We start from the raw sequence: 107746 nt of genomic DNA, 5'->3' as shown, positions 1-107746 counted from the left end.
GAGTCCATAATCCCATAATTTGGACAGGCTGGGGCATCGAGGCTAGATGAATTACTCTTATCACAGATGCAGTTAATATGTGTAACACCAGGTCATGAGAACACAAGAAGAGCCCTGCTGCATCAGGCCAAAGCCCCATCTAGTCTGTGGGAAGCCCACAGCAGCACCTTAAGTGCAGAAACAACAACAAAAAAATAATACATTTATTTTTGTTGTCCGCCTCACTTGGAATGTGGATCCCGAGATGGATTACAAAGATTTAAAAATGCAAAGCATTCATAAAAACCATACAGAAATTTAAAATACAAAAACATACACAGAACCATAAGAACATAAGAAGAGCCTGCTGGATCAGGCCAGTGGCCCATCTAGTCCAGCATCCTGTTCTCACAGTGGCCTACCAGGTGCCTGGGGGAAGCCCGCAAGCAGGACCCGAGTGCAAGAACACTCTCCCCTCCTGAGGCTTCCAGCAACTGGTTTTCAGAAGCATGCTGCCTCTGACTAGGGTGGCAGAGCACAGCCATCATGGCTAGTAGCCATTGATAGCCCTGTCCTCCATGAATTTGTCTAATCTTTTTTAAAGCCATCCAAGCTGGTGGCCATTACTGCATCTTGTGGAAGCAAATTCCATAGTTTAACTATGCGCTGAGTAAAGAAGTACTTCCTTTTGTCTGTCCTGAATCTTCCAACATTCAGCTTCTTTGAATGTCCACGAGTTGTAGTATTATGAGAGAGGGAGAAGAACTTTTCTGTATCCACTTTCTCAATGCCATGCATAATTTTATACACTTCTATCATGTCTCCTCTGACCCGCCTTTTCTCTAAACTAAAAAGCCCCAAATGCTGCAACCTTTCCTCGTAAGGGAGTCGCTCCATCCCCTTGATCATTCTGGTTGCCCTCTTCTGAACCTTTTCCAACTCTAGAATATCCATTCTGAGATGAGGCGACCAGAACTGTACACAGTATTCCAAATGCGGCCGCACCATAGATTTATACAACGGCATTATGATATCGGCTGTTTTATTTTCAATACCTTTCCTAATTATTGCTAGCATGGAATTTGCCTTTTTCACAGCTGCCGCACACTGGGTCGACATTTTCATCGTGCTGTCCACCACAACCCCGAGGTCTCTCTCCTGGTCGGTCACTGCCAGTTCAGACCCCATGAGCGTATATGTGAAATTAAGATTTTTTGCTCCAATATGCATAATTTTACACTTGTTTATATTGAATTGCATTTGCCATTTTTCCGCCCATTCACTCAGTTTGGAAAGATCTTTTTGGAGCTCTTCGCAATCCCTTTTTGTTTTAACAGCCCTGAACAATTTAGTGTCATCAGCAAACTTGGCCACTTCACTGCTCACTCCTAATTCTAGGTCATTAATGAACAAGTTGAAAAGTACAGGTCCCAATACCGATCCTTGAGGGACTCCACTTTCTACAGCCCTCCATTGGGAGAACTGTCCGTTTATTCCTACTCTCTGCTTTCTGCTTCTTAACCAATTCCTTATCCACAAGAGGACCTCTCCTCTTATTCCATGACTGCTAAGCTTCCTCAGAAGCCTTTGGTGAGGTACCTTGTCAAACGCTTTTTGAAAGTCTAAGTACACTATGTCCACTGGATCACCTCTATCTATATGCTTGTTGACACTCTCAAAGAATTCTAATAGGTTACTGAAACAGGACTTTCCCTAGCAGAAGCCATGCTGGCTCTGCTTCAGCAAGGCTTGTTCTTCTATGTGCTTAGTTAATCTAGCTTTAATAATACTTTCTACCAGTTTTCCAGGGACAGAAGTTAAGCTAACTGGCCTGTAATTTCCGGGATCCCCTCTGGATCCCTTTTTGAAGATTGGCGTTACATTTGCCACTTTCCAGTCCTCAGGCACGGAGGAGGACCCGAGGGACAAGTTACATATTTTAGTTAGCAGATCAGCAATTTCACCTTTGAGTTCTTTGAGAACTCTCGGGTGGATGCCACCCGGGCCCGGTGATTTGTCAGTTTTTATATTGTCCATTAAGCTTAGAACTTCCTCTCTCGTTACCACTATTTGTCTCAGTACCTCAGAATCCCTTCCTGCAAATGTTAGTTCAGGTTCAGGGATCTGCCCTATATCTTCCACTGTGAAGACAGATGCAAAGAATTCATTTCGCTTCTCTGCAATCTCCTTATCGTTCTTTAGTACACCTTTGACTCCCTTATCATCCAAGGGTCCAATTGTCTCCCTAGATGGTCTCCTGCTTTGAATGTATTTATAGAATTTTTTGTTGTTGGTTTTTATGTTCTTAGCAATGTGCTCCTCAAATTCTTTTTTAGCATCCCTTATTGTCTTCTTGCATTTCTTTTGCCAGAGTTTGTGTTCTTTTTTATTTTCTTCATTTGGACAAGACTTCCATTTTTTGAAGGAAGACTTTTTGCCTCTAAGAGCTTCCTTGACTTTGCTCGTTAACCATGCTGGCATCTTCTTGGCCCTGGCGGTACCTTTTCTGATCTGCGGTATGCACTCCAGTTGAGCTTCTAATATAGTGTTTTTAAACAACTTCCAAGCATTTTCGAGTGATGTGACCCTCTGGACTTTGTTTTTCAGCTTTCTTTTTACCAATCCCCTCATTTTTGTGAAGTTTCCTCTTTTGAAGTCAAATGTGACCATGTTGGATTTTCGTGGCAATTGGCCAGTTACATGTATGTTTAATTTAATAGCACTGTGGTCACTGCTCCCAATCGGTTCAACAACACTTACATCTCGCACCAGGTCCCGGTCCCCACTGAGGATTAAGTCCAGGGTTGCCGTCCCTCTGGTCGGTTCCATGACCAACTGATCTAGGGAATAGTCATTTAGAATATCTAGAAACTTTGCTTCTTTGTCATGACTGGAACACATATGCAGCCAGTCTATGTCCGGGTAGTTGAAGTCACCCATTACTACCACATTTCCTAGTTTGGATGCTTCCTCAATTTCATATCTCATCTCAAGGTCTCCCTGAGCATTTTGATCAGGGGGACGATAGATCGTTCCCAGTATTAAGTCCCTCCTGGGGCACGGTATCACCACCCACAACGATTCTGTGGAGGAGTCTGCCTTTTTGAGGTTTCGAGCTTGCTGGATTCAATGCCTTCTTTCACGTATAGAGCGACTCCGCCACCAATACGTCCTTCCCTGTCCTTCCAATATAGTTTATATCCAGGGATAACCGTATCCCACTGGTTTTCTCCATTCCACCAGGTCTCCGTTATGCTCACTATATCAATGCTCTTCTCTAAGACCAAGCACTCCAGTTCTCCCATCTTGGTTCGCAGGCTCCTAGCATTAGCGTACAGGCACTTGTAAGCAGTGTCTCTCTTCAAGTGTCTTTGGCACTTGTGGTTAGGCCTGTGGTAATTTTGCTCTTCTGAATTTATATCCTGTGCCCCTGCTCTCACAATGCCTACTTCTAGGCCTGCCCCTTTTAAAATTTCATCATTTCTTTGGTTTTTATCCCAGGGGGGAGGTTTATTCCGAACCGGACCTTTCTCAGCTCCTGTCGGGTTTCCCCCCTCAGTCAGTTTAAAAGCTGCTCTGCTACCTTTTTAATTTTAAGTGCCAGCAGTCTGGTTCCATTCTGGTTCAAGTGGAGCCCGTCCCTTTTGTACAGGCCTGGCTTGTCCCAAAATGTTCCCCAGTGCCTAACAAATCCGAACCCTTCCACCCGACACCATCGTCTCATCCACGCATTGAGACTGCGAAGCTGGGCCTGTCTGGCTGGTCCTGCGCGTGGAACTGGTAGCATTTCAGAGAAAGCCACCTTGGAGGTCCTGGCTTTCAGCATCCTACCTAGCAACCTAAATTTTGCTTCCAGGACCTCACGGCTGCATTTCCCCATGTCGTTGGTGCCAACGTGCACCACGACCACTGACTCCTTCCCAGCACTGTCTACCAAACTATCTAAACGACGGGCGATATCCGCAACCTTCGCACCAGGCAGCAAAACACCTTGCGGTCTACACGCCCATCACACACCCCACTGTCTATGTTCCTAATGATCGAATCACCCACTACAAGGATCCCTCCACCCCCTGGAGATATATCCTCGGCACGAGAGGATAGCTGCTCATCCCCCAAGGAATGGGTCCCTTCTAAGGGATCGTTTCCCTCTTCCTCAGCTGGATGCTCTCCTTCCCCGAGACCATCGTTCTCCATAATAGCAGGAGAGCTATCATCGTTGGAGTGGGACACAGCTATAACATCCCTGAAGGCCTCCTCCACACACCTCTCTGCCTCTCTCAGCTTTTCCAGGTCCGCCACCTTGGCCTCAAGGAAATGAAGTTGTTCCCGGAGAGCCAGGAGCTCATTGCACCGAGAGCACACCCACGACTTCTGTCCAACAGGCAGATAGTCGTACTTGCTGCAGGCGGTGCAAAACACTGGAAAGCCCCCACACCTCTGCTGGCTTCTTACCTGCATAGTTTTGTTTAAGGTTTATTACGTTAATGGGTTGGAGACTGCGGTTTAGTTGAGGTCAGGGAACAGACGGGCAGAGTGGGGGGCCCTGGCCTCCTCGCCCTGCTGCTGAACTCGCCCTGCTGCCGAACTCGCCCTGCTGCCGAACTCGCCTTGACGCTTTGTCAGCTGGGGCTCCCTCTAGCTCGTGGAGCAGGCTCCCTCGCTAGGGTGCTCTGACTTTATATGCTGAAGCTGCCCTTTTTAGCAAGGACTGAGCTGACTCCCTGTATGTGTCGGTGGAGTTTCCTTTTCCCCCTTCTCTCCGACTGGAATTTAGCCTTGTTTACAGTGTCCCCTGAAGCTTTCCTGCTAGGGTGGTGTTGAAAACTAGCTTTCTATAGGCTTCTCCTAGGATCTGTCTCCTAAGAGATAGGTTCTTTCAGGATTTGGCTCCTAGCTCAGGGTGACCTTGGGCTGCCCTTATTAGTTATTGCTCTGAGCTGTTTTACTTCAATTTAAATAATGGAATAAATGGGAGCTACTTACCCTCTTTTCGCTCTGCTGCTTAACTCGCCTTGACGCTTTGTCAGCTGGGGCCTTGACACTTCGTCAGCTGGGGCTCCCTCTAGCTCATGGACCATACATAAACAAATCCATAAAATCCTTAAAAACGTCAAAACACAGGAGTAGAAATTTAGCCAATTGCTTGTATAAAAAAATGGGTCTGCAGCAGTGTCTAAAAATGGGAAGAGACAGGACTGCTCTTACCTCACTGGAAGGCATTCCATAGTCTAGAGGCTGCGAGTGTTTGCCAATCGGGCTTCAATTATAGTAAGCACTCACAACAGGCCTTCTTCCCTGACTCTCATATGATGGGCTTAACTAATGAGGGGAAGGCGGACAGACAGGTGCTGAGGTCCCAAACTGTTTAGGGCTTTAAAAGTAAAAAAACCAACAATGAATTGTACTCGGAAGCAAACTGGTAGCCCATGTAGCTCTTTTAGCATAGGTGTCCTGCCCAGAGTGCGAGACACAAGACAGAGGCGAGACTGGAATTCTTGTTTTACTAGAGTAATGGTTACATCAAAAGCAATATGCTTCATAGACTTAACTATGCTAACTCACTACTATTCCTAACTAAGCTACTAGGCATACTCTGCAGCATGTGAAGAAAGTTGACTCAGCACCCCAATCGGGGATGCTGCCTTAAGGAGGGAAGGTCTTTGTTCGTAATCTCTGACTTCTCCAAAGTTCCACCTGGCCGACCCGCTTCTCGCGGCGTCTCGCACAGGGCAAGCCTCCACCAGCTCATCTGACGGTACAGGCTTGATAGGTGCCGGCTCTGCTTCAGAAGGCGGGAAAACATTTGAAGTGCCAGGTGGGGAGTCCTGGAGGGGGTTGCTGCGCACGCCAAGTCATCCCCCAATGGCTCTGTTGGGACACCTGTAGGTGCAGCGAGGTCTGCTTTGGTGGGAGAACTGTCCGTGGGAACCAGCAGACTGTTACCTACATCCCCTCCCTCAGGAGAACTGTCTGTGGGAACCAGCAGACGGTCATCTACGCCCCCTTCCTCATTGCCTCAGATGCCTCATCTACCTCTGATTCCTCCCCTTGCTCTATCTGGAGAAGCTGGGGCTCAACTGACTCCCCTCCCTGATCCTTCTGGAAGGGCTGGGGCTCAACAATAGGCATAATGTACTCAAAGCAGCTCTTTCTAGTTAACATCCTGGCAGCTGCATTTTGAATCAGCTGAAGCTTCCGAGTAGTCTTCAAAGGCAGCCTCACATAGTGCATTACAGTAATCCAAATGTGAGGTGACTAGGACATGGGTGAGGGTGGTCAGATCTGAGTCTCCAAGAGAGGGCTGCAGCTGATGCAACAGCCACAGCTGAGCAAAGGGGCTCCTAGCCGCTGCTGCTATCTGATCTAGCAGCAAGGCCTGATCCAGGAGGACTCCTAGACTGCAGACACACTCCTTCATGAGGAGTACAACCTCATCCAGGGTGGGCCAACAACCCCAATCCTGGGTAGCATTTCTGCTCACCAACAATACCTCTGTCTTGTCTGAATTTAATTTCAGCTTCTTCACCAATGTCCATCCCATTATAGCTTGGAGCCCCCAATCCAGCACCTGAACTGCATGCTTGGGATCTGATGTGATTGATATGTAGAGCTGGGTATCATCAGCATAATGCTAGCATCCCAGCCCACATCCTCAGACAACTCCCAACAGTTTCATGTAGATGTTAAATAGCATGGAGGACAAAATGGAGCCTTGCAGAACTCAAAAGGACAAATGGTCAATTTACAGTCGCCCAGCACCACTTTCTGGACCTGATTCTCAAGGTAGGACCGGACAGTTCCTCCTAGCCCCAGTCTTCTACAGCAGTCCAGAAGGATACCATGGTCAATGTATTGAAAGCAACTGAGAAGCCCAGCAGAACAGGGACACCCCCTGTCCAGTTCCTGGTATAGGTCGTCCACCAAGGTGACCAAAGCAGTTTCAGTGCCATGGCCTGGGCAAAAACCAGACTAACATAGGTCAAGATAATCCATTTCATCCAAGATCCTCTGTAGCTGGGATGCCATCACACACTTGATAAATTTGCTCAAGAAGTTGAGGTTAGAGACAAGGTGATAGTTGTGAAGGTACAGTGCATCCAAGGAGAGTTTTTTCAGGAGTGGACGCACTACAGTACTCTGATTCCCAGTAACTACTCTTCAGAGATAAACTGACAGTGGGGGTAGAATACAGCCCTCATGGTTAATAGTCACCGATAGCCGTATCCTCCATGAATTTGTCTAATCCTTTTTTTAAAGCCATCTAAGTTGGTGGCCATTACTACCTCTTGTGGGACCAAATTCTATAGTTTTAACCATACACTGTGTGACAGAGTGCTTTCTTTTGTGCGTCTTGAATCTTTCAACATTCAGCTTCATTGGTTGACCCCAAGTTCTAGTATTATAAGAGGGAGAAAAACCTCCCTGTTCACTTTCTTCACACCTTTTTGAGATGAAGCAACCAGAAGTGTATGCAATATTCTGAATGTGGCCACATCATAGATTGTATAATTGCATTATATCAGCAGTTTTATTTCCAGTTGCTTTCCTAATGATCCCTACAATGGAATTCACCTTTTTTTCTCAGCTGCCACACGTTGAGTCAACCTCTTCATTAAGCTATCCACTAGAACCCCAAAGTCATGCTCCTGGTCAGTCACCATCAGTTCAGACCCAGTGATCATGTTCATGTATTACAGTGTACACTGTTGTGTGTTGTAAACATATACTGTATGTTACTTTCAGTGCAATCTTATACATATTTACTCAGAAGCAAATTGGTACATTTGCTTTTATTATTTATTTATTTATTTATTTGATTTATATCCTGCCCTTTCTCCATGTAGGAGCCCGTGGTGGCAAACAAAAGCACTAAAAACACTTCAACACATCATAAGGTTTTAAAAACCGCTCTTGTTGGCTTCAATAACAGAACCTTGTTAAGCATATGTGTGGATCAGGTGGGAAGGCTCCCCAGATGTGGAAGCCCCTGTGAGTCCAGCAATTCCTCACCCCAGATGGTGTTTACTCCCAAATAAGTGTACATAGGATTGTAGCCTTAGTGTTTTCAGATCTACTATGTGACTGGAAAAGAGCAATCTTAAGTGCACGTACTTGAATTCAGTGGGATTTGCTTTCTGAATTAATGTAAACCTGTATGGCAGGATGGGGAACCTCAGATGCAGGCCTCTTTCTGATTCTTGAAACTCTTTAGCCACATCCCTCACCGGTTCTGTTCCACACCTTTTTTGAATGCTTTGCCTGGCTGGAATGTGTCCCTGAAGTCGGCTTGAACTGTGATGATGCCTCACAGTTGCTTGGCTGTAGATATATAGAAACCCCTTAAGATTTGTGTGTGGCTGGAATGTAGCCTGCTGTAAATAGGAAATAGTAATATTTCTTGCCCTTAACCACTTAATATCTGTTGCCTCTGGCCGTATGCACCGTTAGCATGCAATCCCTGGAAGGTTGTCCACAAGGGAATGTGTCCCTCTGGCTAAAAAAAAAGGGGTTCCCATCCTCTCTTTATAATAACTCACTATAGTGTCCTGTGAGAGGACTTTACCACATGGATGAACGGACAGGCATTTTGTGAGGAAGAAGAAAATACCATACATTTGTAGTAAGGGAACTTGAAGTCTTCATTTCCATAGAGGTTCTTAGAGCTGAGGGAAACAAAGGTATACTAGAGCAATTTTGGATTCTTGTCATGAGATAAAGCATGAAAAGTTGAAGCTGTAATAAGTGCGAAGAAGTGGGGACTAGGGAATAATGGTGGCAATAAGAACACTGGTGAGTGAAGTGTTTATACTTAGGGCACAATCCAACTCTTATTTTTGCCAGGCTGAGGAGAGCTGGATATGGCAGAACCCGGGCTGGGCCAGCAGGGTCCCAGCTCCACCAGCAGAAGCCCCTCACCCCAACCCAGCTGCAGCACAGCCAGGATCATGCCAGCTCAGCTGGGGGTGCTGGCAGAAGTTGGCTTAGGCCCCCAAAATGGCATTCTGGGGGGTGTCAGAGGAGGGGCCGAGGGGGGGGGACTTACACAATATCTAATTCCTGTTTGGAGCACTCCTGCAGGTCACAATCTAGGCCAAAGTCACTCCATGAAAAAGGTTGCTCTCAGAAAATAATTACAATAGAAGTCTATGGAGCACACTTACTCCCTGGTAGGGGTATTCATACAGGCTGGCTTTTACTTTCCGGTCCCTGCACACAGTTCCCAGCTGAGCCCATTTTTAGTCAGCCCAGAGGCTCCTGAACACCAAATAGATGCTGCGGACCTTCCTGTTGGCTCCTTCGCCAGCTCCCCTTCCTCCGGCTTCCCATGAGTTGGACTGCTCTGCCCAATGTCTTTGTCATGTCTCCAGGAACTGAAGAAAGGCATTATCACTATATTATACAGCCACGAGAGTGGCTGTATACTATCAGCATGAATTTTTCACATTCTGCAATGTTAAATTGAAAATACCCCCCATGCCATTCTGATCCTTCCCATAAGCTCATTTCAAAACATAGTCCTGAACTCAGAAACACTTGCTTAACAATCCCCTGAATTTTCATGGTGATACACAAAACAGTCAGACAAAATTGAGAGTTCAAGCTGAAAAGAGAAAGAGAAAAAAACCAGATCCCTTTTGGACTTTTTTCTGTCAGAGTTCTCATAATCTGTTGAAATTCATTAAAAACCAGCCATGTTCACAGAGTGCCTGTAATCCTATGACTGAACTTGCACCATACTCTGACCTTCATCTTCTGCAGTTTAAAAGTTTAAAAAATGCCTGGCTGATCTTTAATTAATTTAAGATATTTTGGCTTGAACTGAATGATGTCAGGCATGCTCAGTAAGAACCAACTGTCAGTGTTCCAAAAGCCAGACTCACAGTTGCTTGGCTTGCCTAATCAGGGGGCTACACCCACACCAGACTTTGATTTCACATGTTAGGCGGTCATGGCTTCCCCCAGAGAATCCTGGGAAGTGTAGTTTGTGAAAGGTGCTGAGAGGAGGAGACTCCTATTCCCCTGACAGAGCTCTAGTGGCCAGAGTGGTTTAACAGTCAGCTGCTCTGCTTGAAGCTCTGTGAGGGGAACAGGGCATCTCCTAGCAACTCTCAGCACCCTTCACTAACTACACTTCCAGGACTGCCTAAAGTGAAATGGCAGTCTGGTGTAGATGTGTCCAGCGAAAGCTTTGGTTTAAATTTGGGTGGGAGGCTACATGTGCCTGCTGTAGAATAAAAATGATGTTAGAGGCACGTTACCAAATTCTTCCAAGCTACACAGCAAGTAGATTGGACTGTGAAAAACCAACCCAAATTGTGTTTACATTTTGACAAATTTGTAGGGCAGTACAATATCTCAGAGAGGTCTCCTGCTCCCCTGGTGCATTTCCCTGCTTTTTAAAGTTTGATAGAAATATCTGTTGGCTATAGGTACATTCTTAAACCGCAAGGTTTTTTGCCTATTAGTGAATATTTACTGGGACATGAAGGTCTTTTTGTCAACCACAGCTGATGCTTATTTATCAACATTTATATACTGCGTCGTAAAAAAAAAAACTCTTAAACTGGTGGATTACTCAAGGTTACTTGCCAATCCACAAAATAACCCTCCAAAGTTTCCAAATACATGACTTGAAGGGCTGCTGGTGGTTAGCAGTCTTACTAAAACATATTGGTTGCCAACAAATCCACTGCAATGGGTTGGGAAACAACTCTCTATAACAAGGATGGAGAACCTTTGGCCATCCAGATGCTGCTGGACTATAATTCCCATCAACCCTGACCATTGGCCATGCTGGCTGAGCCTGATGGGAACTGGAGGGCCACAGGTTCCCCATTTCACCTCTACATGCTTAATTTGGGAGTAAAACCTTGACCTCCTGAGGAGTAAGACACATTGCCTTCCTCTGGCAAACAAAGGTACTTCCACACAGGAGTTTATTTTGAAATTGGGACTGCTTCATGCCCATATGTGTGTGTTTTTTGCAACATGCACATGACATCATCAAAATGCTAGCACATACTTTTTTTAACATTTAATCTGGATTTCCCCTTGCTATGGATAAGTAAAAATAATCTACATTCTTTGGTGGTGTGACACTTTTTTTGGCAGGCAGTTTTTCACATACACCCAGAATAGAAAAAGGTAGTAGAGGGTGGGCAAGGAATAACTGAGAGAAGGGACAGAGAAAAACAGACAACATACACTCTGCCAAGCAAAGAAATAGTAATGAATTATTATAACGGGGAGGGGGAAGGAATGTATGGAAGCCAACCTGCCAAAGGTGGCCCCAGAAAAATCGGATTTGAATGATCCATTTGCAATATAGGTTCCCGTGTGCAAACTGCCTAACGTGGGATCTCCCAAGAATAAGCACGAACGTAAAATAAACTCTGCTGCACCAGGCTATCTAATCCAGCACTCTGTTCTCACAATAGCCAACCAGATGTCTGTGGGAAGACCACGTCACTTTCCTTATTTGTGACTCCCAGCAACGGGTATTCAGGCACATACTACTCCCAACAATGTATAAAGCATTGCTGCCTTGGAAATTTATTCACGCTTACTTGAAAGTAAAAATGATCAGATTCGGACCACACTAACTACTCTGGCCATGAGACAGAAGCCTCTCGTCTCGTGGGGAAGCCCCTTCTTCTTTACCCCGCTCTTCCCAGGAGGCGGTGAAACTGAAAGCCGCGGCGAGCAAGAGCGAGAGGGGGCGGCTGGGTGATAGAAAGGCCTTCCCTCGCTTGCTTTCGTCTGTACTGCTCTGAGCAAAAATAAAAAGGGGGGGGAGCGCGGTTGCAAGTTGCAACCTTGTCGGTGTGCCGGTGGAACAAAGCGGAGACGCGAGCCCAGCAACTTTTGCCATCTGCCCCGGCAAATCAGAGGAAGAGGCAACGGGACGGAAAAGAAAGCTGCACATGAGTAAAGCTAACGGCTCTATTTGGTGCACGCTTACCTGGGAGTAAGTCCCACTGAACTCAGTGGCTCTTACTTCTGAGTAAACATGCTGGGGGCCACGGGGGGCCGGCCAAGCGCTCGCGCTCTGCTTCTCCACGCATACGGAGAACCACAGAGAAGGGGGGGTGGAGGAGCCCAGAACAAGACTTGCCGGGCATCCGCACCCCGCGCTCCTCTTACCCGTTGGGCGTGACAGCAATAGAGACAGTGTCGGGACGCGCGCACCCCACGCACCATTTGCTCCCTGAGCTTTATCAAGAAAAGGTACATAGTACGCATGGCCGGCCAGCCAAGTTATTTTGGCAGCGGGCCCAAGCAGCTCCTTCCCTGGCAGTAAATACCAAACACGAGCAAGTACTGTAAAGCATTGCTGCCCTTTGTTGCCACACGAAATTAGTGGCCCGAGGCAGCTACCTCCCTCTGCCTAATGACGTAGGCCCTACATGGGCCTACGTCAGTCTCGCCCCCCCTTCTCAGTCGGCCGGATTTGCTCCCCACGTGCACCTCAGGCGAGGCTCATTTTTTTCCTCCCGTGCTGTTGGTTTGTTTGGAGACTGTTAGAATAGTGGCTTGGGCTTATCCTGAGTGTTGTGGGAAGTTGCTTCGGTTTTTCTCAGAAGAAACTGGGAAGCTGCTGTTGAGGGGCCGAAGGCGGGAGCTGCGGGGTGTGTGGGTGTGCACCTGAGGACGAGGACCTGAGGGGCGACGTAGGTAAGTCAGACGGTGTAGTATAGACTGGAGTGTGTCCCAGGAGTAGGTGTTGTCCGGACTCTCTGCTATTACACAGCTCTATGGATCAGCTTTTAGTTTAGTGTTAAACTAAATGGATGAGCTAGTGGTAGTTTGCTGCTCATTCACATAGATGCTTAACAGTAAATAAATAATTTGAGGAGCAAAGGCACAACTAATGTTGATGATTTACAGTCTAATCTTTGTTGTTGTTATGTGCCTTCAAGTCGATTATGACTTATGGCGACCCTGTGAATCAGTTCCCTCCAATAGCATCTGTCATGGACCACCCTGTTTAGATCTTGTAAGTTCAGATCTGTGGCTTCTTTTATGGAATCAATCCATCTCTTGTTTGGCCCTCCTCTTTTTCTATTCCCTTCTGTTTTTCCCAGCATTATGGTCTTTTCTAGTGAATCCTGTCATCTCATTATGTGTCCAGAGTATGATAACCTCAGTTTCATCATTTTAGGTTCTAGTGACAGTTCTTGTTTAATTTGTTCTAACACCCAATTTCGCAGTCCATAGTATGTGCAAAGCTCTCCTCCAACACCACATTTCAAATGAGTTGATTTTTCTCTTCTCCACTTTTTTCACTGTCCAACTTTTACATCCATACATAGAGATCGGGAATACCATGGTCTGAATGATCCTGACTTTAGTGTTCAGTGATACATCTTTGCATTTGAGGACCTTTTCTAATTCTCTCATAGCTGCCCTCCCCAGTCCTAGACTATTTCTGATTTCTTGACTACAGTAGGGCCCCATTCATACGGTGGGTTATGTTCCGGACCCCAGCTGTAAAGTGGAACTCATTGAATAGAATGGTGCGCGATGCCTGAAAACCGCCGTAAAAGCGGAACAAGCACCGTATCAGTGGGGCTTTAGTCTAATTGCGTCTAATTGAGACCGCTGTATTAGCGAAGCGCTGTAAAGCAGAGCCCTACTGTATTGTCTCCATGTGGGTTAATGACTGTGCCGAGGTATTGATAATCCTTGACAAGTTCAGTGTCCTCATTGTCAACTGTAAAGTTACATAAATCTTCTGTTGTCATTACTTTAGTCTTTTTGATGTTCAGCTGTAGTCCTGCTTTTGTGCTTTCCTCTTCAACTTTCATCAGCATTCATTTCAAATCATTACTAGTTTCTGTTAGTCTGCATATCTTAAATTATTGATATTTCTCCTTCCAATTTTCCCACCTTCTTCATCTTGGTCCAATTCCGCTTTTCGTATATGTTCTGCGTATAGATTAAACAAATAGAGTGATAAAATACACCCCTGTCTCACACCCTTTCCGATTGGGAACCAATCGGTTTCTCCATATCCTGTCCTTACAGTAGCCTCTTGTGCAGAGTATAGGTTGCGTATCAGGACAGTCAGATGCTGTGGTACCCCCATTTCTTTTAAAGCATTCCATAGTGTTTCATGATCTACACAATCAAAGGCTTTGCTGTAATCTATAACGCACAGCATGATTTTCTTCTGAAATTCCTTGGTTCGTTCCATTATTCAACGTATGCTTGCGATATGATCTCAGGTGCCTCTTCCCCTTTCTAAATTCAACTTGGACGTCTGGCATTTCTTGCTCCATATATGGTAAGAGCCTTTGTTGTAGAATCTTGAGCATAATCTAATGTATGTTTACTCGGAAGCAAGCGCTATAGAACTCATCCGAGCTTACTCCCTCGGAAAAATGTGCTGGGATTCCACACTTGTAATGCAATCTTAGGTGTGTTTAGTTAGAGCTAAAGCCATTTAGGATTAGTGTGGAATTAACTCCCTGGTACTTAGGTTTTGGTTTGAGGCAAAAATGGTTGAACAAATTGTTTTGTAATACAGGTGTTCTTTTTCAATGCTAGGGAATGGAACAGTTGTTTAAAACTCTGTGTGTGCGCATGCGCATCATGTTTAAGGTTTAAAACCACTTTAGGGGGTTTGGAGATGTCTCTAAAAAGAAAAGGAGAAAAATGCTTTGTTGCATCCATAGTTCCTGTGAGAGAAATATGAACTGCACAGTGCAATTCTGTACATGATTGTCTACTCAGAAGTAAGTTCCTGTGAGTTTAGTGGGGCTTATCTCCAGGAAACTGAGTGTATACAATTGCAGCTGCAATAGAGAAATAACCCTCAGTTATGTGGTGAGGAGGTGATGTGGTCCGCAGAAGATTGCATAGGATTCTGGAACTCCTATTTCAAAGGAATATGTAGCAAGTATTGTCTCCTTCATGTACTACAAAATTTAATTTGATTTTCTTTAGTGGTTCCCAAACCTTTTCCCCCCACAGACCACTTGAAAATTGCTGATGGTCTCTTGGGGGACCACTTAATGATTTTTCTTTCGGTGGTAGCAATTGTAATGTGCTGTGCTAAATGCTGTTGGATTTTTAATTGTATTTTTGTTGCTTTTTTATTAGGTTGTGTCTTATTGTATTACAATTTGTATTTCATTGAATTCAAGTTGTAATACAGTAAAATACAATATAAGAAATAAAAAGCAATATAAATATAATCAACAATCAATATGAATATTTCATACAGACATGCCATGCATCACATGAATGAAGCTTGCAGGCCTCTGGTGGTCCATGGACCATGGTTTGGGAACCCCTTCTCTATATGATCATGGTGGATTCAAGTTTTTTTCAAGCATTCTATGGAGCCTCAACCATTCATACTTTGTTGTCATTTTGTACATGTGGGGTGGAGTTCTTGGACTCCGTGAGAATCTCTGCTTCTCCACATGGCCGGAATTGCTTCTTGAAAGTGAAATACCACCTGTACTGTGAACATGATTGTATCTGTGATTATTTACTTCCAGATGACTATAAAGGGAACCTTGTGAAAGCTGGCACTGTACTAGTAGACAGGAGGGCTAGGAAAAGCATGGCTTTTCTACAAACTTTTGTAGACTTCTTTCTTAGTTGACTTATGAGTACAAGGCTCATGCAAGCAGCATTGTGATATTCAGCAATATTGCAATATTACAGTGCAATCCTATGTTTGTCTCCTCAGAAGTAAGACCCATTGAGTTCAATGGGGGCTTGCTCACAGGGAAATAGGCATAGAATTGCAGCCTTAATCTTGTCTCCATTGAAAAGTGTCCCCATCAATGTACAAAATAACTGTATATAAATGAAAAATATGTGCATTGATTATATGCATAGCTGAGCATTCAAACTAGGTGCAGTCTTTCAGCTCCCAAACTAGCCTTCTTCAATCCACATGCTGCCTCTTTTCTCTTTCAAACCCAAATGCACTATAATTTCCTAAATATTGCAAATGAGGTTTTGTTAGATTAAACAGGAGTGGGATAAATGGCATTCTTCCAAAAAAAAGTGTGGGGGTGGAGAAAGAGGAGAGCAGCAAACCAGCAGCTCAGAGCAGCTGTTGTGCATACTTCATAACAAGCAAGGCTCATGTAGAAGACAGAAAAACATGTCTGAAAGATCTTGTAGTTTCTGTGTTCATCTGAACATGATAGCTCTCTGTGTTGGGTTATGGTCATTCAGAAAATATTAAAACATTTATTGGTTACTGTCTGTCTTGGTCTGTGGTTAGCACTTGCATTTTTGCCAGGAGATGAGGATCAATATTAACTTAGTAGCAGCAGTTTTCTTTTGATGACAGAAGGGCACATAAAGGAATGCATCTTCTTTGGGAATGCATGAGCCATAAATAAAACAAGTCCAAAATAGATTGTGTTGTAATGGAAAACTGTAATTTTCTTTATAAAACCATTGTGTTTGTGGCATTGCACACAGGCATGAGCATTTAGAGTTTGCACACTGAAAAGGGAAAATAAGGTTCTGAGCATTAGCAGCACACACTCTTGATCCCTGTGCAGCAGTGTTACTTTCTACTGGAAGAAGCTGTATATGGCACTTTTTGGTAAATGGGGCTCCATATAAATGGAGTTTATCAATCAAATCAGTGTGTTTCCCCATCCACCTCCTCGATAAGAGCTACTTCAGGTCAAAATGCATGGGGTCTCTTTAAAGGTATTATAGTAAAAAAGCTATTTTCTGCACTTGTTTGAGTTATTTTCACCTACATTTTTAAGCAGATTCTGTGATCTTAGTGATAGATCATGGCTGTTATGAACTGAGGCACTGCATGTTAAACAAGGACTTCTGGACTCTGACGTGAGGTAAACTGCATCAGATGGATAAATAAAGTATTCAGCATCAGCACCCACACTTCTCACCCTGTAGAAAACAGTGATTAGTATTAACCTGATTGTCAGTTGTTGGAAAATGTAAAGGAAATGGCATCTTCTTGGTAATTGACCAGGTGCTTCCAGCCTGTATTAAATATTTAATATTTACATCAGTGCCCTGGACATCAGTGGATGCAACATTTGTATTAATATACAATTTTGAGAATCATAAGAATTAGCCCAATACGCAAATTCTACTCTGCCCCTTTGCAGCTTTGTATTTTATTACACTGCTAACACTTCATTGCCAATTTTCTCTTTATTAAAACATGTGCCCACCTCTGCTACAGAAATGTTCGCTCTTACATAATTGCTTTCACTCTGTTTGGCTGCTGGCTCTGCTTGAATTTAAATAAGCCAGAAAAACAATAAATGTACTATACTTGAATGTTGTGTTGTGATGTAAAGCTGTGGGCAAAGCTGTGATGTAAAGCTGTGGGCATATCACTGCTGTTTCTTGAAGCATAGAGCTCTGAGCTGAAATCTTAAACATGCTTGCTTTGAAGTAAGTATCACTGCAACAAATGGGGCTTGCTTATAATTGTGGCTTCAGCAGATAACTAACTGTGAACCAATACAAAACCTTCTGAACTGAAGCATTTTGGAACTGTTTGGCTAGTGATAGGTGCTGTGTTGCTTTTCTTGCTCCCCACTCTGAGGGTAGAAACACACTCACTGTTGTGCCAGTTCCAGTGCATCTCCACCTCTCTCTTCTGAAAAGGGGATGCACAATACTAGTCAAACCCCACCCCTTTTTACTGTAAAACTGGTGGGAGCAGCTTGAGTGTGTGTTTTTAAATTTGGTTGGGAGTCCAGAGTCTGGGTGCAAATCCCCACTCATGTCTCCTGGGTGTAAAGGACCAGCTAAAGATCACCCTCACAGTGAGTGGCTCAGGGGTTACGTGCCCTGCCACCTGTGCAGCCGTGGGCAAGCTGCATAGTCCCAAGGAGCCCAGTTGCCCCCCAGCTGGCAGTTGTGGGACAAGGAAGGGGCTGGCTTGTGCAGTTGTGGCAAGCTGAGCAGGCTCTAGCCAGCTGGGGAGGACTAGCCTCAGAGGGAGGCAATGGTAAACCCCCTCTGAATACCGCTTACCATGAAAACCCTATTCATAGGGTAGCCATAAGTTGGGATCGATTTGAAGGCAGTCCATTTCATTTTTTCAAAAAGATTTTGCAGCTGATCAGCGGAACAACCTGTTTCCCCTCCAGGTGTGGCTAATGGAAACATGTTGATCTAGTGACAAGTGTGTTCACAGCCTGAGACACACAGGCACACCCAGACAGGCATAAGATGCTTGAAGACGAGACAGAAATAATTGATATCTTAACACCAAGTAACAGGAGAAGCTGTACCTTCAGATAAGAAACTTAAAGATATACTTGTGTATCTACTTTAGTTGTGAATCTTTGTCAGTTATTGCTGTAATATTATGGATACTTCGTAACAAATGTGCATGGAGTTAAAATCCATAGACTATAGGTTATAAAACAACAGAATAAAAGCATACAGGAGAAAAAGAACAAGTGTTGTGTTCCAAAACTTGATATGTTTAGTAGCAAAATTTGAGAGCTAGAGGGAGCTAGAGGGAGCCCCAGCTGACGAAGTGTCAAGGCCCCAGCTGACAAAGCGTCAAGGCGAGTTAAGCAGCAGGGCGAGGAGGCCAGGGCCCCCCACTCTGCTCATCCGTTCCGTAACCTCAACTAAACCGCAGTCTCCAACCCATTGACATAATAAACCTTAAACAAAACTATGCAGGTAAGAAGCCAGCAGGGGTGTGGGGGCTTTCCAGTGTTTTGCACCGCCTGCAGCATGTACGACTATCTGCCTGTTGGACAGAAGTCGTGGGTGTGCTCTCGGTGCAATGAGCTCCTGGCTCTCCGGGAACGACTTCATTTCCTTGAGGCCAAGGTGGCGGACCTGGAAAAGCTGAGAGAGGCAGAGAGGTGTGTGGAGGAGGCCTTCAGAGATGTTATAGCTGTGCCCCACTCCAACGATGATAGCTCTCCTGCTATCATGGAGAACGATGGTCTCGGGGAAGGAGAGCATCCAGCTGAGGAAGAGGGAAACGATCCCTTAGAAGGGACCCATTCCTTGGGGGATGAGCAGCTATCCTCTCGTGCCGAGGATATATCTCCAGGGGGTGGAGGGATCCTTGTAGTGGGTGATTCGATCATTAGGAACATAGACAGTGGGGTGTGTGATGGGCGTGTAGACCGCAAGGTGTTTTGCCTGCCAGGTGCGAAGGTTGCGGATATCGCCTGTCATTTAGATAGTTTGGTAGACAGTGCTGGGAAGGAGTCAGTGGTTGTGGTGCACTTTGGCACCAACGACATGGGGAAATGCAGCCGTGAGGTCCTGGAAGCCAAATTTAGGTTGCTAGGTAGGATGCTGAAAGCCAGGACCTCCAAGGTGGCTTTCTCTGAAATGCTACCAGTTCCACGCGCAGGACCAGCCAGACAGGCCCAGCTTTGCAGTCTCTATGCGTGGATGGGACGATGGTGTCGGGTGGAAGGGTTTGGATTTGTTAGGCACTGGGGAACATTTTGGGACAAGCCGGGCCTGTACAAAAGGGACGGGTTCCACTTGAACCAGAATGGAACCAGACTGCTGGCACTTAAAATTAAAAAGGTAGCAGAGCAGCTTTTAAACTGACTGAGGGGGGAAACCCGACAGGAGCTGAGGAAGGTACGGTTCGGAATAAACCTCCCCCCGGGATAAAAACCAAAGAAATGATGAAATTTTAAAAGGGGTAGGCCTAGAAGTAGGCATTGTGAGAGCAGGGACACAGGATATAAATTCAGAAGAGCAAAATTACCACAGGCCAAACCACAAGTGCCAAAGACACTTGAAGAGAGACACTGCTTACAAGTGCCTGTACGCTAATGCTAGGAGCCTCCGAACCAAGATGGGAGAACTGGAGTGCTTGGTCTTAGAGGAGAGCATTGATATAGTGAGCATAACGGAGACCTGGTGGAATGGAGAAAACCAGTGGGATACGGTTATCCCTGGATATAAACTATATCGGAAGGACAGGGAAGGACGTATTGGTGGCGGAGTCGCTCTATACGTGAAAGAAGGCATTGAATCCAGCAAGCTCAAAACCCCAAAAGAGGCTAGGTACACTGAAGTCTAATTTGATTTCCATATGAGAGCACAAGTAAATATTAATTTTGGCTGGCTCATGTACATATTTATTATGAGAGGAGAAAGGAAAAGAGGAACCCCCTCTACAGTTCCAGGAAGAGTTTTTATTCTGGCAAACTTTAGATCTGTTTTCAATCAAAAACTCTTCTACAGGAAGAACTATAAACATTAATTCAGAAACATGAACTTGAAAATGTGTGCTGTTCAAATATCATCTAGTAATCTACATATATTATCTAATACCATAAAATTAAATCTATTCCTCACTGATATATACTGAGCGATATCCGACAGTCACACTCACGAGTAGACCCACTGATATCAATCAACTTGTCCACTGATTTCAATACGTCTGTTCCGAGTTTGACGAACACTGGATATCACTCCTAGATTATGGTTAGAAATCTTAAAAAGCCTTAGCCTGTTCACACATTATTTAACTTTTACTCCTTGAAATGTAAGCACCTAGGATAGTCTAGATCAATGTAATTAAATACAAGTTTATTTTTATTCAGGCCGACATTGTTGTATTTGTGTAGCCTGAACTCTTTTCCTTGCCTATGCTGACCTGAAGACAGAGATAGCATAGTGTTAGTTTAAACAGAATTTTAGTGTTAGTGTTAGTTTAAACAGAATACTACCAGCCTTGTAGTGCTCATAACTCCATTATCAATCAACATACCTCTTATTTGATATATGTTTAAACAGTGTTGCTTAAGTTCCCTTCTACTTGAATCCTGCATTTACACTTAAAATGCCATTTTCTAGACAATACCATGATTGTTGGGTCCCCATTGACCCTTTCAGCCTGATTGTCTGTCCTTGGTGATTGTACTGCCTTCAAGTCGATTCCAACTTATGGTGACCCTATGAATAGGGTTTTCATGAGGCTGAGAGGCAGTGACTGACCCAAGGTCACCCAGTGCGCTTCATGGCTGTGTGGGGATTCAAACCCTGGTCGCCAGGTCATAGTCCTGCTGCACCTTAACCACTACACCACACAGGATATTGTTAAATAGTATTAGTATTTTTGTAATTCATGCCTGGTGATTGTTCAGGAGTTCTTGGGTTCACATTTATGCCAGTAATTATTGCTTTGCAATGCAGCAGCAGACACTCCCTCTCTGTGTACAAACCAAATCCTGTCTGTTTCCTTCCTACTTCCTGTGATAAAGTCTGCAAGGCACTGATAGCAGCAGGAGATATTGAAGGCTAAACAACTTGTATAATTACTACTTGTTTCTCATTTGTCCAGATTCATTGAATCCAGTGCGTGTTTAATCCCTGGGGCTTTCACGGAATTTTCTCAGAACAGGAGACATTTCTTGGCAGTGTGCCTAAGTATGAAAATAGGTTTTCCGTAAAGTGCTCCACTGTGGGTGAAATTGACTTGGACAGCAGTTCTCAATGTTTATTCTCCATGGACCACTTGAAAATTGCTGTTTGTTGTAGTGGACCACTTAAACTTCTTTTTCTTCACTGCCAGAATCAGCAAAACCATCAACGTATTATGAGAATTGCAGCCCCTTAGGCCAGGCTGTACGTATTTAGGGGGAAATTAATAGACTGCACCAGCACTGTATTGAAAATCTTCAGCCAGGTCTTTGTTTACCCTATTCCATAAATGGAGCAACCTGGTCAAAACTTCCTGGGATCTCTATTGTCAGGAAAAGAAACAAAGTACAGACCCAAACACAGGTAAACTTGACGGTTATAGTGACCACTGCTCACAGTAACACCTTGTCCTAAAATATGAGATTAGAGACTGGACAGTATTTGGCACAGTTTAATGTGTTCAGGGAAATTTAAAGTTTGTGTGATGAAGAACCAACTGCAACCTTCTGCCCTTTATTTGGGGGGGGGGATCCCAACTCAGCCTGTAGACACTCACTTCCATGACAGCAGAGCAAGCAAATCACACAGGCATTTCACTTTTCCCTTTAGTTAATCCTGTCTAACAGGAACTCAAGAGGAGATCCAGACTCGCCATATGCTCAGAGGCACGTTACCAAATTCTTCCAAGCTACACAGGAAGTGGATTGGACTGTGAAAGACCAACCCAAATGGTGTTTGCATTTTGACCAATTTGTAGGGCAGTACAATATCTCAGAGAGGAGTTCAGGTCTCCTGCTCCCCTGGTGCATTCAGTATAGCTGCCCAATTTCCCTGCTTTTTAATGTTTTATACAAATATCTGATGACTACGGTATATTCTCAAACCATAGTCTGTCTATTGCCTATTAGTGAATATAAATAATAAGCTGTGCCCACTTGCTGCACTACTGTATAGTGAAAAGGAGAGGGGGAAAATCCTTATGTTTGTAATTGTTACTGCCCAGAAAAAGTCTGTCAAGGGCTGGAACTTTTTATTCATTGTTGCATGAGGAAGTTATCCTAAGCAAGAAACTTGGGGCAGAGGAAAGACACCAGGGTCCTAAACAGGTTGACAGCACAATCCTATAATATATTCTTAGAAGTAAATCACCATTGAGTTCAGTTGGACTTACTTATGGAAAAAGAAGGTACATGATTGCAACCTGGGTGTTCAAGGCCATTTAGTCAGCTATACCTTTATTTATTTATTTGGAGCATTTCTACCAGACTCATCAGGCAAAAGGCTCCCAGGTCAGCTTACATACATACAGTCAATTAAAACAAGATAGTCCCTGCCTGCAGGCTTACAATCTAAAAAACATGGTACAGAAGGGAAAAGGGACAGGGATGGATGGGGGGAAAGCAAAGTCAGGCACCAGTTCTTAAATAGTAGTTGTTATAATGACCAGCTGGCACATAACAGTTCAGGGTCAGGAAGTGCCTGATGGATCTGGTCTTTCAGCAGAGCTGATGGAATGAGCATTGATTCCCATCTCTCCTACTGAGAGAACTTTTTAGTTGGCAGTGAGAGGATAACAGACTTTTTGTTTTGAATAGCAAGGTACCAGGAGTAGATTCAAATACTGCATGTTGAGCTTTAGCAACTTGACATTTCAATTTGCCTGGGATTTCCTTCAACAGATCAAGTGGGTATGTACAACCTGTTTTAATTTCATAGCTCAATACCAGATGCTGAGGACATGCACCAAAGAAGGGCTGTGACATCATGCCCTGCTTGTGGGCTGTGTGGAGATATCTATCTGACTGTTAGCTATAGGATGCTGTGCTAGATCCAGTCATGCACTATCCAGAGCACTCCTCTTATGTACTCATCTGTACTGGGGCTGCATTAAACATTGCCACTTACTATGGAAAGTGTCCCTACTTTAGATCTGATACTAAAGTACTCTTCTCGCTTTTGAAAGTGCAGCACTAGGGTATTGGGTCTATTTTTGTTCAGGGATGAGTATGGGTACTTACCAAAGGCATTGGAAGGAAAACTGAGGTAGAAAGTCACTTCATTGCCTCTATCCATTTGGGGTGGGAGAATCAAAGCTTAGTGGTAAGATTCCCAGATTCAGGTTCTGGTGTTTCCACTTAAAAGATGCCTGATAGTATGGCTAGAAAAGATTTCTGCCCAGAGAGCTGTTGCCAGCCAGGATAAGCAGTACAGGATTAGCTGGCCCAGTGGTGTGGCTCCTTTGTATGTTCAGTCTCCTCTTACAGAACAGTGTTGCACTTAACAGTGAGGAATAAACAGTACTTGCTCTGACTGTGATATTGAAAGCTTTACATGAATCATAGAGCTGGAAAGCATGTGAAAATGTTACACGAAAGATGCAGGATCTTCCTTTAACCAACAGTCATCCAGATTATTATGTGTCCTAAGGGAAGAGCAAGAGGCCAGATTGAAAATGTGCCTTTTGAAACAAGGAATAAGAATAGGGAAACATTTGGACTTGGAAGGGGGAAAAAACCTCTTGGCGTTACTAGTCAGCTGGATTGACTTGCAGGAACATTTTTTTTTCTTTTGGGCTTGCATAGATTCTTGTTAGCATAACAATTCAAGCCTGTCTAGGAAACCTTGCTAAAGTAAAACATTCTTTTGCACACCTCCACCTTTTCTGATGTCTGCTGCCATCGCCTTCTCTTTCGAACTTGTTTTGTGACGCTCTTTTTGAACTTTATATTTTTAGTTGTAAAAGTAGTTTTACGGCGCTGGATTTGCTGTTTACCACTTTGACTTTATGGGAAAGCTGTTTATATTTTTTCAGTGTAATGACAGCTGTTGCTGAGATTAACATAAAAGTTGTCACAAGTCATCTCAAAATAATGGTTAGTACTTTCTTCCCTTTTTAATTCATTAATTCATTCATTCTAGAAGGGAAGCTAACACTTGGAATGCACAGTGCTGGGCAGCTTTACCATGCAGGCTGATGTGATCACTAACCTATCTTTTCATACTTCGTTCCTAACTCATGTTTATGTCCGTCATCAGATGACTGCTCAGTGCTGATATTTAAGGACAAGGCGCTTCTTTTTCTTTCCTGTATTAATATAGTTTGTCGTGGTAACTCTGCCACATTTTTCTTTAGTTAATGCCATTGTATGGGGTGGGGGAGTCATGTTTTTGGGGTGTGAGGTCCTTGGTTTTCTTTCATGGTTTTGTAAATGAATGTAACCTGTTTTCTTTTATTGTTGGTGCTGTGAGATGTTTCAACATTTGGTTACACTCTCTTTGATAATGTACTATATCAGTTTTCTTCACACTCACACATACATACATACATACATATATACAGGGCCAGTTCTAAAGGGCAGCCAGGTGGGGGGCACTGGCCCGAGGGCCCCTGGAGCTACAGGGGGCCCTTAGCGGCCCCTCTGCTCCCCTTCCGCAATCCGCAGTGATCCGTAGGCCCCCCACGCCCCTACTTACCTGTCTCCTGCCTTTTAGTGTTGCCCTTAATGAAGATGGTGGCTGCAGTTTCCCTAAAGTACTGAAGTCCCTGCTGCCATCTTAGTTGATGGCAGAGATGCACGCACATAGCACACACGCATGCCATCAACAAAGATGGCAGCGGAGGCTTCATCCCCTTAAGGAAACTGTGGCCGCCATCTTGGTTAATGGCAATAGTAAAAGACAAGAGACATGTAGGTGGGGGTGGGGGTGGAGTGGGGGTCATGCACACGCGCGAACGCGCACACAAGCTGGGGTCCAGGGCAAGCTGATGCCCAAGGGCCCCAGTATGCCTGGAGCCGGCCCTGTATACATATTTGTGTGTGTGTGTGTATATAGGCTTTGCACCTCAGTGAAGGGACTTCCTAAAAGGCCCATCTTATTATCCTACTGTCTGATTGATAAGACAAAAAGATTGGCCCACAGTAGTAGGGAAACTGCATGCATGCTGCAGCTGGCTATGTGGCAAAGCAATATCACAGTAACTTTCTTACCTTACCATGTGCTGATCAGCAATTCAAGTGCATGATAGATTGCTTGTGCGACAGCTTTGGTGCATAGCCACCTTCAGTGTTTGCTGGATTAGTGGCACACCAGGGACTAGTTTTGATCAGCGTGTCTGAATCATATGAAAGATTGCTTTTTCAATTGCATCATTATCCTTCTCTTAGGGAAACCATGGTTTCAAAATACAGATCTATAATTATTGGCAATGAAGATTTAGTCTTCTGGGTTTTTTTAATTAATTAATCCAAACCTTTATTTAGGACAGTATTCTGCAAGCCACTCTTGAATTGTGTAGGAAGAAACTCTCTGCCCTTCCAGTTCATCATTTGTTTAATTGAGGTTGCTGTGTGCTGGCCCCTGTTACACAGTAGAATTCAAACCCTAAGTTTAGAGTAAAACACAGAAAAATCCTGTTCTCAGATTCTCAGTAATAAGGGTGTCTTGAACTAAAGGTGTATCGAATTTCATATTTTTGTCTGTGCAAGGTTCTTAACAGTTTTGATATTTCCAAGAATAAGTCAGTCCTAAATATCCCTAATGCAATTGGCTATTAATGTAAAGCACCACAGAATATATTTTCAGCTTCCAGCCAACAAGTACTAACCATTGTTCCTTATATTTCTTTTAAATGTTTTTTTTTTGTTTGGTTATATTTAACAAAAGGAAACAGAAATTGAAATACCAGCCCAGTAATTGAGAAGTCCATACGTAAAGGGAAACACTAACTGTACAGTAACTTGAGCAAGAAAATATTTTCTTCTGTTGGTGTGTTCTCTGAAGTGACGTAAATTTGGTGCACAGCACTTAAACTGCTGTGGGAATACTTTAAAGAGAGGGCCACATTAAATTTAAAAAATGTAGCTCCAGCATTATGTGCTTTTTCTGTAGCCATGGAGCTCTTGATTTCCAGGTCTCTAATGTCTATAAATACATGAGTAAATATGCAGGAATGTAAGATCTACATCTGATGTTTTGACATAACATGCATCTTATTTGTTACAATATGGAAATCATAGACCTGGGGACAGAGCTTGGAAGATTACTTTTAAAAAGTAATAAATTACAGTTACAATTACTTGGCCCAAAAAAGTAGTAATTACCGTTACAATTACAATCGCTCTGAAAGTAACTGATTACTTTGCTTTTTCTCAAAAGTAATCACTACAATTACATTTCAGTTACTTTTTTAAAAAAACTCCTACAAGGTACTGGCCTTGGCTGCTGCACATCTAAGAAGCCTAAAACAATATTAAAAATAAACACACACACACAGGGGGTAGTAGAATAAAAAAATTTATCCATAAGATTAACATAATGGCATAACAGAATCTCACATCCCCCCAAGCAATGAAGATACCCCAACACTTGAAATCAAATTTTACACTTGAAATGCTTTTATAATATGTTTCTGTTATGTCTCAAAAGAACAAGATGCTCAAAGAGCATGTCAGACAAGGAATGTCTTTTTACAGTCATTACGTTGCCACCAGTACTGAACAGGTGTTCTACTGCGGCGCTTGAAGGCATGCCTGTGTTGTGCTGCAAAAAACACCGCAGCACACGTGGAAAGCCATGGAGTGATGACACTTCCCTGCTGGGAGACCTCAGGTACCTCACCAGTTCCTCCTCAGCAGTGTCCACTGCTGACTTCTTGCCCTGGGGCAGAAAGTTAAAGAAGTCATCTTCTAAGTCGTCTCCTTCCTGGTCTTTATCTGAAGACTGATCACTGTCCTCATTAAGTACACCCATCTTTATTTCAGCTTTCAGCAAGGCTTCCATTGTGTATCTAAGAAAGAGAGAGGATATGTTAACACATATATGTTAGGAAACCATCATCTGCTCTTCATTTCCTGATGCTTGTCATGTCCCCTGGTTCAGGGTCCAGCCTGAGCCTGTGGATGATGACATGGAAGGTAGGAAGGTGACCAAGTCACCACACTCATGGAGCAGCACAGCAGACCCTTAAGGATTACCTGCAGCAACCCAAGGTTGTGATGAGGAGCCCCAGGAAGAAAAGGCCCAGCCCCTGCCTACCACCTTAAGCCCTCTGATGCCTCCCTTGAGACAACATTTCCCTTGGAGTAATCCACCCAAAGGGCTTCCCTAATGTTCTTACTTGTTGGTATGGGTGGTGGCCTGACACGATTCCAGCCAATCTAGTTTGAAGCGAAGGTGTAGGCAGGCTGCCAGAAGAAGCCTCTTGTCCTCCCAGATAGCTGCAAACCGCTTTCTTAGGGCTTCGCGCACACCTCTCAGCAGCTGAAAACAGTATGTGTACCTCTCAGGTTTGTTTTCCAGTCCTTCTAACTTGCGGTCCAGATTGCAGAGCGTTGGTAGCAAATACCCCATGAACATGCCGTTCTCCCGTTGCAGGATATGTAGGGACTGGGCTAGTGGCTCCATAATCTCTGTGTATTCCTGTACCACTTCAATCTCAGCAGCTGTGATCCTGGACAAGGAGCAGCGGTCCATTATGGCATGCATTTTTAGTGGCACAGTTGACAGGAGCTCATGTAGTTGCTTCAACGCATCAAAGGTGGAATTCCACCTGGTCTTATTCGGTACCTTCAGATACACACCACATTGCGCACGGATATACTCAGCAATCTGGGCTGACTGGTTCTGCTTGGACCACAACTTGCTGCACTTTCCCATCAAGGAACGAAACTGTTTCTTGAAAGGACCAAGAAGACTACTTCTGGAGGAGTCAGAAAGCATGGCCTCTATGACTTGTGTTGCCACAAGGTTGAGGGTGTGGCTAGCACATCTCTGGTGTGGTGGTAAAACAAAATCCTCTCCTGAGTCTGCAGCTTCTTCCTCTGCCTCAGGTCCTGTGTCCAGGATCTCACAGATAGGCACAAACTCCACCTCAGCCTCCTCCTCCTCCTCGTTATCACCATCATCATCACTGGTGCCTGCAGCTTCCACTGGTTCTTTGGCCATGAAAACTCTGAACACTTTCACAAAGTTGGAGCCATTGTCTGTAGTAGTGCACATAACTTTGTTGTGGATCCTGTACTGCACATGTACATCATGCAGTGCTTTTGAAAGGATATCGTATGTATGGCGCCCCTTCAGACGCTTACAAGCCAAGGCCCCGACCTCACGTTTCAGGGTAGTTGGGTTGATCCAGTGGGCTGTTACCCCAAAGTAACTCTTCTTGCCATTGGTCCAACAATCTGCAGTGGTTGCTATATATGCCACAGCACCCATTCGGTTTGCAAGAGTTTCTCTCATGTGGCATGCTCTCTTCTCAATTCTGTCTCTCAGAGTCTTGGCACATATGATGGTGAGATCTTTGGGGAGTCCAATGCGAACCAGATTAATGAATGATGGTTCGTCCACAGTCTGAAGTGGTAATGTCTCCTCTACAATGAAATCAATGATTCTCCTGTCGAGATTGCTCTGGGTGACAGGCTTCCTGCCAGATCCCCACCTCTCAAGGGTTGTCTGCTGCTGCTTCAGCATTTTGGGAGGAGGGGTGTCATGCATTGGTTCAGGAAGGCCACGTCTCCTTGCCTTTATTGCTTCTTCAATTGCTCTCAGCTTCTCAGGGTGTGCCCTCTGAGGAAGAAGAACAAAGCATGAATCCAATAAAAAATGGAAGAGGAACTTCACAATTTAAACATAAATAGACAATGTCTTTGAGGACCAGCATGACAAAGGCTTACCTCAAAATGTTTCTTCACATTGGATGAGGAGGAAACAGCTGATCTCAGAGTTTTGATCCTTGGAAGGCAGTAATTGCATCGTACAACAACATTTTCCCCACTCTGGCTCACAAATGTACAAGCTTTCTCAAAGCCAAATCATGGTACTTGCTGTTCTGCAGATGTGGCTGTGGGCAACTGGCACTGCTTCATGCCCTCCTCCTCCTCATGCACAGGGCCTCCTTTCTGAACCTCACTTTCTAGTTTTGCCTCCTCAGGATCAACAAGCTGTGACTCAAGTGGCCGCACTAACTGACTGCTGCTCTCAGCAGCAAAACCTGCAACAGGCATCTCTGTAATAAACAAGAGATAATGCTCCTATATGGGTGAACTTCAGCTGTGATGTGCCCCCATCTCTTCCCCATGCTGCAAGATGCCCCAGTCAGAGTGGAAGTAAGCAGGTCGATAGCACAATTAAAAGAGATCCTATTTGCATCATTTTTGCTCACTGAATAACCCTGCCTGGGCCAGTCTAACCTACTATCTCACAGGGTTGTTGTGAGAACAAAATGAGACTAGGGTTCAAATCCCCACATAGCCATGAAGCTCACTGGGTGACCTTGGGCCAGTCACTGCCTCTCAGCCTCATGAAAACCCTATTCATAGGGTCACCATAAGTTGGAATCAACTTGAAGGTGGTACATATATTTTTTATTTTGAATATGATGATTATGATAATAAATATGCAGCATTTCAAATTAATTCTGTATGAGAAGCATTCCGTGCCAAGCTTGGAAAACCAAGGATGAGGTATAAAATGTAGACAAAAATACTTTTGACAAAATGCCGTTTATCTTTTATATCTATATCTATAATTAGCAATACAGCTGAATGATGTATGTAAAGTATTTTTTCTTTCCCTTTTCTTTTTTATTAATATTTTAGTACTACTGCTAAAGTTCTGATGAAAGAATAAAGCATTCATTAGCCAAATTCAAATGATTAGAACACTTCACATAAATTCCACTGAAGTTGGAGTTTTTGCCATAGAAAATGAAAAAAACATATAACCTATGATAGCCCAATAGACAATCAGAACTAATATAAAACCCTATTGCTTCTCATTTGCAAATCTTGCAAGATCTAAGGTAACTCTAGATCATGTGAGTTCAGGTGATGCATGTTATGTACATTTGTATAGATATTAGCAGAGATTGTCAACAGTCTATCTCTCTCTGGGACTGGGAATCTCTCTTTTTCTCACAGAACATGAGTTTGAGAGCTGGGGGACTGAGAGGAGGAGCTGCAAGGACCCTACTTCTCACCTCATCTCTGCCAAGAACAAAAAAATCAGCCTTAAGCCATTTATTATATGCCTAATGATTTTTTATTTTTATTATTATTATTATTATTATTACTGAGACAGTTTTTGTCCCACATACAATTCAGTCTTGTGATTAAACAGGACAAAAATACAAATAAAAAGAAAGATGGAGTTGAAATAAATATACAATAAAAAGCTAGCTGGCATTTTAAAAGGCAGGAGTGCTCTGTCTGGATAAATACAGCACACAGCTATGCATGGGAACAAGGGGGAGAGTTCAAAAAGGGGGGGAAGGAAGAGAAGTAGGCCAGAGCTTGGAAAAGTTACTTTTTTGAACTACAGCTCCCATCAACCTAATCCAGTGGCCATGTTGCCTAGGGCTGATGGGAGTTGTAGTTCAAAAAAGTAACTTTTCCAAGCTCTGACCTACTTCCCTTCCTTCCTCCCCTTTTTGAACTCTCCCCCTTGTTCCCATGCATACCTAGGCAAGGAGAGGCAGTGGGGGGGCAGAATGGGCCATGGGGGGTGGGGGGGCAAAAATGCCATGGGGGGGTGGAAGGGGCCGCGGGGGGGCGCACACACACACACACAAATCATCGTCACTCACCTCCACAGCTCTTCGCCATTCTGCTGCTGCCTTCTCCTCCGTTGTCCTTGCCCTGGCTTTTTCCTCTGGTGTCCATTTTTTCCTCTCAGACGCTAGCAGGCCCTGCCTATTCATCTCTTTCCTCGTGCCTCCTAACACAGATCACGAGGGAAGAGACAGTCTGCGCAGAGGTCCAATCAGTGTGAGGCACATGTCTTGTGTTAACCAATCACAGCCAGGAGCTGACTTCCCCTTGTTCCCGCCCCCAAGTAACATCCAGCCTAACGTGGAAACGTTAAAGTTGCAGCTGAAAAGTAGGGAAATTACTAGTCGTTCCGTTACTTGCCAAATGTAATGGAATTACCCACTCGTTATTTAAAATTGTAACTAATCACAAGTAACTCGTTAAAAATAACGAGTTACTTCCAAGCTCTGCCTGGGGAGCAGCAAAGTAGAAAGAGGCACTAAGGGAGGAAGGGTGGGGTATGAATAAATAAATAAATAAATAAAAGCTGCAAATTAATGAGTGTTAAGAAACTAATAAAGCCAAAGTGAGTGCTACACAATATGTACTTTGTTCCTTTTTAGCTTGTGTAAAAATGCATGTTTTGAATTTAGCCATAATCATGTTAAAATGCACACAGTTGTGCCTTAAATATGAAGCATTAGTAATATGCAGTGTCACTGCAGCACTTCATTTTAATTCATGTTGGGAAAACGTACTTAGATTCTGGAGTTCTAATGAGGCTTTCAAAGGGACAATTAGCAGTGTGCCCCTCCCCCACTTAAGATAATAAAAACCCTTTTAATTTGCCCTAAAAATCTTAGTTTGTAGTTCTAGTGTGTGGTTTCTTACTATAGCAGTAGCATTATGGATGTTTTTAGCTTTTATTCCTGTACAAAGGCTAATCAAAGGCATCCAGAATATGAACTGAACTAGGGCTAGAATTTTTGTCACCGATTTGTTTTATCAACCTGAACCAGTACCAAAAGTTTGGTAAGAGGTCTAACACACCCAACATACAACTGTGCATGTGAACACATGGTGGATACAGATCCACCTTTATTATATTGCATGCCTGCATCTGATTTGTACTATAAAATACTTCCTAGTTGACATGAACACACAAGCTACCATGCTATTTCTCATGGTAATATATTTGGGCTTTTAGATAAGCCTGTGATGGATTTGGGCAAAGGAAAATCTCTGTTTATTTCCCTCAAGCAGCCCTCAGACATAAAAAGCAAGGAGAAGTAATGGTCTGGGAGGTGAGTTACTTGGTAAAGGACTTGCTAGTTGCTGGAGGGAGTAGTTTGCTGTGATGTCTCTTCTGGTCTTATCTTTCCTCATAATAGGAACTTATGAAACTCCCTTACACTGAGTCAGACCATTGGTCCACCTAGTCTACCTTGACTGGCAGCAGCTCTCCAGGGTTTCAGTCAGGAGACATTCCCATCCAGAGATGCCTGGAATGGATATTGAGACCTTCTCCATAGAAAGCAGAGGCCCTTCCACTGAGCTACAACACTTTCCCTTAATGAGGAAATCTCATTAAGGAACATGGGCAGCCTGGAACTTGGTTTAATGTAGTGGGTGAGAGTGTCAGCTGCGCTGTCCCATTCATATCTTATCTTGGTCATGAGCTTGCTAGGTGGCTGAAGTAGGCAAGCCACTCTCTCTCGGACTTTTAAGGCCCAACAAGATCTGGTTCCCCTTTATCTCTCAGCCCGTATCTCTTATTATAGCCCTGCTCGGGAGCTTCGTTCATTGAATTCTGTGCTTCTTACCTGTCCCAGGGTTTTTTGTTCCCTAGCTTGGCGTCGTCCATTTTCCCTTGCTGCTCTATGCTCCTGGAAACATCTACTGGAGCACTCGCAGACTGCTCCTTTAATTGCTGTTTTTAAATCTTAGCGAAGAACCTTTCTTTTTTCCAAAGCCTTTGGAATCTCAGTTTAGGTTTTACCTTTATATTTCTCCATAGCCAGAGTATGTGTACTTGAAGTGTTTGGCTTGTTCCTTACCTGTTTTAGTCCCTTTCCTCCCCCCTATGTTCCCCTTTTATTTTAGATTGTACACTTTTGTGCTAGGGACTGTTTTATTCAGTTTTATTCATTTATTTTTCTGTACAGTGCCATCTGCATGGATGGCACTATATAAACAAACAATAATAATAATACTGAGAGTCTAGATCAGCCTTTCCCAACCAGTGTGCCTCCAGATGTTGTTGGACCACAATGCCCATCTTTCCTGACCAGCAATGCTGGCTGAGGCTGATGGGAGTTGTGGTCCAACAACATCTGGAGGCATACTGGTTGGGAAAGGCTGGTCTAGATGTTAACTTTCCTGGGTCCCTTTTTTTTTGTGACAAGCTTCCACCTCTCTGGCATAATGTTTACCAATTAACACCATATGGCATGACATAGCAAGTTTTCCCCACCCACACAAGTGCCACCTTGGTTGTGGCGTGTTACTCAGTGTATTTTCTTAGAAATTACACTGGAGAGATAAGAAACCATAGCAAGGGAATGGGCTGGATAGTAAGAGAGGCAACATCTAAAGAAATGATAGTCATTATGGTGGGGTCCAATTCCCATCAGCCCAAGCATGCATGGCCAATGGTCAGGGATAACAGGAGCTGTAGATCAGCAACATCTGAAGGGCACCACATTGGCTACCCTGATCTCGAGTTTCTTGATCAATTTGTAGATCATCACAATGAAGCACCTTGAATATTGGGATATACCGATACGGCAGTCTTATCTGTCTAACATTATAAAATATCCCCCCATATTCATTAAGCAGGCTATGTAGCATGATCAAAGAACAAAACCCAAGATGTGGCTGGGTAGATGAAGGGGTAAGGATTGTGAGGCTTTGATCGGGTTCAGTTCTCTCAATGGCTAAAGTCAGCAAATCAGGAGTGCAGACTTGCCCCCAAATCCCCAAGCTAGTCTCCCTTAAAAAATAAACAATTTTTTAAAAGAATTGCTTGTAAACAGACAAGCTTGTCAAGTTCAAATAATACAAAATATTGAAAGTTAAAGTGCTGTACTTGGAGCCACTTTTATAAGAGAGTAAAACATCAGTTTTGTGTCTGTTCGTTTGTTTTAGAAGTTGAAGCAAGTTTGGGTTTCTTGAATTTAACCTAAATACAGATTTTGAAGAAGCAAATTTGAACAGAATTGTTGTTTCTATCAGCCTATTTATTTAAAAAGTTGAAACTGGAAAAATGCTTTTAACTTGTTTAGAAACAGTTGATCAAATAGGAACATTATGATCAACCTCTCAAGGTTTACATATAATCCACATTGTAGTTGTCTTAAGAACATAAGAAGAGCCTGCTGGATCAGGCCAGTGGCCCATCTAGTCCAGCATCCTGTTCTCACAGTGGCCAACCAGGTGCCTGGGGGAAGCCCGCAAGCAGGACCCGAGTGCAACAACACTGTCCCCTCCTGAGGCTTCCAGCAACTGGTTTTCAGAAGCATGCTGCCTCTGACTAGGGTGGCAGAGCACAGCCATCACGGCTAGTAGCCATTGATAGCCCCGTCCTCCATGAATTTGTCTAATCTTCTTTTAAAGCCATCCAAGCTGGTGGCCATTACTGCATCTTGTGGGAGCAAATTCCATAGTTTAACTATGCGCTGAGTAAAGAAGTACTTCCTTTTGTCTGTCCTGAATCTTCCAACATTCAGCTTCTTTGAATGTCCACGAGTTCTAGTATTATGAGAGAGGGAGAAGAACTTTTCTCTATCCACTTTCTCAATGCCATGCATAATTTTATACACTTCCATCATGTCTCCCCTGACCCGCCTTTTCTCTAAACTAAAAAGCCCCAAATGCTGCAACCTTTCCTCGTAAGGGAGTCGCTCCATCCCCTTGATCATTCTGGTTGCCCTCTTCTGAACCTTTTCCAACTCTGTAATATCCTTTTTGAGACGAGGCGACCAGAACTGTACACAGTATTCCAAATGCGGCTGCTCCATAGATTTATACAATGGCATTATGATATCGGCTGTTTTATTTTCAATACCTTTCCTAATTGTCGCTAGCATGGAATTTGCCTTTTTCACAGCTGCCGCACACTGGGTCGACATTTTCATCGTGCTGTCCACTACAACCCCGAGGTCTCTCTCCTGGTTAGTCACCGCCAGTTCAGACCCCATGAGTGTATATGTGAAATTAAGATTTTTTGCTCCAATATGCATAATTTTACACTTGTTTATATTGAATTGCATTTGCCATTTTTCTGCCCATTCACTCAGTTTGGAGAGGTCTTTTTGGAGCTCTTCGCAATCCCTTTTTGTTTTAACAACCCTGAACAATTTAGTGTCATCAGCAAACTTGGCCACTTCACTGCTCACTCCTAATTCTAGGTCATTAATGAACAAGTTGAAAAGTACAGGTCCCAATACCGATCCTTGAGGGACTCCACTTTCTACAGCCCTCCATTGGGAGAACTGTCCATTTATTCCTACTCTCTGCTTTGTGCTTCTTAACCAATTCCTTATCCACAAGAGGACCTCTCCTCTTATTCCATGACTGCTAAGCTTCCTCAGAAGTCTTAGGTGAGGTACCTTGTCAAACGCTTTTTGAAAGTCTAAGTACACTATGTCCATTGGATCACCTCTATCTATATGCTTGTTGACACTCTCAAAGAATTCTAGTAGGTTACTGAGACAAGACTTTCCCTTGCAGAAGCCATGCTGGCTCTGCTTCAGCAAGGCTTGTTCTTCTATGTGCTTAGTTAATCTAGCTTTAATAATACTTTCTACCAGTTTTCCAGGGACAGAAGTTAAGCTAACTGGCCTGTAATTTCCGGGATCCCCTCTGGATCCCTTTTTGAATATTGGCGTTACATTTGCCACTTTCCAGTCCTCAGGCACGGAGAAGGACCCGAGGGACAAGTTACATATTTTAGTTATCAGATCATCAATTTCACATTTGAGTTCTTTGAGAACTCTCGGGTGGATGCCATCCGGGCCCGATGATTTGTCAGTTTTTATATTGTCCATTAAGCCTAGAACTTCCTCTCTCGTTACCACTATTTGTCTCAGTTCCTCAGAATCCCTTCCTGCAAATGTCAGTTCAGGTTCAGGGATCTGCCCTATATCTTCCACTGTGAAGACAGATGCAAAGAATTCATTTCGCTTCTCTGCAATCTCCTTATCGTTCTTTAGTACACCTTTGACTCCCTTATCATCCAAGGGTCCAATCGCCTCCCTAGATGGTCTCCTGCTTTGAATGTATTTAAAGAATTTTTTGTTGTTGGTTTTTATGTTCTTGGCAATGTGCTCCTCAAATTCTTTTTTAGCATCCCTTATTGTCTTCTTGCATTTCTTTTGCCAGAGTTTGTGTTCTTTTTTATTTTCTTCATTCGGACAAGACTTCCATTTTCTGAAGGAAGACTTTTTGCCTCTAAGAGCTTCCTTGACTTTGCTCATTAACCATGCTGGCATCTTCTTGGTCCTGGCGGTACCTTTCCTGATCTGCGGTATGCACTCCAGTTGAGCTTCTAATATAGTGTTTTTAAACAACTTCCAAGCATTTTCGAGTGATGTGACCCTCTGGACTTTGTTTTTCAGCTTTTTTTACCAATCCCCTCATTTTTGTGAAGTTTCCTCTTTTGAAGTCAGATGTGACCATGTTGGATTTTCTAGGCAATTGGCCATTTACATGTATGTTTAATTTAATAGCACTATGGTCACTGCTCCCAATCGGTTCAACAACACTTACATCTCGCACCAGGTCCCGGTCCCCACTGAGAATTAAGTCCAGGGTTGCCGTCCCTCTGGTCGATTCCATGACCAACTGGTCTAGGGAATAGTCATTTAGAATATCTAGAAATTTTGCTTCTTTGTCATGACTGGAACACATATGTGGCCAGTCTATGTCCGGGTAGTTGAAGTCACCCATTACTACCACATTTCCTAGTTTGGATGCTTCCTCAATTTCATATCTCATCTCAAGGTCTCCCTGAGCATTTTGATCAGGGGGACGATAGATCGTTCCCAGAATTAAATCCCTCCTGGGGCATGGTATCACCACTCACAACGATTCTGTGGAGGAGTCCGCCTCTTTTGGGGTTTCGAGCTTGCTGGATTCAATGCCTTCTTTCACGTATAGAGCGACTCCGCCACCAATACGTCCTTCCCTGTCCTTCCGATATAGTTTATATCCAGGGATAACCGTATCCCACTGGTTTTCTCCATTCCACCAGGTCTCCGTTATGCTCACTATATCAATGCTCTCCTCTAAGACCAAGCACTCCAGTTGTCCCATCTTGGTTTCGAGGCTCCTAGCATTAGCGTACAGGCACTTGTAAGCAGTGTCTCTCTTCAAGTGTCTTTGGCACTTGTGGTTTGGCTTGTGGTAATTTTGCTCTTCTGAATTTATATCCTGTGTCCCTGCTCTCACAATGCCTACTTCTAGGCCTACCCCTCTTAAAATTTCATCATTTCTTTGGTTTTTATCCCGGGGGGAGGTTTATTCCGAACCGAACCTTCCTCAGCTCCTGTCGGGTTTCCCCCCTCAGTCAGTTTAAAAGCTGCTCTGCCACCTTTTTAATTTTAAGTGCCAGCAGTCTGGTCCCATTCTGGTTCAAGTGGAGCCCGTCCCTTTTGTATAGGCCCGGCTTGTCCCAAAATGTTCCCCAGCGCCTAACAAATCCAAACCCTCCACCCGACACCATCGTCCCATCTACGCATTGAGACTGCAAAGCTGGGCCTGTCTGGCTGGTCCTGTGCGTGGAACTGGTAGCATTTCAGAGAAAGCCACCTTGGAGGTCCTGGCTTTCAGCATCCTACCTAGCAACCTAAATTTGGCTTCCAGGACCTCACGGCTGCATTTCCCCATGTCGTTGGTGCCAACGTGCACCACGACCACTGACTCCTCCCCAGCACTGTCTACCAAACTATCTAAACGACAGGCGATATCCGCAACCTTCGCACCAGGCAGGCAAAACACCTTGCAGTCTACACGCCCATCACACACCCCACTGTCTATGTTCCTAATGATCGAATCACTCACTGCAAGGATCCCTCCACCCCCTGGAGATATATCCTTGGCACGAGAGGATAGCTGCTCATCCCCCAAGGAATGGGTCCCTTCTAAGGGATCGTTTCCCTCTTCCTCAGCTGGATGCTCTCCTTCCCCGAGACCATCGTTCTCCATGATAGCAGGAGAGCTATCATCGTTGGAGTGGAACACAGCTATAACATCCCTGAAGGCCTCCTCCACACACCTCTCTGCCTCTCTCAGCTTTTCCAGGTCCGCCACCTTGGCCTCAAGGAAATGAAGTCGTTCCCGGAGAGCCAGGAGCTCATTGCACCGAGAGCACACCAACGACTTCTGTCCAACAGGCAGATAGTCGTACTTGCTGCAGGCAGTGCAAAACACTGGAAAGCCCCCACACCCCTGCTGACTTCTTACCTGCATAGTTTTGTTTAAGGTTTATTACATCAATGAGTTAGAAACTGCAGTTTAGTTGAGGTCAGGGAATGGATGGGCAGAGTGGGGGGCCCTGGCCTCCTCACATTGCTGCCGAACTCGCTCTGCTGCCGAACTCGCTCTGCTGCCGAACTCGCTCTGCTGCCGAACTCGCTCTGCTGCCGAACTCGCTCTGCTGCCGAACTCGCTCTGCTGCCGAACTCGCCTTGATGCTTCATCAGCTGGGGCTCCCTCTAGCTCGTGGAGCAGGCTCCCTCGCTAGGGTGCTCTGAATTTATATGTGTGGCTGGTTCCTCCCAGCTACTGCTGCCAATGATGTGTTAATTGAGGCTGATGGCTCAACTATCAGCTGGGGCTTGACTCTTTAGGATTATCTCAGGCTTCCTTCCTGAGTGAGAGGCGGGGTGTTCAAGCTTTTGGCTGCTTTTAATCTAAGCAAGGGGCTGCGACTCCAGGCAAGTCTTTTTTGTTTGTTGTTTTCCCACCTAGAACAGCCTGACCTTTCTTTAACCGAGGGAAACAGAGCTTGTGGTTGTGTTTAAGGAAGGCTAAAGCTGCCCTTTTTAGCAAGGACTGAGCTGACTCTCTCCCTGTATGTATTGGTGGAGTTTCCTTTTTCCCCTTCTCTGCTACTGGAATTTAGCCTTGTTTACAGTGTCCCCTGAAGCTTTCCTGCTAGGGTGGTGTTGAAAACTAGCTTTCTATAGGCTTCCTTCTCCTAGGATCTGTCTCCTAAGATATAGGTTCTTTCAGGATTTGGCTCCTAGCTCAGGGTGACCTTAGGCTGCCCTTATTACTTATTGCTCTGAGCTGTTTTAATTTAATTAAATAATGGAATAAATGGGAGCTACTTACCCTTTTTTTGCTCTGTTGCTTAACTCGCCTTGATGCTTTGTCAGCTGGTGCCTTTGATGCTTCGTCAGCTGGGGCTCCCTCTAGCTCGTGGAGTGAGCCAGAAGTAAGATAGTCTCAAGTAGCTCTTTAGAAAGCATTAGAAATAATTAAATTACATCTTTTAGTTTGAATCTGTTTAGTATAGCAGTGTAGTTTCATAATAATAGATTGTGAAATCCAGTTATCTTTCTGTTTTGAGAATGGGCTTCTGCATGTGCAATGAAACTGCCTTTCCTCTTCTTCCCCTGCAGCCCCTCATGGAGCCCCAAAATCTACTCCAGATGGTTGGGGGATCCTGCAGCATTAGGGGGAGAAAAGGCAAGGTAAGTCCCATTATGCAAGCAGAAGTTCACTCGTGCAACTTTAGTGGTTTCCCACTATATGCTTTTTTTAAAGAAAAAATGTTGAAATTGTTTAATTATAATTATGGTGCTTAGACAATAGTGATGTAAACTTGTCCTTTTAGATGTTACCGTTTTGTACCTTGTTTTCCTTCTAGATTCCCTTCATTAAGAGATATCTCCAAATACATCTGACACAGCTATCTTGTTAAATCCCACCCCAGTTGACACATCTCACAGGAATGGGTTTGAGCGCTAGCCAGGAAATGTGCTACATTGGAAGCTTCCTTCTACTGAGTCAGGCTATGGGTCTGTCGAGCTCAGTTTTGGCTACACTGTCCGGCAATGGCTCTCCAGTGTTTCAGGCAGGGAGCCTTTCCCAACCCTACCAGGAGATGTTGGGACTTGAACTTGGGGCCTTCTGAATGTAAAGCACATGTCCTCCCACTGAGCTATGGCCCTTCCCCTTTGAAATAACTAGCAGAAAATAGAGAGAAGATTTTGTTTGGTCTGAAGTGCCCCGTCCCTGCCCACCTGAATGGCATTGGATGACATTTTAGTTTAGTTTAGTTTAATTTCATTTATAAAACGCCCATAACCAACGGCTCCCTGGGCGGTGTACAACATAAGATAATACAATAAATCAACAAAAATCACGAAATATAAAAATACAGATACATAATAACAATAATGTAATATTAAGATCACTAAACCATTAAAACATTAAAATACTTTAACATGAATTAAAATGCCTGGGAGAATAGAAAGGTTTTAGCCTGGCGCCGAAAGGATAACAACGTAGGCGCCAGGCGTACCTCCTCGGGGAGACTATTCCACAATTCGGGGGCCACCACCAAAAAGGCCCTGGATCTTGTCACTACCCTCCGAGCTTCTCGATGAGTCGATACTCGGAGGAGGGCCTTAGATGTCGAACGAAGTGCACGGGTAGGTTCATAGCGGGAGAGGCGTTCCATCAGATATTGCGGACCCGCACCGTGTAAGGCTTTATAGGTCAATACCAGCACCTTGAATCTAGCCCGGAAACAAATCGGCAACCAGTGCAAACGGGCCAGAACAGGTGTAGTATGTGAGGATCGATTGGTCCTCGTCAACAGTCTGGCTGCTGTGTTTTGCACTAGCTGCAGCTTCCGAACCGTCTTCAAGGGCAGCCCCACGTAGAGTGCATTACAGTAGTCCAATCTAGAGGTCACCAGAGCATAAACAACTGAGGCGAGGTTGTCACTGCCCAGATAGGGGCATAGTTGGGCTACCAACCGAAGGTGGTAGAACGCATTCCGAGCCACCGAGGCTACCTGAGCCTCCAGTGACAAGGAAGGATCGAAAAGAACCCCCAGACTACGAACCTGTTCCTTCAGGGGGAGTGTAACCCCATCCAGAACGGGATGAACATCCACCATCTGTGCAGAAAAGGCATTCACCAACAGCGTCTCGGTCTTGTCTGGATTGAGTTTCAGTTTATTAGCTCCCATCCAGTCCATTATCGCAGCCAGGCAACGGTTCAGCACATCAACAGCCTCACCTGAAGAAGATGAGGAGAAATAGAGCTGCGTGTCATCAGCGTACTGATGGCAACGCACTCCAAAACTCTGGATGACCGCACCCAGAGGCTTCATGTAGATGTTGAAAAGCATGGGGGACAGAACCGATCCCTGAGGGACTCCACAATGGAGAGTCCAGGGTATCGAGCAATGCTCCCCAAGCACTACCTTCTGGAGACGATCCGCCAAGTAAGAGCGGAGCCACTGCCAAGCAGTACCCCCAACTCCCAACTCCACGAGTCTCTCCAGAAGGATACCATGGTTGATGGTATCAAAAGCAGCTGAGAGATCAAGGAGAATCAACAGAGTTACACTCCCCCTGTCCCTCTCCCGACAGAGGTCATCATACAGGGCGACCAAGGCTGTTTCTGTGCCAAAACCGAGCCTAAAACCGGATTGAAACGGATCTAGATAATCGGTTTCATCCAAGAGCGTCTGGAGCTGGGCGGCAACCACCCGTTCCAAGACCTTGCCCAGAAATGGAACATTCGCTACCGGTCGATAGTTGTTCAAATTATCTGGGTCCAAGGAGGACCTCTTCAAAAGAGGTCTCACTACAGCCTCCTTGAGACAACGGGGGACAACTCCCTCTCTCAAGGAGGCATTGATCACTTCCTTGGCCCATCCAGCAGTTCCAGCCCGGCTAGCTTTTACTAGCCAAGAGGGGCAAGGGTCCAGTGCCGACGTGGTTGCACGCACCAGTCCAAGCACCTTGTCAACTTCCTCAAGCTGCACCAACTGAAACTCATCCAATAATTGAGGACAAGATTGTGATCTGGGTACCTCAATGGATTCAACTGTTCTAACATTAGAGTCGCGATCCCTACGGATGCATGCGATTTTATTTTGGAAGTGCCCCGCAAACTCATTGCAGCGGGCTTCAGATGCCTCTGTGATGTCCTGAGGGCCAGAGTGTAAAAGTCCTCGTACTATCTTAAAAAGCTCCGCTGGGCGGCATAAATATGATCTAATAGTGGCAGCAAAATAACATTTTTTTGCTGCCCTTACCGCTTTTATATACAACTTAGTGGAGGCACTTACCAAGGCATAATTGCATCTGTTTCGAGTTCACCTCCATCTGCACTCAAGCCTCCTCTCTTGTTTCATCACTCTCAGCTCCGGGGTATACCACGGAGCTGCATGAGCTCTACATCGAAGGGGGCGCGCAGGAGCGATCGTGTCAACAGCCCGGGTCATTTCCGTATTCCACAGTTTGACCACGGCCTCGACAGGAGCACTAGTCTTATCAGCCGGAAAATCTCCCAGAGCCTTCTGAAAACCCAGAGGATCCATTAGTCTCCGGGAGCAGACCAACTTAATAGGTCCCCCACCTTTGCAGAGGGAAAGGGTCGCCGTAAGCCTAAATCTCAGCAGGCGGTGATCTGTCCATGACAATGGGGTAGATGAAAAACACCCCACCTGCAGGTCACCATCTCCATGTCCAGTGGCGAAGATCAAATCAAGAGTGTGTCCCGACACATGCGTTGGGGCCAGTAGAAAATTGAGACAGCCCCATTGTTGTCATGGAGGCAATGAAGTCCTGAGCTGCCCCAGATAAGACAGCCTCGGCATGGATGTTGAAATCCCCCAGTACCAAAAGTCTAGGGGATCCCAACAGCACCTCCGAGACTATCTCTGTCAGCTCAGCTAGGGAAGCTGTTGGGCAGCAAGGTGGGCGGTACACCAACAGAATTCCCAATCTGTCTCGCTGGCCCAACACAAGGTGGAGACACTCCAGACCAGTCACCGTCTGGACAGGGTGCCTAGTGAGAAGAAAAGAACTCTTATAGACCACGGCGACCCCCCCCTCCCCGGCCCTCGGATCTACCACAGTGCTGCACCGTGTACCCGGGTGGGCAAAGCTGGGAAAGAGCAACTCCTCCCTGCTCCCCCACCCAGGTCTCGGTTATACATGCCAGATTAAAGAAGGCAAGGATGCAAAATACTGTGTACTTGTTTTAAAGCATCACTTCTGTGGGAAAGCTGAATGTCATGGTATGACTTTGGTTTGAGGTATAAAACCCAAAGGTATAAATGTAGATCATTTGCTTCCTCTCTCACATATTGAACTCTATGTCCTTCGAATGCAAGCTGAAGGAAATGTGCATTTAAAAAAATATATGTGCAGCTCTAGTGGTGGTTAAGCAATTTCCTGTTAATGTCTGAGCACTACTGTAAAACATACACTGGGAGAATAAATTAGCTTAGTGCAGTGTTACATATCAGCCAAGTGAAGCCTGCAAATCTACTTCTATATCTGCTGCCCACAGGAAAGAGCTAGCAGCTTCCTGGAGCAGGGAGGAATAGAAGGCATAGAGTTGAACAGGTTTGTTGAGACAGTGCTTTTTGTGGGGAAGAGGGAATAAAACTCAGACTGGCATATTTTATTTAAAATATTTTTAAACTTGCCCTTCGTTACCAAAGTGATCCTAGGTTTGGGTACAATAAACTTAGGTAATGTCTTTAAACTCCACCATCTTTCTCCATCACTGGGGGCACAGGTGTCCTTGGTGGCTAGGGGTGCCTTTTACCAGCTTTGGCTGGTAAGACTGCGATAGCCATTCTTGCATCTGGACAGCTTGACTACCATTGTCCATGCATTGGTAACCTTAAGGTTGGATTACTGCAATACTCTCTGTGTGGGGCTATCTTTGAAGTTTGTCAGATGCTGCAGCTGGTGCTGATGAACACAGTGGCTAGGTTGCTTGTGGGGGCAAGCTACAGCCAGCATATAACACCTTGCTTGTGGAATTCGTACTGGCTGACAATCTGCTTCCAGGCCAAGTTCAAGGTATTGATACTAACATATAAGGCACTATATACCTCAGGACCAGGTTACTTGAGAGACCACCTTACCACTTATGTACCCCGTAGGTTCCGTGGTTTGTAGGAAGGCTTGGCTGCTTTCAGACATGGAGCTTGTTGTGTTAGTTTAACAGATTAAAATGGTAGCACTTCTGTCCTGGTTTATAAAATTCCTTTCACATTGCAGTATCTGTTGCGTTAAGGAACAGTATCTTGTTCAGCTGATATACCGGCATTTCCTGCAAATGTCTTTCACACTGCTGCAATGAACAATGTCTTGCTTTCGTCCCTCGCCCATTATATAAATCCGCACTGCAGTTCCCACTGTGTAGGAAGTCTAAGATCTCATACTGTTGCCGTGCAACCCCCTCCCTTTAGCATTTGACATTTTAGTTGTATAGACACAATGTGTGTGTGAAATGCTACTGCTACCCGTGCCCACACCAGAATACCAGTACAAATTTAGTCAGGAGAAAAAAGCATGCCTAAAGGGCGGGAACGCTGCTCTTGAAGATGACTCAGAAACTTGAACTGGTCCAAAATGCAGCAGTCACAATACTGACTGGAGTTCCCTTTAGATCTCATATAACTCCTGTTTTAAAACAGCTGCATTGGTTGCCAGTTTGTTTCCAGGACAAGTTCAGGGTGCTCATATTAGTGTTTAAAGCCCTAAACAACTTAGGTCCCAAATATCTGAAAGACCACCTCCTTCCCTACAGACCCTGTCAGGTTTTGAGATCACCAGAGGGGGCCTTTCTGGTAGTTCTGCCACCCTCAGAAATTTGGGGGGGCACAGAGAGGGAGCATTCTCTGTGGCAGCCTCTAAGTTGTAGAACTTCTTCCCTATTGAACTTCCCTCCCCCTCTTCACTGTACTGTTTTAGGCAGATGCTGAAGGTATTTAGGCACCTTTTTATCCTGGCCTTTGACACCTGAAACGTGTATTTTTAGGATCCACCCTATTTTGGGATTTTAGGTTGTTTTTAAATTGTTTTTAATGTTGTATTTTAAAATTGTTGTAACCTACTCTGGGACCTTTGGATGAGGGCTGTAATAAATGATGGTGATGATAATTAAACACATTCATATTATTCTAATCAGAAGCAGTTTCTGAAAAATTGATACTTTGATTCTGAGATTTCTTTTTCCTGTGGGTTTCAAAGTACTAAAGGTTTGCAAGTTTCTCTACTCTTTCACTTGTTAAATTTCCCTTTTTGATTTGGTATGTGAATTTCCAACAATGGATTAGTCTCTTTCACATCATATCGAAAATGGAAGGATATGGAGCAAGAGGATATGAGAGTTGTCCATATGAGTATTGGTTTAACTAGAATTCCTGTAACTAGATTGTTTTGCATACTTTATTTATTTATTTATTATTTGATTTATATTGTGCCCTTCCTCCCAGCAGGAGCCCAGGGTGGCAAACAAAAGCACTAAAAACACTTGAACACATCATTAAAAACAGACTTTAAAATATATTAAAACAAAACAACTTTAAAAAAAATTTTAAAGGTTTAAAATATCTTATTTTAAAAAGGTTTAAGAAGGAAGGTTTAAGAGCACATTAAAAAGCAATTCCAACACAGATGCAGACTGGGATAAGGTCTCAACTTAAAAGGCTCGTTGAAGGAGGAAGGTCTTCAGTAGGTACCAAAAAGCTAACAGAGATGGCGCCTGCCTAATATTTAAGGGGAGCGAATTCCAAAGGATAGGTGCCACTACACTAAAGGTCTGCTTCCTATGTTGTGTGGAACAGACCTCCTGATAAGATGGTATCTGCAGGAGGCCCTCACCTGCAGAGCGCAGCGATCGACTGGGTATATAAGGATAACATGGTCTTTCAAGTATCCTGGTCCCAAGCTGTATAGGGCTTTGTAGATCAAAACTAGAACCTTGAGCTTAGCCCGGTAGGTAATAAGCAGCCAGTGCAATTTTTTCAGTAGCTGGATGACATGGTGGCAATACCCTGCCCCAGTGAGCAGTCTCAATGCTACATTTTGCACCAGCTGCAGCTTCCGGACCAACCTCAAGGGCAGCCCCACATAGAGTGCATTACAGTAATCCAGCCTGGAGGTGACCAGTGCATAGATGACAGTGGTCAGGCTCGTCCAGAAATGGCTGCAGCTATCTTACCAGCCAAAGCTGGTAAAAGGCACTCCTAGCCGTTGAAGTCACCTGGACCTTTAGTGACAAAGATGGATCCAGGAACACCCACAGACTAATGACCTGATCTTTTACCCCCATCCAAAGCAGGCAACTGACCAATTATCCGAACTTGGGAACCACCAACCCACAGTGTCTCCGTCTTGCTAAGATTCAGACTCAGTTTATTGGCCCTCATCCAGCCCACCACGAAGTCCAGGCAGCGATCCAGGGCTTGCAATGCCTCTCCTGATTCAGATATTACAGAGAAATAGAGCTGGGTATTGTCAGTGTAATGCTGACACCTCGCCCCAAATCTGATAACAGCTGCCGTCATATAGATGTTAAACACCATGGGGGACACCCACAGCACAACTGCCAGGGGACCGAAAGGCAATCACCCAATGCTATTCTCTGAAAACAATCTTGGAGATAGGATGGGAACCACTGTAAAACAGTGCCTCTGATACCCATCTTACCAAGTTGGCCCAGAAGGATACTATGGTCAATGGTATGAAAAGCCGCTGAGAGATCAAGTAAGAGGAACAGGGTTGCACTCCCTCTATCCTTCTCCTGATAAAGGGCAACCAAATAATAAATAAATAAATAAATTTAATTTCTGTGTCGCCTATCTGGCCAATGGCCACTCTAGGCGACGTACAACAGTTAAAACATAATATGATAAAATACAATACAATGATACAATATAAAAACAATAGAAGAACAATACAGCAGCAGACAATAATATTAAAACAGGGTAGGAGGCATTCCAATCTTAATAATTAACCCTCCCCGGAAATCCCGAAGGCCTGTTGAAAGAGCCAGGTCTTTAAGGCTGTACGAAATGTATTTAGGGAAGAGGCATGCCGGAGATCTTGTGGGAGGGAGTTCCAGAGGGTGGGGGCCACCACTGAGAATGCCCTCTCTCTAGTACCCGCCAGTCTAGCTGTTTTTGTCGGCAGGATTGAGAGAAGGCCCTGTGTGGCTGATCTTGTCAAGGCCAATTCAGTCCCATAATCAGGCCTGAACCCAGACTGGAATGGGTCAAGATAATCTGTTTCATGCAAGAGTACTTGCAATTGCTACACCACAACTCTCTCAATCACCTTCCATAAGAAGGGTGTGTTTGCAACCAGTCAATAATTGTCGCAAATCAATGGATCCAGGGTGGGCTTTTTCAGGAATGGTTGGATCACCACCTCTTTCAGGGCAGCTGGAATCACTCCCTCCCGCAACGATGCGTTGACCACACCCTGGATCCACTAACTCAAACCCCCTCAGCAAGCTGTAATAAGCCAAGTAGGGCAACGGTCGAGAGGATACATTGCTGGCCACATGATTGCAAGCACCTTGTCCATGTCATCAGGCCACATCAACTGAAATTGTTCCCAAGAAGTTGCCGCAGACATTGCACTGGACACCTCACTGGGGACTGGAGTAGATGTGAATGAGTCATCAAGATTGCTACCAAGGTGAACAACTTTACCCTCTAAGTGCCTTGCAAACAATTCACAGTGGGCCTCACTGGACAACTACTTGAGGACGCTATGGTGGCAGAGAAGTCAAGGTTATGATGTTTTTCTTGTGCCCAATCAGCTTCACAGCACTTGCGCTCTAGCCATTGTCCAGCCTGTTTCATTGCCCTTAGCTCACTGGTGTACCAAGGTGCAAACCGGGCTCCACAGTGCCGGAGAGGGCACTCAGGGGCAACCAGTGGCGTCACTAGGGTTGGTGTCACCTGGTGCGGTAACTCATGGTGTCACCCCCATGGACCTCCTCCCATATTAGACCATACAGAATCCTTAGTAATGTTTTTTGTACTAATGTTACTCGTAAATCGTAATTCCCATATATCACTGAATGTAATGGCAATAGTAGTGACATAAACAACTAGCAAAATTAAAATTACACCTTTAAATTACAATATCATACGCACAGCTAAAATTCTTGCTCTTATTACTAATGGGAGTTAATTATCTTGCATATGCCCATAGTAAATTTTCAGATACTTTCAGACCCTCAGCAATTTTCAAGTGGTCTATGTAGAAGAAAGGTTTGGGAACCCCTGGAATAAGACACCTGCTTATGTCCCTATGCTGCTCTCTCCCCTCATTTAGGTGCCTGGGATGCATGCGTGTGGACACACCTCCTTACAATTATGGAAAGTGCTTCTTAATAATAAGTCTCCAGACACAAAGTTACATAGGTATTTATCAGTTATTTAGTAGAAAATTCAGAGCTGCAGGGTCCCTTCATGATAGTTACAGCCGCATACACCCTTTTTTGCTCCTGGATTAAGAATGAGATCTTTGTTAATGCATTCTCTCACAACAACAAACATCTCTAGGAGCCAATCAGCATGAAAGTGGAGAGCGTTAGCAACTGAGAAGAGTCTTCTCAGTGGCTGACTCACCTCCTTTCACTCTGATTGGCTCCAATCTGCAGAAAAGGCAAGGAAGCATATTAGAAGACTCTTCTCAGTGACTAACACACTCCCTTTTCATGCTGACTGTAGGATGCTTGGAGACATAGGGACCCTGCTCCCAAAAAAGCAGAGGCACTAAGATCCCCTGGGTGACTACCCTCCTGGTGCTTATGGACATGACCGTAATATATTTTGTGACGTGCAAGTTCGATATTATTTATAAAGTGTGTTTAGGATTACACTGATGGCATTCCCAAATATGTACTTTCACACAGACTTTGGTTTTCCATAACACAATGTTTGTCCAAGCCTCCACACTTGGGGGGGCACTACTTGCACACCCCTTCCATAAGCACATCAAAGTTGGATACACACCTGAACCAAGACCCAGACAAAAGGGCACTCAAAGCAAAAAGGTAATTATAGTGGCTGAGTAGATCTTGTACAGTGGTTATACTGACTGGGCAGCCACTGTCCTTCATATTTTACAAAATACTTTTTCCTATACAAAGATTAAATTTCTGTGTATGAAAAAGTAATATATGAAGTGGTCTCAATAGTGAGAAAAGTAAACAAGTGAATGGTGATCCAAATGTTTTTCATTCTCACGTTATGAAGCTAGCTGCCAGATGATGTATCACCTTCCCTACGCATGCAGCGTAGACTGAAAAAACAGCACCCAAGCCACCATTCAATACGTGCACGTGTTCTTTCAGACATGAATCTACAGGTCTCAAAAAGTAATGTGTGACAAAGTCCTCAAACACCTTATAACATGCCTCAAACATGGTCTCTTGTTCTATCAGCATGCCTTCACACCATCACTTTGCCAAAACGTAAGGATAGGTAAATTGCTTTTAGGGAGGTTCACAATTATGATTTCCTATTTATTTAATCTAAAAATATTTAAAATACATAAAAACAGCCAGGGGAAGATATTGGAGAAATATAAAATAAATACAAATAAAAAAGGGGGGGGGGAGGTGAAGAGACCTTAAATGTGCTACTCACCATCTCTCAGCCTATCCTCCCCTCAGGATGAAAACAATGGAGAACCATGACCACCCCAAGGAAGAAGGGCACACTTAAAATGTAGAGGAAAAAATCATCTACAACCATAGTGTGAAATCAAATACTTATTGGGACACAGTATGAAGAAATATTTATATAAACATGACTCTCAAATATGTTTATGAATTACACAATCTGTAAATATATTTATAGTGCAATCCGATGTTTGTTTACTCAGAAGCAAGTCCCAATGTATTCAATGGGGCTTACTCAAACTGGGAAGTGTGCAGAGAACTACAGCCTCAAGTGATAAGGAACTTGTTCTTTCAACTTGTTCTTTTAAATTGAGACCTTATCCAAGTCTGAGTCTGTGTTGGAATTGCTTTTTAATATGTTTTTAAGCCTTTTTTTTAAAAAAATGTTTTTTTAAAGCTTTAAAAAAATATTTTCAAAGATGTTTTAATATATTTTAAAGTCTGTTTTTATGATGTTTTAAAGTGCTTTTAGTTCTTTTAGTGCTTTTGTTTGCCGCCCTGGGCTCCTACTGGGAGGAAGGGCAGGATATAAATCAAATAATAAATAAATAAACTTCATTCACCCAACCCAAAATTCAGAATCATGTCTCTTTAGGCTGTTTTCCAACTGTTTATTCTTGCTTTATGGTTATTGGATTTTTAATGGCTTTATTTCTTGTTGTGAGCTGCCTTGGTTTCCAACCCTACCTCACAGGGTCGTTGGAAAGACTACACACACACACTGCAGATGTATAAATACATACAGCCCATATAATAGTTTATTGTCAAACCAGTTGGTCATTGCAGAAAAATCAGTATTAGTTTTTAAAAAATTAGTATTCGTTTCCTACAGAATAAAAACTGTAATACCTAAGTAAGCCCTGCCTACTTGCTTTAAAATAGGACTGGAGGAGGGGGGGGACAGAAAGACAACACAAACACAATTCCATTACATTCACTCCAAAGTCCCATTGATTTTCAGCACATTCATAACCATGTCTACTCAAAAGCAAATCCTATTGAATTCAATGGGATTTACTCTGGAGATATGGGATTAGCAATGCTTTTACCCCCACAAAAGCAAGTATTGGGAAGGTTTTGAAAACACTACACACAAGAGGGGAAAAAACTGAAATGTATATACTTACCCAATTTATGAGATTTTCAGATAAACGGGGGGGGCACCATTTTCTGGCCTTGCAATGAGGTTTACTAGACACTGCCACAGGTCAAACAAACACTTCACTGATTGGCTGCAATCCTGAACGGGCGGGGTTAAAGCTACAAAGTGCTATACAGTAGTTTAAAAAAAGATTTAACGGGGCGGCTGACGTTTTTATGTATATCTTGAGAACTGGACCACCTAGAAACTTTTTTTTTAAATTAAAGCTGAGAATCACCCCCCTTTGATGGTGTCACCTGGTGTGGTCCGCACCCCCCTAGTGACACCACTGGGGGGCGGCTGACGTTTTTATGTATATCTCGAGAACTGGACCACCTAGAAACTTTTTTTTAAAATTAAAGCTGAGAGTCACCCCCCTCTGATGGTGTCACCTGGTGCGGTCTGCCCCCCCCACACCCCCCTAGTGATGCCACTGAGAGGCAGCCTCAGCATGGACATTGAAATCACCCAGGACTATCATTCTGGTCTCCTCCAGTGCCACAGCCGAGATGGCCTCTGCTAGCTCAGTCACAGAAGCTGCTGGGCAGCAGCAATCCTAGTTTACTGTCTCCTTGGCTCGACACCAGGTGCAGGTCCTCACAGCCAGCTCCAAGACAGAGTGGTTTCCTGGTGTCAGAGATGGAAGTTCTGTAGACCACAGAAACTCCTCCCACCCCTGGTCTCTGGTCCCTGCAGCCTGTGCTGGTGTTGCACCGAGTATCCAGGTGGGCAGAGCTGGGTCGGATCAACTCCTCCCAGCTCACCCACCCAGGTCTTGGTAATGCACACCAAATCGGCACTTTCATCCACAATCAAATCATGGATTAGTGTGGTCTTATTGTGAACCGATGTGGCGTTAAACACACACAGGCCAGTGAGCACAGCAGATGAGCAACAAGAAACCCAGTGAACAAAACAAGTAGGATGAAACCTTAATGAATACCAAAGGTAAAAATAAAAAATTAAGGTGAATGTAGCAGTATAAATCCTGAAAATATTTATTATAATAAGGTAAAATAAACCAAGAATGCATCAATATAACAGAATATATCTGAACTCAAACATGAAGAATTTTTTACAAAAATATATGTCAAGAACAATATATAAATGTGAATATTGTGTCTGATACGGAACAAGATTGGTAGGAGAAATCAAATTCTAATGTGGTGAGGATGTTTTCAAGGTGGTCCAGCCAGACGCGTTTCGACACAAAATGTCTTTTTCAATGGCCTTAAAGATAGAACAGCACAATATAATTTATGTCTTAATATAAAAAAATATTTTTATAGAAAAAATCTAATATAATATAAAATATACATACTATAAAACTGGCTCACAACATGAATCAAATATAATTCAGTATGCAATGAATTCTGTAAAATATATAGATATACACATAAATAAAAGAAATAATACAAAGAAATATCACAGAATTTTTTACACATAAAAAAGAAAGAATTATTATTTTTAAAAAACTTACATTGCAATTAATGCTTTCAACACATTGTCCTTGTCCACAAAATTTTTTTTTTTTAAATAAGGGTTTGGCAAAGTTGATGCTCTTTTTATACAAGTTAAAGGCAGGAGGCCTAATTACTAAACACCAGTACATCCGTGTGGGTTTTCTTAAAGAAATATAACAAAGGGTAATACTGCATACTGAATTTTTTTTAAAAAAACCAAACAAGTGCTAAGTATAATGCATACATCAATTATATTACTGCTTTAATACTATGTCATGAAATTGTAATCATCTTATATGAAAAAGAAAAATTGATAAACATAGAATGAATTATTACAAGACAGGTAGCCAACTAATTTCTTCATTGAGACCATATGCACTTATAGTTTTTAAAGTATGGATCCAAAATAACTCCCTTAACAGAAAATTATTCAAATTTTTACCTATTCCTTTACCTTTTTCTATAATCCAAAATTTTAAATCAAATTCTGAATATTCACATTTATATATTGTTCTTGACATATATTTTTGTAAAAAATTCTTCATGTTTGAGTTCAGATATATTCTGTTATATTGATGCATTCTTGGTTTATTTTACCTTATTATAATAAATATTTTCAGGATTTATACTGCTACATTCACCTTAATTTTTTATTTTTTATTTCAACAAGAAACTCATCCATGAGAGGAGTAGGAACGAGGAACAAGGCGTAGATAGCCTTGCCCTCGTCTTCTGTGGTAGTTTACCACCTCCCCATGACTATACATCCCTCTACCCATGATCATTGAAATAGGGGTGGCAACACCCATGTTTCTCCTTACTAAGACACCTCCTAAACACCTGATATGGATCCAACAAGAGCCCACCAACAAAAGCTACCTGAACCAGTTATCCCAGTAGGCCTCTGAGACAATTGGGAATAGCCAGACCCACTCAATATCTTTCACACAGGGCAGATCTACTCCCCCCCCCCCGGTCTCACACCCAGGGAGGGCCAGCCTTCTGCCAGTTGCAGACTCTCACTCTGAAGGCATCTGGCGACTCTCCTATCATTCAGTTCACTGCACAGGCTCTCACCCTGCGCAGGAACTACACATGCACCATACGCCCTTCCCACTACCAATCTCCTCTTTTGTTGTTGTTATCTGCCTTCAACTATGACTTATAGTGAACCTATGAGTCAGCGATCTCCAACAACATCTGTTGTGAACCACCCTGTTAAGATCTTGTAAGTTCAGGTCTGTGGCTTCCTTTATGGAATCTATCCATTGCTTGTTTGGCCTTCCTCTTTTTCTACTCCCTTCTGTTTTTCCCAGCATTATGGTCTTTTCTAGTGAATCATGTCTTCTCATTATGTGTCCAAAGTATGATAACCTCAGTTTCATCATTTTAGCTTTTAATGGTAGTTCTGTTTTAATTTGTTCTAACACCCAATTATTTGTCTTTTTCGCAGTCCATGGTATGTGCAAAGCTCTCCTCCAACAGCACATTTCAAATGAGTTGATTTTTCTCATACCCGCTTTTTTCACTGTCCAACTTTCACATCCATACATAGAGATCAGGAATACCATGGTCTGAATGATACTGACTTTAGTGTTCAATGATACATCTTTGCATTTGAGGATCTTTTTTGGTTCTTTCACAGCTGCCCTTCCCAATCCTAGCTTTCTTCTGATTTCTTGACTATTGTCTCCATTTTAGTTCATGACTGTGCCAAGGTATTGATAATTCTTGACCAGTTCAGTGTCCTCATTGTCAACTGTAAAGTTATATAAACCTTCTGTTGACATTACTTTTGTCTTTTTGATGTTCAGCTGTAGTCCTGCTTTTGTGCTTTCCTCTTTAACTTTCATCAGAATTCATTTTAAATCATTACTGGTTTCTGCTAGTAGTATGGTATCGTCTGCATATCTTAAATTAAAGTGAAGGGTGCTAAGAGTTGCTAGGAGATGCCCTGTTCCCCTCACAGACCTTCAATCAGAGCCTGACTGTTAAACCCCAGGATTCTCTGAGGGAAGCCATGACTGTCTCATGTGAAATCAAAGTCTGGTGTGGGTGTGGCCCCCTGATTAGCCAAGCCCAGCAGCTGTGAGGCTTTTAGAACACTGACAGTTGGTTCTTACTGAGCATGCCCTGCGTTATCATAGGGTCCCAGCCAAAATTTCTTAAATTAATTAAAAATCAGCCAGGCATTTTTTAACTTTTAAACTGCAGAAGATGGAGGTCAGAGTATGGGGCAAGGTCAGTGTTAGGATTACAGGTACTTTGTGAACACGGCTGATCTTTAATGAATTTCAACTGATAATGAGAACTCTCCAAGAAAAAAGTCCAAAAGGGCTTTGGCGTGTTTTCTCTCTTTTTAGATTTGAACTCTCTATTCTCTCTGACTGTTTTGTGTATCACCATGAAAATTGAGAGCGTTGTTAAGCAAGTGTTTCTGAGTTCAGAACTATATGTTTTGTAAGATTTTGTTTTGAAATGAGCTTAGGGGAAGCATCAGAATGGCATGGGGGGTATTTTCAATTTAACATCGCGGAATGTGAAAAATCCACGCTGGCTATAGTGTACAGCCACTCTTGTGGCTGTATAATATGAAACCGCTGGGAGAGGTCATCAGGAGATTTGGAGTACAATGTCATCAATATGCTGAAGACACTCAGCTCTATCTCTCCCTACCACCTGATTGCAGGGAGGGAGTGCTCATCCTAAACCCGTGCCTGGAGGCTGTGAAGGGCTGGATGTGGGCTAACAAACTGAAACTTAATCCAGACAAGACAGAATTACTGCTGGTCAAGGGAAAAACTGCACCAGGGATGGGGTTGCAACCTGTTCTGGATGGGGTTGCACTTCCCTTGAAGGAGCAGGTCCACAGTTTGGGAGTCCTCCTGGGTCCTGCCCTGCTCTTGAATCTCAGGTGGCTGAGGTATCCAGGAGTGCTTTTAGCCAATTCAAACTGGTCAACCAGCTGCGTCCGTTCCTGGAGGCAGTTGACTTGGCCACAGTGACACATGCATTGGTGACATCGAAGCTTGATTACTGTAACGCAATCTATGTGGGGCTGCCTTTGAAAACGGTTCGGAAATTGCAGTTGGTTCAAAATGCAGCAGCCAGAAGTTAACTGGAGCACGGCTCAGGGAGCATATCACCTCTGTGCTTTATCGACTCCACTGACTCCCAACTTGTTTCCGGGCCCAATTCAAAGTGCTGGTTCTGACCTTTAAAGCCCTAAATGGCCTTGGACCAATATACCTGAGGGACCACCTACGCCCGTATGTACCCGTCCAGGATTTAAGATCATCTGCCTCTGGTCTCCTCTGTGTGCCTGGAATAAAAGATGTTAGACTGACAGGCATGCGGGAGAGAGCTTTTTACCCCAAGAAGTCTGCTCTGCTCCCTCCCTGTTGGTTTTCCGGAGACTTCTGAAAATGATCTTGTTCCGGAGAGCCTTTGGAAGGGACTGAAGTAGAGACTGACACTGATTTTATGCCTTTTACGTTAAATTTTACCTTTGTAGTCCCTTTAGTACCACTCCCTATATATATGTATATATGTGTGTGTATATAGAGAATTTTATGTATTTTAATTGTATTTTATGTATTTTAATTTATTTTAATGTTTTTGTGATTTTACTGTTTACAATTTTATTATGTATGTGTTTGATTTTATTTTTGTAAGCCGCCCTGAGTGCCCTATTATAGGGTAGAAGGGCAGGATAGAAATATTTAAAAATAAATAAAATAAATAAAAAAACCTGGGTAAGCATTATGCACCCAGAACCTCTTAATGCTTGGAGAATGGGGAAGTGATAAAATTATGTTCTCACCTAGCATCTCTTTCTTCATTTTTGTATTTGTAGTTCTATACCTATGGCCTCTGAAGACGTTGCAGGCAACATACGAAATTTCTACATTCGGCAGAATTCTACCAATGCAGTTTCTCTAGACTTTGAGCCTGATGCTGACTATCAGTTTGTGGAAATCTTAGAAGACCGATACAGATGTGCCTATTGCCATCTAGTCCTTCACAATCCTTATCAGACAGGATGCGGACACAGATTTTGTCAGCGTTGCATAGTGTCTCTGAGGTAAGATGTTGTCCCATCTCTTTGGATTTGAATATAACTCTCCATTTCCTCCCTAAAATCTGTGTAAATTGTGAGAGCACTGAGTTGAAAGGCAGGAGATCTTGAGCTCCCCCACCCCTTCGCCGGCCACTTTGACAGGTAGATGGAACTGCCCATCTGTCAGTCATCTGACATCACCATGATGTCAGATGACCCGGCTTCAAAGGAAATAATCAGGAGTGTGCTCTAATTGCACTCATGATTCTTTCCTTTCATCCTTCTTCGTGGCCCAGCTTGAATCCAGGCTGCAAAGGAAAATTCTTGCTGAAAGCTCTAAAGACCAACTTCACAAGCAATGTGAACAGCACATTTCTAGCATCCTAACGTATGTTACAGTTTTCCTTTTGTTTTTCAGTATAGCTTACTTGGTGCCCTTTCATGGGGAAGCAGCCTTTTTAATTCAGATTTATTTGATTATTTTTAATTCTAATGGACATATGAGGCATGATCTGTACAAAATTAAAACATTTTAAAGTCCCATTGACTTTAAACATGTACTTCACATAAAACAATTAGGGCTTAGATGTACTTCCATGTCCATGTGTGTGTTGGTTGTGTTGTGCTGTGTTGTGAACTTAAAGATGCATATGCATATTGTTGTAGCTTCCCATAGAGAAACAGCTTTCTGGGAAGTGCTATTCCCAGTGCTTGAAAAATTAAAGCAGTGGTATTTAGAGCACAAAAACATTGCAGGCTTGGTAGAGAAGAGATGTAGAAAAGTAAACACAAAACTTAATCTCTCTTGCAAAACCACCCTTTTGATTCATCTAAGTTTCTAAGTTTCACTTCAGATTTGAATTGGTTCTCTTCTCTGAAACGCCCACCCAGTTATCTGCAGAGTGAAATTGATACGCTGTGATTCCAAACTGACAGTTACCATTCAATCTTATGCATGTCTGCTTGGAAGTAATTCCCATTTATTTCAATGAGGCTTACTCCCAGGTAAGGGGGTATAGACTTGCAGTCTAAGACTGCGGTACTGTGCACATACATTTACATGGTAATAAGATCCTCTGAACACAGTGGGACTGAATAAACATGCATAGGATTGTGCTGTCTGGATTTTTAGACATATAGATGAGAAAGTAATATTTAATGTACCCCTTCCTGGGATCACTTGTGTGATGAAGGACAGGTTTAAAATGAAATAAGAAGTAGCCCTTGCTTAATTACTCACTAGATTCCTTTTTTTAACATCTGACACAGGGTGAGGAACATGTGGCGCTCCATGTATTGTTGGACGACAATCCCCATAATTCCTGACCATGGCCATGCTGGCTAGGGCTGATGGGAGTTGGAGTCCAACAACTTCAAGAGGGCCACAGGCTCTCCTTCTCTGGTATAACAGGAGTGTTTTGACGTCATGCTGATGTTTAGTAGTTTTTCTACTTTTTTACATAGTTCATAGGGTTGTATTCAACTAAGTCATATTCAGACTAGACCCATTGAAATTAATGAACCTAAATTAGTCATGTCTGTTAACTTCAATTAGTCTGAGTAGGACTAGCATTGAATACCACCCTTAGAATTTTTGTGTGCTCCTAAATTATATGTACGTTATTACTTATGATCAATTAAGCTACTTGTTAGGTTGCTGGCTTTGTTAATTTAATTTCCTCTTGTTATCTCTGTTTGGCAACATGACAACAGGGCTTCTGTTTAAAGAGGTGCTGCAAGTACAGCCAACAGAATATGGAATCATTTAAAATGGGTGAGGTGGAGTTTTTGAGAAACAGGTGTGCTGATACCAGCAGGTCTATTATGCAGCAAGATGAAGGATTTTAAATAACTCTTTGTTGTGATAAAACTGAATTTTTTTATCACAATTCCCTCATCTTAATAGGCAAGTAATTTCAATCCTTTCCCCCAGTGGATTTTTTAACAAACCAAATGTAACCTTTGATCTCTTTAGAGAACGGAATTCAGTGCCCACCTGTCCTGTGGACAAAGAAATAATAAAACTATCCGAGGTAAGAAAATAAGTTCTGTTTACATTATTTTGTGGGGGAAGTCAATCAATGAAACATTGTGTATGCAGTATTTTTTATATATATATTGTGTGCAATATTTTTTGTATGTAGGTGAAGAATCAGTGGAAGTTTGGAGAAGTGTTGGAAATTTTTAAAACAGATTTTAAAAATAATTCCATTTTATCAAAATGTAAAAACAAACTCAGAAATCCAAAACTTTCAGAAATGGCTGGATCTGTTTCCCCACTCCTTAAGGGAAAGTGAGCTTCACGATTGTGAAGCAAGTTCATAACTCCAGCCAGCAATTGCTGTTCAGATTTGACATCCTTCTGCCACAGTCAAGAGCCTCTTGGCTGATCTTTATGGTTCTGATCTATATCATGAGGCAAGAAGTTACCACTAAAAGTATATAGTGCCCAAAGCCATTCAGGATTTATAGCTCAAAGCCACCTCTTTGACTCATGCCCAGAAGAAAAAATTGGCAGCTACTGCAGCTTCTGGCACAGAGGAAGTGGGTTATCTCTGTGACCCTTTTCCACAGTAGTCTTGTTTTGAGATTACGTATGACTGTTGCCAGAGATTTGAGGCATGTATGACTGTTGCCAGAGATGATTTAGAGAAAGATTAAAATCTTCTTACCAGGGCAATCAGCGAAAGGTGCTTCTAGCCGTTTCTGTGAACTGAGATTCTTGGAGCAGTTGTAGATTGAAGAGAGTTCAAAGACTGGAAACCTTAATAACCAGAGAAGATAGAACTGTATATGGAACCTGTTATGGATATTCTGTGTGTTAAGAGAAGGAAAGGTGAGATTCCTTCATCACCACCATCCCTCTTATTCAAGAGATTTGTGTACATTATAATTCAAGGGGTTTTTATACATCATATGCTTATGACTCATTGCTGTTACTCCCTTAGTCTAGAGACTTCAAGAATATGAAATTAGTACTAGCTTCACTCTCCAAACTACAACATGGATGCTTGCTTAGCACACAATATTCCCTGAAGCGAGCCTGGCTTCTTATTACATTTTTAAAAAGTGTAAGGAATTATTGTCCTTCTGTATGTGCTTTGAAATAAGCTTTTATGCTTGTTTGTATAGGTTTTCAAAGACAATTGCTGTAAAAGGGAAGTTCTCAATTTGCAAGTGTTCTGCAGAAATTCACCAGCCTGTAAAGCAAAAACATCTCTGGGACGATATCAGGTTTGTCTTCCTGTATTCTGATATCAACTGAGTCAATGTTGATGTCTTTGCCTTCACGCAGCAACTGTATTATTGTTAAAGCTACTTTTTTCCATTATGAGTAGGAGAGGTGTCAGCCTGTGTGGGCGTGAACACTCTGCAAATAAAAGAATTGATATTTCAGTGTTTAAACTGCTTGTTTTACTTGTTGAAACCTCAATTTTTGTTTTTCGATTAAAAACAGCTTATTAGCTCATGCAGTTTTGGGAAAATGCTTGTATATATGCAGACAGTTGGCTTTGCCCCTGCCAAATAAGTGAGTATTGTGGACTCGGGGGGGGGGGGCAGAGAGGAATAAAGCATCTGTATTCTTCGCTTTCAATCCCTGCATCTCAAGAGGAAGGATGGGTTTTTTATTATTTTACCAATTGATGCTGTGCATATAGATTTATAGATCAGGCAGAGCAGTGAGCAAGAAGACTGGATGTGAGCAGGAACATAGGAAGGTCTTACACTGAGTCAAACCATTGGTCCATCTAGCTCAGAGCTTGGAAAAGTTACCTTTTTTAAACTACAACTCCCATCAGCCCCAGCTAGCATGGCCACTGGATTGGGCTGATGGGAGTTGTAGTTCAAAAAAGTAACTTTTCCAAGCTCTGATCTAGCTCAGTATTGTCTACACTGACTGGCAGCAGCTTTTCAGGGTTTCAGGCAGGAGTCCCTCCCATTGAAATTAACCTGGGACCTCCTCATGCAAAGCAGATGCTCTCCCACTGAGCTGTGGCCCTTCCACTAAGCTCTGCAGTTTAGCTTACCCACACAAAGCAGCTTTTTGCATTTGTGGAGAGAACGATTTGCATGTGGAAATCTGTGCACGGATCATGGAATTTGCTGAATTGGGGCTAAGGTACAAAATGGTGAAACATTAAAAGTCTTGGTAGAAGTTTTCCATTGATCGCGAGGGACAAAGCATGTGTTGTCCACAGCTTTTGCTCCCTTTCTGAATTTTGGGGAGGACTGATGTGCCTACAAAGGATAAAGCTACATTGGGACAATGGTAAAGAACTCTACAAGAGCCCTCGGCTCAGTTCTCTGTTAAATGGGTTACTCAAAGAGAAGAATTAAAAGAAACTTGTCTTACTTGTGCATGATGTGTTTTATATTGGCATTTGGGGCATCTAAAAAATTAGGATATTTCACTGCAGAGCTTAGGAATATAGGAAGCTGCTTTTGTACTGAGTCAGACCATTGGTCCATCTAGCTCAATATTGTCCACACTGACTGGCAACAACTCTCCAGGGCTTCAGGCAGGAGTCTCTCCCAGCTCTGCCTGGAGATGCCAGGAACTGAACCTGGGAACTCCTTCATGCAAGGCTGCTGCTCTACCACTGAGCATGACCATTGCCCAGCTTCTTCTGTTAGTAGAAGAAAGTAACAGGAAAAAGGATGCATGCTTGGCAACAGGAGAGGAAAAGACAAGGTTTTGGAGGGAAACGGATTGATGTGGTTCTTCCCACAGATGCCTATTGCGTTGCCCAGTGATTGTGCCCCCCATCTCACAGTACCAAAAAGCAGGAAACCTGAGAAGGTAGGCATAGCATTGTCGACTACGGGTCGGCTGACCTTCCTTGCGCATGTACCCAAGGATCTCCAAATACAACACATTGTAAGAACATAAGAGCCTGCTGGATCAGGCCAGTGGCCCATCTAGTCCAGCATCCTGTTCTCACAGTGGCCAACCAGGTGCCTGGGGAAAGCCTGCAAGCAGGACCCGAGTGCAAGAACACTCTCCCCTCCTGAGGCTTCCGGCAACTGGTCTTCAGAAGCATGCTGCCTCTGACTAGGGTGGCACAGCACAGCCATCATGGCTAGTAGCCATTGATAGCCCTGTCCCCCATGAATTTGTCTAATCTTCTTTTAAAGCCGTCCAAGCTGGTGGCCATTACTGCATCTTGTGGAAGCAAATTCCATAGTTTAACTATGCGCTGAGTAAAGAAGTACTTCCTTTTGTCTGTCCTGAATCTTCCAACATTCAGCTTCTTTGAATGTCCACGAGTTCTAGTATTATGAGAGAGGGAGAAGAACTTTTCTCTATCCACTTTCTCAATGCCATGCATAATTTTATACACTTCTATCATGTCTCCTCTGACCCGCCTTTTCTCTAAACTAAAAAGCCCCAAATGCTGCAACCTTTCCTCATAAGGGAGTCGCTCCATCCCCTTGATCATTCTGGTTGCCCTCTTCTGAACCTTTTCCAACTCTAGAATATCCTTTTTGAGATGAGGCGACCAGAACTGTACACAATATTCCAAATGCGGCCGCACCATAGATTTATACAACGACATTATGATATCGGCTGTTTTATTTTCAATACCTTTCCTAATTATCCCTATCATGGAATTATCCCTAGCATGGAATTTGCCTTTTTCACAGCTGCCGCACAGAGGGTCAACATTTTCATCATGCTGTCCACTACAACCCCGAGGTCTCTCTCCTGGTCGGTCACCGCCAGTATATTATGGTGATCTTTATGATGTAGGTAATACACTATTCTGCTTTATAGGATCACCTACAACAGTGTTTGTTTGAAAGTGTGCAGTGCACTAATGAAGGGTGTTGTGAAAAAATTCTTCAGAGGAATTTGCAAGAACACCTACGTTTGCAGTGTAACTATCGAAAGGAACTGTGCCAGTACTGTAATCAGCTTGTGACTTTAATTAATTTAAAGGTAAGATGGAAAGAAAAATGTTTCCAAACTGCTGCGGAAAATAATAAATGTGGTTCAGACGGTTAATACCTTAGAGATTGCTTCCCCCCTTTACACTCGTATAATTGTCTGGAAGATAATGCTGTGAAGATTTCAAGTATGCTGATAACACCCAGCTCTCTTCCTCTGTTACATCTGAGTCAGGTGTGGCCTGGCAAGCTCTGGACCAGGCCTTGTGGGTAGGCTGTTCTCAGATCAGTGAACTGGGTAATTGGCCTGTTCTAGATGAGATTGCACTCCCCCTGAAGGAACAAGCACATGGTTTGGGGCCGTTCCTGAATCCAAATTTGTCACTGGAGGCCCAAGTGGCCAGGAACACCTTTTACCAGTTTGGGCTAGTACAGCAGCCACAACCATTTCTAGACAGTGATAGCCTGGCCACAGTGACCCAAGTGTTGCCAACCTCAAGACTAAATTACTGTAATGCAGCCATTAAGGTTAGTCCAGAAACTGCTGCAGCTAGGTAGCTGAGTGTAGCTACCTACCATGGGCATTTTACACAGTTTCTAAAAACTGCTTTGCTTGCTAATTTGCTACTGAGACAGGTTTAAGGTTTTGTTGATTTATAAAGCCTGGTCCCAAGCTGTTTAGGGCATCTGAGGGAATGCCTTCTCCTGTATAGACATGTCCAGTCACTAAGATCTGCAGGTGAGGCCTTTGTTATACCACTGCTTGCTAAGGCCCATCCTGCAGTAACTATGCAGAGGGCCTTCTCTGTTGGGTGCCCACCCTATGGAATTGCTTCAGTCTGAAATAAGATAAGCGCCGTAGTGGTGGTGTACTTTCAGCACTCATTGAAAACTTGTTTCCCCAGACCTTTGAGGTTCATCAGTATTAGCTTGCAGAATTTTAGTTTTAGATCTTGGATGCTGCTATATTTGCTTTAATATACTACTTTCAATGAATTTGCGTTTTAGATGCTTGTGAACCACCTAGAAAAAAAATAATGGAAGATGGTATATAAATGTGTTAAATAATACATAAAAGTGTTCTTGATTGCACTACTCACAATTGCTTCTGCCTTTTGGTTCCAAATGAACTTGCTGTTGCACTCATTGTAATCTTTTATTGCACCTAGAGTAATACATTTATTATGGCATAAGCTTTATGTACCATTAAATGGATCTTTGTGCTAGTGGGGTTTCCTCCCAATGCAAACAGCAAGTTCCAGGAAGAAATTTATTGTCAAAATAACAGCAAGGGAGGAAAGAAAATAAACTCCCCCTCCCTAATTGCTGCAGTTCTGACAATTATCAGATCCTTAAATCAAATGTTTCTAAGCTTAGAAACACTGGTCCTGGTGGGATTTGGCACTTGTTAATATTCATAGGCTGGCTAATAGCCATTAAGCTATGCTACTATTTAAACATTGGGGATGGCCAAAGGCACTGCAAGAAGCCTCTCTGGTGTTCTTGGAGATGTTGGATCTTTTTTCCCCCAGTCAACCCCAGTTTGTTGCCATTCAGAGTGTAAGTTGTAAGTTTCAGAGTGGAAAGGAAGCATTCATACTTTACACTGCATGTCAGGGAAACTTTGAGAAGCAGTGAGAGAGAAATAGAGGCTTCTTACAAGTTCTCTGCAACAGTTCTAAAAACTGAAAATTTGTATGAATTGAATGTTAAGCTTTTCAGCTTTTTTCACAAGTTAGCCTGTTACTTGATTGATTTTTCTCTGTGCATATTTCCAATTGTGTACTAGTTTTTATTCTACAATAGAAGATGGAAAGATGAGAAGCAAGAAAAATCAAGGAGGGACTTAATGACAATAAAGCTGTAACATGCAGCAAGTTAGAAATGCCTACCTTGTGTAGAAAAAGCAAAATCCTGCATTCCCCATTGGAGTAATGGAAGCTGTTTCAGAGTGTTTGAAAAAAGCACTGCTGTTCGTTTCAGTGGGAACTGCATAGGGGATTCCTGGTAGATTGTCCTTACAATTGCTTCTGCCTTTTGCTTCTAAATGAACAATGTTAAATAGTGCCAACCTCTTCGTTTCTCTTGAATTTCCCAATGAATTTTCAGATTCACGAGAGAACAGATTGTCCTGATTATCCCTTGATTTGTCCCCATGGCTGCCTGCAGATAATTCTGACAAAAGAGGTACAAGATTATTTTGTTCATTGCAAGCTTGCAAATTCATATGCTGTTGTGAGAAGAGAACATATTGCCTAGTTTTTGCTAGCCACCATACAGTGTTGCTCTTCATTTTAGTAATTATGTGAGCTTGCCGTCCAGATGTATTGTAAGAGCACAAAGTAGCAGTAACGAACCCCTTTGAAATGCTGTTGTAATGTCATCTTGTTCCTTTTCATACTATTGCAGGAATTTAGGGTCATAATCTCCCACCCCCAAATATTGCAGTGTGTGATTTAAAACTTGCTAATATTTGCAGGTAGAAGAGCATGTCTCAGTATGTCCGGAGGTGGAAATTGATTGTCCATATAAACAATATGGCTGTTCTGCAAAGGTACTGTAATGCAGTTATCACTGGTACTATAGTAGAAGCTAATGCTCCCAAAGCACAAACAGGGACTCGCTAACCAATGTCTCTTTCTGTCCTGTCCTCTTTTTGTCCTGGTTTAATACTATATCAGAGGCTCCATCTCCACTATATATTTTAAAGTACTGCTATATCATGTTAGTGGTCATGGCCTCCTCCAAAGAATCCTGAGAACTAAGGATGCTAAGAGTTGTTAGGAGATCCCCATTTCCCTTATAGAGCTACAATTTCCAGAGTGGTTTAACAGTCAACCCATCTTCTCAGGGAACTCTGGGTATTGTAGCTCTATAAGGGAAATGGGGATCTCCTAACAACTCTCAGCACCCTTAACAAGTTCCCAGGATTCTTTAGGGGAAGCCATGACTGTTTAAAGTGATATAATATTACTTCAAATGTATACTGCAGATGGGACCAAGTATCCCTGCTGGGATTTTCCCCCCTGCTACATCCAAAATCATGCTAAAGCAAAAGCTTATGTTTAGTTTATGATGTATCAGATTTGCTTTGTTCTCACTACTTGTGCATATTCTCTTTTTAGATTAAAAGAGGAAAACTTTCAGAACATGTAAATGTCTACCTGGGAGAACATATGCTACAGATCTTAGACAAGAACTCACAGCTGGAAGATCAGGTATAGTACAAAACTCACGGTGGTTCCTCCCAAACCCTTTAACTTCTAGGTTGGAGACAAACAACAATTTTAAAAGTTCAAAGTTGTTTGAGAGAGGCTTCACTTCCCATGGTGTACCATAGTTGCACAATGTCTTGGATGTTACCAGATCAGTTGGTGTGCCTGTACAGCTGACATGGGCTCCTTTAGGAGGAAGGGCGTGATATAAATGTAATAATAAATAAATAGATTAAAAATGTATCTTACATGTGTACTTGCAGAAAAGCTAATTTTGGGGAATTGGTGATACTACTGCTCATGAGATTTTTACTGGAGTCGATTGCACGCACAGAGCAACAGGATTGTATTGGCCATGAATAACTAGCTTGCTTTGGGAGGTTTAGCACTGACAGAAAAGAAACTAATAGTAGTATGCTTGCTCCAGAGAGCCAGCAATAACTACTCTGTTGTTACACTTGTAGTATTTTATTTCTAAAAGAAGCCTTAAAGGTAATAACATGCCGATATAAAACGATTTAGAAGAAAAAAAAGGCTTTGAAGCTTGAAACTCCACTGCAAAATAGAAAGGGCTGTTAATACTTCACACAACCCACTTGCACGTTGCTTGGATCATATACTTGATTACTACAGCAGAGACATAGGGGAGAGACTTAGAGATGGAGAGCCTCCCAATATGGAATTATGAGGTGGAGACCCAGCTTTGCTGCAAGGAAAGCAAAAGAATCAGGAAAGGAAAAAGGTGGCATGTAAAAGTAATTATTTTCCTGTCTTGTGAAAGCCAGTGGGTGTGTGAGATTGGGGGGTGGGGGAGAAAATAGCCAGAAGTAAGAAAGCTGGGGCATTAATATCTACCTGTCCCATGGTAGAGAGAAATTGGGAAGGAAAAGAACTTGGTTTCTTCACTGTGACCTTAAAGAGGCACTACCACCAATGTGCTAGGAGTTAATCATAGAGCAGGTTATAAACTCGTACTGGTTTCAGCGGAACCCAGTATCCCCACACACAAATGGAGACAGTCAACAGCATTATCTCCTATGGGACCCAAGTAATCCACTGTACCTCAGAGAGGCTGGCAAGAATACCTCCTTCCTATATTTGTCTCCCTTTTGAAACTTAGTCCTGGGTTTTTAGAACCCTTTATATCTGGTTTAAATAGAGAGCACCTCCCCTGCAAAACTGTCTGGTGCCTCTTCTCATCGGAGTCATGACTCCTTCTGAAGCCAAACAACAAACATGGTTCAGAGGCAAGATAACACAAGGAGTGTGGAGGTAAGGGATCCAGCTAAAGCTTAAGCAGAAGCAATGTGATTTAAAATGTGTGGTGTGGATGTGATCAAAGAGATTTAACATACCGAGAAAGCAGAAGTGTAAAGCTGATAGCACTTTTCCCATCTGCTGTTCAGGGTTCTGAATATCTCCTACACATCTTACTGCTGCTCCATTTACTTTTGGCCCCACTCCATATACGGGAAAACCCAGAAGAGCATCTGCTTATAATGCAAATTCAAGGGTGCAGGTTCATTGGGAATCCATATGTGTGAACAGTTCCCTACATGGTGTTTTTGGAGTGTGATATGCATTGCCATTGTTAAAACCCATCCAAATTGCATATTATAGAGCCACTTTATATCTCTACTCGCAGGTTGCATGTATGGACAGATCTTAAACATTGGCTACAGAGAAGAGCATATATTTTCTGTAAAGAGTCCCAGACAGGTGCCCAGAAACCAAAATTCTTGGCAGTTGTAATTTGTAGAGATATTACTGTATGTGTAATTGACATATTTTGGATTTTTTGTGTATGTGTTTATATTTATAAAATAAAACAAAAATAATATACATATGTGTAACTTTTCATAATGCAATAGCAGCAAGACTATAATTGCATAGAAATGCAAAGTGGGGGGACCTTCAAAGTATGTAATAGAAATACATGTAATAGAAAGCCCTGCTTGTGGGCTTCCTCCAGGCACCTGGTTGGCCACTGTGAGAACAGGATGTTGGACTAGATGGGCCACTGGCCTGATCCAGCAGACTCTTCTTATGTTCTTAAAGCAGAGAACTGGCAACTACAGAGTCTGGATTAGCAGTTTTCTAGGCCCAATGCTTCACATTTCTCTCTGCATCATTCTATACTAACTCTACTTTTGACCAAAACCCATCCTTTTTCCAATCTGCTACATGCAAAAATAGTTGAGACAAATTTCCTTCTTTGCATATGCTCTCTTATGCATAGGGCTACTATGAATCTGTAACAAGGGTACATAAAAAACGGGTGTTTTTTTTACTGGCTGCCCAAGGAATCGGCCATGATGGCAGTTTACTCCCCCTGATTTCTTTCTTTTGGGCAAGGGGGGCAGGGAACTTGCAACTCTCCTGTACTGTTGTAGTAGGTAATATGAATGTGCATGTAAATACGAGTAGGCAAACTCTCACACCTTGCAACAATATGTTGGTTCTTGGGGCACCCTACAAAGTATCTGTACAATACTTTACAGGTCTCTAACTCAGTTTTTTATTGGCCTCTGTCAATTGGTTCCATACATCTAGAGTCACTTAAGTTCTCATGGAAAAACAGAGTAAGTACTAACACTAACCCTTCCATATATCTGTAGTGTTTGGCATCTACAGCTCTTCTCTACTGTCGGAAGGCAGAGCTGGGGTCCCAATCCCGGGGAGCTGGATCCCGGAGAGTTGGGAGAAGAGTATTCGGATGGATGGCAGAGGGAAGGGGGAGGAACTTCCCCCCTTTGGAGCGAAGACGAAACAGAGGAACCGCCAGTGATAAGGTCGCTTAGCGACGGGGAGCCTGAGCCCTCCCTGGACATTCTCACGCCTCCCCCTCTTTCAGGCTCAGAGCAAGAGAAAGAGGGAGGGCTGCTCACAGCCGAAAAGCGGGGAGGCAGTTTACCATCAGCCCCTCCCCTATCCCCCATCCTGGAATCGGAAACTTCAGAAGAGGAGGGGGTGATGCTTCCCCCCTCACCGCGCACACGCAGACAGCTGAAAAGACAGGAGAGAAGGGGGGGAAGGCGGGCAGTACCTGAGGGGCAGTTAAGGAGGAGCGAAAGATTGTGCGCCCGTTTGGCCCCTTCTTAAAGAACAGGCGGGAAGAAGTCCCTTGCTCTGTCAACTTTCTCCCAATGCCGCAGGACCTGTATCCCTGTATTGCTTCATGAGAAAACGCAGTCTTTGTTTGGACATTACCCTAATAAAACACGGATTAACTACAGCCGTTGGTCTGGTTCCTGAGTCACATCCTGGGCCTGACAGCATGACAGAGCCACCTAAATCACCCTCAACGCTCTCTTCACTTGACTGGGACAAGATGTCAAAGGGAGCAGGGGGGGGACGAACCCCACTTCTGAGACGGAAGAAGTGGAACTCTTGAGGACTAAGGTAGCTGATTTGCAGACGGATGTTCAAGCCCTGCTAGCAGCACTCAAGGCGCTGAAGATGGATAATCAAACCTTGAAGGCCACGATAGACCAGATGCGAACAGCCCCTCCAGCTGCCGTAGTAAAGGTTCCCATTGGATTGCCCCCAAAATACGCGGGACAAAGTGATCAGTGGGCAACCTTCGTGGCTCAATGTGAGTTATATCTGGATGTCAGGCACACGGAATTTCCAGACGATGGGGCTAAAGTAGCTTTCGTGATTAGCCTCCTGGAGGGAGAAGCTGCAAAATGGGTGACTCCGTATCAAGTGAGAAAGGATACTGTCTTAGGAAGGTACAGAGGATTTATACAGGAGATGACCGAGATGTTTCAAGACCCGCAAAGGGCTGAAACAGTAGCGCGGCAACTAGGCGCTCTGAAGCAAGCTAAAGGGACTGTTTCCGAGTACACTAACGCTTTTAAAATTCTGTCCCAGGAAACTGGTTACAATGACGCCGCCCTGATGTTTATGTACCGGAGTGGATTAAATGCTGAAATCCTGGATGAGTTGGCCAGGACCTCCCCCCCCCGCTGACCTACCAGGGCTCATCCGGCTATGCCTACAGATAGATCACCGGATGGAAGGCGCCTGGAAAGGAAGCAGGAGGTCCCAAGATACTCAGCCTCGGCATCCCACAACAAGACCCTTCCCACTGCAGGGATGGCAGGTAATGCAACTGAGGGACAGGGAGGGGCTAGGCCAAGACTGTCGGAAGAAGAAAAGGAAAGACGACGCCAGGAACGTTTATGCTTTTATTGTTCAAAGCCGGGCCATGTGGCCAGAGACTGTGGACTGAAAGGGGGGAAAGCCGAGCCGTCGGGAAACTAGAACACCCAGTCCACGTGCAGGCCGGTGGACTGGGGGCAGCGTTGTATAAAGGCCCCCCAACGATCCAACCTCCCTCAAAGGGGGTGTTGGTCTTGCCTATTCGGATTACAACTTCCAGAGGAGTGGTGTTTAATTCCACTGCCTTAATTGACAGTGGAGCCTCCACAAATTTTATTGATGCAAAGTTAGTCAAGCGTCATGGAATTTCCCGGTGGAAACTGGACGCTCCCCTAGCTGTGGAGACTATCGATGGGAGACCCCTGAAGTCAGGAGGGGTGACACAAGCCACAGCGGAAGTGAAACTTCAAATCCCTGGGCACGAAGAGTTCATTTCGCTATACGTGTCAGATCTCTTGAACTTTGAGGTGATTCTGGGAATGCCCTGGCTAGCAAAGCATGAACCCAAAATAAGTTGGAAGGAGGCGGTGGTGTGGTTCACCTCACAGTATTGCCAGGAGAACTGTCAACCTGAAGGAATCAAGAACACCTTAGCGGGGGCAGTGCAAGAGATCGAGCAAGTGACCCTGCCGCCAAAGTATGAAGAATTCAAAGATGTGTTTGATGAAAAAGAGGCAGAGACTTTACCCCCCCACCGCCCTTACGACTGTGCGATTGACCTAGTGCCAGGAGCCAGCATCCCATCAGGGAGAATCTACTCTCTCACAGAGAATGAGAGGGAGGCCCTGAAGGAATTCCTGGATAAAAACCTGAGGCGAGGATTCATACGCCCCTCACAATCCCCTGCTGGAGCGCCACTATTGTTTGTGAAAAAGAAGGGGGGGGAACTCAGACCCTGTAACGACTATCGCGCATTGAACCAGATCACCATCCCCAACAGCTACCCGCTGCCCCGATCTCAGAGTTGCTGGACCGACTGCGCTCTGCAAAAATCTTCACGAAGTTGGATTTGAGAGGAGCGTACAATCTGATCAGAATGAAGGAGGGAGATGAATGGAAAACAGGATTCTTGACCGCTTACGGACAGTATGAATACCTGGTCATGCCGTTTGGGCTTTGTGGAAGTGCAGGAATTTTTCAAAAATTCATGAACGACGTGTTTAGAGACTTGTTGGACACGTATGTAATCTGTTACTTAGATGATATCCTGGTGTTCTCAAAGAACCAGGAAGACCACGACCAGCATGTGAAGACGGTGTTGAAGAGACTGAGAGAAAATCACCTGTATGCTAAATTAGAGAAATGTGGATTTGACCTCAAGTCTCTAGACTTCCTTGGATATCGAATCTCAGCGGAAGGCGTGGAGATGGACCCAGGGAAAGTAAGCTGCATATTGGACTGGGGCCAACCTGTCACCAAAAAGGATGTACAACGGTTTTTGGGGTTTGCCAATTATTACAGAAAGTTCATTCCAGGGTTTTCCAAATTAACAGCTCCTCTGACTGACTGTTTAAGGGGGAAGAAGAAGTTTCAATGGACAGAGAACGCCACCGAGGCCTTTGAGGAGCTGAAGAGAAGGTTTGCTACTGAGCCCATTCTGCGCTTTGCTGATCCGAACCGCCCTTTCGTAGTGGAAGCAGATGCTTCAGATTTTGCCATCGGGGGGGTCCTGCTACAATTAGACCAAGAAGGGAAGGAGCTGCACCCCTGTGCGTACTTCTCTCGGAAGTTAAAGCCTGCAGAGAAGAACTACACAGTTTGGGAGAAGGAGCTGCTGGCCATCAAGGACTCTTTTGAAAACTGGAGACAATACCTAGAGGGGACCTCTCATCGAATTGAAGTGCGCTCCGACCACAAGAATCTTGAAAGCCTCCAAACAGCCAGAAAGCTGAACCAGAGACAGATAAGATGGTCCCAGTTCTTCACTAGGTTTGACTTCCAGATTACTTACCATGCCCAAGCCAAAAACCAGAGAGCGGATGCCTTATCCAGACAGCCACAATACAAAGAAAGTGAATCCGAGGACCAGCCTCAGTACGTAATCCTGCCAGAGAAATTAACGTTGGGAGTATGCCAGCCTTCATGGGAAGAGGAACTCAAAAAGGCACAACAAGAAGATGCAGACATGCTAAAATATCAGCAGGAGACGGGACAAGGTCAAGACTCAGAAGTAACCTTTCACTGGAGAAATGGACTGTTATGGTTCAAAACCGCCAGATATGTGCCAGAAGGGGAATTAAGGCTCAGAATCCTACGCCAGTGTCATGATTCCATCACAGCGGGACACTTTGGGATTTACAAGACCATTCAGAACGTGGCCAAGGACTTCTGGTGGCCTAAAATGCGTCGGGATATTGAGAGTTATGTAAAGTCCTGCTCTGTCTGTCTGCGGACAAAAACACAAACAGGGACACCAGCAGGACTGTTACAACCGTTGCCTGTCCCACACGAACCCTGGAAGGACCTCTCCATGGATTTTATAACTGATCTACCCAAGTCCCAAGGAATGACAGCCATCTTAGTAGTGGTGGATCTACTTACCAAAATGGCACACTTTCTTCCTTGTGCAGGGGCCTTAGAGGCTAAAGAAACGGCCAAGTTATTCATAAAAGAAGTCTACCGGCTGCATGGATTGCCAAACAGCGTAGTCTCAGACCGAGGAACTCAGTTCACAGCCAAATTTTGGAGAGCAATGTGGAAACAGTTGCAGACGGAATTAAAACTCTCCTCTGCCCATCACCCCCAGACAGATGGGCAGACGGAACGCTTGAACGCCGTTTTGGAAAGATATTTACGAAGTTATGTGTCCTATCAACAGACTGACTGGGTATCATATTTGCATTTTGCAGAGTTCGCCTACAACAATTCTCTGCACTCCAGCACTCAACAAACCCCGTTCTTCGCTAATTATGGATTCCATCCTAAAGTCTTTCCAAGCAGCTCAGAAGGAATGCTGGTACCGGCAGCTGAGAACTTCCTTAAGGAATTGCAAGCGGCGCAACAGACACTGAAACAGCAGTTAAACGAAGCCAAAACGGAGTACAAGCGAGTTGCTGACCTGCACAGGAAGGAGGGCCCCCCCCTTCAACCGGGAGACCAGGTATGGCTGTCCACCCGCTTCCTCCAGATGCCGGGCAAATGTAGAAAATTACAAGACAAGAGGGTGGGTCCTTTCGAAATAGAAACTCAAATCAATCCCGTGGCGTACCGACTGAAGCTGCCTGACACGTTTAAAATACATCCTGTGTTCCATCGATCCCTCTTAACGAAAGCCGCCCCTCCCAGTGAGTTACGGCCGGAGGAACCTCCCGGAGCTCCACTCCTGGTAAATGAGCAGCTTGAGTTTGAAGTTGAGGAGATCTTAGATTCCAGGATCAGACGCCACAAGCTGCAGTACTTGATTCACTGGAAAGGCTATGGGGTGGCTGACAGATCATGGGAAGATGCAGCTGATGTGCATGCTCCAGAATTGGTAAAACTTTTCCATCAATGTTTTCCCCACCGTCCCGAGCCAGACAAGGGGAGGGGGGCACAGCCTGGGAGGGGGGATGGTGTCGGAAGGCAGAGCTGGGGTCCCAATCCCGGGGAGCTGGATCCCGGAGAGTTGGGAGAAGAGTATTCGGATGGATGGCAGAGGGAAGGGGGAGGAACTTCCCCCCTTTGGAGCGAAGACGAAACAGAGGAACTGCCAGTGATAAGGTCGCTTAGCGACGGGGAGCCTGAGCCCTCCCTGGACATTCTCACGCCTCCCCCTCTTTCAGGCTCAGAGCAAGAGGGGAAAGAGGGAGGGCTGCTCACAGCCGAAAAGCGGGGAGGCAGTTTACCATCAGCCCCTCCCCTATCCCCCATCCTGGAATCGGAAACTTCAGAAGAGGAGGGGGTGATGCTTCCCCCCTCACCGCGCACACGCAGACAGCTGAAAAGACAGGAGAGAAGGGGGGGAAGGCGGGCAGTACCTGAGGGGCAGTTAAGGAGGAGCGAAAGATTGCGTGCCCGTTTGGCCCCTTCTTAAAGAACAGGCGGGAAGAAGTCCCTTGCTCTGTCAACTTTCTCCCAATGCCGCAGGACCTGTATCCCTGTATTGCTTCATGAGAAAACGCAGTCTTTGTTTGGACATTACCCTAATAAAACACGAATTAACTACAGCCGTTGGTCTGGTTCCTGAGTCACATCCTGGGCCTGACAGCTACTGGGTGTGGTGTGTGTTAGAAGGTACCAATAGATCCCTAACACAGTATGTAACAATACTTTATTTGAATAAGATGAACTTTAAAACATGGTTTCGAAACAGGAAAACATGATTTCAATTCCTCATACAGTGCAAAGACTGTGTGTGGGAGGAGGAGCACTACACAATTTTCTTCAGAATGTCACTATGAAGGATAGTGTCGCTTTCTTATGAGAGAGCCATCTTCTGAATCTAGCACCATAGTACTCGGCTCCATATCTAACCCACATCCTGGAAAACTATTGCTTTTGATAGTTGGCTACCAGTTTGGGGGTTGCTGTTGCTGTCTATAGCATGCATTTGTTTTAAGAAATGTCTTGTACACTGTAGGCTTTCCAGGATGTGGTTAGAAGTAATCTTATCAGGTGAAGATGCATTTAGAAGACCTCTCTAATCCACTGGACAATTAAAGGAAAAAAGTATTTTTTTCTTGCAGTGATTGGAAGCTGATCTGCACAACTTGTGACCCACAAACCAAAAGAAGTCTGTCTGCCTCATGAATTTTGTTCTACGTTCTTGATCCTCCTCCCCAAGTAGTCCTAGGCAAGTGGCAAAAACAGGAGGCTTATTAAGCCTCTGGTGGGCCACTATACTTGGGTCAGTGTGTATCACAAGTTATACTGATTCAATCAAAAGTGATTGTGGGAATTATCCCTAGGCTATTGCTTAGCTTGTCCAGCTCTTAACAGCTGAGCATACTGGTGTGCACCCATTCTGTTATGAGAGGGGCTGTCTATGGTTCAGGTATTTAAAGCTATAACAGGAATAAGCTCAGGGTTGTATCCAACTAATTTTTTACGCAGAGTAGGCTCACTGAAATTAATGAACCTAAGTTAATGAACATAAATATCAGCAAGGCTATTCTGAGTCAGACTGACATTGGATAAAATCCTCTGGGTTATATCCAGTGCTAATCCTACTGAGAGTAGACACTGGGTGCCTTCTGGGAGGAAGGGCAGGATATAAATTTAATAAATAAATAATGGACATGACTAACTTAGCTCCATTTATTTCACTGGGTCTACTCTGAGTATAACTTAGTTGTATATATATATCTTGTTCCATACTTCAGTTTTTTAATTTCTTTTTGTGTTTGTAATGGGTTATATTTACATCTCTCATATCTCATTTTGTAGATCTCCGACCTTTATAAAAATCTAGAACATAAAGAGAGAAAAATACAGCAGCTAGCAGACAAAATTAAAAAGTGTGAGAGAGAATTTGGACAGTTTATACAGCTGTATGGTAAAAATAGCAACTTGCTGGCAAGCACTCAGGTAAAATGATTCTTCTCTACTAGTTGCTGCCTCAACAAAAACAAACAATATCTACATGGAGACACTGTCTAAAGCCAAATATTGCTTGCATTGTGCTAGATTCTGTTTAATGTGTGAGATTTTCTGGCTTTATTTAGCTAGGGCTTTATTTCTATTTCATTTTTATAGTTGCTTCACGTGCTGAAAACAGAAATAGTTTTTTTCCCTGTGCTTCCAAATCACGTGTGTGTGGTGGTGATTTTTTATATGGCTTTCATGCATTGGGTCATACCCAGATAACGGGATACAAGGTTGGAGTTGGCATGTTGTAGGTAAAATAATTATTTATGCAGTTCCCTAAGTGTAATAAAGAATGGAGTCTTATGGCACCTTAAGAGACAACAAATTTACCATGGCTTAAGCTTTTGTGGATTACATTCCACGCTGCCAGATGCATGAAGTGTTTTCCTAAGCAGCAAATATATATAAAGTTATTCATTGGGGGGGATTAAAAAAGTAAGGGCAGAAAGAAATGAAATGTAGAAAAGCACAGGTGGGAATATGTAACTTCAGAATTCCATAAACCAACAAATAACAAGTGCCAAGGAGCTCACAATTCAAATTTTGACAATGGGGGTGGGAGAAGGGCAGTAAGATTGACCATTTCTTGAAAGCTATGCCAAAGTTCATCTTTGTTGCCAAGGTAGAGTGCTCATGTAGTGGTGTTCAAGCCTTCACGACAGTTGAGACTGTACATTTTTTATCTGGATAGAATTTTAGAAGTGGAATCGGAAAGGATCCTGAAGCAGTTGGCAAATATGTCTTCAAATGTAGTACCAGCTGTGAAATGGGGGAATAAGCAAAGAGGACCAGGAGATTGTAAACTATCGGTGCAAGATTAAGCTGTTGAACTAATTCACATAACTATTCTTCAAAAGATAATGTTGCGAGTTACAATGTGCTCACTCATTAGATTTTTCAGCAGTGCCTAGAAGGGGTAACTGGGGTATTACCATATGAACCAGTCTTATTCCATAAAAATGGCTGGTGGGTTAGCTTTAAGTGATTTTTTCTCTTATGTACCTAGCTATTTTTCCCTACGTACCTAGCTATATTGAAGTGTACTTCTAGCAAAGTAGCACTCCCACTGAACTGAAGGCACACACATGCAGCTTTCCTTAGGTGGTCTTCGCACTGCTTGTATGAGGAAGAGATAATTTACTTGTGAGATTATTTACTTGTGTCCATGAATCATCAATCCACCAATTAGCACCACAGTCCAGAGATGAATACCACACGTTTGTGACCCTGAAATGCTCTTACCAGGGCTGTTGCTAGGTACTTCAAAGATTAGGAGCACAGACCCATGACGCTAATTTGCTTCTGAGCAAATTAAGGTGGAAGTTGTGGTCTCAACAACACTGTGCTTTGCAGCACACCTAGCCACCTTATATGCTAAATAAAAAAACTTATGGCTAAAAGGGGGGAGAACAAGAGATCTGAGCTCAGTGCAAAAATCAGGGTTCAGCTGGTTTTTAGTAACACTGTTGCCTCATTTAAATTTAAAATAGTTCTGTTACCATTTTATCCAATCCGTTAGTGCAGAATTTCTATTTTCAGGCTGTTTATGAATTCTGAATAACAAAGCCCACTGGGATCAATTGAGATCATGATGACAGATTATTAACCAGAAACTTACTATCCTAACTGAAAGGAAATATTTGGAAGGACTCCACAGAGAAGGAAAAGAGAGTCATTGGTTGAAGGTTGAATAAACTGTTCATAATACTAGTTTGTATCTTCTAATTTTATGTTAAAATTGCATGTCTTCTCCCTTTTCTCCATCCCCATATAACTGAAGACTCTGGCAATTCACATGGATAAATCTGCCTGCCTGGAAACACAAGTGAGACAGCTGTTACAAATGGCAAATCAGCAGCAGGGTAAATTCAGCCTGAGACCACTACTGGAGACCATTTATAATATAAAGCAAAAAGTTGCTTTCCTGGAGTCATATAATCAGCGTTTAGGTACCTGAGGAAATTGTTTTCTTCCTAAAGTTTTCTGATGTTATAGGGCTGGTTGGCAATTCACAGTGGAGACTAGTGGGGAAACTGACTATCATTTGCTTAGGTTTGCTTAGTTTACTGGAGATCTAGGATCATTGAAAAGCACTGAGGCATTTGCAATTCACTCATGCACCTAAAAGCAAGGCACCCAGGCTTGACCTCCTTGTAACACAAGCATTAAAACACATAATGAAGTCTTGCATGTTGCTTGCATACAATTTAACCGCCATACATCCACACTTGGCTTTGTGTTTTAGCCTCAGTTGTTTTTATCTTCATGCTGGAGCAACTCTGAAGCTCAGCAAACCGTGTAGCTGCCTAGTGGCACACTGATCACCTGCTTTCCCTATATGTTTTCCTTCTGGGCTGAAGAAAGTACTAAAGTTTGAATTGTTTCTTTGCTGGCCTTCCTTTTGGTTAACCACGCATAGCATTGTGCTCTGCATCTTGCGTTTTTTGCAAGAGATTTGGTTGTCAAAAGTTTAGAATTTAAAATCATGTATATAAAGGCATTTAATCATTTTTAGCGATGTATCTTATTATAAACTGACAGACCACTGACGTCAGTGTTGCCCCCAATCTACAGAGAAAGAAGACTGGGGCTCAAGGAAGGGAACTGCCCTATATGTTTGTCAGTGTCAGACTTTGAATAGCTAGACTATGTACACACCTTACATTTAAAACACAACTTCCCCCAAAGAATCCTCGGAACTATAGTTTGTTACAGGTGAGGGAATGGTAGCTCTGTGAGGGGTTCCCAGGATTCTTTGGGGGAAGTCATGTGCTTTAAATGTATGGTGTGTAGACAGGCCTAGTCTAAATAACTACCCATGTAAGTTATGCCTATTACAAACTTCACATTGTATGTAACCCTCTCCTCTTCCCCCTCACCTCCCAAAAACTGAAGTTATTTGTTCTCCTCCCAGCTGTTATGGAAGACTTGTCCAACCAACACGATGCCCACCTCAGTGTCCACAGGGCACAACTTAACAAAAACGAAGAACGGTTTAAACTTCTGGAAGGGACAAGTTACAATGGGAAACTTATCTGGAAAATTGTGGACTACAAGATGAAGAAAAAAGAGGCTATGGAAGGCCAATGTCTCTCCATATTCAGCCAGCCATTTTACACCAGCCGCTGTGGGTACAGGTTATCTGCCAGAGCATATCTGAATGGGGATGGTTCAGGAAAGGGAACCCATGTTTCCTTATATTTTGTAGTGATGAGAGGGGAGTTTGATTCATTGTTACCATGGCCTTTCAAGCAAAAGGTTACTCTTATGCTTCTGGACCAAAGTGGGAAGAAAAATCACATAACTGAAAACTTTAAGGCTGACCCTAATAGCAGCAGCTTCAAAAGGCCAGAAGGAGAGTTGAATGTTGCCTCTGGGTGTCCTCGGTTTGTTGCACATACTGTGCTGGAAAATGCAAAGAGTACCTACATCAGAGATGATACATTCTTCGTGAAAGTAGTAGTGGATTTAACTGACCTTGAAGAATTATGAGAGAACCTGGAAGAGACCTGTTAAAGGCAATGGGTTGGTGATTTATCTCAATTTTCTTCAGACAACAAAAGCTGCTATTCAGTCTACTAACCTACTTTTATAAATGTTTTGACTACTTTTTTGTTACTTTTTCAATTTGCATTAAGAAAACTGGTTACGGCTGCAATCCAGTATACACTTAACCTGGGAGTAAGTCCCATTGAACCCAATATCTACTTCTGAGTAGACATGTATTAGATTGCAATCTAAGTCTCTAATGAGATTAATTTTAAGCATATAGCAGACCTTGGTATTTTGAGAATGTTTCTAATGTTTGAAATGTTATTAACTTGGTCACTATCTCAGGAACCACACTATCAGGCGATAATAAAGCATAAAATTGTAGAATACAAATGCAGGTCCATCAGTTCCATTCACTTTATCATAAGCATTGCTAAAGGTGCTATTCACTAGGAACATTTTGTACATTTCACAAGGTTCATGAAAAATGAAATAATTCTAATATTAATTTGAGTAATTGTCACAATCCAACTTACTTCCCATGCACCAGACTGACAGACTGGTCCTATATATTTTTAATTCAGTAGGATTTGCTCTCAAAGTGTACATAGGATTAACCTGAGAGCAAGTTTTTTAAAAATGCTACTTGTGAATGTGAACATATGGCAGAGTAGGCCCTATTTAATAAAACACATAATCTTTGCATCTTTTGAAAGCAAAGGTACAAGCGGGGAAATCGCTAGATTGTGATTCTAAAGTACTTGTTAGTTGAAAGTTTTGCAGTTAGCAGCCTTTTGGCACTCTATACCGTGTTCATTATATACACACACCCATTATCTCTGATGCCATTGTGGGATGGAACGGAATAGAACAGAGTTGAGGATCCTCAGTTCCAGTGAGAAACCCATATCCTCCCCCTTTGGGGCCAATACTTTTTCCCATCCAATGCAAGATGTAACCGCTGCCTTTGATTTTTTGAATCGCATGGAACTTGGGTTCTTGTTGCATGGGACTTGTATAGATGGATTACAGCAAATAACATAGAAAAGCACTTTACAAAAGCTTTCTATTATTTCTTCAAAAGTATGATTTGATGTAATGTTCTCCTGAAAATGAGCCTAATAATTCTATACATGTTGAATCTGAAAATCCATGTGGGCTTTTTCAGGTGAAATCAGCAAGAGGCATAACCCACATGGACGACGGAAGCAATGGGCTTGTTTCCATGAGGCTTTTATTGTCTTAGCAGTATTATTCAGAAATGTGAAATTTGAAGTACCAATAAGTACTAGGGTGTTGTGAGGATTTATTGCATTGATGTAGTGGAGTTTTTGAGCATGAAAGGGTGATGCTTTAAAAGATAAAGCAGTGGTTATGTTGGGTGTGTAGTGCATTTTCATAGCAACTTTGAAAGTATGTTCACTTTTGTCTAAATTGAATTGGCATCTTAAAAGCATTGAATTCTTTTTATTCTTTTAATGGCAGGTTGAAATGCAAATAAGATTATGAGCTTTTTCAGGGATGCAAGGTCCCAGCCCAGAGGCTCTGCCAGGCACTTCACAATATTCTGTTCCTCCATGCTTTCAGAATGCGCTGCTTCTTGGCTTAGTGCTTTTAATAGTATTGTCTACTATTTTTGTTTCCTTACTGTGGTGGGGCTTGCTACCACAATTGGAAGAGTAGAGTTTGTTGTTGTTGTTGTTGTTATGTGCCTTCAAGTCGACTACGACTTACAGCGACCCTATGAATCAGCGATCTCCAACAGCATCTGTTGTGAACCACCCTGTTTAGATCTAATCAGTTCTTGTAAGTTCAGGTCTGTGGCTTCCTTTATGGAATCTATCCATCTCGTTCGGCCTTCCTCTTTTTCTACTGCCTTCTGTTTTTCCCAGCATTATGGTCTTTTCTAGCAAATCATGTCTTCTCATGATGTGTCCAAAGTATGATAACCTCAGTTTCATCATTTTAGCTTCTAATGGTAGTTCTGGTTTAATTTGTTCTAACACCTAACTATTTGTCTCCTCCAATACCACATTTCAAATGAGTTGATTTTTCTCTTATCCGCCTTTTTCACTGCCCAACTTTCACATCCATACATAGAGATCGGAAATACCATGGTCTGAATGATCCTGACTTTAGTGTTCAGTAATACATCTTTGCATCTGAGGACCTTTTCTAGTTCTCTCACAGCTGCCCTTCCCAGTCCTACCCTTCTTCTGATTTCTTGACTATTGTCCCCATTTTCGTTAATAACTGTGCCAAGTTATTGATAATCCTTGACAAGTTCAATATCCTCATTGTCAACTTTAAAGTTGCATAAATCTTCTGTTGACATTACTTTAGTCTTTTTGATGTTCAGCTGTAGTCCTGCTTTTGTGCTTTCCTCTAACTTTCATCATTCATTTCAAATCATTACTGGTTTCTGCTAGTAGTATGGTATCATCCGCATATCTGACATTATTGATATTTCTTCCTCCAATTTTCACACCTCCTTCATCTTGGTCCAGTCCCACTTCCAGTATGATATGTTCTGCGTATAGAGTAGGGATGGCAAGCACTAAGTAAGGAGGCACTGTGGCATATTCCTACTGACTTGCAAGTTCGAAATATGAAATTCTCTAGATTGGGATCTGCAGTCATATCACTGCTTTGCAGTTGTATTACTGCCTTGTGTGTAGTTTTTGCAAAGATAGCCACATTATTTATTAAAGTGATCTTAATGTTAAAAATTGCATTTTTTTTAGGTAAAAGCAATTTTCTAATTTTTACTACTGTGTGTTTGTAAGTCCTCCCCCCTTTTTATAGGATGAAATTTGCCTTAAAATTCCATTTTAAAAATTCTTTAATATTTGTGTCCCTAAAGTCTACATTTTTGTGCCAATTTGTGACATGTTCTTAGATGCTTGATGTATTTATTGCTTTTGTTTTTAACCTTTGTTATTTGTGATTTACATTTTTCAATAAATATTAAAAAGTAATTGCTCTTAAATGTTTCTCTTGAATGAAGTATTGCTGAATTCTTGAGCTCTTAAACAACTGAATTCTAGAACAAGTCCTCCTCAGTGTTTTCTGTAGACACAGAACAGACAAAACCAGGGGGAGGGGAGGTTGGGCATACACAGTCTTCCCCCCCCCCCCAAGATGGAAAAGTTATTTAGAAAATGACCTAATATTGGTATGGGGGGTTATTACTGCAAAGGTAATAAAATACTCTTGCCTGGGCTCTGGCATAGATTGCTACCCACTAATCTGACTGGCTGTCTAGAGCAGTGGTTCCCAACTTTTTCCACAGGCCACTCGAAAATTGCTAAAGATCTTGACAGACCACTTTATGATTTTTCTGCCTGTTGTAGCGGACAGCACGATGAAAATGTCGACCCAGTGTGCGGCAGCTGTGAAAAAGGCAAATTCCATGCTAGCAATAATTAGGAAAGGTATTGAAAATAAAACAGCCGATATCATAATGCCGTTGTATAAATCTATGGTGCGGCCGCATTTGGAATACTGTGTACAGTTCTGGTCGCCTCATCTCAAAAAGGATATTATAGAGTTGGAAAAGGTTCAGAAGAGGGCAACCAGAATGATCAAGGGGATGGAGCGACTTCCTTACGAGGAAAGGTTGCAGCATTTGGGGCTTTTTAGTTTAGAGAAAAGGCGGGTCAGAGGAGACATGATAGAAGTGTATAAAATTATGCATGGCATTGAGAAAGTGGATAGAGAAAAGTTCTTCTCCCTCTCTCATAATACTAGAACTCGTGGACATTCAAAGAAGCTGAATGTTGGAAGATTCAGGACAGACAAAAGGAAGTACTTCTTTACTCAGCGCATAGTTAAACTATGGAATTTGCTCCCACAAGATGCAGTAATGGCCACCAGCTTGGATGGCTTTAAAAGAAGATTAGACAAATCCATGGAGGACAGGGCTATCAATGGCTACTAGCCATGATGGCTGTGCTCTGCCACCCTAGTCAGAGGCAGCATGCTTCTGAAAACCAGTTGCCGGAAGCCTCAGGAGGGGAGAGTGTTCTTGCACTCGGGTCCTGCTTGCGGGCTTCCCCCAGGCACCTGGTTGGCCACTGTGAGAACAGGATGCTGGACTAGATGGGCCACTGGCCTGATCCAGCAGGCTCTTCTTATGTTCTTATGTAGCAATATAATTTGCTGTGCTAAACGCTGTATGGTTCTTAATTGTTTATTGCTTCTTTTATTTCTAATATATTTTATTGTATTTCAGAGAATTCAAATTGTAATACAATAAAATACAATATAAGAAATAAAAGCAATAAAAATACAGTTAAATATCAGTATGAACCATGGAGCATCTGCATGAAGCTCGCAGACCACTAGTGGCCGAGCGACCACAGCTTGGGAACCCCTGCTCTAGAGGGCTGGCATGGGGAAGGGGAGAAGAAATTTTTTAGCTCCTTCTCTACAACTGTTCCTATCCTTTTGAAATAGTCCCTCCATAAATAAAAACAACCCTGTTCAAAATACTTCTCCTTAAGCAAAAGGACTGCAAGTCACAAGTACTGAAAGATTTTTCAAGGGGAAATTTCTTGAAGGAACATAATTTACATACATCTTGACCTGTACATTTACCTGTATACTTCCTTATCACAGAACTGGCTCATACCTGGTGGTGATCCTTATTGTAATGGATGTCCCTTTTTTCCACCCCTTGGTGCAGATGAACAACAGAAGTAGCAAGCATGCTTGCCACACATCCTTAACACCGGAAAGTACAAATATGAAAAACGTGCCTTGAAATTACTGGTGCATATCCACTGTGTTGTCCCAGTGTACAAAGGGAAAATATTCTTTGTGAATTAGTTCAATTATGGAGTCCATATGCTCTGAGGAAAGAGAATGTTAGACATGAGACCACTTTTCCATAACAAGTCTTGGTTCCCAACTAGATCTTAACAGGGCTACCCTTTTAAATTTATCTCTTAACCGCTAATGCAATTGTCTCACTCCTCATGTAAACTGAATGCAGATAAAGGATTCTACCCAGACTCCACCCCTTTGTGATATAGTAGCAATGGCTTTGGCAAAGCTCTCTTCATACTTTGTACCTTAGCAGCTCATTGGCAAGATTCAGAGATGGGGGAGTTAATATGGCAATTCTGTTAGGTTCTCCTCTTGTACTTTTATTTGCCTTTCCCCAAAGATGAGCCAAGAAGCAGGCATGTGGGAGCCAGCAGCTGCTGTACCCAACAGGAAAATGGCTCTCTAACCCTTTTTAATGCAGCTTTGTCGATGGTCTCTTAACTATTTATATACGTTTGAGTGTGTTACTTACAAATTTTCTTCTAGTCTCCCAAATACATGTTTTGCTAGCATCAGGTGGAGATAATATGATTGGCTTACAAAAGGAATGGGACAGAGATTTGGGGGGGGATTGATGAACAGGAGTGGAGATCGTTATGGAATAAACCATCATCTCCACAAATTAGAGAAGCTATGTTAATAGTGGCACATAGATGGTATCTAACTCCTGCCGAGTTAATAATAACTCCTGTTCACCGTTCCCGAATCAATCCAGTTCACACTCTTTGTTGGAGGAGATGCTCTTCACTCAGGATCTATCACCATATGTGGTGGAAATGTGCCCGGGTACCACCTTTCTAGACTTGAGTCTTTGAGAAAACAATACATCACAGCCTCGGTTCCAGAAAGGTCCTCACAACTCGCAATTCTAAATCTCTTTCAAGGGGCTAATCAGAATTTAACAAATAAGTCTCTCATAGGTTACTTGCTGATGGCAGCCAGGATCACTGTTGCAACTTACTGGAAAGACCTAGCTGCAGCTACAATGGATCATGGGTATCAGAAGGTCTGGTACCTAGTTTTTATGGAAAAATTAACGACTAAACTTCGATTGGCTCAATGACTGACTAAAACAGATTTCTTAAATACATGGTACCTGTTTGTTGCATATATTAATCAAAATGAACATGGAAATAAACCACCCATGCAATATGCTCAAATTTGCAATGCCTGAGAACTGTGGCGATATTCAGAATCCCCGCAATAGTACAGCCTTCTTACTGTAATTTAACTTACTTTGCGCTTTTATATTCTTATGAATGATCTTTCCAGTCAGAGAACCTTTAACAAGAAGTGATACTGACAAGGATTGCTTATAAAGTTTTATTTCTAAATGTTGCCAGGATGGAAGGATGGGTTGGTGATGGGGTAGGTTAATTTTATTATTTACTAATTTTTATTTTTGTGGTACTTTGTTCTTTCTTACTGTAGTTTCCTTTGGTGAGAAGGAAACGGATTCAATTTATTCTTTATTTTGAGATACACTTTATTTTTGTATTTGCAGATTTGAGAGATGTATTTGTAATGGAATTTGTAATGTTTGAAAATAAATTATTTTTTAAAAATAATTCTATTTTTTCCTCTCTCCAAGAGGGATGGGGAGCTTCTGGCCCACCAGTTTTTGGGTTCCAACGTCTATCATCCCTGACCATTTAGCCACATGAGCTGGAGCCGATAGGGAGTGGGAGGGGAGCAACAGCAGGAGAGCCACAGGTTCCCTGCTCTGTACTCACATGTACAGATAGGTGCTTCATGCACCTGATATAAGTGTGTTAAGGCTTTAAGGTGCCACAGATTTCTTTGTGCAGTATGCTACTGTTACTTCTGGATTTCTCCTGTGATGACTCAACTTTTCAATCCATTTTTGTCTACACAGAGCACTATTGCCCACTAGTGCCATATTTATTTCAAGTATTTCTGTTTTGCTGCTGTTCAGGGTGAAAACCTCCAGGTAGGGTTTGTATGAAACCAGTGCACTGTAATACCTAAAATATTTTAAGAAAAACTAAAGCCACATTAAAGCAACAGTTAAAAAATAAATATAAAAAGCTGTTTGAAACCAAAACTTTGGAGGCTTTGCTTAAAGGCTGACAAAAGCAGGAGCCTGCCAAAAACTGTAATGGCTTTCTTATCAGCTTTTTGTGTGTGTGCAAAAACAGGTTTTGGTTCTCATACCTTGATAAAAATGCTGTGGGTGCAAGCCCCCAATGGTTGCCATGGTAGCCAAAAAAGAGGTACTGGTACTCCTCACCAGTTAGTGACATCACAAAACACGTTCGGATTACTATTATTAACATTTATTACCCGCCCTTCACCCAGAGGTTCCAGGGCGGTTTGCAATAATTTTAAAATACGGCATTAAAAAAACACACCTAAACTCATAAACTGAAAATATACATCCCGGGTGTCACAGGCCAGGGTAAATCAACCTCTGAGGAGCCTTGTGAGGATGAATGAAGCTCAAACTGTAACGCGATTAAAAAACGTGCTGCATCGATTCATTTTACTAATTCCATTTTAAGAAGCATTTCCAAGCGATTTCATAATACAATAAAAAGCATAAAACAATTGCATTTGCACAGTTAAAACAGTTACATACGTAAAAACAATTTCAAAACCGATCTAGATACCGACTGGGTATAAAAACCGACGATATTTTTTTTAAAAAAAAGCCCTTTCCCTCTTTCAGCAAGGAAATGGAAAAGCTGCCAAGTTTTATGGCGCTCTGGAGCATCTCCCGTTTGCGATCCCGCCCTTCCCTCGAAGAAGCTCAGTCGGGAGGGGGGGGGCTTGCGACCGAGTTTGCCACTCCCCATCCTTAGAAAGCGACGCTGTGAGAGGTAGGTTACCGTAAGCACTTTTACTAGGGAGTAAGCACAACGGAATGCAGTGGGACTTCGGAGTAAATTTGCACAGGTTTAAGCTGTGCTTAATCTCCCTCTCGCCCCTCCCTCGCCCCTTTGGCGCCAGAGCCGGACGGCGGCGGCTCCCTTCAGCGCGACACCGCTTTCGTCTCCTGCCATTCGCCGGATATCGCTCTGGCCTTGTCCCGGCAGGCGGCGGTGCTTAGCGTTGTGGTTCCGGGTTCCCGGAGATCCTGGGGACACGACGGCTGCCGCTTGCTGGTCGTCTTCTTCGCCGCCGCCGGTAAGCACCGCTGTGGGCAGGCCGGAGGGGCAGCTGCAACTGGGCCTGTCGCGCTTGCTGGGCAAGTGTCGCTCCTGGCATATCCGCACAGCGCCAAGTTTGGGAGGCACTGCTTACATAATAATACGTTGTTGTTATTATTATTATTATTATTATTATCGTAAACCATTATGGCTGTTACTGACGTTTTCTGGGCGGAAACGGCTGCAGGTGTCGCACCGCCCGAGGGGGTTTGGGAAAGGTTTGTCTTAACGTCAGTACGCTAACGGTGAGCCTTTGCGGGAGCCTCGCGAAAAACGAATGTGTTAATCCGGAGTAATTTAACTGTTGCCGCCGCTCCTAGCTCCGTACAGTCTGCCCTGCTCTCAGCGCGAAGGCTTGTAGTGCTCAGGGTGGATACGGACACAGCCATCCTTTCCATGCATTTACAACTGCCCCTGCGGGGACAAACTTTCCATACTAGTAGCTTGAGACCCAACAAGGAGCCTTGTGGCATCTTAAACGCTAACAGATGTATTACAGTATAAGCTTTTCTGGTTCGCTGCTGGTGTGAATGTTCCCTATGTTTAACGTTCATGCATTTGACCTTTTGCACAGAAAGGTGATAGACAATCCATTGCTGTTTGGTTTGTTGATCTGCTTCTCAGATATTACAGACACGTCCCCACTATACCTTTAAACTAGTGGCATACCACTTGAACAGTCGTACCTCCCCCCCCCCATCCTGGGAATGCTGGATGCTGAAAGTTATTAGGAGGTTCCTGTTCCACTCACAGAGTTAATATATTCCCAGTTCCTTGGGAAGAGGGATTGACCGTTTAAACCACTCTGGAATTTTAGTTCTATGAGGTGAACAGGGATCTCCTCTCAGCACTGCAAACTGCAGTTCCCAGATTCTTTGGACGAAGCCATGACTGTTAATTGTGCTTTAAATATATGGTGTGGATGTGGCCACACACAGCTTTATCTTTGACTTTTCTCTCCTTTGTGCCCCATATTCATTCCATGGCCTGAATGTTGCTTCTCCCCTTACAACATTACAAAAATTTGGCCCTTTCTTGGAAAAGATTCTGGTTCATGCACTGGCTGCCTCTAGGCAATATCTGTTTGGTTTTTCATTGTTTCACCTTGCTTTTATCATCTTTATCAAGCCAAATTCCAGAGGGGTAGCTGTGTTAGTCTGATAAAACAACAAAGAGTCTGATGGTTCCTTAAAGATTAAAAAATGTATTAATTGCATAAGCTTTTGTGGAGTAGAGCCCACTTCATCGGATGCATCTGGTGAAGTGTTGCTTGAGGGTATGTGTTTGCATGCCCACATGCGCGCACACACAATTATGTGGAATTGTAAACACTGAAGTGAGAGAAATTAAATACCGAAAGTACAGACAGTAACAGGTACATTATTAACTGACCGTTCACAAAGCAGTGTCAAGGTGCCATATGGCTATTTGTTTCTGCTTCCAAAGCAATTCATCTCTCTCTGATTATGTCATGCTCCTCCTGGTCCAGCACAGGCTCTTCTTACCTTCAAAGTCCTCCAGGAGCTGGCCCTTTCTTGTCTCTCTGCTCTTACATCTTGAGTCATCCCTGCTTGTGACCTTTGGTCCATCACCCTCGGCTGTCCAAAGGTCTCATGCTCTCTCAGGAAACAGCCTTTCGCCCCTGCTGTCCTGTATTACTATTTATTGTAGTGCCACTGGCATGAAGAGGTTTTCATATGCAGCCGTGAGAAATCACATCTGAGATTTTTGTACAGCTATAAAGTATTATGTTATAATTTTTGCTCATGAGCTTCACTCTCATTCAACATACTGTTTGTGTTAATACTTGTCCACAATTGACGTTACTAGTTTAGATTAAGCATTTTAAACAGACTCTGAAGTGTTCAGCTGCTCATATTCAGGAGCACTGAGGTCTTTCCTGAGTAATGTAAAATATTAGAATTGAGTAGCAGAAATGCTTCCTTTCAGACAATTTCTTTTTCTTCAATAGAAAATATTTTTGACAACATTATTTGTGTATATGTGTATAGATACAGATATATATAAGTATATACGTTTCATAGATATGGATAACAGACACGAAGAGAAGGGTGGGACACTGTGTGCATCATCACAAGAGAAGACAAAAGTCAGAGGTAAGAGTAACTGTTGTGACAGCAGCATCTATAGAGAACGTTCTCAAGTTTTACATTCCTGTGTACCGGAGCCAATTCAGTGCTAAGTATTGGTTCATACATCATTTTTGTTAGTGCATTTGGGTGTGTTGAACCAGTCTTCCAAATGCATCAGCGCGTCTCCACATTGTGGCACAATACATTTAGGTTTACCAAATGTCCTTGATGTGTACTGCGTTGGAAGTATTTACAAGACTAATTCAACACACTCTGATCACTGCAAAGTCAACTTGCTATGTCTTCAGTATGTAACATATTGTCATATAAACTGGCCTTGTCATTTGGAAGTGCTGCAGTAGATAATGCAGCCACCTTGCTGAAGCTAAGCAGTTCTGGTAGACTACAGGGGTATGGGGTCTTGAGTTCCAGGTGGGATATAAATGAACTATATAAATTAATTTTTTCACTGTTTATTATTTAATGATTTATTTACTTAATCGATGTCTTGCCTTTCAATGCCCAAGGTAGCTAATAAGTATGAAAATTCACTGAAGAGTTGTTTTTTTTAAAAAAAATCACATCTAAAATAGGATTTTCTCATATACCAAAAAACCAGAATCCTAATATGTACTCTGTTTTTTCTGTAAGAGAGAGAGAAGAGGAAGCGAAAACGCAGCAGAAGCAGGTCCCCCTCCCTTTCTTCCACTACGTCATCTAGTTCTTCAACATCCTCCTCTTCAAGTTCTTCTTCAAGGTCCTCTGCTTCACATAGCAGAAGCAGTTCAAATAGCAGAGGTAAGATTTTATCTCTGCATTGAGGTAAGCTGTTTAGTACATGATGGTTTGATACGCTGACAGTAATTCAGCAACCTCCAAACCCAGATCAAGCTTACATTGATACCTGCATTACTAGGGACTTGGGCATTGTCTTAATGACTTCATTACGACTTCATTGTTGTGAGAAGCTCATATGCATGGCAAAGATGAGTACCTCTGTTTTATGCAGGAGGTGCAGTGGGCACATAGAGTTTTTGCATGCTTATGAAACACCTAGAGTGGACTAAACATCCTAACTCAAAATTGGTTGAGATTACCTTTTTTTTCCCCTAATAATTTAAGCTGCATGCTAGATTTTTGGGGAGTTTCCCTCTGAGCAACTGTTCCCATGAAAGCCGTCTTATTATTTTTTAAACTTCACTAAAATTATACAGCAGTTTTTAGATTAGATTCAACAGGTATTTAAACATCTACTGGGGGATTTCAACATCCATGCCGAGGCTGTCTTGCTCAGGGCGGCTCAGGACTTCATGGCCTCCATGACAACCATGGGGCTGTCTCAAATTGTTACTGGCCCGACACATGTATCAGGACATACTCTTGATCTGATCTTCGCCACTGGTCATGGAGATGGTGATCTGAAGGTGGGGTATTTTTCATCTACTCCATTGTCATGGACAGATCATCGCTTGCTCAGTTTTAGACTCACGACAGCCCTTTCCCTCTGCAGAGGTGGGAGACCTATTAAGTTGGTCCGCTCCCGGAGGCTTATGGATCCTGAAGCTTTCCAGAAGGCTCTGGGAGTTTTTCTGGCTGATAGCACTGGTGCTCCTGTCGAGGCCATGGTTGATCTGTGGAATACGGAGATGACCCGGGCCATTGACATGATCGCTCCCGTGCGCCCCCTTCAGTGCCGAACTCATACAGCACCGTGGTATACCCCGGAGCTGAGAGTGATGAAGCAAGAGAGAAGGAGGCTAGAGTGCAGGTGGAGGCGAACTCCTGACGGATGTAATCATTCCTTGGTAAGTGCTTCCACTAAGTTGTACATAAAAGCGGTTAGGGCGGCAAAAAAGTCTTATTTTGCTACCACCATTAGATCATCCCTTTGCCGCCCAGCGGAGCTTTTTAGGGTGGTACGAGGGCTTCTACATTCTGGCTCTCATGATACTAAGGAAACATCGGAAGCCCGCTGCAACAAACTTGCGGAGCACTTCCAGGATAAGATTGCATGCATCCGTCGGGACTTAGACTCTGATGTTATGACAGATGAATCCATTGAAGTGTCCAGAGCGCGGTCTTGTCCTTTATTATTGGATGAATTTCAGTTGGTGCAGCTTGAGGAAGTGGACAAGGTGCTTGGAATGGTGCGGGCGACCACGTCTGCTCTGGACCCTTGCCCATCTTGGCTAGTGAAGACTAGCAGGGCTGTAACCGCCGGCTGGGCCAGGGAGGTAATAAATGCCTCCTTGAGAGAGGGAGTAGTCCCTGGTAGTCTCAAGGAGGCAATAATAAGACCTCTTTTAAAGAAACCTTCTCTGGACCCAGATGTTTTGAACAACTACAGACCGGTGGCGAATGTCCCTTTTTTGGGCAAGGTTCTGGAGCGGGTGGTTGCCGGCCAGCTCCAGGCGCTCTTGGATGAAACCGATTATCTGGATCCGTTTCAATCCGGTTTTAGGTCCGGTTTTGGCACTGAAACAGCCTTGGTCGCCCTGTATGATGACCTTTGTCAGGAGAGGGACAGGGGGAGTGTGACTCTGTTGATTCTCCTTGATCTCTCAGCGGCGTTTGATACCATCGACCATGGTATCCTTCTGGGGAGGCTCGCGGAGTTGGGGGCACTGCTTGGCAGTGGCTCTGCTCCTACTTAGCGGATCGTCGCCAGAAGGTAGTGCTTGGGGAACATTGCTCGACACCCTGGACTCTCCATTGTGGAGTCCCTCAGGGGTCGGTTTTGTCCCCCATGCTTTTCAACATCTACATGCAGCCTCTGGGTGCGGTCATCAGGAGTTTTGGAGTGCGTTGCCATCAGTACGCTGATGACACGCAGCTCTACTTCTCCTTTTCACCTTCCACAGGTGAGACTGTTGATGTGCTGAACCGTTGCCTGACCGCAATAATGGACTGGATGAGAGCTAATAAACTGAAACTCAATCCAGACAAGACTGAGACACTGTTGGTGAGCTCTTTCCCTGCTCAGATGGTGGATGCTTATCCTGTTCTAGATGGGGTTACACTCCCCTTGAAGGAACAGGTTCATAGTTTGGGGGTCGTTTTTTACCCTTCCTTGTCGCTCGAGGCTCAAGTGGCCTCGGTGGCACGGAATGCGTTTTACCACCTGCGCTTAGTAGCCCAACTACGCCCCTATCTGGACAGTGATGATCTCGCCTCAGTTGTTCACGCTCTGGTAACTTCTAGACTGGATTACTGTAACGCGCTCTACGTAGGGCTGCCCTTGAAGACTGTTCGGAAACTTCAGCTAGTGCAAAATGCGGCAGCCAGGCTGTTGACGAGGACCAATCGGTCTGCGCATATAACACCTGTCCTGGCTCGCTTGCACTGGCTACCTATTTGTTTCCGAGCTAGATTCAAGGTGCTGGTGTTGACCTATAAAGCCTTACACGGTGTGGGACCGCAATACCTTGTGGAACGCCTCTCCCGCTATGAACCTACCCGTTCACTTCGTTCAGTATCTAAGGCCCTCCTCCGGGTACCAACTCACCAGGATGCCCGGAGGACTGTTACTAGATCTAGGGCCTTTTCTGTGGTGGCCCCCGAATTATGGAACAGCTTACCGGAGGAAATACGCCTGGCGCCTACGGTTCTTTCTTTTAGGCGCCAGGTTAAGACCTGGCTATACTCCCAGGCATTTTAATGTTTAATGCTTTATGTTTAATGTTTTTAGTTTAATGTGTTCCTTTGTTACTGATTTTATTCTATATTGTATTTTAATCTCATTTTGTACACTGCCCAGAGAGCTATTAGCTATGGGCGGTCTAGAAATGAAAATAAATAAATAAATAAATAAAGGAAGTGCATGGGTGTTAAGTTGGCTTTTCTACAGTACAATTTTATTTCATTTACTTGTCTTATTTCCTTTATTTTGATTATATTACGTATAAACTCTCTATAGAGCTAAACAAGTAAACAGAACTAACTTTAGTTTTTTAAAAAATCATGTTTTTAGACGTTGGTACAAAAAAGTCAGTGTATCAGGGTGCTACCTATATGTCGCTTAGGATAGAATATCTTGTCACTTGGTGTGGATCTATATGGTTCATCTAGCATTGCTGCTGTCCCTTCATTTCAGTTGTCCTTTCATTTCAATTGAAATGAATTATGGTTGTTCAGGATTGTATCCTGATCATTTGTTCACCTAATCATTTATCCAGGGATAACTGTCTCTTTCAAGATATTATAAGCCATCCTGCAAATAATTCCAGGATTGTTATCTGAGAGAAAAATTCACAGTGAGCTTTAGGCCTAGTCCAGACATTCCCCAGTGGATACTGTCTTTACGTGTAGTATTCTTCTGCATGCCAGTGCCATGGGTTTCATCCTGGAAGGGAATAAGCAGAGCTTCCCCAGGCAAAACTAAGTCAAAGATGTGCATATCAGATGTGTTGAATAGAGGGTGAGAAAATAAATAATCAGATAAGGTCCTGGGCTTATTTAGTTTCCATGCATACACACAGATGGCAGATTTAACATACTGGCTGGTTAGTACATAATGCTAAGTCATGGTCTGTTTGAACGTCCCAATCCAGTGGAGTAACCTTGGTTTGTTTTCTGGCAATAATCATGATGTGAAGCCATGATTTATTGTGGCTTATGAAATGTGGCTTGTTTTTACTATGGTTTGCCATTCTGTCTGAACCAAAAAGTCTTGCTTAACTACTGTTTGTTTTGGCCGCCTCAGATGTTCATCATGCTACAGACACACAAGGGAAAAGCAGCTGGAAAACAAACCAAGCTTTGGAGAAACAAGCTGTGTCTTGTTGTGCTTGTTTGTGAGTTGACTCATGATTTGTTGAACATGGTTAAAACAAACCATTGCTTAGCATTATATGTGAATGTAGCTGCTATTGTCTGGCTCTCTGAAGTAACTTTTAAGAGGTGCCTTGTGCTGATCCTGCTGGGCAGGATTAACCCAGGGAATCCACTTTGTGGATTTATGCGTAGTTCAGGTTATGTGAGTTAGATTGGCAGATATAGTGATGCATAGACACCCTCAATAAATATTCAGTTCCTGTATCCTCCCTGTGATGGAAACATGGTTGACTGTAACGAGTTAGGGCTTTCTGAGTGGCCACATCCAAGAAATTCAGATGCCATTCTTTTTTAACCATCTTCCACTGGCTAATAAAAACTTACTTATTCTGGCAGGTTTTTACTCTACTCAGCAGGTAAATGTTTTTATCTGAAGATGGTTTTTATACCTTCTGCCCACCTCTTTTGTATTTGGTTTGATATTGTGGTTCCATGATGATAGCGTGATTTTAATTGTGTCACCCTGAGTGATGCATATATATTAGAAAGGTAGGATTGCGTTTCTCATACAAATACATTCATTTCTAAATCCTGACATTTATGTAACATTGTTCAAGCTCTAACATGCACTTCTAAAAATTTTAATTCCTAGATTCTCCCAAATCAAAAGCAAAGAAGAGGAAAAAGGAAAAACACAACAAAAAGGTAATCCCAAGGTTAATAGTGGAAGCATAGTTGAAAATCAGTGCTATTGAAAAGCTCTTCAGTGTGCTTTGTTCAACGTCATGTTTCAGAGCACAAATTATATTGTAGCTTTTCATTACTGTCATCTGTGGATTCAGACAGAATATGATTTGCACCCAAACAAAATAATCACTGTGATGCTCTGACCAACTTCCTCCTAGTATATTTCATTGGTTGCTGATATCCGATGACTTCCCACAGGATGGGCTTCCACCCACCCAATGCACACACACACACAGAGCTGGTATGAGCTGTAATGTTATGAGACAGCTGCTTCTCTTTCAGCTGATTTGGTGATGGACTTGTGAACTCAAAATCCATGGAAATGGATGTCTCACTGCTATGTGCTTCATTAACACTTCATATCAGAGAACGTTTACAGACTTCATTCTGGTGTCTAAATAACCCCAGAGAAGATGGCCACCTGTAACACCTGTGCAGCGGCTGAGCGGCTTCTCAGCTTCTTGCTGCTGTCAGCGTGCAGAGAAGTGAAGCAAGTTGTAACATTGCAGAGGCGGAGCCAGTGACAGTGCCTCCCTTCCTTGGGTGGTTGCGGTGGGGCCATGGTGAACACCCGAAAGAGCTCACAGCGTGTCCCCAGTAAAGCAGCAGTGGCAACAGTCCCCAGGCCCGGCAGCCATTTCATCTCATCCAGGACCCGTTTGTCTAGAACTAGCGGCTGGGTGGCGGCAGCGCCAACAGCAGGGCGGGATGAGGGGTTGGCCTGGGGGGTTGCAGTTGGGGGCTGGTCGGTGTCAGTGCAGAGGACAACTGGAGGGGGCGGTGCATTGGGGCAACTGGAGTGTGGCCGTGCACACCATGCCGTGGATGGAGGACCTGAAACATCTCAGCACAAAAGCCCAGGGAGCAGTTAGTTTTTGGACCCCGTTTTCCCTGACCACATTAGCGCTGTCGATGGGTGCTAAATCCCCATCACCTGCCTGGTTTATCAGAACTCAGGAGTATCAGCTGCAAATACATTCTTTCTGATGCCCATGCAAGGAATTCCAGTGTTTGAATCTTTTGCACTTGGGTCCCTTGAGGCCTCCTCTGGCTTTTATACTGTGTTTATGTATATAGATATTGTTCATGTATTTTGCTTTGTAAATTAATTTGATGTATTTTTTATTGTACCTTGTGTATTGTAAACTGCTTTGAGATCTTTCAGATAGTAAGCAGTCTATAAATGGAAATATAAATAATAAATAAATAATAAACCGTCATGACTTCCCCCAAAGAATTTTGAGAATTTTAAGAGTGCTGAGAGTTCTTAGGAGACCCCTTTCCTCTTCACAGAGATAACAGTTCCCATAGTTCCCTGGGTAGAGGGATTGTGACTGTTAAATCACTCTGAGAATTGTAGCTCTGTGATGGGAACAGTCTCCTCACAACTCTCAGCACCCTTAACCACAGTTCCCAGGATTCTTTTGGGGAAGCCATGACTATGTTATGATGCTACCTTAAAGCATATAGTGCAGATTGGGCCTAAATGAGCTCAGCAACTGGTTAGCAGGTACCTGTAGAGCAATGGTAGGGAACTGGGTCTGGCCAGTGGGCAGGATCCTTATCTCCCCCACCTCTCTGGGCCACATTTGACAGGTATCACCTGTCAGTTACCTGACACCACCACAATGTCCTCACAGTTTGAAATCAAATCATGTGGGAAAAGGCAACACAAGCACCGCCAGTCGCCCTGCAGCAGCCATTTTGTGTTGTGCCACACACCCCTTGGCAACCATTTTATGACTGGTGCACATGGAACTTTCACAAAATTCCAAATGTGCCCACTGGCCCCAAAAAAGTTGGTGAACTCTAGTTAGCGAGTTATAAATATTCCAAATAAATAAATAGGGGGGGAGGGGAGGTCTACCAGGTAGCTCATCAATTAATGTTACTATGTATAGTTTAGTGCAGCTACTATTAGGTATACAGCATTGCCTATGTATGTTTGGGTTTTTTTAGAAAAGGAAAAAAGATAAGCTGAAGAAAAAAAAAGAAAAGAAAAAAAAGAAAGAAAAGCCAGGCCCTGTACAGCTTTCTAAGGTAGGTGCAAGACTGTACGCATAGCAATGCCTTAGTCCTTCACCACAGAACGTGACTAGCTCATGTGAAGTACAAGTGTTTATGATTAAAATATGGTCATGGGCTATGGAATTACTTTGATACTCTGTTTTCATTGCTTTTCCAAACCCTGAACTGCATCTTGCTATTTTGACACATGCTGGTGCGTATTTATTTACTACATTTTTATCTAGCCTTTCTCCAAGACGCTAGCTCCATGGAGCTCAGGGTGATAGACACAGTGTGCCCACCTCCATTTAAACCTCACAACAACCCTCTGGGATACGTTTAGGCTGAAAGTCTGTTTCTAGTCTGTATACTGCCTTGTGATGTTTTATATTTTATATGAAAGTGCTGTTTATAAATATTTTAAATAAATCAAAGTGTGTGATTGGCCCAAGATTACCCATGAGCTTAATGACTGAGTAGAAATTTGAATCCTGATCTGCTTGGTGCTAGTCTGATGACTTTGGCACAAAACCACATCGATAGATGTGACTGAGCAGAATGAATTTCAAGAGAGCAAAATTCTTTTAATATTATCTTCATCAGATTGATGGAACTTACTAGTTTAGGCTGCAATCCAATACGCACTTACCTGGGAGTAAGTCCCATTGAACCCAATGGAGCTTACTTCTGAGTAGGCATGTATTGGATTGCACTGTTAGGGTCTGATCCTGAATGGGACTGGAGGGTGTGAGTGCCCAACACCCTCCCGCTGTTCCAGGGCACCATGCAATTTGCAATTGGCCTCCAAATACAATATTTGTGAGACTGTGGAGTTTTTTTCTAACTTAAATCAGGTTTCACTTTTGGTTGCTTATTTGTTTTGGCTCAAGAAGTCCATTCATGACATATTTGCACATTCTTGTGTTTTCCTTGACATTCAGTAGAGCACAGGTATTTCTGGAGAGCATGATTAATAAATTCTTAATAATATACAGTGCCTTGCAAAAGTAATCAGACCCCTGACCAATGCTCTCATATTACTGAATTACAAATGGTACATTGTAATTTTGTTCTGTATGATATTTTATTTTGAAACACTGAAACTGAAATCAATTATTGTAAGGTGACATTGGTTTTATGTTGGGAAATGTTTGTAAGAAACATTAAAAAATTAAACATGTTGCTTGCATAAGTATTCAACCCCTGTGCTGTGGAAGCTCCCAGTTTACACAGATGAAAGAAATTGCCCTATCAAGGACAGAATTACCTTACCATTGGCCTTCACCTGTGAACCATTAAAGTTGCTGTCATTGTCAGGATAAAACCCCCCCTGTTGAAGGATGTGGGTCTGAAGGAAAATGAAGACCAAAGCGCATTCTACAGAAGTGAGAGATAATATAATACAAATGCATAGATTAGGAAAAGGGTACAAAATAATATCCAAGTATTTGGATATCCCAATGAGCACAGTTGGATCAATAATCAGGAAATGGAAGCTTAATCACACCACCCAGGCACTGCCAAAAAAGGCTATCCCTCAAAATTCAGCACTCGAACAAGGAGACATGTGAGAGAAGCCACAGAGAAGCCAACAATCACTTTGAAGGAGCTACAGAGTTCAGTGGTTGGAAGTGGAGTAATGGTGCACCAATCAACCATATCAAGAGCTCTGCATAACACTGGACTGTTTAGGAGGGTGGCAAGAAAGAAGCAGTTACTCAAAAAGTACCATCTGAAAGCACATCTGGAGGTTGCCAGAAAGCATGAGAGTGCCCCAGCTGTGATGTGGGAAAAGGTTTTGTGGTCAAATGAGACCAAGATAAGAGTTTTTTGGCCAAAACTCAAAGCGCTATGTGTGGTGCAAACCTAAACTGCCCATGCCTCAAGACACACCATCCCTACAGTGAAGTATGGTGGTGGCAGCATCATGCTGTGGGGATGCTTCTTATCAGCAGGGATTGGGCATCTTGTTAAAACTGAAGGAAGAATGGATGGAGCAAAATACAGGTAAATGCTGCAAGAGAACCTGCTTCAGTCCACTAAAAAACTGAACCTTGGGAGGAAATTCTCTTTTTAGCAGGACAGTGATCCCAAGCGCAAGGCCAAAGCAACATTGGAGTGGCTCAAGAACAAAAAGGTGAATGTCCTACAGTGGCCCAGTCAAAGCCCTGATTTCAATCCCATTGAGAAACTGGCGCTTTTTGAAAATTGTGGTCCACAAGCGACGTCCAACCAACCTGAACCACCTGGAGCAAATCTGCCAAGAAGAATGGGCCAAAATCCCTCTAACACTGGATGCAAAGCTGTTACATACCTACTCCAAAAGACTTAAAACTATTATTGCAGTGAAAGGTGGCTCTGACAGATATTAATGTGTGGGGGTTGAATACTTATGCAAGCAACATATTTCAGTTTTTTATGTTTCTTACGAACATTTCCCAACATAAAACCAATGCCTCCTTGCAGTAATTGATTTAGAGTTTCAGTGTTTCAAAATAAAATAGCATACAGAACGAAATTACAGTGTACCATTTGTAATTCAGTAATATGAGAGCATTGGTCAGGGCTTTGATTACTTTTGCAAGGCACTGTAAATAACGTTAAATGGTACACTTGTTTATTTTGATATCAAATCTATTCTTTTAGTACCTGAAAGATAAAAAGAAGAATCAAAACTACAGCATGATCACAGGAAAGAAAATTAAGATGAAAATAAAGAAGAGTAAAAAGGATAAAGAGGTAACATTTTAAACTTTATATTGCTTACTACAAAAAAAAGGTTACATCTGCAGTGTTGCATCTTTGGTTGTAGCATTAAGAGACCTTAAATTGTATAAGGATCTTAAAATCTGTAAAATAAAAGTATTATGCGAATTCATAATCTAGTTTTGCTCCATGCCTTGATGTAGATCTGCTCACATTGCCAATGCAGATGCACACCCCCATTGTGATTCTCAGGCAAGCCCTGTCGAACTATCCGGACACATATGTTCACACAGCTGGATATGCACATCTGTAAACCACCAGCTGCTACACAATAATAGAGCTGGATCAGAGCTGGATCTTTTCTCATAATGTTCTGCTTTCCTTGGGTTAGTTAAAAATGCTTCTTCTCTCTGAAGACATTCTAGTTTTTCTACCTAATTTTCAGGTATAATGGTTAAATTATTTTATATCATTTCACCAAATAATAGGTTTGGTATACTTGGTATAAAGCTTGTCAGCTTGTAAACAAAGCAGGGCCACCTCCCCCCCCCCCAAAAAAAATTGTACTTTCTACATACTAGGGCAAGTCCCTGAGTTTCTAGAAGTACAGAAGTTTGTAAATTAGAAGAGGGTTCTTTTTAAATCCCCCAAATGATCTAAGAATCTGTGAGCTTAGAGAATGGTGGTGGTCACTCTAAAGAAACGAGATGTAGGGCTGACCCATGACATTTTGCTGCTTGAGGCAGACAAGATGGTGCCCCCCTCCCCAGTCCATGAACAGAAACCAGCTGGACTCGTAGTTGAATCTTAATTCAGCACTGGTGGTAGGATAGTGTCCTTTATTGCACCTGAGGCAGCAGGCTAGTTTAGGAGGGCAGGAGTACATGCCGTGTAGTAGACTCAGTTCTGCCCTTTAACGGGGAATTGTCAGGGGGATGCTACAGCTGCCTCCCAGCATCTGCCACCGAAGGCCTCTGCCTCACTCTTCCTAGTGGTGGGGGCCCCCTGACCAGAAGTCAGGCAGATCCTGAGTCTGTCAGTTAAATCTCTGGTTGGAAGCAGTTGAGGTATGGAATAACAGAATGTCACCACCCAATATCACCACCATCTAAAGGAACATGGAGGACAATGACAGGGAGGGAATTGGCCAACTCAAGCCCCTGACAGCTCACAGTAAGTATTTGGGCAGGTGGGGGATTGCATGCTGCGAGTTTAAAACTCCCATTAATTATAAAGAGGACTCAGTCTCCACAACTGTGTGCCCCCTCTTCTGCTATATAGCTATAAAATGTGTCTACTAGTGTTATAAAGCACAGAAAGAAAAGGCGAAGAGAAGAAAAAGGTACCCTTCATCCCTCACGCCAAGAGATCTGAACAGCACTTTGAGGCTCCTGTTTCATCCTCTCTGGAGCCCTGAACAGGAGTGCTGCTTAGGATGTGCAGATATACTGCAACAGTGTGTCGCAGGTCCCACTTTTTATGATAAATAAGGATTGGCTGCGGTCCTCCCTGCAGGCTGTGTAACTCCTATCTTTAATTCCATTCAGGTTTCCATAAATTCATGCAAATTGTACAAATACTTATGTGCCCTCCCCCCTCCAATTGACGAAATTCATAAAATCTGCAGAAATCTTCTGTGTGCATATTTCTTGCCTACAGTAACAACAAGATTAAACATGATCATTGATGTAAATGACAGGACAACGTAAGAGCAAATAAGAAATAGCCATTGCACTACAGTACATTTCTTTCAACTGTTCTAAGATTGTCATTGCTGTTGAGGAGCTATTTTGAGGGCATTTTCATCTGTTGCTTGCATAGCAAACAGGTGCACTTTGCAATTAAGTCCAGTTGAACATAAATATTAAAGGTGCAGGATACAAGTTTTAAAAATTAATAACACAACAGAATTTGTTTTTGAATCAACAAGTCCCACTGAAATCATTACAGCTCACTTCTTTGTGAACATAGGCTGAAAAATGGGTTTTCTAATAGTTTGAGCTGCCGATTGAAAACATATATAAAATAGTTTTAACAATTGACTTTCTTATTTCCAGCGAGATCGAAACCGCGCTGAACTTCTTGATTTCTTGAACTCTGCTTTGTAGTGGAAATGCTACTAAGCAAGGATCAGTAAGTCTGTCAATCTGTTTGATCCTCCTCCTCAAAGCACCAAATACAAGCTCAAGAGTGAAGAGGTCAAAACACTTAATGTGTGACAAGCTGAAATTTTCCTGCTGTGAAGATAATTGGTACCTCCCTTTACAACAGTAAAGAACTGATGGTGACAACCTGCCAAAAAAGAGCCATATTGCCACTCCAGGGGCCCTAAGAAAACTAGAGTGATTGCTTAATAATGCTCTAAAGGGAGATGGCATGGCTGATTTTTGACCTACTGTGCACATCCCAAACTGCATGCAGATAACAAATTTACCACTGGCTGTCCTTTGTCATTTTTCATGTTAAAGCTGAACATTTGCAAATGAGCTCTTTAAAGAGAATTTGTATATATAGATATTTTTAGTATTGAGGATATTTGTTTGTAAACTGCGAAGCACCTCTTTCTAAGTAGCAAGTATTCTAGAGGAATTAATACAGTATACTTTTAAAAGCATCGTTTCATTGATGTGATTTTTTTTCTTTCAGCAGCCTAATGGCAGTTTAACTAGGTGCTAGGCTATTAAATAAAATATTCGGGCATAATATAACCATTATGTGAATATTCTGAAAGTAGCTTGCATCCTGGTGTAGTTTTATTTCTTTTGTGTTTCACTGCTTGCTTTTTTATATAGTTGTCATAGTCTATGTTCTAACATCCCCTGCACAGAAAGATGCATCTAAGTGCACACTTTAAGAATCCCAGTGGGCCATCAATTTAAATAGAGTTCAGTGGTATGTTTAATAGACCTCAGTAGACAAGCGGCCATGTAAAGTGACTTCACAATGTATATACTTCTATTTTAAAATAAACCCAAATAAAATCTGTTTCTGAATTTGAGTTACATTCTAGTTGGTGATTTATGCAACACACAAGCAACGTTTTAGAATATTGGGATATGGAAGATTAGAGCTTAACAAAACATGTCAGTGATCACAGCGTTGCTGCCAGAAACAGTTATCTGCTGTCTCCCCAGAATGTTTAGTTAGGGAAATGCATGATGAAATCTTGTAGTTCTCGCTGCTCCACATGATTAGGGGCCATGAGCTGGGGGAGGGGGAAAAAAGAGAAACATGATGTTGTGTCATACTTTTAAATAACAACCAAATTAAGGGAAAAAGAAACTGTTACAGCAGCAACCCCATGATCTGTGTCACAGCTGTAAAATATAATTCATGCCATTATTTCACATAAATTACTAGAATACTTCTTAGTGTAGATATTCCTACCACCCAAGCTAAACAGGTGGGTAGATAGATGTGCTGTCATAAAGTTCTGCAATTTTCATTTCATAAATCCCTTGAAGTAACAGCAGAGGGCACCCTGTCCATCTCAAAATTTATTGAGGACTGACGTTGAATAGAAGACATGCTGGAGAAGAATGGGGATGTTTTGCTAGTTTCCTACATTTCCAACAGTGCCCAAAACTGTGTAGAGAATAGTGGTGAGAAATTCTGTTGAAACTTTGGTTGCTGAACTTCCTTTGGAAATGAGTTCATTTATGAGGTCATCCTGTATTGGCAGCACAGAATTAGATGAATGGACATCAATGTTACCCAAGTCTACTTTTGATTAGCCCTCTGCTTGTACTCCTATGCAACCATTCTCTGTGTGGCTTATTCAGCCAGGTTCCCCAGAGGCAGAGCTCATTCATTTTAAGCAGTCAGACAAAATGGAGCTTGAACTTAATTTCCCCTTCAATAGTTATCATTCCTTGCATCTTCAAGAAAAGAATCTGAACTCCTTTCATCGTTCCCATGTTCCATTATTTTGATACAGTAGCAGTCAATGTAATGGAGCAGAAACCTTCCTGACATGGGAATTGCTGCAACGTGGAGCGGGGCTATGTGGATACACCAGTGGCATTGTTGCTGGTCTGTCCAAATAGCTCCAACCTTGCCCCTGCCCTGCCCTACCCCAGGTAAGCTGCAGGTGGGCGGGTAGCTCAGTACCACCAGAGTGGCTATTACTGCTTGCATCATAATCACCAGGCCCTACCCACTTTCATAGGATACCACCATCGGGGTATGGAGATTGCTATCAAAAGAGATTACAGTTAGTAAACCTGGCATATGCTGTAAGTAAAGTATTCCAGGTTGCAGTTATTTCTGGACTTGCACTGTAGGCTACAAATTAGTAAATAGTCACATCACGTATATAATTGTTATAACTGCTGTAGACAAAATTATTAGATTTGTGCATGAGAAATATTTCTTGTTTCATATGAAATTTAGTAGAATTTTAAATTATTTATTTATTTATTAATTATTTGATTTATATTCCACCCTTCCTCCCAGCAGGAGCCCAGGGCGGCAAAAGCACTAAAAACACTTTAAAACCTCATAAAACAGACTTTAAATTACATTAAAACAAAAAATCTTTAACAACTTTTTTTTAAAAGCTTGAAGATATCTTTTTTTAAAAAGGTTTACAAACATTAAAAAGCAATTCCAATGCAGACTGGGATAAGGCCTCAACTTAAAAGGCTTGTTGAAAGAGAAAGATCTTCAATGGGCACTGAAATGATAACAGAAATGGCACCTGTCTAATATTTAAGGGGAGGGAATTCAACAGGGTAGGTGCTGCCACACTAAAGGTCCATTTCCTATGTTGTGCAGAATGGACTTCCTGATAAGATGATATCTGCAGCAGGTCCTCACCTGCAGAGCGCAGTGATTGACTGGGTATATAAGAGAAAACACAGTCTTTCAGGTATCCTGGTCCCAACCTGTATGGGGCTTTGTACACCAAAACTAGAACCTTGAACTTGGCCTAGTAGCAAATGAGCAGCCAGTGCAGTTCTTTGAGCAGTGGGGTGACATGTTGGCAATACCCTGCCCCAGTGAGCAGTCTCGCTGCTGCATTTTGCACCAGCTGCAGCTTCTGGACCAACTCAAGGGCAGCCCCACATAAAGCGCATTACAGTAATCCAGCCTGGAGGTTACCAGTGCATGGACAACAGTGGTTAGGCTATCCCTGTCCAGAAACAGCTGCAGTTGTCTTACCATCCAAAGCTGGTAAAAGGCACTCCTAGCCACTAAGATCACCTGGGCAGTGACAAAGATGGATCCAGGAGCACCCCCAGACTACAGACCAGCTCTTTGAGAAGGAGTACGACCCCATCCAAAGTAGGCATTTGACCAATTATCTGAACTTGGGAACCACCAACCCACAGCGCCTCTGTCTTGCTAGGATTCAGATTCAGTTTATTGGCCCTCATCCAGCCCACCACAGAGTCCAGGCAGCGGTCCCGGGCTTTCACAGCCTCTCCCAATTCAGATGTTAAAGAGAAATAGAGCTGGGTATTGTCAGCATACTGCTGACACCTCACCCCAAATCTCCTGATGACCGCTCCCAAGAGCTTCAGCTAGATGTTAAACAGCATGGGGGACAAGATGGTACCCTGCGGCACTCCACAGCACAACTGCCAGGGGGTCGAAAGACAATCACTCAATGCTGTTCTCTGAAAACAACCTTAGAGATAGGATCGGAACCAGTGCATCCAATATGCATCTCACCAAGTTGGCCCAGAAGGATACCATGGACAATGGTATCAAAAGCCGCTGAGAGATCAAGTAAGAGTAACAGGGTCACACTCCCCCTGTCCTTCTCCCGATAAAGGTCATCCATCAGGGCAACTAAGGCCTATTCAGTCCCATAACCAGACCTGAACCCAGACTGGAACTGGTCAAGATAATCTGTTTCATCCAAGAGCACTTGCAATTGCTGCGCCACAACCCTCTCAATCACCTTCCCTAAAAATGGGGTGTTTGCAACCGGTCGGTAATTGTCACAGACCAATTGGTCCAGGGTGGGCTTTTTCAGGAGCAGTTGGATCACCGCCTCTTTTAGGGCAGTTGGAACCACTTCCTCCCACAATGATGCATTGACCACACCCTGGATCCAGGGTAATAAGCCAAGAAGGTGTAATAAACCAAGCTGTAATAAGCCAAAAAGGGCAAGGGTGGAGAGGACATGTTGCTGGCTGCATCAGTGCAAGCACCTTGTCCCCGTCATCAGACTGCATCAACTGAAACCGTCCTCAAGAAGTTGCAGCAGACATTGCCCTGGACACCCCATTGGGGACTACAGTAGATGTGTATGGGGCATCAGGACTGCTACAGAGGCAAGCAACTTTACCCTCAAAGTGCCTTGCAAACAATTCACAGTGGGCCTCCGAAGGGTCTAAGACTCCATTTCCTGGAGTTGATGTCAACAGACCCGACAATCTGGAAGAGCTTCACTGGATGGCTACTTGAGGATGCGATGGAGCAGAGAAGTGGGCCTTCTTCACCACCCTCACTGCCACACAGTAGGCACATTTGTTTTACTCATGCCCGATCAGCCTCACGGCATGTCTTTTGCCACTTGTGCTCTAGCCATCGTCCAGCCTGCTTCATTGTCCTGAGCTCACTGGTGTACCAAGGTGCAAACCAGGCTCCACAATGCCAGAGAGGGAGCTCGGGGGCAACTGTGTCAAGAGCCTGATGCGGCTCACTGTTCCACAGCGTGACAAGGGCTTCAACAGGGTCACCTGCTGTATCTACTGGGAACTCCCCAAGGGCATTCAGGAATCCAGTGGATTCCATTAGTCCTGGAGGTGGACAATCTTAATCTGTCCACCACTCCAGTAGGTAACTGGTAATAGCAGAGTTCATTAAATAGCTGATACCAACCATTATAATCTTTGGCTTGTGTGTGGCTGATTTGACAGAGCTACACATACCTCTCACTTCAATTCTTACAATGCAGTTTCTTCCCATTTCTTGCTTAGGCCTAATAGATGTCCAGGAACACCGGATGCTGTAGTTATATTACCGAAGCTAAGCAAGTGTGGATTTTGTCAGCAACAGAAAGAAAATCAGTAGGAGCCTCATGCAGGAACATGGTGTATATACATTAAAAACATGAGTTTCTTGCATGTGGATTTAATCCATGGATGAGAATCATGTTTTGCAAGAAAGTATTGATCAAAACATGGAAACAATGAGTTTTATTGGGTTATATTCAGTTTAATGCTAAAGCGAACGTCCCATCAGCGCAAATAATTCTTACGCTACAGAACATCCTCCCCCTCTCCTCCCACCACATGCCCCCTAACTCTGTTCTGAGGATTCGTCTAACCCTCTGAAGCAGTTCTGAGGCCAGAGTAGAGTGCATGAGGGAAGGAGGGAAAGTCCTGTTGTGCTATTGGAAATCCTTGTACTCACACAATTAATGCTGCCCATTGTGTTGAAATAATTTCAATGGGCCTTTAATTACTTTCAGTATTAGTTCAGAATTGTTTTTGAAAACAAATGCTCTGCAAGTACTATTTAGATTGCTTACTTTTTAAGCCTAAATGCATCACCACTTAAACTTGATGTACCAGTTTTTATGGCATCTTTTTGTACTCTCTGACAGATTAGGCTCTTAAGAATATAGGAACCACCCTGCTGGATCAGACCAAAGCTCCAGCTTATCACTTCTCACAGTAGTTTAGGAAAGTTACAAATAGGAGGGCTGAAGGCAATAGTTCTCTCCTGCTGTTGCCCTGCAGCAACTGGTGTTGGATAGCAACACGTACTCCCTCTGGCCATGGAGGTCCTACATTGCAAAAATGCACAATAGCCATTGATAGATCTTTCCTACTTACAGTTGCCTGATCCTATTTTGAAGTCATCTAAGCAGTAATCCCATAATGATTCATTGTGGGAAAACTAATATTTTCCATCTGTGTTCAACAGGGCAGGCAGGCAGAATGCAAGCAATCTAGTGTTTATGATGCTAGCCAAAATGTCGTTGCTGTTATGTGCCCACGACATATGGAGACTATGAATCAGCAACCTCCAATAGCATGTCATAAACCACCCTGTTTAGATCTTGCAAGTTCAGGTCTGTGGCTTCCTTGATGGAATCAATCCATCTCTTGTTTGGTCTTCCTCTTTTTCTACTCCCGTCTGTTTTTCCAAGCATTGTCTTTTCTAGTGCATCATGTCTTCTCATTATGTGTCTAAAGTTTGATAACCTCAGTTTCATCATTTTAGCTTCTAATGATAGTTTTGGTTTAATTTGTTCTAACACCCAATTATTTGTCTTTTTCACAGTTCATGGTATGTACAAAGCTCTCCTCCAACACCACATTTCAAATGAGTTGATTTTTTCCCTTATTCATTTTTTTCACTGTCCAACTTTCACATCCATACATAGAGACTGGGAATACCATGGTCTGAATGATCCTGACTTAAGTGTTCAGTGATACATCTTTGCATCTGAGGACCTTTTCTAGTTCCCTTACAGCTGCCCTCCCCGGTCCTAGCCTTCTTCTGATTTCTTGACTATTGTCTCCATTTTAGTTAATAACTGTGCCAAGTTATTGATAATCCTTGACAAGTTCAGTGTCCTCATTGTCAACTTTAAAGTTACATAAATCTTCTGTTGTCATTACTTTAGTCTTCTTGACATTCAGCTGCAGTCCTACTTTTGTGCTTTCTTCTTCAACTTTCATCAGCATTCATTTCAAATCACTACCGGAGCCAAAAATATACCAAGCTAAATGCTTCATTATTGCTGTTAGTAGGATGTTTGTGCTTGAAAACATGCTATATCAGTCCACACTGACCCCCACCCCCATTCCTTTGCACATATGACATGGCTTGGCTTGTTCTGTGCCAGAATGCTGTCCCTGTTATTTATAAG

At 43.2% G+C, this 107746-nt stretch overlaps 2 protein-coding genes across 8 annotated transcripts; both read left to right on the top strand.

The window, feature by feature from the left end:
• Window positions 1-11511: 11511 nt before the first annotated feature.
• TRAF5 (TNF receptor associated factor 5) lies at window positions 11512-81382 on the top strand. 7 transcript variants are annotated; one of them, XM_061625278.1, is made up of 13 exons: window positions 11512-12210; window positions 39524-39595; window positions 56053-56280; window positions 58232-58289; window positions 59389-59490; window positions 60989-61057; window positions 62033-62197; window positions 64255-64332; window positions 64625-64699; window positions 65271-65363; window positions 74892-75032; window positions 76873-77041; window positions 78007-81382. In XM_061625278.1, the coding sequence occupies exons 3-13, from the start codon at window positions 56063-56065 to the stop codon at window positions 78582-78584; spliced, it is 1746 nt and encodes a 581-aa protein (XP_061481262.1). In that variant the 5' UTR covers window positions 11512-12210; window positions 39524-39595; window positions 56053-56062; the 3' UTR covers window positions 78585-81382. The 7 variants fall into 7 exon arrangements, with proteins under 7 accessions (XP_061481262.1, XP_061481264.1, XP_061481267.1 ...); XM_061625283.1 differs by lacking the exon at window positions 11512-12210 and adding an exon at window positions 12269-12657 and having other exon boundaries at window positions 76873-76954; XM_061625277.1 differs by lacking the exon at window positions 11512-12210 and adding an exon at window positions 12269-12657.
• Window positions 81383-86357: 4975 nt separating this feature from the next.
• Window positions 86358-101908, top strand: LOC133383835 (corepressor interacting with RBPJ 1-like). Its single transcript, XM_061625276.1, has 7 exons — window positions 86358-86622; window positions 88630-88701; window positions 89329-89475; window positions 94103-94155; window positions 96157-96237; window positions 98851-98943; window positions 100968-101908. The coding sequence occupies exons 2-7, from the start codon at window positions 88632-88634 to the stop codon at window positions 101016-101018; spliced, it is 495 nt and encodes a 164-aa protein (XP_061481260.1). The 5' UTR covers window positions 86358-86622; window positions 88630-88631; the 3' UTR covers window positions 101019-101908.
• Window positions 101909-107746: the final 5838 nt, after the last annotated feature.

This window comes from Rhineura floridana, chromosome 4 (genome assembly GCF_030035675.1).
Source record: "Rhineura floridana isolate rRhiFlo1 chromosome 4, rRhiFlo1.hap2, whole genome shotgun sequence".
NCBI lineage: Eukaryota > Metazoa > Chordata > Lepidosauria > Squamata > Rhineuridae > Rhineura > Rhineura floridana.
Note: the sequence above shows the minus strand (reverse complement) of the source record. Positions and strands in the feature narration are given on the sequence as shown.

Excerpts from the sequence above, each read along its gene's own strand:
- TRAF5 (XM_061625280.1), top strand. The coding sequence starts at position 56,063 with ATGGCCTCTGAAGACGTTGCAGGCAACATACGAAATTTCTACATTCGG. Across the intron at positions 62,198-64,254 it reads TGACTTTAATTAATTTAAAG|ATTCACGAGAGAACAGATTG; the intron begins GTAAGATGGAAA and ends ATGAATTTTCAG. Across the intron at positions 65,364-74,891 it reads ACTCACAGCTGGAAGATCAG|ATCTCCGACCTTTATAAAAA; the intron begins GTATAGTACAAA and ends CTCATTTTGTAG.
- LOC133383835 (XM_061625276.1), top strand. The coding sequence starts at position 88,632 with ATGGATAACAGACACGAAGAGAAGGGTGGGACACTGTGTGCATCATCA. Across the intron at positions 96,238-98,850 it reads GCCCTGTACAGCTTTCTAAG|TACCTGAAAGATAAAAAGAA; the intron begins GTAGGTGCAAGA and ends CTATTCTTTTAG. Across the intron at positions 98,944-100,967 it reads AGAGTAAAAAGGATAAAGAG|CGAGATCGAAACCGCGCTGA; the intron begins GTAACATTTTAA and ends TCTTATTTCCAG.